The 107500-nt window shown below is 39.1% G+C and overlaps 8 protein-coding genes and 1 long non-coding RNA gene across 24 annotated transcripts in view; 7 read left to right on the plus strand and 2 right to left on the minus strand.

The window, feature by feature from the left end:
- The window catches only part of LOC135094955 (sodium- and chloride-dependent glycine transporter 1-like), a 17172-nt gene extending 2173 nt beyond the window's left edge, over positions 1-14999 (plus strand). Inside the window, exons 2-15 of one of the 2 annotated variants that reach the window (XM_063995500.1) lie at positions 5555-5665; positions 6233-6434; positions 6557-6842; positions 6936-7082; positions 7517-7655; positions 8100-8234; positions 8830-8933; positions 9211-9335; positions 10086-10263; positions 10659-10794; positions 12058-12189; positions 12430-12597; positions 12947-13052; positions 13853-14999. In XM_063995500.1, coding sequence (XP_063851570.1) covers positions 5624-5665; positions 6233-6434; positions 6557-6842; positions 6936-7082; positions 7517-7655; positions 8100-8234; positions 8830-8933; positions 9211-9335; positions 10086-10263; positions 10659-10794; positions 12058-12189; positions 12430-12597; positions 12947-13052; positions 13853-13971 — 2019 coding nt within the window. In that variant the 5' untranslated portion in view covers positions 5555-5623 and the 3' untranslated portion in view covers positions 13972-14999. The remainder of the gene's footprint in view (positions 1-5554; positions 5666-6232; positions 6435-6556; positions 6843-6935; positions 7083-7516; positions 7656-8099; positions 8235-8829; positions 8934-9210; positions 9336-10085; positions 10264-10658; positions 10795-12057; positions 12190-12429; positions 12598-12946; positions 13053-13852) is intronic. The other variant, XM_063995506.1, reaches the window with a different exon arrangement.
- Positions 15000-20980: 5981 nt separating this feature from the next.
- LOC135094968 (inhibitor of nuclear factor kappa-B kinase subunit beta-like) lies at positions 20981-36924 on the plus strand. Of its 3 annotated transcripts, none has more exons than XM_063995517.1 (16): positions 20981-21127; positions 23649-23776; positions 23875-24092; positions 24236-24394; positions 24625-24839; positions 25281-25397; positions 26094-26223; positions 26961-27152; positions 29005-29219; positions 29446-29600; positions 30435-30615; positions 30980-31132; positions 32678-32822; positions 33521-33708; positions 34116-34338; positions 36630-36924. In XM_063995517.1, the coding sequence occupies exons 2-15, from the start codon at positions 23653-23655 to the stop codon at positions 34303-34305; spliced, it is 2382 nt and encodes a 793-aa protein (XP_063851587.1). In that variant the 5' UTR covers positions 20981-21127; positions 23649-23652; the 3' UTR covers positions 34306-34338; positions 36630-36924. The 3 variants fall into 3 exon arrangements, with proteins under 3 accessions (XP_063851587.1, XP_063851595.1, XP_063851605.1); XM_063995525.1 differs by having other exon boundaries at positions 21007-21137; XM_063995535.1 differs by lacking the exon at positions 20981-21127 and adding an exon at positions 21231-21371.
- Positions 36925-38459: 1535 nt separating this feature from the next.
- On the plus strand, positions 38460-44594 carry LOC135094990 (transmembrane protein 231-like). 4 transcript variants are annotated; one of them, XM_063995577.1, is made up of 6 exons: positions 38460-38542; positions 40157-40290; positions 40616-40776; positions 42239-42367; positions 43631-43853; positions 44213-44594. In XM_063995577.1, exons 2-6 carry the CDS (start codon positions 40158-40160, stop codon positions 44488-44490), a joined length of 924 nt encoding a protein of 307 aa, XP_063851647.1. In that variant the 5' UTR covers positions 38460-38542; position 40157; the 3' UTR covers positions 44491-44594. The 4 variants fall into 4 exon arrangements, with proteins under 4 accessions (XP_063851647.1, XP_063851628.1, XP_063851653.1 ...); XM_063995558.1 differs by having other exon boundaries at positions 38481-38572; XM_063995567.1 differs by lacking the exon at positions 38460-38542 and adding an exon at positions 38554-38693.
- Positions 44595-45991: 1397 nt separating this feature from the next.
- Positions 45992-57209, plus strand: LOC135095010 (uncharacterized). 2 transcript variants are annotated; one of them, XR_010264023.1, is made up of 3 exons: positions 45992-46637; positions 55332-55588; positions 56024-57209. It is a non-coding gene; the product is annotated as an uncharacterized LOC135095010 (long non-coding RNA). The 2 variants fall into 2 exon arrangements; XR_010264024.1 differs by having other exon boundaries at positions 46061-46637; positions 55332-55434.
- Positions 57210-59843: 2634 nt separating this feature from the next.
- Positions 59844-67588, minus strand: LOC135095002 (proteasome subunit alpha type-5-like). The gene is made up of 6 exons (XM_063995598.1): positions 67440-67588; positions 65749-65817; positions 64749-64902; positions 63605-63780; positions 61136-61297; positions 59844-60235 (listed from the first exon to the last, which is right to left on the minus strand). Exons 2-6 carry the CDS (start codon positions 65815-65817, stop codon positions 60071-60073), a joined length of 726 nt encoding a protein of 241 aa, XP_063851668.1. The 5' UTR covers positions 67440-67588; the 3' UTR covers positions 59844-60070.
- A 1803-nt stretch (positions 67589-69391) lies between these two features.
- On the minus strand, positions 69392-78752 carry LOC135094985 (E3 ubiquitin-protein ligase RNF103-like). Its single transcript, XM_063995547.1, has 8 exons — positions 78643-78752; positions 77340-77491; positions 75814-75934; positions 75401-75495; positions 74258-74421; positions 73626-73878; positions 72796-72921; positions 69392-71729 (listed from the first exon to the last, which is right to left on the minus strand). The coding sequence occupies exons 2-8, from the start codon at positions 77445-77447 to the stop codon at positions 70368-70370; spliced, it is 2229 nt and encodes a 742-aa protein (XP_063851617.1). The 5' UTR covers positions 77448-77491; positions 78643-78752; the 3' UTR covers positions 69392-70367.
- Positions 78753-83652: 4900 nt separating this feature from the next.
- LOC135095011 (protein enabled homolog) lies at positions 83653-90414 on the plus strand. 5 transcript variants are annotated; one of them, XM_063995625.1, is made up of 3 exons: positions 83653-84237; positions 89069-89234; positions 89846-90414. In XM_063995625.1, the coding sequence occupies exons 1-3, from the start codon at positions 84024-84026 to the stop codon at positions 90375-90377; spliced, it is 912 nt and encodes a 303-aa protein (XP_063851695.1). In that variant the 5' UTR covers positions 83653-84023; the 3' UTR covers positions 90378-90414. The 5 variants fall into 5 exon arrangements, with proteins under 5 accessions (XP_063851695.1, XP_063851702.1, XP_063851707.1 ...); XM_063995632.1 differs by lacking the exon at positions 83653-84237 and adding an exon at positions 85954-86335 and having other exon boundaries at positions 89846-90412; XM_063995637.1 differs by lacking the exon at positions 83653-84237 and adding an exon at positions 87422-87467 and having other exon boundaries at positions 89846-90411.
- Positions 90415-94607: 4193 nt separating this feature from the next.
- Positions 94608-96311, plus strand: LOC135095031 (uncharacterized). The gene is made up of 5 exons (XM_063995669.1): positions 94608-94696; positions 95164-95471; positions 95562-95748; positions 95869-95941; positions 96049-96311. Exons 2-5 carry the CDS (start codon positions 95217-95219, stop codon positions 96182-96184), a joined length of 651 nt encoding a protein of 216 aa, XP_063851739.1. The 5' UTR covers positions 94608-94696; positions 95164-95216; the 3' UTR covers positions 96185-96311.
- A 5986-nt stretch (positions 96312-102297) lies between these two features.
- LOC135095041 (glucose dehydrogenase [FAD, quinone]-like) overlaps positions 102298-107500 on the plus strand; it is an 11048-nt gene continuing 5845 nt past the window's right edge. Inside the window, exons 1-7 of one of the 5 annotated variants that reach the window (XM_063995680.1) lie at positions 102298-102449; positions 105356-105535; positions 105622-105830; positions 105957-106146; positions 106244-106375; positions 106922-107046; positions 107393-107449. In XM_063995680.1, coding sequence (XP_063851750.1) covers positions 105373-105535; positions 105622-105830; positions 105957-106146; positions 106244-106375; positions 106922-107046; positions 107393-107449 — 876 coding nt within the window. In that variant the 5' untranslated portion in view covers positions 102298-102449; positions 105356-105372. Of the gene's footprint in view, positions 102560-105355; positions 105536-105621; positions 105831-105956; positions 106147-106243; positions 106376-106921; positions 107047-107392; positions 107450-107500 lie in introns of all 5 variants that reach the window. The other 4 variants (XM_063995693.1, XM_063995687.1, XM_063995700.1 and 1 more) reach the window with 4 other exon arrangements.

Below are 107500 nucleotides of genomic sequence, written 5' to 3' on the forward strand. Positions count from 1 at the left end.
TCTATCAGTTCCCAGGTTTTGTTAGGGATTGTCAGCGGATCATAGGACTTCAGGTTACAAAGAAAAAAGAAAAGAAAAGAAAAATACAGTGGAAAAAAGTGCAAAGGTTACTCGCTTTGTGACCACGATTCCACTTTTCTCCTTGACCAGGCGGCACCGTCCCGTTACCAATCTCGGTGTTTATTGCACTCGTGACTGCCTGTTGTCTTTGGTACTGCACGTAGATCTGCGCATTTCGGGTACTGTTTCTGCATTTTATATATTTCCTAAACGATCTCAGTGCCATATTCTTCCGAGCCCGCCATCATCTCCACCGCCTTCCCATCATTTCCTATATTTTCCTTCATGACCGCCTGCCTGCCTGCCTCCTCCCGCGTCTTGGTGATGCAGGAGCCTTTTCCATCATGAATTACATCACAAAACTGTTCCTACATACATGATGATTAATTTAATTTGGCAATCAAATGCAAATGCGCGTGTGTGTGTGTTTGCGTGTGTTTACCATTCGTGTTTTTACTGAATCGATTTCTTTTTATGTTTGTTTGTTCGTGTGTGTGTGTGTGTGTGTGTGTGTGTGTGTGTGTGTGTGTGTGTGTGTGTGCTCGTGCGTGCGCTCGCGCGGCCGCCCTCGCGTGGACGTGCTTCAAAATATCATGCAATCGGTTTTACTCGGGACAAAATATTTTTCTGAGCCACACGAAATAAAGACACGATATATCTTTTTTTACTCTCGCAAGTATCTGAATATTTCAATCGAATGAAGGACGTTACACACCTGTCTTTATAATTCTACATCTAAACTAATTTGATCAGAGAGATTAACATTAGCAAGACTCAAAAGATGCGACCATCAGTCATTGCTTTCCATCTCACCAGCCTCGAGTACTGAACCTATTTGTTACTGCGACCTTCCAGACTGAGGTGCTGGACCGACCTCACTGTGCAAGATTTTCTGCTCATTCTCACCCTCATTCTGTCCACTTTAGTAACGCAAGAGCTAACCACTCACTATCTTTACTTTTTCATCATTTCACAGGTAAACTCTGGCATTCTTTATTCGTTTCCGTTCTGCTCCTCCCCGCCACCTCAACTGTTTCAAAAAGAGGAATAAAAAAATAAGTAAATAGATAAAAATAAAAATAAATCTTTGGAAATAAATCGGCAAACTTGACTGACACTTCCTTTGACTTTTTGGGAGCGGCATTTTTTCCCTCCCTTGCTATTGTCCTTAATATGAAAAAAAAGATATAAGTAAGTAAATAAATAAATAAATAAATAACTTATTAAATATCTAACTAACTAAATAACTAACTAACTAAATAACTAGCTGTATAAGTGAATAAATAAACAAGCTAAATAAAGGAGTAAGTAAATAAACACTCATTTAATTTAGGTTAGTTTAAAGAATTCGTTCAATCTGCTGCAAGTGTGATTGATCTGAGCCGGAGATTTAGTTACCCAGGTTATGTTCTCCTCAAACCTTCGAAATGGATGGTGTTCATTAAGAAGCTTCGAGGTGTCATGATTTATCTTCGTGATGCTCCGCTATTGGCCCACATTTTATCAGTATCTGAAGTGAAAGGTAGTTATGGGAAGTGATGATTTCAGGTCAAGTTCAATTATAACCCGGAATGTGGCGCCCCAAGTGATGATTAATGGTTCCTTTTAACCCTTTCACTACGATATACAGCAGTTCACGCCACTACAAGCATCTACAAGAAATAAATGATGAAAAAGAAAAGACTTTATAACTTATGGCCAGTACAACGCTTGGAGGTGAGTGTAGAACAAGCAAAGCTGCCTCAGAGTGGTTAGAAATTAAGGAAAAATGTGCCAAATAGTAGTGAAAGAGTTAGAAGAATTCGCAGCTGGACTAATAATAGTAATGGAGGGAGGTTACCTAACTAGTCTTACACCACCTTGGCATGGCTCATTACAAAAAAAAAAAAAAGGACTTCACAAGAAAACCTCGTATATATAAATATATATATGTAATATGTGTAAAATTATGAAATGTCTGTGGGTGGCTTAAGGTCGTAAGATATAATCCCTTTCAGCTGCGTCCCTCACACCTGCCAAAAAGCTTCTCCCGTGATAACTCAGTAGCGGTGGCATGATTTCCTCGGGTTTTATCGGATCTAGCGCTAAATTCAGGGAGCTTTTATAGAGTGGATCTTCAGTGCAGTTTATTACCTCGTGGCGTAAAATTAATCCTCTCACTACTATCATCATCCGTAGCATTCTTAACATTGAAAAAAAAAAAAAAAATGCTTGGATACACAGAAGAGAGAGAGAGAGAGAGAGAGAGAGAGAGAGAGAGAGAGAGAGAGAGAGAGAGAGAGATTAATCTTTTGCTTTCTAATCTACATAACTACCGACGTATCTGATTGAATGCAGCACAAAATGGTCTAAAATCTAGTGGGTGACTGCTGGAAAATATTGACGATGAGTTAGTAGTAGTAGAACCATTAACAGCAGTCGAAGTAATGAAGACAATCAGATCATAAACCTAAGCCTCACCTGTTACATAATAACTCTACGGAACACACATGCAAAGCTACATACACACAAATCAAGGTCAAGAACGTTCCCACCGCAGCTTCCTCGGCGCGGTGTCAGACAGACGAGCGCCGCGGGGAAACCTTAGCGCTGCAGACTCAACGCCCGTACGATCGAGCTTCCTGGGCCGCCATTGATAAAGAAAGCGATCCAAGGACTGTATGGTGCAAAGAATGGGTTTTGATTCTCTTTTACATGAACAAGGCTTTTCACGACTCCAAAGAATCGTGCGTAGTAAATTGAGCGTCTTGACAGGTCTGGAAATTTTATATGTATGTAGTAGCGTTTTTTTGCTGCACTGTTTTTTATCATTATTTTTTTTCTCAAGAGTCAGTTTCATGCTCTGCTGGAGTCTGATTTGGCAGCGGTTCCCTTACGTCTGAGTTTGCCACGAATTCTGGCAAAGGGGAAGGTGTCAGTCATTCCTCTCTCTCTCTCTCTCTCTCTCTCTCTCTCTCTCTCCCCTGGTTCGAAGCCTCAGTTTACCAAGCAGAAAATAGGTGCGCGACGTAATCCGAGGAGCTGTGACCTTGCAGGCCGTAACTTCGCCAAGGCGCTCCAACAGCGTGGCGAGATATGTGGTGCCGCGGCACCCGGCAGTAATCAATCCGTCCCCTTATCACTAACATACATAGCACATATGTGTATGTATACACTATGTGCCTGTGTGTTTCTCTTGCTCTTGCACAGCGCTTTTATTGAATTTTATGCAACACATTTATAGTTTTACGTTTTCTGAGTTTTAAAACCAATAATTTCTCATAGCTTTAAATAAACTGAGTTAAATGTTGTTTTGTGTATTCGTTGGGTTTTAGAGATGCTTGTAGGAATGATTTTTAAGCCTTCTTTTTGTCTGTTTAATATTGGTATAGCTTTATTAACTTTATACAGCACATAGACTTTAGCGTTTGTCCATATAAAAACATTTGCTGTGTAGTTTTTTTTATCAGCGCTATTATGAATTGGAGCTGTGGTCAATAAAGCTATCTATCCTCATCTATCTATCTATCAGCAATAGTACTCAGTGTTGCCCGGGGGAGGAAAGCACCAGTGTACCCACGGACTAAATTCTACAATGGGGAGTAGCCTGCGTTACTCACGGAACCCAAACTTGGTCTCATGCCAAATATGAAGCTGCGTCCTATTACCTATATGCATGGTATAATGTTCTATTTGGTCATTTTAATCAAAAACAAGTTTACTGTATATGCCAATTTTTTTCTATCTTCTATGTTCCACACAAGGGTGATGCTGGGCTGGGCTGCACACTTATCCATTATTCCCCGTGCCACGCGTGGTGATAGGGAGCCACAGGCGCAGCTCTGATTAACTTCCTAGAGGCGACTGAGTTTGTGTGGCTGAGTGGCGACTGTGGATAGGTCCAGTTGTGAGGAGCATGGTGCTTCAAGATTATGGGCACCACAATTGAATGACTGACAGGGATAAAGGCAAACTAAGTGGCCTTGAGACTTCACTTTTCTAAAGGATTTATTCAATTACAACATTGATTTAGTGATGGATGACAGTAGTGGCATAGCTCCGGGTGCCTCTTGCCCCCCAGTGAGAACCCGGTGCATCCATTAGCTTCTGCTACATGATTTTATATCGTATTCGCATTTACGTGTATGTCGAAAGCAGGAACTTTCAGTGAGCGCCTCAGTGTAGCATCCAACGCACACTTAAGCCTTCGCGACTCTTGGTAGGGTTCGGATCTTGAAATGTCATGGATAGAAAGAAAAAAGGACATCCTTCCCATGAAGAAAACGAGACATGAAGCTTTTTTGCTTGCCTCCCTGAAAATCTTCTTTCCTCTTTCACCATTACGCTGACTCATCTTTGTATCTGATCCGTACCATCCTCCCACAGCGTCCGTTCCCTTTCCTTAGCGGGCGTCTGGCATTCTCAGGCCCCATTGCGGTCATATGCTGCATCCACCAGTAGGTCCTCTGCCACATCGATTTCCAGCACAGATGAATAAATGACTTGCGTGGGCCGCGAACTGTCTTCTACACGTGTTTGAACCACAGGGCGAAGAGCGAAGAACTCGTGAGGCAGTGCAGTGCGTGAATCGGTGTTCTTAAGTGTGCTAAATAGCAGGCCTGGAGTAAATGTGTATGTTTTATATCAATTACCATTACAATTATAATTACCTGTCCTGTTATTAAATTATAGATACAACTACAACTAACAAGAAAGGAAAAAAAATGCCAAAAAGAATTTTACTTACAATCACCCACTTTGAATCATACAAAATTACTATTAAAGTTATAATTATACTTAGGTTTTACTAATCTTACTGTCGAATACCTGGCCCCATGAAAGAAAAAAGTATTGCAGATTGCTGAAAAATCAGTATTATTATAATTATTATGTTTATTGTTATTTTGTTCTTATTGTATTATTATTATTATTATCATTGTTATTATTATTAATATTATTATTAATATTAATATTATTATTATTATTATTATTATTATTATTATTATTATTGTTATTATTATTATCATTATTATTATTATTATTATTATTATTATTATTATTATTATTATTATTATTATTATTATTATTATTATTATTGTTATTATTATTATTACTATTATTATTATTGTTATTATCATCATCACCTCCACATATATACATGCACAACTGCACACATGCACGCATACAAAATGCAAACCCATAACAGTATAGTTGTCTATTGCATACCTAGTGTACGGCACTGAGGAAGTCCCGAGCAAATGAATTGAAAACACGATGCTTACTGACAAATTGGTTCCAAAGGCCACTTAAATGGAGACACGATTACACGGGCTGCATAACCCCTCCCTGTGGCCATGTCCTTGAACAATGATTTGCTCCCATGTAGTGAGGTGTGCGGCCTCTGGTGTGATCTGCCTCCCCTCCCCTGCACTGCCTTGCCTCCCCACCCCCGTCCGGACGCTCATGGTGTACATACAGTATACATATAGACAACTGTGTATTTTGTACATTTCAGCTGCAACTCGCCAGCTTTTAAAATTGTACTGTTCCTGGCGCAATTCTACTATAGTGACCAGCTTTCCTGATGATCGCCACAACGGCCGCCGACAGCCACAGAGAGAGTGAGGTAATTTCTACTGGCTGAGGTCCACTCCACACTCCACGCGTACTGGGCGTGTCACTGTCGCGCACTGTCTCGTGTGACATGTTTACTTCAGAGCAAACTCCCCCCCACCTCCCGCTCCCTCCTCTCATCACTGTGATCAGTATACAAATTCATCAAAGCACTATTTATATGAGCTGTTTTTATAAACACTCAATTGCAATTAAAGATACAATTACTTTGTTATTTTTAAACTTAATTGCAATTACAATTACAACTACAAATAGATAAAAATAATAAATTTCAATTACATTTACAAATATCCCAAAAAATGTGTATTCAGTTACATTTCAATTAGATTACAATTACCCCAAGCCTGCTAAATAGTCCCTGGATGCATTTAACAGCCACATCTTTTAATGTTCAATGACTTGTCAAAATATGGGACCGGCGTGATGTTGTGTCTGGAGCAATGCTTTAGGAAATGGCTGCGGTGCTGAGAGGAGCGCAAGTACGTATAGTAAGAATATTGGTAGTGATAGTAGTAGTAGTAGTAGAAGCAACCACTTAATTTCACGTTTACTTTTTCAGGATGTGTCGCTGGAGTCTAATGCTACGGAGATCAGGATCACAGTGAACCGTGCAGATGACGAGAAGAGCATCAGCATCACGGGCGCAGAGGAGCGCGGAGTCTGGGGCAACAAGATTGAGTTCGTGCTCTCTTGCCTCTCCTTTGCCGTCGGCCTGGGCAACATATGGCGTTTTCCCTACCTCTGCTACCGCAATGGGGGAGGTGAGTGAATTCAGAGATTAAGATTCATATGATACCTCAACATGATTAACTTTAAAATTGATATGCGGATAAATTCTTTGTCTTCCTTCAGTACAGAGTACTAATGAAGTCTTCACCTGCAGGCGCGTTCCTCATTCCATACGCCATCATGCTGCTGGTGACTGGCCTGCCGCTGTTCTTCTTTGAGCTCAGTTTAGGCCAGTTCGGCAGGGAAGGGCCCATCACCATATGGAAGGTGGTGCCACTCTTCCAAGGTGTTGGTGTTGGAATGTTCATGATTGCCTTCTTCATCGCCCTCTACTACAATGTCATCATCGCATGGGCCTTCTTTTACCTCTTCTCCTCTTTCACGGCTGAGCTGCCATGGCAGTCTTGTGACCACTGGTGGAACACTGATGCTTGCAAGAGGTAGGCAGTGTTGCAAGTCACACACATGTCAACTTGTTGTGGGGAATAAGAAGATAAACAAGTCTTCTTACCATTTTATCTTTTTTCTTTCAGGTTTGACACCAAGAATTGCACCACCCACAAGGGCATCATGTCGTTCAACGGCACCTGCTTCTTCAGGGACCAGGTGAACCAGAGTGAGTGGGACGCACTCAACCAGACGGCGCAAGGAATGAAGCTGCCCGCCGACGAGTTCTTCCAGTAAGTGCAATTTAGAACTGATGGGGTAGGTCAGCCAAACACACACACACACACACACACACACACATAAACAAGGCATGCGAATTTCATGCCCCCTCGCTCCTTCCCTCGGGTACCAGGGGAAAATTACAGACTGAATACCTCTTTCCTTAGGATTTGCTTTTTTTTTTTTTTTTTTTAATAAAACGAATGACAAAGGTGTTACTTAAGTTTTCTCATCTATATAGCATTAGTTTTTCCCACTATGTGCTACCTATGTGTGTGTGTGTGTGTGTGTGTGTGTGTGTGTGTGTGTGAACGCGAGTGCTCATCACAACATACACACCCTATAAAAGTAAATATATATAAATAGAACTCAGCATCTACCCCAAAATTTCCTTTCCCATTCCTTCTGACGACTATAATCTAATTTACCTTTACTTTCCCTCCGACAGTAACTTCATGCTCGGGATCTCCCAGGGCTTCCACGACGACGACGGACACACCCTGCAGTGGCACCTGTCACTGTGCCTCGTGCTGTCCTGGGTGGTGGTCTTCTTCGGGCTCTTCAAAGGTGTCTCCAGCATGGGCAAGGTGCGTACTCATCCTGCTGCAGTATGTTTGCACAAAGAGATAATAGTAGTAGCAGTAGTAGTAGTAGTGGTAGTAGTAGTAGTAGTAGTAGTAGTAGTAGTAGTAGTAGTAGCAATAATAATAATAATAATAATAATAATAATAATAATAATAATAATAATGATAATAATAATAATAATAATAATAATAATAATAATAATAATAATAATAATAATAATAATAATAATAATTGATTTTGTTGTTGTTGTTGTTGTTGATGTTACTCTTAGTAGTAGTAGTAGTAGTAGTAGTAGTAGTAGTAGTAGTAGTAGTAGTAGTAGTAGTAGTAGCAGCAATAGTAGTTCTTGCAGCATAACGAGAATAATAATAACATGAAAGGCAAACATCAAGGTTATTCCTGAGTTCGTGGTAGATGGATAATGAGCATCTTCTTTCTTCCTTCAGGCTGTGTACTTCACTGCTCTCTTCCCCTACACCGTCCTCATTATCCTCTTCGCCCGAGCCGTCACCCTCCCTGGCTACGTCGACGGCATCACCTTCTACATCACCCCGCAGTGGGACAAGCTGCTCAAGGCCAGGGTGAGTGTGGCGCCGCTGCTTGGCGTGTGCGTGTGTGTGCGTTTGTGTGCGTGTGTTGAGAGTGGTGACGCGTTCTGCAAAGTGATAAATGGTGGTGGTGCGCCGCGTCGACTTGTGTTCACAGTTTCATCACTTACGACTTTTTGGATTACATGTGGTTGCTCTTTCTTCTTGTTCTTGTTCTTGTTCTTGCTCTTTTCTTCTACTTCTTCTTCTTCTTCTTCTTCTTCTTCTTCTTCTTCTTCTTCTTCTTCTACTTTTTCGTTTCGTTTTTTTTTTTTTTTATGTATTGAAGTAATGATAAAAGTCACATATACACTTCATCTTTTATTAATTAATTAATTTATTTATTCTTTATTATTTTCACGCATTACTGCACAGTTAGATACGATAAAAAAAATAATAATGAAACCTCACAGACCCCTGTCTTAAGTGGCGCGCGTGTATGTGTGTGTGTGTGTGTCGATGCAGCATATTCTTTTGCAACTAATGACACGATGATTGTGATGATGATAACACCAGTACTAATAATGATGACGTTGTTGAATGAGTGCAATGCAAACACTGCCGCCAGTAACACCGGTAACCATCACAGGTGTGGGGCGACGCTGCCATGCAAATCTTCTTTTCCCTGGGGCCGTGCTGGGGGGGCCTCATTACTCTCGCCTCTTACAACAAGTTCAATAACAACTGTCTCAGGTAAGTACGAGTATATCTACGCCAGTTCGTCACTCTGATGTTATTACTGTAAAAAGAAACATGCAGATAAACATGTGAATTACCTTTTAAATGTTATGGCTTTTAGGGACTTGTATTCTTTTTTATTGCAGTCTTTTAAATATTTCTGTAGCTTTAAAAATGCAAAATTTACCTATTCGCTCTCTTTTCTCCCGTGTCCATGCAATAATTTTCTGATGTTACCACAGAACGACACTTCCCATTAAAGAGTTAAATAATCCCTGTTCTTTCATTCTAGGGATGCCATTTTCATCTGCATCGCCAACTGCCTCACCAGCTTCTTCTCAGGTTTCGTTATCTTCGGAATCGTGGGTTTTATGGCTCATTCCATGGGCGTGCCCGTGGAGGATGTTGCGGCGCAGGGTAAGTGCTCCTGTCATTCATATCTTATACCATAGTTGTTTCACCTGACCATGTTTCATCTGCCCAGTGCTTTCTGTTCTACAAACTATTTCCAAAGGCCACGGATATTATTTTTCGGGTTTTCGTGGACAATTTTCACATTGATGGTGTAGAATTTGTGCCATACTATCACTAGAATGATGAAAACATCTTTGAAAGCCTCAATAACTTCCACTAAAGCCTCTCAACAGTAGTCGAGATAGGACGCCGAAACGTTTGAAAATACGGTCACAGATTTTCACTATTATGAAGAAATGTATGCATGTGGGATTGAGCTGGTTCTGATTCTGAGCAAATACTGAACTAAGATAAACTTCGTGTGTGTGTGTGTGTGTGTGTGTGTGTGTGTGTGTGTGTGTGTGTGTGTGTGTGTGTGTGTGTGTGTGTGTGTGTGTGTGATTGCAACACCATATCATGGACCATATTTCAGAACACTTTCATGCCGCACCCCCACTTTTTTCAAAAAGCTTTAGTTGAAATTACACGGGTTTTAAGGATATTTTTACGATTCTAGTGACAGATTAACAAGATTCCTTCATTATTAAAAAAAAAAGAAAAAATAGTTTTGAGAACTCCGGTAATCATCTCTGTAGCCTCTGAAAATAGTCGTGGTCAGAGAGCTAAGCGTTTCTGAGTACGGGCCATTATTGCACGAAAACTATTCTGTTACTAAGTGAAGCACCCAATAACGGACACACTACACATCTGCAGGAGCGGGACTGGCCTTCGTGGCATACCCGGAGGCCGTGGCCCGCCTGCCGCTCTCGCCCCTGTGGTCCATCCTCTTCTTCGTCATGCTGCTCACCCTGGGCCTCGGCTCCCAGTTCACCATCGTACAGACTGTGATCACTTGTCTTGTGGATTTCCTCGGCATTCGTAGGCATTACAAGTGAGTGTACCTGGCTCAGCTTCATCATCCCCCAACAAGTCATGCCAACTGTTATCCCTTCCGTTATTTCTTTACTGTTGGATTTCACACCGATGCTATTGAGTTACCCATCCTCGTACAGTCCACTCGTTGCACTACAAATGCCAATACCTGCTGCTCGTTAAAACAGACTGGTAAACAAACAGATATACAAAGTCAGTATCAGTATCTTCTTTCCTTCAGGAGCTTGGCACATTACCTCTTTCCATTGATTCATACAATACCGACTCTCTCTCTCTCTCTCTCTCTCTCTCTCTCTCTCTCTCTCTCTCGCGTGCTTTCGGTACATTTTCTATTCCTGACGCTTGGCCCGTCCCGCCACTCTCTTCTCATCACGCCACCTTCGCTCCTCGCAGGAAGACGTGCACGATGGTGTGCATGGTGGGCTGCGCCATCGGTCTCATCATGTGCACGAGACACGGCATGTATGTCCTGCAGCTTCTCGACAACTACTCCGGCACCTACTCGGCCCTCATGATCGGTTGTATTGAGGTGAGCTTAATGCGTTTTATATATATATATATATATATATATATATATATATATATATATATATATATATATATATATATATATATATATATATATATATATATATATATATATATATATATATATATATATATATATATATATATATATATATATATATATATATATATTTTTTTTTTTTTTTTTTTTTTTATTTATTTATTTACTTATTTATTTATTTATTTATTTATTTTATTTTATTTTATTTTATTTTATTTTATTTTATTTTTTTTTACTGAAGTGCAGTCCCCTCTACTATGGTTCTAAGCTCGTCACTTAGCATTGCCAGTGTGTGAATCGCCTGCTATGAACCGCCTGCTTCGACTCGTATCCGAAACAATCCCGCCAGTCCCTCCGTCACCCTCCCGCTCTCTTGTACTGACTGGGCTGTCTCGGTTCACAACAGGCGATTCACACACTGACAACGCTGTGATGAACGTGGAAGTGGAGGGGACTGTGCATTGTCGTGCTTGTCATTATCAGTATTAGTGGTAATATTACTGATAACACGAAGCATTGAGAAAGGTTGCCCATTATTTGTTTGGTAATACTGATAACAAAAGTATTATTTATGTACTGTCCTTCTCTTTTGTTACTCATTTTTATTACTCATTATTACCACTGCTCTTCATGCACGCACTTCACTACTGTAACGATCGTCATGAAGCTGGCTAGTTGGGATTTAAAGGAAAAAGTTAGAATTATTTGACACGGTAATTCAACAAGCAATAGAATTTACTCTGTGCCTTGCAAATAAGAACATAAGAGGAGACTGCAAAAAAAAAAAAAAAAAAAAACCTGAGCACATAAGAATTGCACATACATGCGTACATTTATTCATTCTCCTCTTGAAACTATAAGAACGCAATAAAATAAGGAAAGCACTTAGTTTGTCTTCATATGAATTTCATTTTGAACACACACACACACACACACCAATCGATACTAAGAGGACAAAGTAAGAAATTGTGCAAAAAAAAAAAAAAAAGCAAAGAAAGATGTGAGCAAATATAGTTCTCCTGACAGAACAATCAGTCAGTGGAATGCAATGAGTCACGAAGTTGTGTGTGCAAGGATCATTCATACCTTTAAATATGAATATGACAAATTAACTAAAAAGGCGGGACATTGCGAGCTTGACTCAATTCTGTAGAAATACGAGTAGGTAAGAACACACACCTATCTTACTTGTGCATCACCTCACCCCTCCGCCTCCTCCCGCAGTTGATCGCATTGTGTTGGGTGTACGGCGTGGACAACTTCATGGAGGACATTAAATTGATGCTGGGGAAAACGCCCTTCCCTTACTACTACTGGAAGATCGTGTGGCGCTTTGTCACCCCGTTGAGTGTGTTCGTGAGTGTCCACATGCATTGTTGTTGTTGTTGTTGTTGTTGTTGTTGTTGTTGTTGTGTGTGTGTGTGTGTGATCTGATAGATGTGGACATATTTATTTCTATCAACCTGTCAATAATTCAATCTCTTTACTTACCTATCTATCAATCTGCCCATCTACCTACCTACCTGCCTACCTGCTTAGCTCTCTATCTGTCTCAATCCTGGAAGTGCTACAAGTATTAACATAACTTCTTTTCAGGTGATCCTCATTTTCACCTTCCTGGATTACTCCCCGACCGAGTATGGCGCTTACAAGTTCCCAGTGTGGGCAGACGTGATGGGCTGGCTGATCTCCTTCTCTTGCGTGTTGGTGGTGCCTGTGCGGGCCTGCTGGCTCATGACAGGCAAGAGTGGTCCCCTGTGGGCGGTGAGTATCCATACGAGAGGAACTTCTTGTGCATCTTCTTGTCTTCTCTTTCTGTTTGTGTGTGTTTGTGTAGCTCTGTCTGTCTGTCTGGAACTATCTGTCTATCTATCTATAGGTCTGTTCATCTCTCTCTCTCTCTCTCTCTCTCTCTCTCTCTCTCTCTCTCTCTCTCTCTCTCTCTCTCTCTCTCTCTCTCTCTCTCTCTCTCTCTCTCTCTCTCTCCAGTAGGATTAATCATCTATTTTCGCACTCTACAAACGTACACATGCTTCATATTTCTTTTATTATCTCTTTACGCTTCGTTCTCTCCCGCTACAGTATTTGTAAGCACGTTAATGTGTGTCCACAGAGGGTACAGCAGCTGTGTCGGCCTGAAGCAGAGTGGGGACCAGTGCGCAGACGAACAGACGACTCTGTACTCAACTACATCGATTCCAAGACACCCCTCGCTAACGGTAACGTGGAGTGTCTTTCTTTACATCGTAGAGAATCCGCATTACTCTCTCTCTCTCTCTCTCTCTCTCTCTCTCTCTAGATGTCGAGGATGAACGTAATGGGAAGTAATAGGAAAGTGGTGCATTATTATAGTATAAAGAATACCACATGCCTCCTTCCCACCAGAGCATGAACAAGCTTGAAATAAGACTGAGTGATAAGCTTGTTCTCTGATCATTATTTATTTATTTCATATCTGCAGTCGGCGCCACTTGACGTACGACTCTTTTCTAAGGACACCATACGCACCGCATCGTGTTTGTGGCGGGATGTCTCACGCTCTGCAGAAGCCAGGCGACATATTACTACTGGAGTTATTCCGGTTTCCCGTTATATTTCTTTAGTATTGTCCCTTAATTAATTCATAGTGCTCAGTCACTCTCACTATACTGTATTAATCTCACTTGTGCACGTCCCAGACATAAGGGGAAACGTGCACATGAAAATATGTGTGCGTCACTCATAGCAGTGGAAGGAGTAAAGGCGGAGGCACCAAGAAATATCACGTTTCTCCAAGCAAGCGTAATTAAAACTGACCGTTGTCGTCTATCAAAGCATCGGGCGAGAACTGCAGTGTTGCCAAATAGTTGTGATTATTCCTGCGCGGCTTTTCCCTAGTGGATACAGCATAATAGGCATGCAGTTTTACGACGCGATTCCCCGCGATCGCGTTAAGTGGCACCGACTGTACTTATTACTTTTTGTTTGTGAATCTTTTGAGTTGATGAATCACACTTAAGAGAAATCTTGTCTTTCACAGATGATGAGCAGCACGAGATGGACCGCGAGTCACCCTACCTCACGCGAGTGTCCGAGGAGTGGGAGGACGAGGAGGACGACGGGCTGCAGATGAAGGCTCCTTCCAACGCCAAAATCTAAGCTTCCCCATATTTTTTTCATCGGTGATCACCGTCGCCCATACCAGTTCCTTCAAGTATCTTGCCTCCGCTGCCTCAGATTACCTGGGGGAGTCGCCCTAATGTGATAGCGACCAAAGAAATCAACATTAGACTTATGACAGTTCATGAAGCAATGAAGCAGAGTATTTCATATGTTTTTCGCAGGAGGCCAATTTTCAAGAACAAATCAGCTGGCTGCTCAAAACAATAACATCTACAGACCTGGCGACCTGGCATCTGTTTACCTGGCGACGCTGCGTAGGAATTTGCATGACGCTGTGGCAAGACTTGAAAAATGACGGTAACATCACTTTCATCATGACGAACACCCCAAGCGACAGGAGGCGGCCGTGTCCAATTCCCTATACCTGTTGGAGTCTGGCTAGACTTGCTGTGTTGGCTTCACTTGGACACCACCTACAGGTTCTCCGACCTGATCTACTCGTAACCTTCACTAAATCCCACTACCACTGCTACTGCTGCTATTGCTACTACTACTACTACTACTACTACTACTATTACTACATGAACAACAGCAACAACAACAACAACAACAACAACAACAACAACAACAACAACTACTACTACTACTACTACTACTACTACTGCTACTACTACTACTACTACTACTACTACTACCACCACTACCACTGCTTCTGCTGCTGCCATTGCCACCATAAACGCCGTCACCATTTCAGTTGATACAGCCTCCACTGTTCAAGTTATTATTCCTGACGTACGTACGTGAAGCAGCGTCACACTGCTTTAACAGTAACATACGTAACGTCGTAGTTGCTACATTGCTACAGAACTTCTCCCAAGTTATACACCAAAGTTGAGATCTAAGACCGACGTGACGAGGGAAAGATTGTAAATCAATAGAGTAAGTGAAGACTGGAAAGTGTGTGTGTGTGTGTGTGTGTGTGTGTGTGTGTGTGTGTGTGTGTGTGTGTGTATGTTAGAGATGTATCGAAAATAAAAATGCGGATGCACAGATGCGGATGCGGATATCAACTTTTTTTTTTTTATTACGGATGTGGATGATGGCATGAGGAAAGAAAATGTGAGTGCGGACCCGGATGTCTGATGACCATATCCTCGCGGATGTGGATTATTTTTTTTATGTTTAAATTATGTATTTTAAATTGTTAAAGACTACTTTGAGCCACATAAGTCCAACATGTGTCAGCAGGATGCGAGACGTGGAGACAAGCCGTCACGCATCCCACCAACCCCTTTCCCCAGCCTCCACCCTTTGGAAAGTGGTAAAATTAAACCAAATTTAAGTAAATCCAATCTTAAATTAATGTTGATACATAGAGTTCATTAAAATTACTTGAACCTCTCAGGCTCACACTGCGCATTTGTTCAGTGATAGAATTTTAGCAAGACACATTACATTTCAAAAACAAAAGTACAGTAAAATCCCTCTCATCCGGCATTCGAGTATCCGGCAGCTTCAAGTATCCGGCACATTTTTTCCCGAGCCTTAAAATCAATAAAAAATCAATGTGTACTCATAAAATCGATTAGAATTCCCACGCGAGGCATACTTTGTCCCCTCGCCACCAGAGCGCACTGCTTCGCGCCACCCGCGGCCCACTGCACTGTGTTTACTCAGTGACTCAGTCCCGCGTGTGCACTGTTTATCGCCTGACGCCTTCATCATGACTAAAGTTGTAGAAAAGAGGAAGCGTGTTGTGCTTACTCTTAAGCAGCTGATCGGATCAGCTGCTGATTAAGATCAGCTGCTGATTAAGATCAGCTGATCTTTGTTATGGTAAGATGCGTGAGTGTAGGGTGGTGATTGTGGACATAATTTCACTTCTATTCAAGTATCCGGCAATATTCAAGTATCCGGCATGTCGGCGGTCCCGTTGATGCCGGATAAGAGGGATTTTACTGTATCTCTACTTTAACTGCATGAAGGCACTTACGTTTTTCATCAGATTAATCCAGCATAAATAAATAAATAAATAAATAAATAAATAAATATATATATATATATATATATATATATATATATATATATATATATATATATATATATATATATATATATATATATATATATATATATATATATATATATATATTTTTTTTTTTTTTTTTTTTTTTAATACACAGTATGACTATGCTGAGTCTTTCCTCATTCTCAAATGTGGATGCAGATGTTTGCATTCTCAATGTGGATGTGAATGTTGCATGCATTACCATTGCAGATGCAGATAAAAAAAAAAAAATGCTGATAATCCGCGGAAGCGAATATCGGATACATCTCCAGTGTGTGTGTGTGTGTGTGTGTGTGTGTGTGTGTGTGTGTGTGTGTGTGTGTTTCAATATTGCTCACTGCTCATGATTATAGCATTTCATGCTGAAAAATAGCAATACAATAATTTGTGTGAAAGTGCTGTACATGTACATATATATATATATATATATATATATATATATATATATATATATATATATATATATATATATATATATATATATATATATATATCAAGAGTGAGAGAGAGAGAGGGTGAGAAAGAAATTCTATTGACCTCGTTGCATCAATTTCTTTGTACGCCATTTTACATAAATCGAGTAGCATTGACATTGCGTCAAATAAACATGAATTGATGCTGTGATAGTCTTACAGAAAAAGCTCTTAGTGCACACAGCTTAGTGATGGATGAGTGACTGAACGAAATGACGGAGTGAAATGATGCGTGTGGCGAGGAATGAGAGCGTAGAAAGTGGCTGAGAGGGAATTAACTGATGAATATTAACTGATATATATATATATATATATATATATATATATATATATATATATATATATATATATATATATATATATATATATATATATATATATATATATATATATATATATATAGATGGATAGATAGACAGGTAGATAGATATAGATAAAAGTGTGTGTGTGTGTGTGTGTGTGTGTGTGTGTGTGTGTGTGTGTGTGTGTGTGTGTGTGTGTTGTAAGTTGAGCTCTCCATTACTATAGTATGTAAACATATCGCTTAGGTGAAATAGAGGTAACATGTACGTATATTACTCTGTCATATATATATATATATATATATATATATATATATATATATATATATATATATATATATATATATATATATATATATATATATATATATATATATATATATATATATATATATATATATATATATATATATATATATATATATATATATATATATAAAGCTACTACCATGAAGGTGTAGTCTGGTAAATATGATGAGGTGATGTGATGCGTCAGGTGCTGATAGTATTACCTGCTAATCACGATATATTCGCAGCTAGCTAGAGCATTAAAAAAAAAAGTATAGTTTTCTAGCCTATTCCGCACTTGGCCATTGAATTAGTGACTGCTCGGCGCTACCTCAGCGGCGTGAGTTGCAGTAGAACGAGCCTAGTGAACCTGGCCTCAGCCTCGGTGGACGGGGACGGTGGGCATGCGTTGGAGAAGGAACGGGGTGTTGAGGCACAGTCTGGCTTCCACTCAACAATATTCAGTATAGTGAGGGTGACTGCGTAACTGCTGAACATTCTGTGGGTGAGTGGTTGGATGGTGAAGAATGCCTGGACCCGTGTGTGTATGAGTGAACTGCCCATTGATTCAATATATTTGAGAAAAAAATACTATTTTATCAGCATAGATAAGTTCAAATCTGTTTACAACTGAAATGATATATAAAATCATTCATATTGTGTATTTACAGCTGATTATCGTTTAGAGACTAGTGTGTATGTTTACCAAATTAATGTCTAGGCTCGAAAATTGTTTGATTATGTACCTACGTACGTACTAGACAACAGATGTATGTATTGCAAGCTTTATTTTTAATGTATATGTATATATTTTCTTCGTGTATTTTTATTTACTGTATAAGAGAATATACTCATGACTCACTATGGTTTATACACCGTGTGTGTGTGTGTGTGTGTGTGAGTGTGTGTGTGTGTGTGTGTGTGTGTATTACTCAGAAGACAAAATTTTGGATGTTAGGAATAAAGCGGAATAAAGTCCGGCATGTGTCAAGTCGTGGCCAGGTGAAATGCCTCCAAGTAACAGGTGATGTTGAGCGCCACGTGTCTGGGAACAAACTCATGAAGAATTGTAATTGATTGCTAACAAATCTATCTGCACAAACATTAACACACACACACACACACACACACACACACACACACACACACACACACACACACACACACACACCGTTACAAACAAACACAAAGATGAGAAAAAAATGACCAAACCTCCTCTGCCTTATATTTAACAACATTCGTCTTTCTGAAATTTTGTGAAACATTGGAAAACGGAGAGTCTTTAGAAATACCTATTTGCTCCTTTCGTGATGAATACAGAGCTTCATCCTTTCCTCAAACTGAACAATCAAAAAAAAAAAAATAATAATAATATATCTACATTTGTAAAGATGGAACATGAATTAAATGGTCATATCAGTTTGATGTTTGCCTAACCTCTATTCCAACTTATTCTCTAGCAAGAGTGATTATAAAAATTGGCTATCAAGAAATGAAATACTACGACAATGAAAAGTTTCACATGATGGATGTGTGAGCAGCAGAAGAAGTACATTTCACTAGTTGTAGCATCTGGATCCATGGGTGATATCTCTATACGTCAATAGTGCCGAGCGGAAACCTTAGAATGAACTTAACATAGCCTGGAAATATAAGAGATCATAGATAAGCAGGCTGACGAACACTGAAGGCAGCTTGACAACAACAACAACAACAACAACAACAACAACAACAACAACAACAACAATCAGTGTATATGGGCAGGACGTATCATGCGCTGAACAGAGAATAGATGGATAATTAGAACAATGGAATGGCGATCTAGGACTGATAAATGAAAGCAGGACAGAGAACCAGATGGAGAGATGATATGAGAGATCTATATTCTTGTGTGGCTTTGGACAGACCACACGAAGGAGGTGAATAGAAATGGTTAGGGAAGGCCAAGGGTGTTTAAGTACGTAGAGACTCCTTAGGGAAGACCCCCTACAATGGGCTCCTGAAGGTTTTTTGTGGTGGTGGTGATGGTGGTGGTGTTACTGCTGCTACTGTTAGTTGGGGAAGGCCAAGGGTGCTATTCATAGACATTCCTTGGCGAAAACCTTCCTGTGCTGGTGGTGATGCTGGTGCTACTGCTGGTGGAAATGGTTGGTGCTGCTTTTACTGCCCACAATAGAGCAGGTTCCTTTTTATTTGGTTATTTATTTATTTTATTATCTGAAAATAGTGTATAACCCTTCTCTATCTATTCTGCCTCATGGCTTCTCCAAATCCATGAATGACAGAAAACGTGTCTTCATCCTTTTCTCAGGTACTTTCATGTAGTGTGTCTCGTTGCATTCCTTCTCTCCTGTGGACTTTTCCTGGCTGATTTTCATTTATTTATCTATCTATTTATTTATTTTTTTTATCAGGGAGATCAACCGAAAAGAAAAAAAAATACATATATAGGACAGAAAAATAAGTCCGCTCAAATGACATGTTCCATAAGAAAATATGAGTAAGACAACCTGGAGATACTCATCTTTTAGAACAGTTCATGTCATACCCAGGAGGAAATGCAGAAACGGAAAAGTTCCAGAGTTTACCAGTGGAAGGAATGAAGATGGATATAGACAGAGTAAGCAACTACAGGAGAAAGAAAACTATTGGCGGAGGCGACACAACACATAATTTCATAGAATCTCTTTTAGCAAGAAATGCGATATTTGTTTATTTTATTTTATTTTATTTTCAATTTATTGTTTATTTATTTATTTATTTATTATTATTATTGTTATTATTATTATTATTATTATTATTATTATTATTATTATTATTATTATTATTATTATTATTATTATTAATATTCTTATTATTTACTTATCTATTTATTTATTTTTTATTTTTTTATTATTTTATTTTATTTTATTTATTTATTTATTTATTTATTTATTTTTTTTTTTTTTTGTGAAGAACAGTCCAAGATATTCAGAACAGAGGTTGGAGACAGTTGAGTGGCACAGAAGATGAAGGGATAGTTGTCCTTAAGGTTTTATCAGATGGATAAATGGAGAAATTAGTTAGGAAGATAAAAACAAGGGAAGTTGCAAGAAGCCGCCAGATGTACACGAGGCAGCTTATGTATGAAACAGGACATATAAAGTTATTTCCAACCAATCATCCATCAATAAATTTGTTTAATCTTTTCAAGCTCCCTAATGACCCGGCAGTAACAAAATGCTTATTATTGAGTTTATTCATTCATCTAAGGCTCTATTCGTGAACATTTTTTTTCTTTTTTATGTAGGAGGGACACTGGCCAAGGGCAACTAAAATCCAATAAAAAAAAAAATGCCCACTGAAATGCCAGTCCCATAAAAGGGTTAAAGCAGTAGTCAAAAACTGATGGATAAGTGTCTTGAAACCTCCCTCTTGAAGGAATTCATGTCACAGGAAGGTGGAAATACAAAAGCAGACAGGGAGTTCTAGAGTTTACCAGAGAAAGCAATGAATGATTGAGAATACTGGTTAACTCTTGCATTAGAGAGGTGGACAGAATAGGGGTGAGAGAAAGAAGAAAGTCTTGTGCAGCGAGGCCGCGGGAGGAGGGGAGGCATGCAGTTAGCAAGATCAGAAGAGCAGTTAGCATGAAAATAGTGGTAGAAGATAGCTAGAGATGCAACATTGCGGCGGTGAGAGAGAGAATTTTGTGTATATATATATATATATATATATATATATATATATATATATATATATATATATATATATATATATATATATATATATATATATATATATATATATATATATATATATATATATATATATATATATATATATATATATATATATATATATATATATATATATATATATATACTTATTTATTTATATATCACGTGTGTGTGTGTGTGTGTGTGTGTGTGTGTGTGTGTGTGTGTTTAAGATTTAAAGGAAAACGGGCAGGGAAATTCCCAAAATAAAAGACTGTCGACCCAAAACAAGGGAAGAGGGACATGGGTTTTTCCTACTGGAGTGTTTACTAATACCAGCTTGACACACTCAAGGAACACGGTGTGAGTATAGGTCAGTCAGTCACTGTTATGAGTGGGACCCACAGTAAGATATCAGAGTTAATTACTTTTGTAGAATTTTGCCCTAAGTGGCACAGCTAAAGTCGAGCTCCGCTGCTCCCTGGCAGCTCGGCTCCTTGGTTTAGTAGGATGTTGGGAGCCGTGCTGGTGTAGCCAGGGATAGGTGGTTCATCTGGTACCAATGGTAGCCACTTGTCAAGAGTGGATAATGGTGTTGAAGTAATGGGTATGTGCCGTAATGGTAATGTGTTCGTCATGGCAGTGGGCAGGTTCATCCCACTGTGGACTGGCCTCTGCCACTCCAGATGCAGACCCAGCTCTCCATGGCCAGCAGGGAGGCGTGCCAGGGTCTGGGGGAGTGTTATGCTAACATTATTTTGCAACTCAGCAATTCTATATAATAGGAGACTGTATAACACGAAGTATAATAGTAATGAATTGTATGCTGTTGAAATAGTGTGTTAGGTTAGCTTAGGATTGATTGATGTAGCTTGTCAAATTAATAAATCAGACTGCACTGTAAGGATGTATTTTAGTAAGTGGCACCAAAATGTAAATATTCCTCTCCTATCTCTATAAATCTCACGTAAAATTGCCTTCTTATCCAATACTTGTTATGCTTTTGTCTATTTGATGCAGGAGAAATCTGTAGACTGATGGGAAGGCAGGTTTTAAAACCTAAAGGGCAGAGAAAGGGGACTACTACTTAACAATAGGGAGTTTAGGGTAAAAAAAAAAAATCTAAGATTTTAGTGTGTTTTAAATTAATCTGCCAACTATTTCTTTTAGAAATGTGTGTTTTTTTTCTCTTGACCCCTTTTCACACCCAGCAGGAACTGATGATTTGCAATAAAAATGAGTAACAAATTAACACAAAACACACCTGAACTGACAAGAAGAAAATATTTTTGTCATCACAGATGACACACATAACAGTACATGCTGCTGTTCAGAACCACTCACCTTGACCCCTTGCTACAGAGCATTCCTCTGGCCTCATGCCATAGGGCTGTTAGGTATCAACAAACCAAATCTAACCTAACAGGGAGATTGTCCCCCAACTTGAACCCCTAATCTGACCTAACCAAATGGCGGCTGCATGTTCCTTGACTTCTTAATTAGTGACCAAACCATGATCAGTTTATAAAGACCTCACCTGGCCTCCCCACAAGCTACAGTCACCCTAATACCTCACACACTTCACACTTGTGACAGAACACTGTGTTCACATAAATAGGTTTGGGAATCTTGAGTACTTTCGTAAAATTAGGCAATTTTCACAAAGTAAATGAGAGTAAATCCAGTGCACACAGATTTGTTCAACAGACTGATATAAATTCAGGCACCTCTTCCTTCTCAGATAAAATAAAGGGCTATGATTAGCTGAATTAATCATGCATTTTTCGTATTGGCTTACAGCATTGTCTCCACTCAAAAACTCCAACCATTGTGACCTAGTTTGTTCTGGCACTTAGAAGCTGCTGAACACATCTATGAACACACACCAGCTTCCTCAAGGGGACAGTTGACGACATAATGTCAGATAGATGGGTGTGCTGCTGTCCACAGTAGCATGCCCCAGGAAGCAGTAAAATTTGAAAAATCACTGGTGATGGTTATAATAAATTTGAGATGCATATATATGGTGTTTAAAATGTTCAGAATGAAAAAATCTAGCTTATAAGACAGGTAAGAATTGTGCACAGTGAGATGGGTGTACTTCTTAGTTAATATTGAGGTTTGCTTCCCTGTCTTCCCTCAGTGATCTTAGGAACTTAGTGAAAAGTAGTCTTTGTGTAAGTGAGACAAGAACTAATAATTTCCTTAATGAAGCATAATTATAAAGGACATTCTCATAATCAAATGTAATGTTACATTATAACCTTGTAACCCCTGAACCTAAAGAATAGTTGGCAACATTGCTGTACCTCTCACTGCTACTTATGTTGTCACTATGTTGGTTTCCTACATGTTTTTTTGTTTTTTTTTCAGTTGAAGAAAATCCCATGTTTTAGTACAGAAACAGGAAAGTATGCCTATCAAGGATATTTGTGTTAGCAGTGGAAGAAGAAAGTGCACTGATATGAATTTTCAGGTTAATGCTTGTGGACTTCCCTCAAGACATTGTTCTTTTGCCACACATAACCTTCAGTGATAAGAAATTACCAAGAATTCTCGTTGACATTATCTAAGCTCAAAGAAAATGTACCAGATATTGTTCTAAAACATTGCTGTCTCAAACATTATTGTCTGTACCATTAAAAATAAACTCCAAAAAAGATTTGCAGCTGCACTCTCTCTAGGAAATTTCTGCTAGCCCTTCTTGCATCACTTTTCTCAAAGCCACCACTCTACCTACTACCATCCCAATCCTATACTCTTTCATATAGTCTTCACTTGCCTTTTCCTTCTCTGCTTCCATCTCTGCCCTTATCTAATGTACAACATAGTAAATTTACTTATACCATTATAAGTGCAGATAACTGATGTAAATATTTTTCAGTACCATGGCAACAGAGGAAAAGCAAGAGAGACCTGTCACATACCCATGGCTGAAAGATAAAGTTCTTGGGACAGGAGGCTTTGGCACGGTCACATTATGGCGGCACACCGATACTGGGGAGACGATAGGTGAGCTGTGCTGGACAAATTTCAGTGTTCAGATGAAATAACTGGTACATGCCTAAAATAGTTCTGTGGTAACACATTTTTTTATATACTTTTTTCAGCTCTAAAAAAGTGTCGTTGGGGTACACCTGGCACGGGCACTGAAAATATACTCACTCCTAAGCATGTGGAACGATGGGAGAAAGAAGTGGAAATAATGAATCGACTGAGTCATTCGGCTGTTGTGCGGTGCTTCCAGGTCCCAGCAGAGTTGACGGGCCCTCCAGGAGACCTGCCTATGTTGTGTATGGAGTATTGCAGCTTGGGAGACTTGAGAAAAGTAATTCTTGGCATAATTTTGTTTCTAGTCTTCAGTTTTATAGCACAAAAATGCAGTTTATAAAATATTATGTGATGGATCTTGTGACTAAACCAGGTTTCTAAATATTGTAATATGCTTCATACATTCTTTTCAATCCACAGGTTTTGAACAAACCTGAAAATTGTTGTGGGCTGCGTGAAGCTTCTGTGAGGGCATGCATAAGGGATATAACGGAGGCTGTGGCTTATTTGCACTCAATGAGGATCATCCACAGAGATCTTAAACCAGAAAATATTGTTCTTCAAGATGTTGATGGAAAGGTTAGTCTCTTGGATGAAGAATATATTCTATACATTGTCTTTGATGTTGTATTAGTGTAGAATTTTAAGTATGATACTGTATCTTTGGAAAGAGTGTTGGACTTGAGGGACTTGAGGGAGCAGGACATGGAAGCATGATTGTATTAAACAAGAGGCTGAAGATGCCACCCAGCTTTTTTGGGGGAAATAGCTAGTTATCATACTATTTATTTGTTATATCTCTTTTGCAGATTGTGTACAAACTCATCGATCTTGGATACGCTAAAGAACTAGACCACAGTAGTGTGTGCACTTCCTTTGTGGGCACACTCCAGTACCTGGCACCAGAACTCTTCCTTAGCAAGAGATACACTTGTACTGTTGATTATTGGAGCTTAGGTCTTGTCACACATGAAATCATCACTGGTGTCAGGCCTTTCTTGCCAAACATGACCCCTGTAGAGTGGTGAGTAGCTTTTGTAGTACTAGTGTTGATTCTTGTGTACAAAGACTTGATTGAAAAATTCAGTCTGTGTGATGATGTTTACTGGAGAAATAGTGAAAGAGGTAAAGAAGTTTTGGCTTATGCAAAGATGGAAGTGCAGATGCACACACACACAAAAAAGAAAGTTTTATAATGCTCTTATATGTGATCTATAGGTAATTTTAAGATAATAACATTGGACCAGATATCAGGGATTGGTTGAAGTTAAAACACTCCTTGTACATTCCAACCCTATACTAATTCCTTGATTATTCCATATTTATGTTCATTGTTGTCTCTTATTCTGAGTGATTTTTGTTTCTATTATATTGTACTATTCATATCTTTCTTTGTAGGAAATATTGTTTTTGGTAGTCAGTGAATGTATAAGATGTTAAATTTAAACTTGCCTTACACTTTCAGGATGAAGAGAGTACGAACGAAGCAGTCAAACCACATTTGTGTATATGAAGGTCGAAATGGGGATGTGCAGTTTTCTGCTCATATGTTTCCAGAATCCCATATTTCATCACCATTCAGGTAATTATCAGTTTTCACGTCATCCACATCTCCTAATGTGATCTTTTATAGTGGGGTATCATCCATTGTGGCAGGTTTCAGTAGAAATTCAAATCATGTGGCAAGCAGACAAGTGTGCTGCTAGTGCGTAACATGACCAAAATTTATTGACTAATGTGCCCTGATAAGCAGTGAGCCATGCATAACTGTTCCATGATGTGACATCAGCTGCTTTATGTAGTAAGTCACTATTGATTCTTCTGTCAAATTACAAATTTCTGAATTTCCAATAACTTGTCACCAAATTATGGATTTTCTTAAGTACGTTTTGAAATTTCTTACCCCCATCTAATCTTGTGTTGATTTTTCATCCTGTTACCTGAGGTTTTGATGGAAAACAATGCTTTCATACTAATTTAGCAATAAATAGTAACATATATTGAGACAAAGGGCAAGGTCATTTGCCACTCATAAAGAATTAAGATGATTTACTCTACATCAAAATGTATTTGCAAATGTAGCCTTGCTGCTAAATACCATGCAAGCGCACACACACACACACACACACATACGTGACAATTCTGATATTTTGGCAATTTTTAAAGCATAACACCAGCAGCAGCTAAGGCTGTACTGCTAGTTATGTATTGTATAATGTATATGTAAAGTTGTTTTTATTATTTCATGCAGTGCTTAAATCAATAAAAATTTCTCCAGGCTACGGCTAGAGGAGTGGCTGAGGGTGATGCTAGAGTGGGAACCAGGTGTGAGGGGCCAAGTCCAGGGAGAAGATGGCAGCAAAAAGGTGTTGGCATTCACCATGATTAATGATATTCTCAATAAAAAGGTGAATATAAGATGTATACAAGTGGAGCTGTAGTGTGTTTATCAAGTGCCCTTTTGTAATGTTATTATTTTCCTTTATTTGTGGGAGTGTAATATAGTTGGTGTAATAAATTGGTTTGATGATTGGAAAACAATTAAGATTGAAGGACAGTCATCATATCATTCAATGACTTGTAATCACTCGCATGCTGATTTTCTTTCTTTGCACACTTATATAATTAATTTCTTATGCAAGCTTTTTATTGCAAAGTTACACATTTTAAAGAATAAAGAATCTGCCATCCCCAGGTGAGAAGTGGCAGCAGCAGTCTTCTCAAAGGCTTTTCTTGAAATACAGCAATGAAGGGCTTTTCTTCCTATTTTAAACCAAAAGCCATGTGATGACCCTATGCACTGTAGTGTGGGATGAAAAGTTAGAAAGTTATTAAGTGGTGTTAAATGATGGTGCGGGAAGTAAATATTTCAGAGACTTAAAAGATTTTTGTAAGTTTATTCTTACCTCAATATGTATATTGATTTTTGGATGTGTATTGAAGTGTGTTACTGTAGTGTGTTTGTAATGTTTGCTTTGGAACATTTTTAGTTTATATTGTCACACCACACCATTATTCAGCATATCAGCAGGGGCAATATGTCTACTAAGAAGCAGACTTTTTTTATGGCCAGTCCCTAAAATGGAATGCTTTGGGAAAAAAATGCTCTCAGAACATAATAACATATTGGTATTTGATTTTTCAGATGATCAAAGTATTTGTTGTTGATTTATGCTGTCTGCTGGAGTATGAAGTAACAGAAAGCAGCTCTTTGTCTGAAGTGCAGAAATGGGTGGCTCAGGACAGTGGTGTAGCCATAGAGGATCAGCGACCACTTTTACCAAGAGGTCAGCCTCCTGACCCAACTCGACCAGCCATTCAGTGCTGGGCTCCACCAGTAAGACTTGTTGTTGTTGTTTTGATAAAAATCTTTGAAATTTGAGATTCATGGTATGACCAATTATCAAAGGCATTCTTACAGAAATTTCATAATGTAGTTGTATATGCAAAATACATTCTCCTTAAATATGATTGAATATGCAAAACCATTTTCTTCATGTCTGTCCTTATACATTTGATTTTCTTTGTCTGTAGTATTGTTTAAACTACATAACCAACATAATTAATGTTGTGGATTGTCATTTTCATAAAACAAATTATGTCATAACTGCCTCCATGATATTGGAGAGGAAACATTAGGAAACGTTTTCTCTTCTTACTATTGGAAAACATGTATGAAGTCTGTATAGTGACACTTTTTCATAGTTTAGTGGACAACATAATGCAAAAAAATGTTGAAAATCCACTTGTCCAAGAATCTTTAATTGTTCCTCCTGTGCAGCATGGTGCCCATCCCTCGCCATACACTGCACTGCTTCTCAATTCTAAATAAATAGTTAAAAAAAGCACATTGCAAGTTACATGAATTGACCCCTTTACTGCAATCCCCCACTCTGATGTAGACAAAGCCATGGCCAATATGCCTCACACTGGGGTATCTTATATTATCATTATTATATATTTATTTATTTATTTGTCTTTTATTTATTTATTTTTTTGCTTACCATCATTTACTTCATGTCAAATATGAAATTATATTGTAACACACACACACACACACACACACACACACACACACACACACACACACACACACACACACACACACACACACACACACACACACACAGACAAAAAAAAAAGATAGCATAAGTGAGGAAAGAGTGGTCTGGAGACAGACTCATCACACCACTGCTCTCCCTTGGTGACAGTGTGCTGAGGAAATACTACTTATTTCACTGTACTCCACCTCTTTTTCAGGGCTATAATCTAAGTCATACTCATCTAGAGAGTCTTCTAGTAACTCTTCACTGTGTCTCATACATAGTGTGTCTCTTCAGCTCTACTAAGTGAAGAGAAGCCATTATCCCCAACAAAGGGAGCGAAATATATCAGTCACTTGAGTTGTGGATTGCTAAGTGAAGACCTTAGAAGGAAGGGAGGTGACAGTATTCTCCTTTTAAACTTAAGAATATGATTAGGATCAATTTCTGTGTGAAAAATGGATCCCATAATTGAACTGGCACAGTGTGTAACTTTATGACAAATGATGTCAGTATGTAATGGTTAATTTGTTTGTTTCTCAAGTGTGTTGCCACAACATGGGATCTGAAAAGCCAAGGTCTCCACTCACACCCTGGTGAAATACATCCATATCTTAGTGTGGTACTTGTGTACCACAGTCATTTTGCTTGGTAGCATAAGATTGTTATAAGCATGGTGCACACATACAACAAAACATTACTGCAGTAGTGAAAGGCTTAAAGAAGTTTACCATCTATTTTTGGCAGCTGTTTGCTGCAACTATATTTGCTGTTCCTTATGATTTGCTTGTTATCAGGAACATTCATATTCAGTGTTGATTCATGTGTCTCTTTCTTTGCTTTGTACACGGCTTCATTATTTCTAGATTAAGTAGCCACATATTTTGTGCTACTGCCAGTTTCTTTTCCACTTATGGCTGCATCCAAATTATCATTCTTTCACCTTGATGCTGTATACCTAACCACAAAACTTGGCTGCTGTCCAACAATCCTTTCAATAGAAATTTCTATTGTTCCTATACATACTAGGAAATCTAAAATGATAGTAATGGAGATGATACCATAATGTTATTTTCCTAATGAAGCCATATCTTTCAGCATCAGTATTTAATGGAATTTTATATTTAAAGCATATGTGCTTATTAGGATGAAGATGAGTGGCTGTTGTACATCTTTGCGGAGGGAATGACTCGACCACAAGTGCCTCCTCACTTCCCTCCACTAGTAGAAGCCATGTTACGGGAGCCAAGAACCACAGTGGACTATCAGACCCAGCGAAGGATGTGGTCTCATGCCATGTTCTTCCTTCAGAGAGAGGCACGGCTTCTGGCTCTCCTGATGCAAGCACAGAAGGTGTCAATGTCAGTAAATGCTTCCACATCATTGTATATTCTAATTCATGAATGAGAAAGAAAACAATTATACTGCTTGTCTTAATGCTTATAAATGAACAGATGCCTTACATATGTTGCTATTTGTTCCATGATAATTATCATGTTATAAGAAACATAGCAAAAATTTTTTTATATTTTTAACATTTGTCTTTATGATAATTGTCATGGCAATATTTTTCTTATCTCTATACAGGCTCCATTTGATGTCAGGCCATGCACAGCTCACAAAAACTGGCCAAAGGATGCTCAGTGATATAGCAAAGTTACAAGCCCGCCATCATCTCTTCATGGAGGCTCTCAACACTGACTTGGATTACTATGATGAACAGGCATCTTCTGGAAGGCTTAGTGAGTAGTGTTCAGTATTGTCTGAACGTTCATATCTTATGGATGTATTGTATGTAATCATTTTAGTTTTTCATCAAAATATAAATTTCATTATAAGAATTCACTGTTTTAAGTAAGGTAAGTAGGTAAATGGGAGAAAAACTGATTGTGCACTCAAAGAAGAACACAACTTTATAGCAGTCAAAATTCATCAACAGCAGCTAAGCATGACAGTACTAACCCCCCCCTCACACACACACACTCTCTCTCTCTCTCTCTCTCTCTCTCTCTCTCTCTCTCTCTCTCTCTCTCTCTCTCTCTCTCTCTCTCTCTCTCTCTCTCTCTCTCTCTCTCTCTCTCTCTCTCTCTCTCTCTCTCTCTCTCTCTCTCTCTCTCTCTCTCTCTCTCTCTTAAGAATATAGAAGAAGTCTGGCAGGACCATTAACCAGGGTTTGAATGTATAAATAATAATAATAATAATAATAATAAACGGTTTATTCTTTAGGCAGTCAACAAACTGAAAATGTACATTGGGGGTGGGGAAATACTTGACATTAATCCTAAAGGTGAGTCAAATCTAGAAGAGACTATTGATTGATGGCTCGCACCATGGTGGGAATCGCACTGAGTCTGTACTGGTCCGTACGTGGCACCTTTAGGGGCGTTATCTTATTGTGGTGTCTGGTGGCACGGGTAGGGCGAGGCGCGTATGTGTGTGTGTGTGTGTGTGTGTGTATATATATATATATATATATATATATATATATATATATATATATATATATATATATATATATATATATATATATATATTAATCTATTATGAAGAACTTTCATGATTCAAAATTTTTACAGCATCTGAGAAACTATACAGTGGATGGCGTGATATGGGAGAGATCACCTTGCGGCAAGTGCATGTGGTGGTTGAGCGAGTGCAGCAGCTGGAAGGTTCCCTCACCGCCCTCAACACCCGGATCCTTGAACTCCAGTGCTCGCCTTTTGCTCGTGCAAGATCCAATGACACTTTGGAAAATATGTAAGAAAATATTTCCCTCATTGTTCTTAGCACTGATAGGTTTGCACTACTGATTGAATTATTTATGACCTCTCAACCGTGGAGGAGCTATATTTTGGCTGTGTCCACTGTGCTCTGAGACTTCAATGTAAAAGTAAATAATCATTCACATATTCAGTAATTAGAGTCAAAATGAATACAGAGGTCAAGTATCATGTACCTCATGAAATCAACTTGTGAGAGACTGTTTTATCAACAGCTGTCATTAACAAAAGATGGGAATTGAAATCATTATAATATGATGTTTGTTTGCTTGCTTGGACAAGTGGACTTTGCATATACTACAGTGGCATGTATAAATCAGTATCTGCTTTGTTTTTTCAAGTATATCGGCTGGGGAGGAATTGTACTGCACCATGCGCCGACGGAACAAGGAACAGAGGGCCACAGCTCATGACAACACTGATATGTGCAAATTGCTACTGCAGGCCCTTAGGAAGAGGGATAGGTTACAGCAGGATCTCTTTAAGCATATAGAGTAAGTGACTTGAATCTAATGTGATAACTGATAAAGACTGATAAATTGTTGCTAGTGTAAATGCATTTGTATTCTATATACTGTACTAGACAGACATCCTCTGATGAGGAAGGATAGCCAAGACAAGTCCAAGTAAGTAACTGTATTGTAAATTAGGACATGATCTAAGGCCCTTGTGTAGAATTAATTCTCCACTGTGTGTCTGTGGATTTGTATTTCTTTTCAGAAACTGATGTTTCCATTCTTCTGGTTTTCCTTATTGAGTCTTGGTCACTCTCTTTTAGGGATTTTGGTGAAACTTTTGGTGATGCTTTAGACATATCAGAAGCTTTTGATAGAGTTTGGCACAAAGCTTTGTTTTCCAAACTACACTCCTACGGCTTCTCTCCTTTTCTCTGTAACTTCATCTCAAGTATCCTTTCTGAATATTATGTTGCTGCTGTGGTAGACGGTCACTGTTCTTTTAAGTCTGTTAACAGTAGTGTTCCTCATGGTTCTGTCCTGTCACCCACTCTTCCAGTTATTCATCAGTGATCTAAACCAAACTTCTTGTCCTATCCACTCCTATGCTGATGATACCACCCTACACTTTTCAAAGTCTTTTTCTAGATGTCCAACCCAACAGGAAGTAAACAGCTCACACAGAGAAGCCACAGAACACCCAACTTCTGATCTCTAAAATTTCTGATTGGGATAGAGCAAACTTAGTATTGTTCGGTGCTTCAAAAACTCAATTCCTCCATCTAGCATCTCAATACAATCTTCCAGACAACTATCCCCTCATCTTCAATGTCATTCAACTGTCCCCCTCTTCTACACTGAATATCCTCAGCCTGTTCTTTACTTATAATCTAAACTGGAAACTCCACATCTCATCTCTAGCTAAAACAGTTTCTATGAAGTTAGGCATTCTGAGTCATCTCTGCCAGTTTTTCACACCCCCCCCATGCCCACCAGCTGCTAACTCTGCACAGGGACCTTATTTATCCATGTATGTAGTATGCTTCACATGTTTGGTGGTAATCCATTCATATCGCTATTTTAGCTTTTCGTTTTACCAATTCCTCTCCTCTAACTGACTGTCTTCAAGCTTTTTTTTTTTTATTGCTGCAGTGTTGCATCTCTTGCTATCTTCTACTGCTATTTTAACACTAACTGCTCTTCCAGTCTTAATAATTGCATACTTTTCCTCCTCCAGCAGCCTTGCTGCACAAGACTTTCTCCTTTCTCTCATCCCTATTCTGTCCACCTCTCTAATGCAAGAGTTAACTGGTATTCTCAATCATTCATCTCTTTCTCTGGTAAACTCTGGAACTCCATGCCTGCTTCTGTATTTCCTCCTTCCTATGACTTGGACTCTTTCAAGAGGGAGGTTTCAACGCTTATCTTTTTTTTTTTTTTTATTTATTTTTTTTTATTTTATTTTATTTTTTTTACATCTGTATGAGAACTGGCAATAAGTGGGGTCCTTCCCCCTTTTTTTATTGCCCTTGGCCAGTGGTCCTCTTACATATAAAAAAATAGATAAATGAATAAATCTTTCAGGAAACAAAGTGAGTGTTGCAGTGAGGTGGCTGAATTGTCATCACCCCTGGAAACTGTTTTGGAAGATGCTGCCAGAACTGCCCAGCACATATCATCCCTTCAAAAGCAACGACAGAAGGATATATGGAAAATAATGGAAATAGCTGTATGTATTTTGTTTATTTATTTATTTTTATTAAGAATGACATTCAAACACAATAAAGTTTACTGAAGAAATAGAAGGAAGTACACTTTTATTTTAGATAGTATTTTTACATACTGAAAATCTTTTACTATTGACAGAGCATTTTAGATAATCTTATATCTTGAGGGAAATGCATATGCTTTGCATGCTTTGTGGCTGTGTTGGAATAGAAGTTTCCTATTGTTTCATATGCATTGTGAAAGATGATTAAAAGGGGCAGAGAGAGGGAACCAGGAATTCCCTTCACTACATGTATCTTGTTGAAACTGCTCTTTTTAATGTAATGGAACTTCAGCCTGATATGTAGACAGCTAAATATGTATGGAAAGAGTAAAGTCATGAAGTTTTGAGGAGAGTAGATAGGATTAATGTAGCTTTGAAAGCTAAGTTGCTTGAGCATCTAGGGTTGCAAGTTTCTGTGGATGAAGAAATAGATGTAAAGTTGAGATTTAAAATAGAAGAAGCAGAAAAAAAATATAAGGAGAATCCTTTTGACCAGCACCATGCTGATCATGAGAGGTGCATTCACCAATATTACTGACTACTCAAAAACGCTCTTTCCATCATTTTCAAACTCTTGAAGGTTATCAGAAATTTATAGAGTTATGTTGATGATATGTGCATGTCTTTTTAATTCTAAAGGTGATCATATTTTTCAGATAAACCACAGCCGAAGTGTTGGGAATCCTAGTTCGCTGCCAGCAAATATGCAGCCAATTCCTAATGCCAAGCATTTGGCTAAGAAACCACCCTCTCCTGCAGCCCTCAGTTCTCTCTCTGCATTGCTAGAGAAGTCAGGGAAAGAGGCAGATGCCATTATTGCCGAAAACAGGGCTCTTCGTTGTCAGTGAGTAGTAATTTTGAAAGTTTTGAAGGTCCTAATATTTGTCTTTTTACTGATATATATATATATATATATATATATATATATATATATATATATATATATATATATATATATATATATATATATATATATATATATATATATATATATATATATATATATATTTTTATTTTTTTTTATTTATTTATTTATTTTTTATCATTCTGAATTCTGTAAGGCTTGAATTTATTTATTGTTGGTAAGTACTTATTCATCATAACAGTTATGATTTCCTATTTTGAGGATTATCATTTTGCACTGAGAAGCCCTGCCTCCTGCTATGAGACTCTGCCCCCTTCCTCTGGATTGGCTGAATGTTAGAATACTGCCTGTTGGAAATGGCTAATTATATAATTTATCTTTTACAGAATGGTTGAAATGCTGACTGGAAGTGTGAATTCTACTCTTGTGATTGGTAGTAATAAGATAGGAGATGCAACAGCTCCCTCAGTTCCTGTTGAAGGCCTGCCCACTCCTGGCAGCCCTTCCCATATGGTACACTCTTCATCTCCATCTTCATTGGCTCCTATGAAAAAAGCAGTGGAAACCTCTTTATAGCATGAAAAATAGTCACAATAGTCACCATATCAGGTAATATATGAACAAATTATGCATGTAATTAAACATATATAAGTTTTATACATATGTGTATGAGTAAATAGGGTTCCCTCACACAACTCTTCAAACCTGGTGAAAGGCTATAACTGGTGAGCCTGGTAAACCTAAAGATGTATGGACTTCTCCTTGATTCATTGCCTTGAGGAGAAATATCATTAAATTTGTCAGTGTTTTTACCATGGCTTGCAGCAATGTTGGGCCTGGATGGTTGTTCCATTTCTTACGTTTTGGTGTATTTGTGGGCTACGATTGCTTTGGTAATTTTCATTGGGATTACCTTGAAATATTTATAAGTAAAACAATATAAGTAAGAATATAAAATCTAAAAAGAAGATCAAATGAGTGTGTGGGAATTGGCTCATATTTTGGCAACTGCTGACTCTTAACTAAGGGCATTAATACACATCTTACCTTGTTCTCATCTGGATCCAGTTAAAAATATAAGTATTAGCCTCAGACACACAAAACTGTTTTGTTTACTTTAGTTAATTATGAGTGCATGTGTTTAAATCCAAACCTGACATTATACTAACCATAAAAGGCAGCCATGAAATAAGGATTTCCATTGATTCTTGAGAGTGAATATTTGACATCTGTGATTGGTAAGGGACGACATGATTTGGTGGCTCTCTCAATAAGGAATCTGAGTTCCTTGACTTCATGTTGTGATAAAAAATTGTAGGTAGTATGTCATTTTAGTTCCATTGATTAAGCTACTCATGCATAACTACTATAGATCATGTAGTGTCCAGCATTCATTGGCAGTTTGAGTATCATTATAAAAATTGGTGTTGGTTTCACAGTGTTTTCTATTTAATTATTTTCAATTGCCATCCTTTATGATATTACTGCTTTGTTTTAAGACCACCTACTTTCCTGTGGATCCATAACATTAAGTACAGTAATGATGGGTTTTATCATGATTATCTTTGTAGTAAAACTTAACCATAGTCAGTGTGCATGCAAGCATAGAGGCCGCAGCTCAGGAGGATTACTGGAATACATATTTTTTTATGTGAAAGATAAATTGTGAAAAGGAAAAATTTATTACTATATCATTATGCAAGGTCAAGTAGTCAGTAGCAAAAGATGTTACAACTTTGTTGTTCCAGCAAATTTGTAATCTTATTATACTTATAATACATCCATAAGCTGGTATTGCTGCATACCATTCACTTAGTACTGTAATAGGTTATCAGCAGTTTGATATTAACCACTGATGACAATATTGTGCCTTTTTAAAAAGAATAATGCTACAGGAATAGCTTATGGTAGGTAATTAAATAAGTTTATGTATGGAAATACAAAACCAGAAGATTCATACTTAAAGGTATTTAGAATGGTGATTTTTTTATTTATATCTTGTCTGTATTAAAAACAACTTCATCTGAAAATGTAAAAAAAAAAAAAAGGCACAATATGATTTTTTGGGGCAGGGAAGAGGGAAGGACATGGTCTGTATTAAGGTGCTACTTTGGCTTGTTATCTACCTGTCATGAACCTTCTTTGGTATGCAATCTACACTTTATATTGTGATCTACAATAAGAAAAGTTGTACTCATCGAGAACAAAGAAAAAACTTTGCCTAGTTTTGAGAAAAAGTGTCTGGTTAGAGAGTCTGAAGCATCAGTGGAATGTCTGTTCTAGTGTTGAAGTTCAAAGAAGAGACTGTGAGACACTTCATCCAATTATTCAGAGAGAGGTCGCTGAAGCCTCAATAATCCATTCCAACGACTGGCTAGTTTACTCTAATTTCAACAACTCATACTTCATCATTTTTCCATAAATCATCAGCAATATTATGTCAATTCTAACATCAGAGCTCATACTCAAGGAACTGAAAGATCCTAGCTTGATGTGAAGATTCGTATATTGAAAATAATTTGAGGCATCAATCAAAGAGCATTTCAATCTCACTGAGACTACTTATGTTGGGAATGATGAGAAAAGAAGCTCCTGACCTCTATTCAGCATTTTTAGCTGATGTACTGTATGTTCTGTTCATTGCTAGAATATGAATAAAAGAAAATTTTTTAATATTTCAGTTACATTTTCTCTATGTTATATATCATTCCAAAATAAAAAAAATTGTACAGTGTAGATATTTTTTCCTTGTAGATAACAAGCCAAAGTAGATATTTTTTCCCTGTAGATAACAAGCCAAAGTAGCACCCATATTAAAATGGTACAACCTTTGTCATTACTATGCTTATGATTGTTGTTCTTATTATGACTTATTATAATTCTGTTTTGCTACATTTCAGGTCTGTCTGCATATGAATATATCCACTTGCTGCCTGTATTTGGAGGTGCCATTTGTTTTACTGCGATTTCTACAATGAGAGTTCTTGCATTTTACATTTAATGCATTATTGAGAGTATAGTAAAATTATTGTAATGCGTTTAGTATTGCTTACATTTTTGTTTAAAATGTCTGCAACGTCAATCTGTCTGTATGGTATGTGTATATACTATAACAAGGTGATCTTGCTATGGGTTGTTATCTAGTCATTTTATACTAAAACAAAGCTACTAATAAACTATATGAATAGATATTTATTTGCAGTTTATTATTGTATCACTATATATACACAAGTCATAAACTACATGGAAGGCAAACCATTCACCTTTATTATTGATGGTACAGTACATGTCCAGTATTTTCACTTTTTCTGTTAGAGTACCAGCTTTATATACATCATGTAAAAATTATTTAATTTGATGTTGGTATTGGCCTACTAAAGAAATGAATGGTAATGTGTGTTGATCAAGAGTTGGTAAGTGGAAATATAAGTTTTTTGAAGGAAGAAATATGAGTATGTAAATAATTAGTTGATGCAAGGGTTGGAAGAGCAGCTGAGGAAGTAATGACAATGTGGTTGTGTCAGAAAAGTAGAAGGAATATTGTTGGATGTAATTGTTAAGAGTGGAGGGTAGACGTACTGTATACCTGACCACTATTGGAGGGAAAAATTAGAGTGGAAGAGACTTGAGAAAGACAAGTTGGGTGTGGCAGGAGGGTTTTGAAAATAAGTGAGTTTGGGAAAAAGAAAGTGATAGAAAATTAGAAATTGGAAGATGTGTGTGTAATAGGGAAAGAACAAATTTATGGTGTATATATATATATATATATATATATATATATATATATATATATATATATATATATATATATATATATATATATATATATATATATATATATATATATATATATATATATATATATATATATATATATATATATATATATATATATATATATATAAGATGAATGGCAGTTGTTTAGGAGCATAGTGGTGATTTGTCCAAAAGAATCTGAAAGGAGTAGCTACTAGGATGAGGAAAGAAAGTATAAGATGGTGTGAAAGAGATATGGCTGCAGCTGAAAAGCTATGCACATGAAGCATGAAGTTTTGAACGAGAAATATAGAGAATGCAGATGAAGTGTAGGATAGGAGACCTATAGAAAACTTTAAGGTAAATAATGACATTTTCTGGGAGGAAGTAAAGAACATGCATATAAAGAAGAGCGTGAAAGGAAAGGATGGAAGGATGTTGATTCAGAATAATGGGCAGAGCATTTTGAGGAAGTAATGAGTGCAGAAGTGCCTGAGATTGTTGTAATAGGAATGAAACTAGGAATAAGGCAACGAGTGGGATGACAGTTGAGAAAATTTTCAATCTCAGAGGTTTTATTTAAAAATAGAGACGTATTCTTTGACCTCTTGTTAGTGAAGGCGAGAGGGAATAGGGGTTGTGTAAGGGGGAATGCTGGATAGCCAGCGGCAGGTGTATATACATCCATAGCTTCCATTTTGTTCAGCCTGGGCTGCAGGATCACTCATTCCACAACACCCCAAACTAATAATACGTAAAATTCATAAATATAAAACATGGCACTAAAACTACATTTTCACAGGGGTAAACCCTTGTTCATTTGTTCCATTTCTATTGTGATACAGAAAAGAAAGGAATAGTAATTTGTCAGTGAAACTCTATACAGTCAATAGAATTTCATACAGTAGTTGATTTCCGTCGAAATTGTTCTCAGGAGCAATTTGGACAGTGGGAGCGATTTTGATCCCTTAGTGATCTGGGAGCGATTTGGTACGACACCGTTTCAAAGGCAAAACTGTCCGCAACAACTCTGAGCTGCGCGGCGGCGGCGGGCGAGGTAAACACAGGCAGAAGTAGCGGGTCTAAGGTAAAGGCATTTTTGCATGGGGCATTTACATGGAAACAAAGTTTCGTAGGCAGCATAATTCTGTTGTTACTCCTTGAAAAGTATGTGCCACATGCCTGATTCTGGTTTTGTGTGCAGTCAGGTATGTCCACGCACAATGAATAGGTTGAGTGTTGCTATGACAACATGCTATTGTAGGGAAGGGGTAGGCTACACAGTGCATGGTGTGATTATCTACATTCACATCAAAGAAATTGTAATATTTCAATAAACATCAGCCTCCAGACACTGAAATCCTTGCCAGTTTCAGTGTGTATATCTTGTATTTCTGAGTATTTTGAAGTTGTACAAATAAAAAAGTAATTGATAATATGGAGGCAACATTAGCGTCTCCCGAGGTTAATATTTATATGTCAGATTTTATTTTAATTTACTGTTAGGAAATTGTTAGTTGGCAGTTTTGCATGGTAGTTGTGGGATATTTTGTAATAGAGTTCAGGCAAGGCATTATAATTGGTTGACCCGACCATCGCTTGCTGAGCCTATTAATTTGCATAATAAAAGAAAATTTATTTTCATAATTGCTCAAAACATCAAAATATATCAGAATGAAATAATTTTGTTTTGAAATCAAGATATTTTTGTTTTATTATATATAATAGAAAAGAGACACTCATTTTCTTACCAAGAACCCTCTTCAACTTGTGTAAGCAGACTTACTTGTGAAAGGGAAAGTTTAATGATTTTAGTGATTCCACCCTTGGTACTCAGGGTGTTGGCTGTACCTGTCCCACATTCCTGTCATGTTCACAGTTGACAAGCACATGAAGACCTTTCTCTCTCTCTCTCTCTCTCTCTCTCTCTCTCTCTCTCTCTCTCTCTCTCTCTCTCTCTCTCTCTCTCTCTCTCTCTCTCTCTCTCTCTCTCTCTCTCTCTCTCTCTCTCTCTCTCTCTCTCTCTCTCTCTCTCTCTCTCTCTCTCTTTTGCTCACTCATACTGTCATTCCTTGCTTTAATTATTCCAAAATTATAAGTAATTATATATGGCTGCATGTTTTCTTTTAATGGCTTTTGATTTGATGATGGAACAACGACACTGTCTGTTTTTTGGTACACTTGGCAACGCATATGGGCCATGCAGTGCTGTCACCCCTATATCCTTGATATGTGAATCCCCCAGGCTGCACCCTGCTGGCCCAGGTCATGTCAGGTCACTCAAGGGTTGAGGTGGCAACAGTAGGGCCAGGTACGGCCAACATCCTGAGTACCCAATTAGTCTGGATCCATGATAGTTGGACTACTTCTTTGTTATTCTTTGTGTTACTCTTGTGTATATACTACTTGATAAATGGATATTTTCCACAGGAGCTTGCTGGTTCGGCAGGCATTATATATTTTGTCTTTTATGTATTATTTTGAAGTAATTGAGAAGTAGGACTCAAAACCAATATCAGATCTCCTTTTAGTACTAACATAACATGCCTAACACATGAAACTTTATTGAGCTTCTTCATTCTTCATTCTTCATTTATAATGAGTGTTGATTTTCAGGGATATTGTTACATAATCTCCATAACATAATTGCACATTGCAACTTGCTTTTTAGGATGTGGGTGGTGCACCAGCAACCCTATGCTATATATCACAAGGCAGCTGTCTGTTCCAAGGCAACCTGCTTTTCTTTCCTTATCTTCCTGGTGACGTTAGTGACCCCACTTGTGCTGGTGTACAGAAGTCAAGGTGAGTTACATTACACAGGGTCATCAGAAATCATACTAAATTCAGCACTGCATGCAATAAAGAATGAAGACTAGAGTTACTTGTTCATTAGTTCATCCCTGTTCTATTTCTCAGTATCTAGTACAGACAGGATGACATTATTACTGAACTAGGTATCTGCCATATAAAACAAACTGAGCTTAAAAAAAAAACTTCCTGAAATGATAATTGGATATTGTAAACTTGCAGATATAGCAATCTAACCTTTTTCTAATAAGTTGATATATTGAGGTTTCTATTATGTATTTTGTTATTGTATGTATAATGCAGGGCATGAATGTTACAGGGCTTTGGGTGCGAGAAGTCTACCAGCGAGAGCAGCCAGATGTACGGTTCAAGCATGAGGTGCTGCTAACCCTCAATACCCAAGAAGGTCCACTTGTGTGGTCCACCTTTCCAAGCTTCAATACCCTTATGGCTCGCCACCTTCGTGTCTCCTTTCTTCAGGTGACTGTTAGAGTGAGGAAGATTGTATATTTTCTCTCATGGCAACATTTATTCCTGTCTTTCCCTATTAAAAATCATTAATGTTTTTTGGAAAGCAATTATTATGCCTTTCAGTAAATGCTTAAGAGTAGTAAGAATTAATTTAGTGATTACAATGGTATAAATGAGATGAGAAAAATTATCAAGAGATTTATGGAACAAAAGGGAAGAGTAGCAGATAGCAAGAAAGGTTTTAAGAGAGAAGAAGGTTTTTGTGAATCGGATATTTGCAGTTCAAATGATAGTAGAGGAGTATAGTAGAATCTCATTTCTATAATTTATTATTGGTACAACATTACTTAGGGGATGTAAAGATTATGCAGAGAAATAGAGCAACTGGAAAAGTGTGATAGGTAAATTTTTACTGGAATCCTTTGCTGGAGAGCTCTCCGCTTTATTTCACATTCCAATGATCAATAGTAAGTTGACAGAATAAAAAAAAGATTAGTAAGACATTGTATAGAATAATATCAAAACATAAACTTTAGGTCAAATAAGAACATTTATTATTTAAATTATTTAAAACAAAAGAAAATTAAAGAAGTGTTCTGAACAAATTGAAGAAAAGATGAAAAAAGAAGAAAACTCCTGACTTGCAATCCAAAGCAGCTCAGTGTATGTCATCCAAAAACTATTCAGCCAGTGAGACAGTTTTGATGTATTCAATCTTGGTGAGACAAAGAAATAACCAGATCATGCAGGAGAATATTGTGTAGCAGATCAATGAGAATTCAGTGAGAGTTTTGCCATTTGAGTGGGAATGAGGTAGAGATGTGTTGATTCTTTAATATTTTCATAGGTGATTGTACTGAGAAAATAGAAGCTTAAGTAGGAAGTGTAGGTGCAGGACTGAACTTGTATGGAATTAATTAAGCTGTGATAGCATGGTTGACTATTGATAACATTATTTTGCTTACAGAAAGTGAAGGTAAACTTCAGAGAATGATGGATGAATTTTTATTGTGTGTGTGAGAAGGAAGCTGAATGTTGGGAAAAATAAGGTAATGGTTAATGATCGGAAGGAAACAGAGTTGTATGACTTTACCACACCTTACAAGATATGTGTGGCAGTAATATTGAGGCAATTGTAGGAGGAGAAAGAATGGAGGAAGTGGAAGAATGATATGCAAACATAGAAATGGATAGAGATATATTAAGAGAGAGGGCTGTGAAAGGTATATTTGTCATAGAATCATATGCAAGACTTATGAGACTTTGGCAGGCAATACAACAGGATGTGTGTGAACTGCTGCATTGCCAATTTGTAATAGGTATAAGAATAGGGAAATAAATAGATGAATAGCTAGATAGATTGATACTGTGAAAGATAAATAGATAGCTGGCTAGATAGATATTTAGATGGATAAACAGATAGATTGATATTCATACTCATTTAACACTTTATCTTTGCACCATGGGATAGTCCCACGAAGAAGACAAGGACCATGATGGGATGCAGGACAAGCTGGAACTAGAAGTGTCAGTGCCATTGTTCCCAAAGGAGATGGTGTATGGTGTAACACTGACACTCACATTTTACTACGTCTTACATGTAAGATGATTTTCTTAAGTTTTTACTAGGTAAGACATAATCTGAAATTTTTGATTGGGAAAAAAAAAGAAAAAGAAATAAATAAAAGAGGAATGGATACAAATTTTTTGCAAGAAACTGAGTGAGATGTTTAAAGAAAACAACAGATCTTACTAGAAGAACGTGCAAAGTGATGATAATGGAATGATGTAGACAGAAAATTAAGATGTCAAAAATAGACCCAATATAATTTTAAAAAGTGGTCATTGAAGGAAATGTAGTATTGATATGCACAGGAGTGAAAAATGGTTGAAAGGACATTTGTGAACTAGGTAACTTAAAAGGGAAAGAAACTATAAAGGTGATTGGAAGCATTAGATGCAGTACAGTTTTAAGAGAAATTGTACTTGTGTAATTTAGCTTGAAAAGAAGGGAGAGTGCCAGAAGAATGATTGAAAGTTGCTATAGCCCCAGAGAAAAAAAAGTGTTGATATTGGCAATAAGAAGACTTAAAAAAATTTGAAAAAAAAAAAAAAATTGATTCAGCAGAATTATTGGATTATACTGAAGTAAGAGCTGAGTGCCAGAAGCAGTGGCAGACAGCTAGAAAGATAGCTTTGATATCTTTTGAACTACTAGATTAAAATTTGGCTTCAATATTTCAAAACTTATAAATCTCAAAAATTTAACCCAAGCTAGTGATAACTGTTATCTTTCATTTTATGAAAGTTTTTTTTTCCCCCAGAAAGATATAGCATGCCAAGATCAAATGGTAATTGAAGAGTACATAAATAACTAGATGAACAAATTAAATTAAACATTACCTTACTATCAACAGAGAATGTTCCTTGTGTATTCACAATTTCACCATTCATGGATTTGCATGATTATGATTTCTTCCCTTATGGCACAAAAGCAGCTGGAAAGGAATTTTTGCATCATCATTCCAGATATTTGCAGTTCATCCACAGATCACCAACACCATCATAGTCATTACCTTCTTTGAGCACTTTAAAAGTGCCCTCAGCACCAGACAGTGCACTGTGTTTAGGCACCCCCTGCTTTTGAATATCTCAAATAGGATAATAGTTCATTCAACATATAGTACAGCATTGTACTTATAATATGAGAAAGAAAGGACATGAAACCCAGAATTCTTAAAGGCAGTTGAGTTTTATGCATTGTTTATTTTATATTTTATTTATTTATTTATTTATTTATTTAAAATGTTTCGTCTCCTATTCCCTTCCCTTCCGTATTCTTATTTAGCTCTTTTTTTTGCAGCAAAATCAAGTTGTGTTGGAGGGCTTAGCTCACATGCAGCATCAATCTGGAGTACCTCTTGCTGGTATCTCCACCTGGGGAGACCTCTCTTTAAACCAGCGCCATCCCTTGCCATCCACTGGCATCTATAACATCTATGATATTCCTGCTTTTCCCACTTCCATCTCCTCTGCAGCTGATTGGAGGCTAGACAGCATTTTAGCAAATTACTGGGAGAGGAACAGTAAGTGAAAGCTTGATTTCATAGATCTATCTGTCAGAGGAGCAAAGCAAGCTTGGTCATCATCCATTATTTAACAAAGTAGCAAGCCAGATACCTAGTCCCTTATACAATGCTGTAAATATATCAGGGCCCTATATTGTGTTTCTGATAGCTGTACTTCTTGTTTCATGTAATTTCTCTCTTAAACAAGATAACTTAATAACATCTCAAATACAGACATGGCACCATTTCCTTTTGCTCAAGAAATTTCACTGAAAGAGCTAAAGAATGTTGCAGCTTGGGAAATGTTTGTTAGGACAGACAAATATGTTGTTCTGGATTGCATAAGGAAAGATATTAACCTAAAATTTTTGTTTCAGTAACTACAAGGGTGAGCAACAGCTACAGTGTGGAACAGACAGGAGCAGGTGGGGACATGTTTACCCTTAGGCTGCATCTTCACTATCCTGCCCAGCAAATCTGGATCATTCCTAGTCTGGCATTCCTGCTGAAGAGTGCCTGGATCCAGTACCTCTCTGTGCTGGTTCTAGTGGCATATCTCACCTCCTGCATTAAACACTGGGTTTTCTCCTCCCGTCTCCTTCCTGCCTGGATTCGTTATCCTCAGAATGCCCATGAGCCATTTAAACGAGATTAGGCGCACACACACACACACACACACACACACACACACACACACACACACACACACACACACACACACACACACACACACACACACACACACACACAAGATAAAAATGAATATGCAAGAATATGTCGTGAATAAAAATTTGAATGTGAGGAGAATATTGTTAAGAAGTGTTGAGCTTAACTGAAATTGCTGCATTACTGCATGACTTTTTTAACAGGTAAATTAGAACCAAAGGTCATACAGTGAGACCAAAGATGAGAGAAGAAATATATAAAGAAATAAGGAGTGGATGAACTGTGTGAAGAGAGGACAGTGAGAAAGGAATGACTGTGTAGCAAGCAAGACTGTGCATGGTGGAGATGAATGGAGAGCAACATTGGTGAGTGCATGAAAATGTATCGTCTCAACCCCTGGGAGTGGATGTGGGCATACTTGGCAGAGCCCATTGGTGTATTAACACATTTATGGTATGGGGCACTCTGTAGGAAGTACCCTGCATCTGCTGTGGTCTCAGAATTGGAGTAGACATTAGATAGGGAGCAGTCTCATTGTGAAGGGACAGGGGTAAACCAGTGCATGCTGTTGGAGCTTGTTATGGATGCATGTGGCTAGCAGCACTGTGCTTAAGATTCTTGGGGTGTAAAGGTAGGCGCACACTTGTTCGCATCGTACGGACGGCACGCATCGTACTCATCGGATTGTTTTTGGGGTCAGCGCACATTGGTCCGCATCGGACGGATCGGATTTTCTGCGCACATTGTCGGCATTGGACCATTCACCACCCGCAGTTGTGAAGCTGAGCTCTCTCTGGAAGGACATACTCCATCCGCATCGTTCGTACGCATCGGATTGAATGCTCTTTCGGGGATCCTCGTCGGCATTGCCGATGTCCGGTGCGTACGACGCGGTCAAATGCGCGCAGACCCATTTGAAATAATGTAAAGAATACTAAAATCCGATGCGTACGATGCGTGCCGTCCGTACGATGAGAACAAGTGTGCGCCTACCTTAATACGGTAGGCTGCGAGACTACCCCTTTCCATTGGGAACTGATGGGGCTAAGAGTATGAAGTGTGCATGTGCGTGTGCTTGCTTTGTCTGAGTCATCCCATGTGGGATTGCTGGCTTAGTGTGTGTGTGTGTGTGTGTATATGTGTATATATATATATATATATATATATATATATATATATATATATATATATATATATATATATATATATATATATATAGAGAGAGAGAGAGAGAGAGAGAGAGAGAGAGAGAGAGAGAGAGAGAGGTGTATATGTAAGATAATGAATAAAAACATCTAGTCAGTTTTTGTAAGGATGTTTGTTAAACCTGAGACTTCCTACAAATGAAGGAGATACAAGCTTAGTATTCTGCTATGGCAAGAGGTATCTCACTATTAATTTCACGTCAAAGTTTGAGTTGTTTCTCCTTGTCTACAAACTTCTTACTGGTTATACTTCTTAAGTAATATGTAATTTGTATGCATTTTAACATTCCAGTACACATTATCACTTGTGTCCAGATGGAAGGCACAGCTCGGCATGGTACGGTGGTTGTGCCACACTGTTGAGTATAATGGTTCATAGCGAAGCTTATCATTGGTTCTCTCTCTCTCTCTTTCTCTCTCTCTCTTTGCTAATCAAGCAAGCATGGTGGCTTAGAGACGTGAGGGAATCACACTGCCCACTGCCTAGCAGAATCTGGAGACAGAAAAGTTCTAGTGATGAAGATAGAGAAGTGGCGGACAGGTTGTAGTGGAGAATTAACACTGGTTTAACTGGAGTAATGGAATGAATGCGTTTCGGGTTTTCTGTTTCATCATTCTATAATTTAGTTAACTTAATTATATTGCGGGAAAGAGAAGATAACGACTAGATTTTCATATACAGCATGTAGAATGGAGTGGCGAATGAAGAAGAAAAAAAAAAAAAAATGGCGATATATGTATTCCCGTGACATTTTGAAAGTGACCGATTACGCACTGCAGAGCCACAGTAATCCCACGGCACGTTATCCGCCGCCATTATTGCTGTGTGGTGGACTGGTGGTGGCAGACCGGCAGGAACGGACTGAAAAGCTTAGGTCATGCTGCTGCGGAAGTGTTTCATTTGGTGGTCTTTTGCAATACCATTCCTCGGGTGAGTGTTAGAACGGAAGTCACTGTTTATTTCGTGTTTGATAGTGGTTATAACGCATGCATGGTTACTAATTTATCTGACTCCCACCTCTCTCTCTCTCTCTCTCTCTCTCTCTCTCTCTCAGCACTGTTACTGGCACAGTTTTCATGCATCACGGTGAGTTGTTCTAAGTGATATTTACAGACAAATCTCCCCAGACAGTATCAATATCAGGAACCGTTCATGAGGAGTCGAGGATCACGCTGCCATACTTCCTCCTGGCTTGCTGCCACGCACGCATCTCTTCATTGCTTTCAATTTGTGTACACATACGGTACTATTTAACCTTTACATGTGTTTGTAAATAAACACCAGTGGCTAAGACCGTACTACAAGAAACATGGAGGATTGTAGGGGCGTGCTATTGGTGTAAAGGTTGTAGGTAAGGTTTGCGGAGAACAGTGGTTAATGGGAACCCCACCTGCCATATTCTGACGCTGTCTGATCCCCCACACCATGGTATACAATTGTGAAACCAAGGCATTCAAAGTTTCACTTCAGCCTGGTGTTAATCGACTTTCCACGTCAGTATGAACCTTGAAATAGTTATATTCTCAAGTGTTTAGGCGTCTCATGCTCACTTCTTTGAACCCGTACACGGTTAAAAGCTTGTTATACATGGATGGACGAGTGGATAGGTGGATGGATATATGTATAAATGGATAAGCGGATAAATGGATGGATGGATATATGTATGAATGGATAAGCGGATAGATGGATTAATGGCTAGATGAGTGGGCTCTTTCCCAGCCTTGTTACTGGTTTATTTTCTTCTATTCTTTCGCATATACCTTAAGATATGCCAAAAAATATAGATATAAAGGGCAAGGGGGGAGGGAGGAGAGACGTGACTCCATCCTTAAGGGGGGTTCCAGGGGGAGCGAGGGCCCCCAGGTGGGGGAGGTCCAGGTGTTGTGGCGAAGCCCCCAAGATTAGGCTAGGTTTTATATAAAACGTTTCTTAACCTAATTGGGTGGATTCTCCAGTTGGACATCATCCCTCTTAAGGATTAATCTATCATTACCTAAACTAACTAGGGAGCTTCACCCCTCTTAGAACCTGCTTAAGTACAGGGGCATGCCTGCCCCACCTTTTATTTACATTTTAGGTGTATCTAAAGTTATATGCAAAAGAATACTAGAGAAAAGACCAGTAATAAGGCTGGGAAAGGACTCTAGAAAATTATTGATATATTGATGCATGGATGGATCAGTAAATGCATTATTGGGTAGATGTATGGATGAATGAGTGGGTAGATGGATGGATGGGTGCATGAGTGGAAGAATGGATGAATGGATAATTGAGTGGATGGATGATAGATGACTGGATAGATGGATGGATGTGGGAGTGGGTGGATGGATGGATGGATGGGTAGATAGATTGTTTCAGGGTGTAAAAGATGACTGTTAATGATGGCAAAGTGATCCACGTAAGAATTTGAGAGTATGCACTTCACAGATTGATGCATTGCAAGGTCTCGGGGTAAAATAATCTTGAGAGTTAAGACTGTTGACTGCTCAAGTGGTGGTCTCTGATGTCTTGGAGTAAAATAATAATAATCTCGAGAGTTAAGACTGATGACTGCTCAAGTGGTGATCTGTGATATGACTTGAATGATAAACTCCGACTGGAATGACTGCTCCTGAATGACTGATTTGAATGCTCTAGCTTGAATCTCTTGACTCTCTCAAATGTACAATTCAGTGCTATTTATGCAGATGTGCTGACTCAAGATCAAAAGGAAACTGACCAATAGTGGAGTTGAAAAGATTGTCATTGATGTCAATCATAGAGCTAAAACTAAAGTAATTGGGTCAATCACAGATCATCTGACCAGTGACAGAATTTTACAGTGGCAGACATCAAAGAGCATGACATGGAGATGGAAAGATTATCATGACCATATGTGATAATTCAGGGGAGGAAAGGGAAAGGAATGAAAGGAACGTGTTGGTATAGGTGTTTTGTCAATGGACACTTGGTGAGGGGCAAGTGAGGTGTTGATCTGTGTTACATTCCCCTGTGATGTAGTACGTAGCAGTAAGGACAGCAGAGACTCAACCAAGTAGAAACGTACTGAATATAATATATATATATATATATATATATATATATATATATATATATATATATATATATATATATATATATATATATATATATATAATCAAAAACCAAGGTTCCACTGTATATATATATATATATATATATATATATATATATATATATATATATATATATATATATATATATATATATATATATATATATATATATATATATATTAAAAAACCAAGGTTCCAATATATATATCGCTACCTCATTGCAAGAGGGTCGTAACTCCAAATTCCTGATTTTTCAGGAGACGCATTTGAAAGTTGCTAAGTCCTATGAATTTGATCATGTTTCACAAAACAACAAAACTTACCATCTTTATTAGGTGAATATGGCTCCTCATTAGTATTAACTAAACAAAAGAACACTTTGTTCCTTTAGATGCATTTTATAGGGATTTTTATTTTTATTTTCTGACTTACGACGCTTTATCAATGAAAATTTAAAATTTTAGGTGTTGTAACTTATTTTAGGTCTTTTTTGACACAAAAAATACTACAAATGTATGATTCCAGTTTATTATAAAACTAAATATTCCTTACAAAAAGAACAGTATTTATCCATTCAGTAACAAAACAAATTGAAATAAATCATAAATGCTGTGTACCTATTCAGAAATATATTATACCATTATATTCTGTTGTTATTCTTCCAACAAAATGCATACCAAGAAAAAAAAAAGTAAAAAAAAAAAAAAAAAAGTTTTTTTTCTTTCAAATCAATTGGTTCAGCCACATAAAGCAAACAATTTCCTTCAAATTAATGAAATCTTTCAAATAGATAGGTTTAAATTACATGAAGCAAGTATTTCCTTTAAATTTTTGTTACCCTTGGCCGTAACTCAGTTATAAAAAAAAAATGAATGATAAGTATTACATCTTTGTGACCAATTAAGCATCAAAATTAGGTAATGTTGTTAAAAAAGTCCGAATAGGGACGTGGGATTAAGCCTTTTTCACAGAGTTCTTTAAGATCTTTTTTCTTATTTTCGCTTAGGGGAATTTTCTCTGAGTAACACTGCAAGAGATCTGTGGCAACCTTTGGTTTTCTGATCAATAGAACACGTTTGAATTCATCACTGTATGAATATTTCACTAAGACTGAGGCTGGACATTGCTTTTCAAACTTCATGACTTTGATTTCACTTAATCTTAAATCTTTGACATTGATTGCTCCCATTTGTGTAGTAAGAGACTTCACATTTTTAAAGTCATCATACTGCATTACGCGAACTTGGAACGGCTGGCCTGTTTTCTTTGCAGAGCGAATCGCAGTGACAAGGGTTTCAGGAACGAATATTGGTCCCCCTTTCTTCAGTCTCCTTATTTGTTTTTCAATCAGAGAATGCGCAGAGTCGCCTTCATTCTGTGTGTGGCCTTTTATCAGATATTTATGGGTGATTGACTTAACAGGCAAATTAGTGACAACATACAAATACAATGCAAGCATAAATTTGTTTTTTTGTTGCCCAGCACAGTTATCAGAATAGAAAATTATTTCAATGTTGTCTTCTCCTTGATTCTTATCACATAATTCTTTAATATAACTTAGGATGCAAGAGCCTATTTCATTCACTCCTCTATTACCATTTGTTTCATCCCAAAGAAAACAGTCACATTCATTAGTCTTGATATCATAAATTGTGAAATTTAGGACATTAAATTTTGATTTGTAATAGAAGGTGGATACATCACCTTGTGGAAGTTGCAGTACGGCTTGTAGATCATACACAGCAACTATAGCATTTCCTTCAGTTTTATCTTGCTTCTTCTCTTCCCTTGAAAGTACCTTTTCACATTGATGTGTGTCATACTTTTCTTTTAAGTTTTCCTTAGCTTCCCCATCTGCATTATTGAACAACACACACAAGTCACACTGATCTTTCTTAGGAGCAAAGAAAGCGATATTGTACTCATTCTGAAAAATATTGTAGAACATTGAGTAAGTTGCATAGGGCTTCTTCTTATCTTTACATTCTTGGACATAATCCCTATGAATGTCTGCCAGGCTTCGAGACCCACAAATGTATTCCCTAGCTGTCCGTGCCCTGGTGTAGTGACTTTCGATTCTAGGAATTCCTTCTATGTGAGCTCTAACTCCTTCTTTGATTTGTGGATCAAGCGTAGGATGGTTTTTATGTTTTCCTCTGTTATCTACTTCAGACACCAATCCTGCTGCTCTCTTCTGTTTAGTTAATGCTGTCCTAGTAACCCTATCATTTATGTCAAGAGTATTGAGGAAAAATGTTTTGCAGACTCTTGTTAATGTACCATCAACTGGGAAGGAATACCAAATGTTGTTTCCCCTTGGTCCACGCTGTCTTTTTTCCCTTATGCATCTGTAAATTGGCTTTACTTCCTTTGTACATTTTGCTATGTATTCTCTTTGAAGGTCAATATCCCCTAGGTTCCAGGGTTCATTTGACGTCCATCGTTCTTATCATCAGGTTCTGCGGTGAAAAATAACATGTATTTAGTTAAATTGCATAGAAACTAGCATGCTTGATAAGATAATAGAAATTCTTTAGGCCTAACCTAATATATAGGAAGATGGCATGATAGTCCTAATAGCCTAGCCATGATAAAAACTTGAGGAAATGGGTAAAAGTTGAAAATGCGGGTGCAAAAATTTTTAGGTCACTACCCTAACCTTAATATATCGTTTAACCTGGTCCTTCCAACCCTCCTATTTTAGAGTGTATTTCCTAGCCTGGCAGGGGCCAATCTGGGCCCTATTCCTAGCCTGTCACGGGCTAATATATTTTTGCCCATGATATTAAGTGTAGCCAGTGTGGGCTAGGCCTCGGCTTAGCCTAATGTCTAGGATGATGATAGGCCTAATAGCCTAGCCTATAACAAAAAACTTGAGGAAATGGGTATAAGTTAAGAATGCGGGGTAAATTTTTAATTTGTAGGTCACTACCCTAACCTTAATATACCACCTAACCTGGTCCTCCCATCCATCCCATTTTAGACTGTATTTCCTGGCCTGGCAGGGGCCAATCCGGGCCCTGTTCCTAGACTGGCAGTGGCCAGTCTAGGCTATTCCCTACTCCAAGACTGTTTGGAGCCAGACCATGCTATAAGCCCCACACTCTTAACCATTACAAAGGAAGGCATCACTCACCTGATACCGATCCGTCTTTCTCACTAGCCTGTTCCAATTTTGTTCTTCTTTGCAATGCCATTTGCACACATTTCAATCCACGGGACATCATTAATTAATCATGAGTAAATTCTGAAAAGCAATGTAGTAATTGAAAATGACTGCAATGTTTTGTATCTAAACTGACATTTGTTATGTTACAACAAGGACAATTGCGTTTTTGATAAGACATTTTTCTGCAACACAGCTGCAATTCATTGTAAGATATTGTTACTAAATTGGTGGTTTTGGTGGTTTTGTAGTTAAAGAGACGCAAGTCATATTATATCAAGTGTTTTCTCGGACTTTTTGTTCAATATTGTCACATTTTGTTTTACCACACACTTTTCTATTAAAATTTTTGTACAAGAAAGACACAATTTGATTTATCACGTCAAGTCACTTTAAGAAATTATTATTTTTCACTGCTAGAAAGCCTTAACTAGAAATAGAACACCACTTGTGTGCTCTCACTTTAGTTGTAAAAGAGTCGTAAAACCTACTTACAACAGTCATGAACAAAATTCGAGAGATGTTACCTCAACGACTGCCATAGTAACACTGACTACGACACTGTTGCCACAACCCTCAGAGATATTTTGATGTTCACTAAAAATCTTCTTAGTGCCATCTCTCGGCCGCTAATTCACCTAGATTTACGACTCTTTTACCAAAAGATGCAGAATCAATTCGGCAATCTTGTACACCATATAACTCAAAACTAGCAAATTTGGAGTTACGACCCTCTTGCAATGAGGTAGCGATATATATTCAGTGGAACCTCAGTTTTTGAACTTAATTCTTTCCTGAATGCCATTCAAAATTTGAAGTGTTCAAAAACTGAAACTGTTTTCCCCATAGGAATCAATGTAAAATAAATTAATCTGTTCTCAGACATTGGTCCACCATGTCTTAGCGGGTAATGACTGACACTCCTACTGCTAAGATAGCTGCTCCACAGCATCTCCAGCTTAGAAGTTTTTTTTTATCCAGAAAGGATGTATTGAATGAACTCAGTGACATAGAACTCATAAAAAGATATTGTTTAGATCATGCAAGCATTCTCTTTGTCACCGATCAAGTGAGGGAACCCTTACGGAGTGACACAGAGGAGCAACCCACTCATTGCCAAAATGAAGGTGATCATAACACATAGACATCTTGCTGCTGGGAAAAGCTACTGGGAAAATGCAGTTGTGTAGTACTGATGGTGTTGTGGGCCATAGAGAGAGCCACAGGAGTCTCAGGATTACTCCAGAGTGCCGAATCTTGTTTTGTTTAAATCAAGGAACTTCTTCATCGGGATCACATTTAACTTATTTCAAAGACTGAATTACTGTCCAACCCTCTATGTCTTTCAAGAACATAAAAGCATAAGAAATAAGGGAAGTTGCAAGAAGCCACCAGGCTTACATGTGGCAGTCCCTGTATGAAATATACCTACCTACTTCCACCTATCATCTCCATCCATAAATCCATCTAATCTCTTAAAGCTCCCTAATGTCGTAGCACTAACAACTAGATTACTGAGTCTGTTCTGTTCATCTACCACTCTATTTGAGAACCAATTTCTATCTGTTTCTTAAACCTAAATTTTTCAAGTTTGAAAATGTTATTTATTGTTCTGTCCTGGTTGCTTATCCTAAGAATTTTGCATACGTCCCCTTTGTTATAACCTTTATACCACTTAAAGGTCCCCTCTTAACTTATGTCTCTCTAAAGAATGTAAATTTGACAGTTTTAATCTCGCCTCATAAGAAATTCTCCTCATCCCCTGTATCTTTTAGTCATTCTCCTTTGTACTGATTCTAATAGACCTATATCCTTCCTGTAATGTGGGGACCAGAACTGCAGAGCAGTTATAAATATATAAATATATAAAAATATATAAAAAGAAAGGAAATATTTATAGAAATTATAAATTAGTAATAAATGGTAGCTCTCACTACGTCTTGTAGTATTTGAAATCAAGTAACTTTGTTCAAAACCAAATTATGGTATGGCAGCTGAAGCAATTATGAGTTAAAATTTTTGTTAGAAATCTGAGTTGTTTGGAAAGGGAGATGTTTGGTAATTGAGGTTCCACTGTATATACATATTAATAAATGTTACGACTGATACAAGATGGATGGATGGGGGAGTGGATAGATGGATGGATGAATGAATAGATAGATAGATAGATGGATGGATGGATGGATGGATGGATGTTTGAGTGGTGTGGGAGGAATGAGGAAATGGGGGGGAGGAGTAGAAAGAGCTAGAGGGGGAGAGGGCATGAGCAAAAAAGTATATGTTTCTTACTGTTTTGTCTTTCATCCTTTTTTAAGTTGATTTTTTAGTGATGTTTTTAGTTGCTCCTTGTAACTATGGTTGCTCTGCCACACTGGAATGGGATAAGGTTAAGGAGATTTTTATAATTTGGGATGATAGGAAACCATGATGTTGAAAATTCCTTCATAACTTGTGTCTACTGAGGATTGTGCTTGGAGCTGTGTTCAGGATTGTTCAAACCAAGTGCTGTGTAGTATTAAATATACAGTGCAGTACAGTAATGGGGTCTATAAAGTATGCAGGGAAAGGTTCTATAGTATGCTGTGGGTCTCTGAAATGAGGCTCTATTTGTTACACTTTATGTTGTTTTCTTTTACATAATCAAATGTACTTAGATGGAAGTTATCTCTGACTAAAAACATCAAAACCAATCTGTAAACAATAAAAAAATCATAAAAAAAAAATGCTCTAAAACTTACAAAATCTGAATATGTAGCTGTAACAATCTGTGTTTTCACCCTGAAAGGAAGGGCAATTCCTGCTATTGTGATAATTTGCTCTGTATAGTTCAATGACTTTTGTTTCAAGTTTTTTGTTGACACAAAAAACACTGAAATCCACCATTGAATGGAAGTGTTAGACAATTTTGAAAACTTTTCTTTCAACATGATTTTCTCAAAACTGAAAATGGCCAGTCACTCACTCCTTTTACACTACACCTCACATCACTTAAGGTAGGCACATATCCCATGTTCCAGAATGCAGAACAAAACTTCACTGGTCTTGTGTGTGTGTGTGTGTGTGTGTGTGTGTGTGTGTGTGTGTGTGTGTGTGTGTGTGTGTGTGTGTGTGTGTGTGTGTGTGTGTTGTTTAGAGTAGTGACATGTCAGGTGTGTGACACAGTATTCCTCAGATTAGGGGATTATCCTGTCTGCTTTAGTTACTATAAAGCGAATAGGATCATGAAGTGTATTTTTGTATCAACTTCAGCCCCCTCTGCCTTTACTAGAAGAGAAAAGGACTGGGGAATGGGTGCTGTTAACACTTTTACCTTCAGTTTGACACTTTGAGCCTTCACCACCATCTTCCATTGTACCTTGGTAAAATTGTCACTGATTCTTGTAGATCATGGCCTGGAATGGAACCACAAGGGACATCATCACAGCCTGTAGCATCAGACCCAACAACAGAGGAATAAATGCTCTAGGCAGTACAACCACCAGCAGAGGTTTGCCCATCTGCCATGGTCATGACAGTTCATCCTGTGTGATCTGTGGTGAAAGCCTGTCACAGCAAATTTATCCTGTCTTAAGATGAGTTTCTCATTGTTTCCATGATGCTTCATCCTTGCTATCTTATGGTGCTGTAAGTTAACAACTAAGGTAAGGAGCCACAAGTCTGATTTATCATGTACTTTTATTTATTCATTTTTTGCCCTCTTCAGTGCTGTATTGCTGCTGTAATAAGTCTTGTGGGGGATTGGATTCTTGGTGGCCAATCACAGACTCTGTCCCTGTTGGGTCTTAGGGAACCTTGACTAATCACAATTCATAAATCATTATCAGCAGAATGTACCCATTTGAGCTTGTTTCATAAGATCATCCCTTTAATGTTACCTATCTTATGTTTGTCATTATTTGTGCATTATTATTAGGGCTGGAACTCCCCCCACCATTTTTTAATTTTTAAAATTTTATCAAACCAACTTTTTTTTTATTTTGGGGTTTTGTCTTTTTTGTTTATTCCTTATATTTGTGTAGAACAATGCAACTTTAATCTTGATTATGATAACTGTTTCTTTAACATTTCATGTGAAGGAGGGGGGCCCTACTCTCAAAGGAGCATCGGAGTTGGAAGTGGTTGGAAGGAGACATGGAAGACTGAAAACCTGGTGTGTGGCAGAATGCATATGAAGGCTGAACATCAGAGACTGTTTATGACTGCAGAAACAGAATCTTAAGCTGTCCAACCTTGTAAAGGAAAATAAGAACTAAAATTGGAGAAGGTGGTGATACAAGGTTTTCACACAGTGCCACCATGATGGCACCAAGTATATATATATTATATATAAAAAAAAAAAAAAAAAAAAAAAAAAAAAAAAAAGGTGGTGCTAGCATGGGGATGTGAAAATTCTTGACTACACAAGCTTGGCTGCCACACACAAAATGTCATTCCTTGCTGCCACATACTTGGTAATAGTGCCAGATGTGGCCACATGAGTCACTTAACATATGGTGGTGTAACCTTGGTGGCATTGTGTGAAGAGACCCTTATGGTTACACTCAAACGTAATGATCTTGGGGGACACTGGTTTAAGTCTTGCCAGAAGCTGGTCATTTTTAAGTTGTTGATTGGCTGAAAAATATTCACCTGCTTTCTGTTAACCGTCTTCAATTGGAACTACACTTGGAGACTGCTTTCTGTCAACCCTGTCTTCATTTGGAACTGCACTGGGAAAGCTTTTGGGGGTAGCAAGAGTCTGCAGAGATGTCACTAAAATACTACCTGCACCAGCACAAGTCCATCTAAGACTTGCTAATGATATATTTGCAGCTGAAATGCTGACTAGTGCTTTAGTTGATATTAGGAAGTACTTTTTTTTGTTTAGGCTAGAGTGAGAGTGGATACAAATTTACTATGGTCATGTGTGTAGTAATGGAGGATATAATGTTCAGCTATTTCTTTTTGCCCTGTATTATTTTGGTTGTGGGCCTTACCCTGATGTTTCATAGTTTCTTTAACTGCCCCCCCCCCCCCCCCCTCTCTCTCTCTCTCTCTCTCTCTCTCTCTCTCTCTCTCTCTCTCTCTCTCTCTCTCTCTCTCTCTCTCAGCCCATAGACCCACAGTATGTTCCCCCACAGTATGTTTATTAATCACAGTCAATACCCACTGTCCCTTACATTTTTATACTCATGTACACAGAGCACTTCATTCTCCTTGTATTGTATTAAACAAACCTGACATCCTCTTGTACCACAGCAACAATAAAATGTTTATCAAAACCATCAGTTATTTGGAATGCAAGTGTCAGCCTCCTGAATTGGGGTTATCTTAGTGATTGTGGTTGTCTTAATTAAGCTCTATACCATCAGCTTAGGAAAGAACTGTCATATTCACTTTCCAGGTCACAAGACTGGATTCAATGGCAATAAACCTGAGCTTCCTTCCCAGTCCTTGATTCTTCTTGACAATGTCTTAGCTAATGTCTTTGGCCTAGTTCTCTGTGAAGTTTCTCTCCTGAGGACTTGTATACGAATTTGGAGTCATGAAGAACCTCAGTCATGGTCTTGGGGAAACTCCTCAATACCACCAAACTCTTGAGCTGCCATGTATCTGCTATCATGCCCCCATCAGCTGTTCTCTGGGTTTGTGAAGGTGTGAACAAGATCCATGGTGTTTCTCAGAACCACTCCATAGTGCTGCTGCTAATGCCCTCCTCCAGGGTAAGGGCAGGTGATTCCCCTACAAGGTCAATTAGACTGCTGTTGCCAATGGAATGGAGAACTCATCAGTGTGGCTATAATCTGTGTTGCAATTGTCACTGATACCATTATAAGGTGCTGGCCTGCACCTGAAACTTGTTTTCATGTATAAGAGAAGGAAAATATTCTTAATAAGTTGGATCATACATAAATAACTGGTACACATATCAACATAAATTTAACAACAATATCTGAAACTTTAAAGCTTTGGATGAAGAATTAGCCCCCTGAAGACACGCACACTGACCACCCTTGTGCGAGGGCAGAGAGCTCTGCACATCTGGGTGTGATGTTGGCACTGGCTTATCCTCACTATGCCATAATAATAGACCCCATCCCTTTTCCAACATCTGGTAAGGCCCATTAATGAGAACAGAGGTGGCTAAATCTTTCCCAGAAGCTGTAAGGGTTTTTCCATATTTATGCATTCACAATTGCTCTCCATTCATTCCTATCATGTGCAACCATTCTTGTTCCACAAACATTCCTCTTACATCTAATTTTCTCTTCACATTGTTCATCCATCCCATTTGAGGTCTTTCCTTCAGTCTTGTAGCTCTAAAATCTGGTGAGTGCCTGTCTCCTAGACAAGTTGAAGAATGAACATAAAAATATATATTATATGCATGTGGACAGTTACCCATTATGATGGAGCACACACACACTGTACAAATATATAAAAATCAACTTGCCACTGCAGGGCTGCTGTCATCAAGATTGCTAAACTGAAAATTAGTTACTATGTAAGGTTAGACATGGCTTGGGCAACACCCTCTTCCTTCATACCTGCATGGTGAACAGCCAGTGGTGAACAGGTGGTACAGCCCAACAATGTGCCTTAATCTTCAGTGAGGTGTGACACTGCATGTCCTGGAAGAGAGACAGAAGAAAAGTGTTTATTTGTGTGTTTGTATGTATGTGTTTGGTTTATATAATCTCTGATGGTATTTATATTTTCTCTTTGTAATTCATAAATTTAATTGTAAAACTTTGTTTGATGAATACTCATATTGAATGCTGACTCCAGGGTGCAGTTGATGCTACTTGCTTCATTGGTCGGTGGCTGGCAGGGGCTGGCTGCAATCTCCAAACTTCTACAGCCATTTTGAAATTAGGCACAGGAAAAAGAAGTTTCCCTATATCAAGGAAGACAGTTATACAAGCACGGAAGTTGTGATAAAAAATTTTAAAAAGTGGTGAAGGGTGCATGAGCTGGCAATACTGCAATATGGTAACCATGCAATGCAACAAACTATACCAACCATGGACAAATCATAATTTAGGAAGCCAATTCTGGACAATATGAATAAATGACTGGAGGAAGGTGAACAGCTGTGTCTACAGTGCTGTGTTTCAGCCCCATCATTATCAATCGTGTTGTTATGGCCTAATGCTTAGTACATAAGTACATGCCTAACTACATACTTTAAGCCACAAACACTTTCACGAAAATTAATGTTTTACAGCAAAATGACAGTAACACTGGTATTTTGAACATATCTTACATAATACTATATGTGAATAGAAAATTTCTAAATAAAGATGCTTTTTTTGCAGAAACAATAATAATCCTCTGTAATCTGAGGCGCAGACACTTTTTTTGCAGAAACAGTAATAATCCTCAGTAACATCAAGAAGTCTTAACATCATGTGGAAAGCACATTGTTTTTATCTGTAAGCACACATGCTTACTAATGTGTTATACAAGCACTTATGATCTTATTCATAGTTCCAACATCAGTAACAAGATAAGAATTAAACTGAATATGTAAACCAAAAGAAGAGATATTCTGGTAATTGATCATGACAAATTTTACAAACATATAATCCTAATATCTATTCCCTTGCCAAGATGAACGCCTTCTGACCCGACCTGACAATCTACCTACCTTGCTACTTTATGGGCCGAGGACTGGTCTCTCCTGGCATGTCCTAGAGGGTTTCCCTACTCTGCACATCTTTTGCATCTTTCTAACACCTTTGTTTAACATTCTGCAGTTTTCTCTGCTTTGGTGGAAAATGATCTTCACCATACAGGTTTCAGATATCTACAAACATCAGCCCCTCTCTTGAGAGGTCATAATACTATTAATTCCCAACATTCTACAAAGAATGAGGGAACCTTATAAAGAGGAGAAGGTAAATTAGAAACACCTAAACAAAATGGAGGTTTTATTTGATACATTTGTAGAAATTAGAAAGTGGCAACACTTCTTGACATAGTTATGATATTAATAGTAGTAGAATCAGAAGAAGAAATAGTAGTAGTCGTAGTAGTAGTAACCTATTTAACAGCTCCACAAAACAACAATAATGAAAGTATCCATGAAAAATCCACTTCTACCCACTTTCAAGACACTTGAATCCACTTCATAAAGCACTTTACAGGCCCGAGATAATCTCCTCCACCTGGCTTTGTGGATACCTGTGGAAGCCTTTGTCAGGTGTCACCACAGCCACCTCCACATTTGCTCCACTCACCTTTTCCTCCATTACCTGCTTGAGTACTGTCAGGGCAAGCTTCAGGGCTTCTTGTAGCTTCATGGACTGAGGGAAAGAGAGCATATCAGAGAGAGAGAGAGAGAGAGAGAGAGAGAGAGAGAGAGAGAGAGAGAGAGAGAGAGAGAGAGAGAGAGAGAGAGAGAGAGAGAGAGAGAGAGAGAGAGAGAGAGAGAGAGAGAGAGAGAGAGAGAGAGAGAGAGAGAGAGAGAGAGAGAGAGAGAGAACCAGCTTAGTACCCATGTCATTGGATGTACATAAAGCAGCACTGCAAGAAGTGAACAACACTACAAAGTAACAAAGAAGGAACTTATTTTACTAAAATCTTAAAACAAGGAGCTAAAAAGGTTTGTGGTGAATTATGCAAGGGCAATAAACTGACAGTCATTAAAAAGATAAAGAAGGAAACTTCAATATGGGACACAACAGATAAGAAAGGCATTTTATAATCTTGGATGTGAAGTAAGAGAAAACTCCCAACAACACAATACAGAAAGAAGAGACAGACATGAGCCAAATGATGAAGAAAGTGAAGGAAGAAGGAAGAAATTCATCAAAAGAAACAGAGGACGTTCACACAAAATGGAAATATATTGAAGAAAGCAGAAGAATGATTAAAGTTCATGTCCCAATGTGATGCCAAAGAAATACTAGCAGGTTCATGGAAACTGGCATGAACATGAAAAAGATCAATAAAATAAAATACTAATAAATAAATAAGTAAATAAATAAATAAAAAGAAAAATAAATAAGTCCATGCAAGAAGTATTCATGACTAACACATGCAAAAATATCCACCTAAATCCTTCCCAACAAACCTAAACCCACTCAAACTTATACAAAATCCAAACCCTCCCAAAGCCACTCAAAGCCTCCTCAAACCTTTTCCAAACATCCAAATCCTCTCAAAGAAACCTGCCCATCCATACACACTCCCACACTGCTTACCTTGTGGTATGACTCCTGGAGGGACTGCTGGGCCCCCTCTGAGCCTGATCCAATAGCCTTTGCACCAAACTCCAAGAAAGTACCGCTTGGGTCCATGTGGTACAGCTGTGCGCCACAGTTATCAATGCCAGCAAACAGCATAGCCACTCCAAATGGACGACTCTGAGGAGGAAGAACCAGAGGATGTATATGTGTGTGTATTTACCTAGCTGTGTTGTACAGAGCAGTAGCCAAAGCTCATTTTGTCCTGTCTTCATAACCATATTAATCCAGTTTCTCTTTAAACATGTGTACACTTTGCCACAACCACCTCTTTAGGACATATCATACTTGTTATAATTTTCGTCATAATTTCTTTATCTAAATAGTTAAATGTCACCTTAATGTTTCTTAACAAGCTGTATGTAGAGCCGAATATTCCATTTATGTGCCTTTGTGGTGATAGTGTGCCCTGAATCATTACTCGCAAATCTTTTCTTCATTACTTTTCATTATTATTTCTCCTCCCATTTTGTAATACCATTATCTTTTTGTAACTCCATGCAGTCATTTTCATCCTATTTTCATTACTTTTGCATCATCAGCAAACAGTTTATATAACTACTTAGATCCTCTGTCATATCATTAACATATATTTGAAACATAATAGGTGCCAACACAGATCCTTGCAGTACCCCACTTGTCACTTTGTGCCAACTTGAATTAGTGTCTGATTACTGTTCTAATTTCCCTCCCTTGTAAATTCTCTAACTTCCATATAAGGTTTTTGTGGGGAACTTTATCAAATACTTTTTTTGAGATATGTATCAACCCACTGGTCTCTCCCTTGAACTCTATCTATTACTCTTGTATAAAAGCTCAATAGATTTGACACAGGATTTCCCTTTCCTGAACCAAAATTGCTTTTCTGTAATTATCTTTTCATTCTCTAAATATTTCACCCATTTATCTTTAATTACTATTCCACAAAACTTGCTTGCAATACTTGTTAGTGATACTGGTCTATAATTTAATGGTTCTATTTTATTTCCCCCTTTGTATATTGGCACTATGTTAGCTCTTTTCCATTCCCTTGGTACTTTTCCTTCTTTGAACAAGTTTTTAATTATATCCCATATAGGTTCCTCCATTTGTTCTCTGAATTCTTTTAATATTCATCCATTTACTTGATCTGGTCCCATGGCTTTTCTAACATTCAGCTCTTCCAGCAGTTTCTTGATTTCTTGTCTTTTTACATGTATCTCCTGTATTCCCTCATTCTGTGATACCACTTTTGGTGCCACAAAATTGGTTTCCAAGAGGGTAATAGTTGACAGTTAAAGATGAATTACATAAATAAATATACAGATAGAAACATTTTTATGCTTGATAACATGACAAACTTTCTCCCTGCCAGGTCAAACTTTTCTATTTCTGCCTATCAACACCCAACCTTCCTTTCTGCTAGTTTACCCGCATTCAACTTGCCTCTAAGATAGGTAATCATTCTAATTCTTCAAAATATCAACCTATACCTTTGATTTCTTGTCTTTTTGAAGCTTTCCACTTTATCCTCAAAAGGAAGATTCTGAAGCACCAATCTGCTCACAACCATCTTTCTAATCACAAGTATGGATTTCGTAAAGGATAACCCACTGAATCTTGGTCATCCTCTCTTAGAGATTTTGGTAAAACCTTTGCTTTTGATAGAGTCTGGCACAAATCTTTAATTTCTAAGCTTCCCTCGTATAGTTTTTATCTATCTCTCAGCCCCTTTATCTCTAGTTACTTTGTCTTACCCACACTTATGTCAATGAATACTCTGCACTTCTCATTTCTCATACACTCACCTCAAAAAGAATGAAATATGTTCACTGCCTCAAAAACTCAATTCCTTTCAGACAATCATCCCTTCTTCTTCAGTGACACTCAACTTTCCTGCTTCTCAATGATGAACAAACTGTGACTGTGCTTCACTAAAAGACTCAACAGGAAATTTCACATCTGTTCTCTCACATGAAATAAGATGTTTTGTGCCATCTCTGCTGAATTTATTCCTCCTTCCATGGCCATGCAATACAAGTCTTTTTACTTCCTCTCATCATTATTCTGTTCACCTTACTGACACAAAAATTAAATGGCACCTTCATTCTTTCATCTGCTTTAATGGTAAACTCTGGAAGCCTCTTCCTGTTTCTGTATTTCCTCCTTCCTATGAACTGAACGGCTAAAAAAAAAAAAAGGAATATCAAGATACATCATAAAATAAATTGGCCTCTTAAATCTTCTATCCTTGATTTTGTTTTAGGAACAGCATTTATGAACACTTTTTTCCCCCTTAGCCATTCTAACACACACACACACACACACACACACACACACACACACACACACACACACACACACACACACACACACACACACCTCCATACACACAGCAATGGAAAAAAAATGTAGAACCAAATAAAAATAACAATCATAGGCACTCACCATTGCGGGGCCATCATCATCTGAGTCACCAAACCGGATGGCCAGGTTGGACACGGCCTGGGCAACACTCTCTACCTTCATATCTGCATTGTACACGAACCAATGGTTGGCACACTCCACCCGTGCGTGGTCCACCAGCGTGCGGGAGTCTGCCACCAGGCCGGACACAGCACATCCTGGACGGGGACACAAGAAAAAGTTGTTTTATGTAGTTCTTCCTCTCTCTATCCTTTCTTTCACTTATCATTTTCCAATTAGCTAATCTAGGAAATTTGTATAACAAGTGAAGAATAACATTATGAACTAACACATGATGCATCAGCAGCTACCAAGAAGATGGAAAGCTTAGCATCTATGTAACTCCTTCAGGTTTAGACTACCTGGCAATCACATGAAATTGGTGGCAGCCATAATTAGAATTTGACCTTCAGATTACACCTCAAGATTTAAAGCAGGGCATCATTAGAATCCATCTGAAGTGGACAAAAATATTAAGTTAGTGCTAAATACAGCATGGGTTTATCTTGGATAATATTAAATAGTTTTAAGATGTAAAAAAAATAATAAATAAATAAATAAATAAATAAATAAAATACAAATAAATAAATAATAAAATAAATAAATAAATAAATAAAAATGAATAAATAAATAAATAAATTAATTAATTAATAAATAAATTAATTAATTAAATAAAAATTATAATAAATAAATAAATAAAAAAATAAGGGGGTAGTTTGTATGACGATTATTTGAGACCAGACTATCAATTTGTGTGCCCTGGTTTGAATTTGAGCAGGGGCAATTAATACACAGCACATCCAGATATTCATCCCTCCTTCAGGCTGGTTGATAAAGAGGTGCTTGGAATGACCTGGGGGAAGGTAAACTGTGGGAACTTGGATGTCACTGTGCTCCTCAGAAATACTATACACCACAAGGCCAGTGAGATGGAGATGAGCACTGAGGCCATGCACAGCTATAGGATGTGTCCCCATCTTTATCTTTACTTATCTCTCTCTATCTGTAAATCTTTCATTCCATAATCCCTCTTCTTCCTCTCTTCTACAAATTTCCTTTTCTTTCCTCACCTATTTGCATGGTCAACATCACACACACACACACACACACACACACATGTACTCACCAATATGTTTGTCAATCTGCACAATCTTCTCAATAGTGGAGGGTATCATGAGTGGTGAGGTGATGCGCTTCTCCACTGCTAGCACCACGCCCTCCCCTGTCTGGATGCCAATGGCAGTGGAGCCCAGCTTGATGGCCTCGATGGCATACTCCACCTGTGGCAAAGAAAAGAGTGGGAGAGAGGAAAATGAGTGTGACTGAGCTGAGTAATTAGGGGAAAGGAAAAAGTGTGTAATATATTTTTCTACTGCTTACCAGTTCCTATAATTATCTACTGAGGGAACAAGTGACACACTATGAGACAGAGCAATGTTTACTTCTCAACCTGGGTGCCATGTGCAAATTGTATGGCCATAAGCTGAGGCACAGACTGATCAACACAGGACTTCACACAACTTTTTGCAAATTATACAATTTTTAATTACATACTCTCTAGGTATGCTAATTGTTTTATGAGCTTTACATTACTTCTTTAGTGGCACTTTATTAATTTCAGTATAAGTATGAGATACAGAAATGTAAAAATCATCAATGAAAGAAAAAAGTACTTGGAATAAATAAAATTACAGGTACTGCCAAAGTGATTTTTATGTGGATGTGATGAATGTATAAGAATTAGCAGTCACTGTAATCATGGGTTACGGATGGGGGGCCAGGGATGCAAGTCATGCATAAAAAGTGGGTAACCACCAGAAAAAGACTGCAAGTCATTTAGATTGAAGAAACCTTGCTGAAACACATTATGTACTGGAAACTGTGATTTAGTAGTGCTGTCTGGTACAGCATGCCTTATTAGCAAATAATTTAAATTAAATATTAATAGGTACTCTAAATTTGTACCAACAGAAAAAAAAAAAAATAATATCAAAGTTCTCCCTCTCCCACATCCTTTTATCAATAACATTTACTCTCTCTCTCTCTCTCTCTCTCTCTCTCTCTCTCTCTCTCTCTCTCTCTCTCTCTCTCTCTCTCTCTCTCTCTCTCTCTCCCTCCCTCCTTACCTGGAAGAGACGCCCTTCTGGAGAGAAGGTGTTCACTCCTCTGTCATACTCGCTTCGGGTCAGGAACATCTACAAGGAACAGATGTCAATCTTAAGTTGATGTTAAACCAGGAATTCCAGGAGAGGAGCCTGTCCAATTCAAGTGTATTTGCTGTCACAGAAGTACAATATGACAGAATGCTTGAGAAAATAAGTCCTCAATGGTGGAGAAGTAAGTCACAGTCCCCCCTTCTGGTTTTTTCCCTCATGGCAACACTATGGTGTGGAAAATACACATCTCATTTGCTTGAACAATGATAAGAATGTGTGTACATACAACAGAAGAAAATGAAGTTGGCACGCTGATGCAATTGGTGGTTTTTCTCCATTGCCAGAAAATGTTCTCCTCCCTCACTGTACTCAACACTCAGCCCTTCCAAGGACATGGACAGATTTCCTGTTGAGAATTTCCCTTTTTTCAAAAGAATTCTGTTGTGAGGCTGAATTTCTCAAAAAATTTTTTTTCTAAGAGGGCTGTACTCTTTGCTGATACTACCATCTGACCAGGAGCTTAGTTATCATTTCTCCCTATTCTTTGTCCTTCAGCTCCTCCCTAAAGTTTATATTTCCAAGGGTGTCTTAGATTTTCTTCCAGTCCATACTGGCATTGTGGAAGTTTAACTTATTTAGGCCTTGAGTTGTCTATTGCTGGATGAAATTTTTAAGATGAACACATCTTGCAGAGTAGACGATAACATTCATCAGTTTGTGGTGTGACATAATTGTCTTGGGTAATGTGACTGTGCAACAGATCCTGATCTTTCATTAGAAACAGGTGTACAATGTTACTAATCCTGGTCAGTTCCTGGACATGTTTGGTGAGGTGGCATTCTTCCATCAGGTCAAGAAGCCACTTTGCTGAAGCAGTGGCCAGTCTGACACCACCTTGGATCTGCCTGTTTTCCCGGTCAACTGGCAGTAGATTAGATACCAACTAATATTTCAGATGGCGAGTTTTTATGCAAATTTATTGTTTTAAGTAGTTGGTCAGTGACTGTCTTGAAGCTCTGTTCATTAGCATTAGGCAGTCAGTACATTGTGACTACTAGAGTGTTGATTTCCTTCATTAAAATACCTAGCAACTCACATGTTCAGTAAATGTACTGGACATGTATTTCCAAGTGTCCTGACAGAGGTTTAATCCTCTTTCATGGACAATTTATTCTTCAAATTCATTAAAAAAGAAAAATACATTAGAAAGTACATGCCTAATTCTTAAAACTTGTGGAATGACGTTTTAAGGATAATCGACGCAAGAGTTCAGATAAATGTGCCTTAAAAATATATAAGGTCATGCCTGGCTAGTTGTTGTTTAGCAAAGTGTCATGCCAGGGAGGTAGAAAGGAAGATAAAGGGAAGGTATGGATTTGCTTACTCAACTGTCCTTAACAATTCACTACAGCAAGGTGAAAGTAGGATGATAAGACTTAAAAGTGTACTCTACATGGTAGGCAGCTAGAGAAGAGAGAAGGACAACCACAACACTTGGGGCGCGGCGCCCACACCAAAACTGTTCAGTCAGGAGGGAACAGTTGCACCGAGACTACTGTACAGAAAAATAGCAACCCACACAGCCTTACAACCACACCAGGAGTACTGATATCAACTTGACTAGGAGGAATAACCCAAGCAAGGGGAGATCCTTACTTTACCTTGGCTGTGGGATGGAGAGAAGCCTGGACCGGTGTGGCGTCAACTTCGGGGATGACTTGTTGTGTGTGGCGGTGATGATGGCTGCGGTCCTTCACTCTTTTCAACCGCACTTAGATACCAGGTAATTCTCTATATTCTAGAGTTTCTTGAGTTTATTGATTAAAAAAAAAAAAAAATAATGGGTTAAATATATGAAATTATTTTCTTCCATTATTATGCTAGTTGCAATGGAAATACAGATTCGCTTGTTTTTTTTTTAATTGCAAAGTATTTTCATTGATACTGCGAGTCATTACTAGGCCGTTTATTGAAATCGGTTTTCTATTATGTAATTCATAATAAGTTTATTTTGATAAAAGCAGAGTTCAAGAATAGAGGATTCTCTCTCTCTCTCTCTCTCTCTCTCTCTCTCTCTCTCTCTCTCTCTCTCTCTCATGGAACAGGTATTGTAAAACACTCCTTTCTTGCGTGCTCTCATCCTTTCATTCGTCTCTCCCTTTGTCTCACATTTCCGCGATCACTTCCCGCATTTCACCATATCAGTCACTCAACGCAGTTAGTGGTCAAAACACAGTTAACTCCCTCAAACACTCCACTAACTATTCCCCAATTTATGTTAAAGGTAAGAAGAAGAAATAAAGAAAAAAAAAACATGATTGTAAGCCGTCATTCATTAATTTTTAAGGATTTGCCACCTCAAAAGTGAAGTGACGCGGGCCTTTTGCTATAGAGCGGCCCAGTCACTCTATCTATTAAAAGCAAATTATTTTACTTCAGTGGTTCCCACACTGGGTTAGGGGGAGGGAGCTGAGCAGAAAACATGGTGGTCAGGGTAGCCGAAAATTGTCATGTGTCGAAAAATCGATTAAAAAGCAAATCCTGAAAAACAAAACAAAACAAAAACAAGCACCTATCGTAAGCAGCAGCACTATCTCACTTAAGCTATGGAAGCGATTTATGATTTCATGTGGGCAGTTTATTATTATTATTATTATTATTATTATTATTATTATTATTATTACTATTATGTGAATTCGAAATATTTGTGCATTAACTAACATTTCTTGTAGAACAGTGCACATCGTGGTTTTAGTTAATTAGTGAAATGTTGCTTTAAATTTCAGTGCCATTTGTCAGACCTTTATAATTATTTCATTGTTTTATAAAACTGCATATTTTCATTTCAATCTTTTACTGGTGTGTCTTTACGTTTTAGTATTATGATAACTCACAATATTGTTTATGCCATGCTTTTATGTTTCATAATTACTTTATGAAACTGTGGCCATTGATGTACATGCCATCATATCCTCTTGATGCATCTGGCCTTCATACCAATGTTTATATTAGTTTTATGAAAGAGCGCACATCAATGGTGTGTTATAATTGTCTGGTGTGTTATAATTGTCATGTACGTATTTCAGTGCTGTATTTCCAAATGTTATGTACTATTACTCTCAGTCTTTACTTAGTTTTTTGGAAGTGTGCAAGTCTATTTCATTTTTTTTTTTAATCTCCTTTTGAGACATTTGTTTGTTAAAATGCTTGATGCCTGTTTCATCTCTCGCATTTGCTTTGATCCATGCTTTCCTAAACAGTGCTAGGATACAAAGTGTAGGTAAAAATGTAATTATACACAAAAACAGTGAGGAAGGGGGTGCCTGTCTGTTAAAAACAAAAAAAAGGACGTCATATAAGAAACTTTGGGAGTCATTGGGCTACCCAAACCTTGCTCTTAAGACAGGTGCAAAGACTGCTTGGTGATGGTGAGACAATCAAACCTTATAATTAAGCAAGACAAAATGTGGACCATGTCAGAGAGAGAGAGAGAGAGAGAGAGAGAGAGAGAGAGAGAGAGAGAGAGAGAGAGAGAGAGAGAGAGAGAGAGAGAGAGAGATAAGGAGTATAATCTTCCACAGGGCCAGTGTCACAAAGCTTCACAAAGAATGAGTGCCATCATATGTTACTTTATTTTCTTCCACATTCAAAATACCAAGGATACAGATCACATAAAAGTTAACACTACTCATAATACTTCTCTTCTTGGCTTGCTGCCACTCACGGACTAGGAAAACAGACCTTGTAGCATTTGTAATTTGCACACCAGACATATAGAGGTGTCTCCATACATACTATTATAACTGAATATCTTTGGCCAATTAAAAAAAAGATGCACACTTGAGAACCAAATAATGTGTGTCCCTCCCTCAAACCTGTGATTCATTGGCTGCAGGCATCTATTTACTTTCTAATTCTAACAAATTCGTTGTTACAAGTTTCTAAGGAAATTCAAGAGTAAGCAGTACTTAACATTACTTGTGAAATTAAAGCTGCAGGTATAGTGTGAGTCCACTGTGAGCATTTTGTACATTATGCCCTTTACTCTGACAGCCAAAGGACTAATGTGGCAACCCCTGGCAACACTCATGATTCCGACAAACACATCATCCCTTAATCCTAACAGCACACATCAGTCATTATGAGTGCCTGTCATCTGAATGTCAGCTCAATGGCACCTTGGTAAATTATCTTCTTGTTAATTGTTCTAACTGTGGCTTATTGCTAATCAGCACTAATTTAAAACTTTCTTTTTCAAATGGTTATCTTCTATGGATTTTTTGTTTTGTTATTTGTTACAGTGGAGACCTTTGTCATTCATTCACTTATCTTTATGTTAGAGTTAGTACACTCACACCATTTTCTAAACTGAATGGTGAACAAGTATTTTTGGCAGTTATAAAGCTTTTGTAGCCCACATTGACCACCATTTTTTCATCACAGCTTAAAAAACAAGTGCGTAATGATCACAATGTAAAATCCCCCACAACCACTTGCTGCAAGATCAACACTTAGAATCCAGCTGCTGTAGAGTGTATCAGACACTACATACATTAGGGTGGAATCTTAGTAGGAGGAAGGAGCATCCACTAGTCCTGGTGTTCCCGTGCGGAGACAAGCATGGACTTAGCTTTATATGAAGGCCAGCGGCAGGTGGGGCAATGGTGGTTGTCCTTGAGCAACCATTCAGTTATACATGCGTGGTGATAATTGTGTCCACACGGCAACCCACACAACACTGCTGCCCATCCATACCTTCCCAGGCAGATGGCACAGATGCGACTCTCAATGGCATGTGGAGGTGCAGTCCATTTGAGCTCTGTTAACCGCTGGGGTGAGAGGAGCCAGCTTGGGCCTTTGCTTCTGCCCTGCCTTGCACAGTTAACTGGTGTTGGCTGCTTCTGCCGCGTCTTGCAGCAATTCTCATATACCCTCTGCAACTTTTCATGTGTGGCAGCACTGTGGTCTGTCTGCTCCATGGCACGTCGCCGCAAGTGTCGACGCTCAAGTTTTCGCTTGAGGATGGCACAGCGGTGGCACACATGAACCTCCTTGACGGAGGCCCACAGTGAACAAAGGCGGCACTCTTCATCATGGCAGCAAGTGTGCGAATCCAGCAGGGTATCACTCTCATTTTCACTTACACTGTCTACATCTGTCTCACTCTCTGATTTGAGATCATCTTCATTCCCCCACCCATCATATCTCCACATGGGCAGCTCTTTCATGTAGTCTGTGGGGATGACTGGGTGAAGCCACAAGTCAGGTGTGGCCAGTCGCTCAATTAGGCGTTCCATGCCCTCCTCCAGGCCCAGGTCTTGTGAAGGACGTGGCCGTGACAGTGAGGTCATTGGACGGAAAAGTACATCTACTAAGTAATTATCCACTGGGAAGGAGCTCCACCAGCCACCTTCAGGCTCTTCTTGCTCTGCATTCCGTCTCCCCAAAAGATTCCTCCAAGCTAAGATGATGAAACCAAACATTGCTGCTGACACCCAGAAGATGGCAGGGTGGCTCTGAACCATGAGCCAGTGGTAGCGGATGAAGGAGGACACACGCGTAGCACTAAAAGCAGTGGCCAGCCAGGCAGTGGAGGGCAGTGCAGCTCGGACAGAAGCAGGCCGAAGCAAAGCAGTGACAGCCAACCACAGTAGCATTACCCCAGCATTGTTGAAGGCAGCTCTTGTAAAGCTGGCACCTACATGACGCCACACTCGCACTCGCCCATCCAAAAAGTAAAAGAAATCAGCAGCAGCCAGCAGATTTGCCACTGCCAGAGATACCAGGAATGCATCATTCAAGTGTGGCTGCAGGGCACAGATGTAAAGGCTGAGTGCTGGCCGTGTAAGTGTTTCTCCCCTCTGGGCCCCATAGGGAGCCATGCCTTCAGAGGTGACTGTAACCAGGCTGGGCACACCGCTGATTCCTGATCGCTTCAGCAGCCGAGACACCTGCAAGAAAAGACAAGGGGGCTCAACTTTGCCTTTGATTTAAAATTCTGAAATATATTAAAGATCTTACTCAAGCAATATACTGTTTATCAGTCTTCAAATGGTTGTAATGAACCAAAAAAGATTTTATCAAAGTATCTAGATGTGCACAACTTGTAGGAGCATTGGTCATCCTGTGTGGTTGTGAAAACTAATCCAACCCTGCAGAATGATAAAATAAACCTGTGAATGTACAAGGGTACATCAGAAAATATTTAAATGTGAAATATACAGTCAATTAGATCTGTCAAATCTGAGTGAAGACACTGAAAAGGACCATAAAAACAAACTTGTTGGCAAAAGAAAAAGAAACAAGTCTAAAAGACTGGGTGAGGAGGTGAAGTGTGAAAAATTTGTAAAAATATTAAGCCCTGAGAACAAATTATGCACACACACACACACACACACACACACACACACACACACACACACACACACACACACACACACACACACACACACACAGACACACACTTCACAGGAATTATCAGTAAGTTCTGAAGGGTGGGCAAGTTGGGAATATATCTCTATCATTCCTCACATGTAGTCAGTGACATATTTATGATGCACATCTTCATTCATGCTTGAACTGTTATGAGACAGTGCAAAAATGAGTAGACTTGAAACAAATTAAACTGCTTTCTAGTGTTCCTGAAGCATAAAGGGAACTCATCAAGAAGCACAGTCAGTTTTCAGTGCTTTCCCATCTCCTTCTGCACATACACAGATAATAACAGTGTTGCACCAATGCCTTCATACCTCTGCTGTTGGTCTCCTTGATAAGGTTGTCCAATGTGCATACAACTTGGCAAGTAAGAGTGACTCTGAGTAAAAAGTCATGTGGCCATACAGGCAAAGCTTGTAGTCAAAGATTGTGCAAGTAATCATTTCAGTCTGTTAAAACAATTACTTCTATAAAATTTTTTTACAGCTAATAATAGTATTATAAAAGTATCAATTTAGAGGAAATAGCATAAGGCTTGAAGATAGTTGGTAAAACACCACTATTGACACCATGCCACCTCACCTGCTCTTTCTCTTCCTTCTTTACAGTGAAGGATGCCAGTTTGATACGTGTTGAGAAGCGCAGGCCCAAAGCAGCAATCAGTAGAGGGGGATTCAGGAGCTCTGAGATGTACACCATGTGAGGAATCTGGTGAAGTGGTGGAGGACCTTTTAGTTTCAAAGATACTAACATCTTCTCCAGATGGAAGGGGCAAACCTTTCATGTAAGCTTGAAAATAATGCTTGGAGAACCAAATGTTAGGATCTTTCTATAATTTCTGATTACGGCAGACCAAACTTAGTGTTTTTCAGTGCTCAAAGACTTGATTCCTCCATCTAACTACTACACATGACCTTCCAAATAACCATCCCCTCTTCTTCAATGACACTTAACTGTCCCCCCCTCTGAACATCCTCAGTCTGCTCTTTACTAATAATCTACTGGAAACTTTACCACTTGTCTCTACCTAAAACAACTTTTATGGCATTCTGAGCTGTCTCTACGAATTTTCACACTCTTCCCACTGCTAAGGCTGTGCAGGGGCCTTATTTGCCTATGCATTTCACATATATGGGGATTCCACTAATAATAATTAAAACTTATGTTGGATGCAATAATTTCACCTCCATTAGAGTCATTCACCCCCTAAAAAAAAGAAAAAAAATGCATAATGATATGATTAATGACAAAATCTATGGATACAAATAATCTTTAAACAAAATTTTAATATACAGTGTAAGGTAACACAAAAAAAAACTGTGGCAGTGATAATCTATATTAATGAGCTTTGAAACAACAATAATAAAAACTATATGGCCATGAAAACACAAACAGTCCAATATATCTATTACCTTCTTCTCCTGAACGTGCGTTGTGTTCAGCCACACCTCCTCCAATTGTTTCATATCCTGGATGGGTTCCACCCTAGACAGTATTCTCCCATGAAGCCATGAGAGGACTGAGTTAGCTGACAACTGGGTTGTGGATACAAAAGTGATGTGTTCACGACCAGACAACTTTGCGAGGCTCTGTTCAGACGTGTCCCTTTCAGGTGGCAGAATTAGCAGCAGCTGTGGGAGGGTCCATCCTTGGCGAGCACAGAACCTGGGGACGTGGATGACACTCACTACTTTCATCCTGGCAAATCCTAATACAGAATTTCAATTCCTGAATAATTCTTTTGTTGGCAAAGTAACAATTAGGTAATTCGTTCTGTGATAAATGGCGGGTTCTGTCACCAAATCTAACTCAGACATGCATAAACATTTCAATAAATATCACAATTCTGAATAGAAATCACATTTGTTGTTCATTGAATTAGTTCAGGCATACAGATATAGAATATAATTGATATCTAAAGAGTATGACACAGAAACAACAAGGAATGCAAGCAGCAAACTGAAAATATAAAGTAGCACATTAATGAATAAAACCAAAATAAGTGAAATGAAAATACAAAAGCGATTTGGATGCAAGAACTCACCTGCGGTCGTACTGGCAGGCAAGCACAGCGCCGTCCACCTGAAGCGTCTGTAGGCGTGGCATGAGAGCGTGCCAGGTGCGGTCGTCCAGGATGCGGTGGCCAGCATACTGACCCTCAGCTGGCACCACTTCCACCACCCAGACTGTCTCGTTCTCATCATATATCTGTACCAAAGTTGTGGAATACAATATAGCCTGCATAACAGTCTATAAATCATGCATACATTCAACACCATGAATATGTTATCTATTATATTAATATGTTGTCAAGCTGGCTCTTACCATCCCCCCAAAATTGCAAAATCTTATATGCACTGAGGTAATTTCTTTTCTATATATATTTGTTTACAGTTCTGCTTGATTTGCCATCTGCCTTACACTCAAGCACAGTCCATTATTTACAGCCATTCAGATTAGTGTGTTTAAAAGGTTTGGTTTCCTCAAGTCACTGTGAGGTGCAGCAATCTCAAGGTCTGCAGATCAACCTTCACAGGTTGCCATGCCACACAAACTTCAACCATCCTTTGTAAAAACAATTATACAAATTTGACTTTATAGGAAAATTATTACCTTAATGCAATGCTGGTAACATTCACATAACTTACAATGCTACAAGAGAGAGAGAGAGAGAGAGAGAGAGAGAGAGAGAGAGAGAGAGAGAGAGAGAGAGAGAGAGAGAGAGAGAGAGAGAGAGAGAGAGAGAGAGAGAGAGAGAGAGAGAGAGAGAGAGAGAGAGAGAGAGAGAGAGAGAGAGAGAGAGAGAGAGAGAGAAAACTTACTGCAGCAATATAATATCGAGTCATGTGACATTTTTCAAATTCACTTCCCAGTACTACTGCAGTATTTTCTTTTTAACATGTCACACAAATTAAGACACTTGGTCAAAGTGGTAATCTCAACTGGAGCACATGACTTTACCAGTCGTGTTAAAGGAACCCAAAGCATTTCAAAGACAGACTAGTTAAAAACACAACAAATTCTGTAAGGATACAGTGTTTTGACTTTTTAAAAATGAGATTTCTAAGACCATAATTTTTATAAACTGGGATACTTTTTCATATCACTTGATATTTTAGCAACAGACAACAATTAATCAATAAATTACACATTCATCATCAACTAATCAAAGTGGAAATATACAAACCTGCTCATAAAAGTCCTCCTTTCTGGACAGCTCCAGCATGGGCTTCACCTCTGTGTTCTGTGGCTGGCCTTGCAGTTCCCCATACTGGACATTACCTTGAAGAGAGTGACAGAATGTTATGTCACAGGGATGGAGATATGAATGTACAAATCCAATGAATGTGTGTGAGAGAGAGAGAGAGAGAGAGAGAGAGAGAGAGAGAGAGAGAGAGAGAGAGAGAGAGAGAGAGAGAGAGAGAGAGAGAGAGAGAGAGAGAGAGAGAGAGAGAGAGAGAGAGAGAGGAGAGAGAGAGAGAGAGAGAGAGAGAGAGAGAGAGAGAGAGAGAATTATCATAAAAGACTGAGATATAACATAATACACAGCAAACCCTGCCAGTATCAATTCCTGGTTACAGTCCCCAGGCTGACTCCCACCTGACTGCTGCAGAAGGCCAACGATTTCCCGCTTCTCCAGCACACCGGCATACTGCAAGCCCCGTGCATCCAGCAGACGGCGAATCTGAGCCACAGACAAGTTCCTCAAGGGGTTCACAAGCTGCCGGGGATAACAAGTTGTTAGCTACATGTTTCAGATTGACATGGCATTTATGTCAACAAAGGTTAACCCCACAGAGATGCATACTGAATAGCTTTATAAACTTCAGGCAAACATCATCATCTGTCAATAAAGATACTTAGAACAGCCATTGTCTCACAACGAACGAACATTAAAACTGTTGCTGAAGAAAATATCTTGAGGTTATTAACTATTTCTCTGGTTTCAAAAAGTAGTGATGAAAATGTAAAGTTAATATAAATTTTTAGTCAGTTCAAATTCATAAATAGAAGTAATTCACATCATGTCCACATTCTCATAAGGCACCACACTTCTGGCTTCTTGACACCATGGCAGATAACACAGATAAGGGTCAATGGCCACCTTATCGGTTACCTGCCACATACTTAATTAAAAGTGGTAATAAAGGGGGCAGACATTGTGATAATGCCAAAGATAATAGCACCAGATAGAAGATAAATAAGTCTGTCTATAAATTATGTACCTTTTATGTTCTTTGAGCACATGGTTGCCCACAAAGTTTGTATCACTTTAACTTGTGGATCTGTTCAGTATGTGATCTTTTACATGTTGATTGCAATAATGTTGTGGTATCCCTATGTAAATTTCAATAAAATAAATTATAAAATTAAGATGAACATTTTTGTTTTCAGCATTAATATATTGTGCAAAAATTTGCATTACAAAAGTGAAAATTTGTTACTAAGCTTAAATTTCAAAATACATACACAGTACATCATTCTCTCACATAATAAAGAATTATGTATTACCTACACTTTCAAATTTTACACAAAATAAGTAATTGTAACTTGTGACTTAAAAAAAAAAAAAATGAAGTAATTTCTTTGCTTCCATCTTTAATGAAAAAGATATTCAAAACATCTTCATAAACACTGAATGGATTTTTCATTATACATATGTCAGTACCTTAAAGAACATAAAATTTCTTTTAGATATTGTAAAATACTCTGCAAGCATCATCCTGGCAGCTGTACAAGTTTCAGATAGTTTGGAGTATACAACATTACTACCAGGCACTTGGCTTCCCACTTCTCAAAGCACATTAGCTGAGGATCAGGGAGGATCATTGTCAATGGCTGCTTCTGTTTTCTTCTTTACTGATTCATCTATTTCCTTTTTACTATTGGAAGAACAGAGTTGTTCTATGTCAATAATTCACCTACTATCACGTATGTACTCACCCCTTTAATCACAGAACTAAAGACAAGTCCCAAGATATGGACTACCCTCTGAATTTGTTTTAAAATCAAGTTTCCAGCTGGTATAATATTTTCAAGGTACTATATGCATCAGCAGCAGCAGCAGCAGCAGCAGCAGCAGCAGCAGCACTGTCCCTCATCCCCTGGCCTGTGCCTTGCTGTACCTGGAATGTGGTGTGGCCTGTCTCCCACCAGTGGCCCAGCTCCACCAGCCAGGTGATGGCCACCACCAGGACCAGGTACAGCGCCAGGAGGGCAGGCCGGCGCCACATGTTGCAGTCTGAGGTGCTGTTCAACACTCACTACTGCACAGATGCTGCAACACCACAGGACTCCGTGAGGCATAGGGAAAACAGTCTGGTTTGGCAGAAGTGCAGCATAAAGGAAACTTTTAGAAAAAAAAAAGTAAAATGTGGATAACAAAAGGGAAGAAATCCAACAGAAAAGACATGAGAAAGATAAGAGAAATAAAGACAACAAGAATGAAGTGTAACAGGGAATAAGACATGGTCAAACTCCTCTGACTTATACACATCTTAGATCACCTGTCCATAATATGCATGTTCCTAAGAATTCTTTCAGGAGGATGATCATGGCACAAAATCCTTCTCATTTCCATCCTAGCACACCCTAATTCCCTTTTTCTCTGCTGGCCCCTTTCTTGTTGACACTCTAATCCTCTGTTCTCTCATTTCACTGGCCATCATCTTCCTGCGCACACCACACGTACCACACTCACACTATACATTATCAGTCATCTTACATCCTGCTGTTCTTTCTATGTGGCAAGTAAATCATGTTAGAATTCTAAATTATATTTTTTTCAACCACTGCACAATTCTGTCACCTTTACTTCACATACCAAATATCTTATAGACACATTCATTACCTTTACTTCAATAAGGACTCGTGAGATGTAAGGAGTTGATGTGGTGTATTACAAATTGCTAAACTATACGCACATCATGAAGGGTTACTGACTGTCATTACAAACAACACTCAACTGGTGCTCAGAAGTGTGGGGCTCTGCTTGATATCTGTGTGTGTGTGTGTGTGTGTGTGTGTGTTCCGGAAGGGCGATGCAAAACTTGTACAAATACTACACCCACGCAAAAAACGAAGAGCGTCCACAAACATTATAGCAAAACACACAGCTTTATTAGTGTAACTGACAGGATTCACTCACTGCCCCCCTTACACACACACACACACACACAACACATATATTCAAGCCTTCATTTATTCGTCTTTTTTCGTTCTCTCAGATCTTGAAGAACCGCTTGTAAATATGCCACAGCGAAAGGACCATAAATATCCACCACTAAAAACTTACATATCCCTCACAATACCACTACTGTCATGACTGCATATGATGAGTGGCACAATTCACCATGCATAACGCGTGAAAAGGGAAGATGTCTGGCCTTATATGTGACGGTATTAGCATGACCATAACGGTACTCCTACCTTGTTGGTGGATGGTGGGTCACTGGGTTGTTGTTGTTTGTTCACTTTGTTGTCGAGGCGCTGCAGAGACCGCGGGCACACTCAAGGAAGGCGGATGCAAGGGATAACTAAGAAAAAAAAAAAAAAGAGCGAAAAAAATATGTAGTAATAATAATAATAATAATAATAATAATAATAATAATAATAATAATAATAATAATAAAAATAATAATAATAATAATAATAAATAAATAAATAAATAAAAACAGGGATTGAGACAAGAAGGACTGGCAGAGGGAAGTGCCTGAAATGTCTACACTAGTGTAATACACAATTTAAGAAAGATATAGCAGAAGAGAAATTTTATGATAACAGGCAAAAGTCTTTCATTGGCCAGTCCTGCAGCTTGTGGTTAGTTAGCTACTTGTTAGTGCTTATAAATATGCATATATAATTAATTTTTATTTTTAGCATTTAAAAGTTCTGTACGAGCAATTTCCTTCATGTAAATACATACAATTATTCCATCCTATGCCCATGGGGAGAGGGAAGAAGCGACTGACCTGCTGGCCTTATGCAATGGGGACCACCTAACTCCTGCCAAGGAAGCTTACCTTGGCTCCTGCACACCGACGTATGTAAGGCCAACAGGTCAGTCGCTGAATCTTTCTTTCATGAAGAGAATGCTTTTTAGTGTTTTAATGGCTTTTTCCTGTTTTTAGTTGACAATCTGAAGATGGGATAGTTTTCCCAAAGCGTAACCAAGAATAAAGGAATGGTGCCAACACACACACACACACACACACACACACACACACACACACACACACACATTATTATAATTTCCACATACATAACTTAGAGTAACAGAGAATGAATCCAGTGGGCAGTCGTATCCCGCGTGCCCACAGTTGGAGCACACTGACCTATAGCTATAAGAACGCAATCCTGTTTACTTAAGTCATTCTTAATAATATAACGTTTTCTTCTTCACCCTGGACTCGTGTAGAGGACAAGAGACATAAAGGAATGGTCTTCCATGGTCTCCAACGTCTTCAGGGGCACGGCACCGCAGTTCTTTCTCGCCGTATTAAAATATGATTGGATGTTAGACAATATCAACTATACCTACTTTGTTCTTTACTATGCAGTGTCGTGGCACTAAGTAGCAATGGTGGTGGTGGTGGTGGAGTGACGGATGTTTTTTTTTTTTTTTTGACGGATGTGTTCTGGTGCAATCTCTTCATCTACAACAGTGGTCCCCAAACTAGAAAGCGGTCTCCAGGACTCCCTGCGGGGGGGGTGGGAGGGGAGTGAGGAGAATGCTGGGGTGAGACGTCATCTGCCCCCCAAAAATAATTGTGTAAAGAGTATGTACAGTAATGAAATCACCATGAACAAGTATGTACCTCACTGATATAAACTACTGAAAACATGTGATTCATGTGATCAATATTTCATCTGAGGATTATGAGAATTCGAAACATTAGTTGGCTTCATAAATCCTATCTAGTCTGTAGAGCAAGGCATTTCGTGGTGTCGTTTGCTGGAATTAGTTGCTTTACATTTCTGTGCTATAAAAATCCAACTTATTATTTAAGTGACGTCTCTACATTTTTTTTATTTAGTTTATAAAATTGTGGATATATTAGTTTCAGTCTGCTACTGGTGTGAGCGTTATTACATTTCAATATGAAGGCCCGACACATGTTTCATAATACGTTATATAGAACTGTGGCTCTCCTGGTTTGATTTGTTAACTGGGGTAAATGTCTACAGTGCAATTCTTTGAGAATTCGAAATAATATGTACAGTCAACTGCAGTAAAGCCTCTGCCACTCTTGGTCCATATATTCAGAGGCGTTTTTTTTTTTTTTTTTTTTTTTTGTGATTGGTTAAACTCCTTAAAACTAAGCCTTGAGGCCCCGCCCACCTGACCTGACCTCACCTGCAACTGTGGTCCTTCCTGTGATCAGTGCATCCCCAACCTCTCATCCGACTCACTTCCATCATCACCAGTGCCTCTCTCTCTTCCTTATCACCCTCTTAATAACTACGTACTGTGTCTTTTACTGGAATCTTGAGCCTAGTAAATCTATTAATAGTGTGGTCGACATCACTAATCCTTCCTGTAAGCTGAACGTTTTTTGGGCTTTCTGTTTAATACCGAAAACTTGACATTTCGTATCTCCGTTGCTGCAATTAAGTTCTCGTCATGTCTGGCGTTTTATTGCGTCTCCCTCTATTCGTCTTACAGTCCCAGATGACGACTCTATACAGGGGCTTTGAACGGTTAAGTATGGTGCACGTATTTATTTAACGATCTCTCCACCCCTCTCTCTCTTTCTCATAATTATACTCTCAGACAGCTTAACATTTCCATTAAATTTACAGTTTCATGTAATATTTAATGTTTCAGTCAAAATCTTCCAGTTCTTCGCTTACTGAAAGAGAACACGACAGATTACGTGATACAGGGACTTGTTCTGAAGCTGATCTTCCTCAACCTGTCTCAATTCCTCCCGCCACACTGCATCACTTATATAAATTGCATTCCCAAGCATTTTAGCTCTTTATCTTGACACCTTTTTATTCTGTACACTTTAAAGACATTGAATAATACTGGTTTACGCACGGGCACATGTTTCTGGACAAGAAACATGTGACACTCAGGAAAGTTCCCTCGCCTCGTCTCACTGATCAAATGATTTTTTCTCTCACGTCAACCTAAGTAATTTTTCTGTTATCAATGACGATTTTCTATTCGGAACAAAATTAAATGTTGCTGATGAAATTTTGGTCAAAATATGATGCAGGCCGTGGCGGACCTGGGAGACGTACGGGAGGGGAAGGTGGCTGCCTGGTCCACTACTACTACTGACTACTACTACGGACTGGACTGGCAATTTATATAAGTGATGCTGTATGGCGGGAGGAATTGAGACAGGTTGAGGAAGATCAGCTTCAGAACAAGTCCCTGCATCACGTATCGTATCACGTATCGCCGCATCGCTATCGTATATCGCCACATCGCTATCGTATATCGCCACATCGCTATCGCATATTGCCACATCGCTACCGTATATCGCCGCATCGCTACCGTATATCGCCGCATCGCTACCGTATATCGCCGCATCGCTATCGTATGTCGCCGCATCGCTATCGTATATCGCTGCATCGCTATCGTATATCGCCGCATCGCTATCGTATATCGCCGCATCGCTATCGTATATCGCCGCATCGCTATCGTATATCGCCGCATCGCTACCGTATATCGCCGCATCGCTACCGTATATCGCCGCATCGCTATCGTATGTCGCCGCATCGCTATCGTATATCGCTGCATCGCTATCGTATATCGCCGCATCGCTACCGTATATCGCTATCGTATATCGCTGCATCGCTATCGTATATCGCCGCATCGCTATCGTATATCGCCGCATCGCTACCGTATATCGCCGCATCGCTATCGTATATCGCTGCATCGCTATCGTATATCGCCGCATCGCTACCGTATATCGCTATCGTATATCGCTGCATCGCTATCGTATATCGCCGCATCGCTAGCGCATCGCTATCGCATATCGCCGCATCACTATCGTATATCGCCGCATCGCTACCGTATATCGCTGCATCACTATCGCATATCGCCGCATCACTATCGCATATCGCCGCATCGCTACCGTATATCGCTGAATCGCTATCACATTTCGCCGCATCGCTATCGCCGCATCTCTATCGCCACATCGCTATCGCATATTGCCGCAACGCAATATGCGTTGCACATGTAGTTTTCGTGAAATAAGTTCCGTTATCGTTATCATAATCAGCATTATCATTACCACTACTAACTACTACTACTACTACTACTACTACTACTACTACTACTACTACTACTAACTACTACTACTTCCACCACCACTACTACTACTACTACTACTACTACTACTACTATTACTATTACCACTTCTACTATTATTATTATCTTTATTATTACTATTATTATCACTACTGTCTGTCCTTATCATTGTTGTAATTGTAGTTGCTGCTGCTACAGCTTTTTTTTTTTTTTCTGTGGCATAAAGCCATAAAGTGATCTGACTGAGAGTACCTTAGCGTGGTGAGTGTGGTGATCACAGATGGCCTCACGCCCACATTCAGAGTCCAAGGCCAAGTCTGCCAGAATAAGGTCCTTGCCGCTTTTGACCAATGTATGTAACTCTGATTTATAGGAAACTTTCAGGAACAAGCCACATGTTATTCGGGCAACGCCGGGTACTTCTGCTAGCTTCTGTACTGAGAAGGCACATCTTTCTAGAAGGAACGATGTTGTGATGAATGACAACATAACGTGATGCGCGGGGCGACACCCAGTCAGAGAGGTGGCAGGTGGTGGGTGGCGGCCACACTGTCACCAACCCACCTAGCTGTTAGTAAAATGTGACTTGACTTTCTGGAGCTGAAAGTGGGATATACTAATATGTCATATTGCTTATGAGTTTGTGTTTTTTTATCACAACATCGCCTCTAGGCATTTCGTGGTTTCACCAAGCTGCTCTTCAAAGACTTGGACAAACAGGACACACGCTCGATACGACGAATAAACAGGAAAATGTTTCCATTTTTTTTTTTCCATGATTTCTAACGTTTTGACACATGACATTTAGCTTGAATCAAGAAAGTGGTGTCTGTCAGTCTTATTAATGGCAGCGGCAAGCAACGGTGACATGAGCAGCACCACTACTTGAATAAAGGAAAATAATGAAAATGAAAAAAAAGTAAAATAAATAAATGAATGAATAAATAAATAAATAAGAAAAATGTAGGTTACATCATAATCAGACACTGAGATACGTGTACAATGTCTATGCAATAAAAAAAGACAATTTAATCTTTTATTATCGTCTTTCAATTTTTCACTCTGAGCGGCTTACATCATATCAAGAAATACGATAACGGTGAACCAGCACCGCTTGCTATTTGATATATTCCGCGCAATACGTTTTGGCAGTCTGGTGTTGAACCAGCCAAGTGTGAGAGACGCGGCGCGGCTCGGTGCCAGTAGTGTGTAGAATACGGAGTTTGTCGTTTGTGTACCCGCATATATACCTCAACGATTGAGTGACTTACGAGTACGTTGCCGTGGTGGGGGTCACCGAGCAGGTGTTGTCAGCTGCGTGGTGAGTGTTGGAGGCACACCACTTTGGGGCTGCTGCGAGGAGGGTTCTTGCCTATTGGAGTTAAAGTGCTGTTTTTTATTTTTTTCTACCTCGGAAGTTGACTTGAAAATTGCAGTGACTTGAAGAACTCAGAACCCTCAAATGTTAAAGCACAGAAAGAATAGCTTGTAGCCACTGGAACACTACAAGCTCCTCGCCTCTCAAGATCGACATATTCTGGGTATGACAACCAAGAACGAGAATCACCTTAGCGACACTCCCCACGATGACACTCAAGGTTCTTCTCAGAGTTCAGCCTCCAGCTCGGCCACTGAGGGGAGGATCAATCAAACACCGTTGGCTGCGTCTGCTGGCCGCCGACCTGCACACACTATGGACACTGCTTCGAGCATTCACAAAAGACCCAGGCTAGAAATTTCAAAAGGCAACGACGAAGGTAAACTCTCTAAACCATCCTCGTTACCAGCAGGGCCTTACAGATTGTGTGACAATAATAAATATATTAAAAAATCTGCATAATTTGCTGATTCCCATTTAATTAAAAAAAGTTAAAGTGTACTTGTTACTAACAATATCCATATGATTACATGATATTGTTCTGCATGAGCGAGAAAAGTACAGAGAAACAAGTATAACAGTCTCCTCCTGCTTTCTTGAAGTTTAGGCTGCGTCTCTTCATGGTAAGGCTGGCTGTTTTCCATCACTTTCAGATGATCCTGCGGCTGTCTCGCTCCTTGTGACCGAATTGGCATAGTCTCATGTCAGCTGCACTCCTCTTTCAGAAAGCTCCTTGATAGCGTAGAGATTATAAACCTTAGTAAGACTACAAAATTCCCCTTTCTCGACCTTTGTGTCAGCTGGCAGGGTGCGCCACGAAGACCCTCGCTTCTTCAGACCTGCAGATGGGAACCAGGAGGACTCGTCGATCAGGTTGTGGGAGAGCAACATCATTTCATTGGAGAGATGTTTTTGGACATGGAGTCTTTTGATACAGGGAGGTGGGACAGCTTCTCTACTATCTGTTGCTTCTTTGTCATCCACCCTACTTCTGCAAAGAGGGAAGAGTACATCCTGACGCCTTGGATATTAGTGACGTACTTCCTCTTACGAAGCGCCATGCGAAATTGATCTGAAGGCGGGATGAATACTTGATCATGAGAGGAGCCCTGGCCGGGGACTGAACTCCTGCCACGAAGGCATGAAGTTCAGCGTCTTAAGGTACATTTTGCCCGGTGCGATTATCGCTCAACGATGATCGTTCATGGCTCAACGATGATCATCCACCGATTGTATATAGGGTTGTTTTGCTTCGAGCGACTGCCGCCAGTGTCATCGTTGGCTCCGAATAGTCGCACGGCTGGGGGGTGAACATAATCACAGTGACAAACGAACATTCGCTTCGGAAGGAGTGTTTGCATCATCATGGCTCACAAGTTTTCCGATAAACAAGATGAGATCGTTGTGGAGGAAGCTGTGAAACATCAGAAAGGCGGAAAAATTCGGCAAACTTGTTGTGGTTGCAATCAGTTTCTGAAATAATCTCTCTTCATTCCTCAATTCAAACATCAAATGTTTTTTAGCCTTTTTTCTCCGTACATTTGGAAAAGAGCTTCATCTTCCATCTACTTCAACTAGAAGATATTTAATTAGCAACCTTCTTCACTCAATTTGCTCAAAGCCATTTTCTCGCGACACTACCTTCCCAGGACACTCTCGCCACTTGACTGGCTGTCACATCGAAAATCGCACAGACACAGACGCTCCAAGCAAAACAGCACACCCTCTATTATTGTGCAGCGATAAGCGTTGAACAATCATCGCAGCGAGCAAAACATACCTTTAAATTTCAGGATCGTACAATCGTCTGGTCCTAAGATTGTTTTTGGCGTCTTTACACCTAAGCCAGTCACTGCACTACGGTTCCGTCCTCCTGGTTTTTATTTATAAGTTTAATTGATACTCTGATGAAACAGCGCCAACAAAAAATCATGCACACACACACACACACACACACACACACACACACACACACACAAAAAAAAAAAAAAAAAAAAAAAAAAAAAAAAACGAAATAACACACATGAAAGTGAGTCTGAAATTTTGAACAAGGAAAAATCATGGTACGTTAACCTTGCCTATTGCATCAAGGGTGAGGCACTGTCTTTTTCCCCATGTTGTTATTTCCTGCACTGTTTTCAGGCAGTGTCGTTATCTCCTCCCTTGCATACACTGGGTCTGCGGATGTGAGGGTCTCCGTGGCGCGTTTTGACGAGGACCTGTGTCGTTTGAAGGAAGAGGTTTTTAGGTTCAGCAGGTAGCGGATAACATCGCTGAGAGAGGGAAGCAGCTGACTTAACACTGCCAACATTGCACCACAGGATGAGGCACAGCTATAGGATGTTGCGCAACTCGTGAAGAAAGAAGGAAGGCGCTCGGTAATTTCAAGGATTTATTATTGGCCATGATAACAGCATTGCAGCATCGGAACAAAGCTGCAGGTCGTGACGCGGAAGAATCATCAACGCAATGCTTAGGTGACTGAATTATTTCTTTTCTGTTTTCCTTATTTGTCTGTTGTTCACGGATTGCTTTTTGAGTACAAGTGGTTGCAGTTTTCCCCCCATTCCTTGGCTATACCGTGTACTTCCCATCTCTTGGTATTAATTATATACAGACACAGCATTCATACCGTTACTCGTGTGATATTGAAAGGCGCACGACATGACTCCCCCTCAAGAGGATTCACAAGACATCTCTTCTTTACAACTTGATTGAGTAAACCATTAAAAAGTACACAGTGTAAATGATTCTCGTAATTCCAAGGTATATGAGAGACTCCTAAATAGTTCTCTTCAATAAATGATAACAGTGTTCTAGTACAATGCCAGATAATAAGAAAAAATAAAAAGCTGATCAACTATACCCCAAAGTTAACAGGAACGGTTTGATCAATGAAAGTACTGACCACCCTTTCATACCATTTTTTCCCTTCTTCCGCCTCTTCCTTTACTTTTTATGTATTTATTAATTTCTTATTGCGTTAGTCATGCACGTTGTCTTGATATAAACATAGCAGGCGATGAATCACAAAGCTGATCTGGGCACTTTGACACACAGTCGGTCAAGAAGCTACATCGTCACTCCCATTAACAAGTCTCACTGATTTTTCAGCGACTTGTGGGTTTTTACAAGCATAAATTACGTGACACATAATATATATAGCTGCCTTTGTCCTATCTAGGCTGTCTAGTGGCCTAAATTCAGCTAAATTTTTCTGATTTTTATGTGAAAACTAAGGAGGTGCAGTTTTCACGTCAACATCGTAAAAAGTAGGAAATCGGCAGACTGTTTACGAAGGTGGCGTCACGTAGACACTCAGTTGTCCCGGGAGTCATGTTGCTGAGTCAGTTGGGTTTCCCTCCGACACCTCACCTGACAAGAAACTTCGTAACCTCCCTAGAATCTTTAGTAAAAGATGATAATGGGAAATATAATAGTTTTGTAATGATGGATGCAGACTCTCTCTCTCTCTCTCTCTCTCTCTCTCTCTCTCTCTCTCTCTCTCTCTCTCTCTCTCTCTCTCTCTCTCTCTCTCTCTCTCTCTCTCATGCAGAACGTTTTGTCTCGTTCCAAGAATGATCTCCAGGTCCTTCCGCAGAGATGCTGGTCAGTGTTGTAAAGTATTTTCCTGTTTTTTTTTTTCTATAACGTTGCAATATTCGATCAACATCATGTGGATACTAACGCTGCTCTTGCTGCAGATGATGATGACGATAGTGATTACTACTACTACTACTACTACTACTACTACTACTACTACTACTACTACTACTACTACTACTACTACTAACTACTACTACTACTACTACTTCTACTACTACTACTACTACTACTACTACTATCTCTCTCTCTCTCTCTCTCTCTCTCTCTCTCTCGTGTGTGACAGGAAATTAATTATCATTACATCAGCTTCATATTTGTGGATGGTATGAAGAAACTCTTCATACTAAGAGGAATGTCTTTATGTAACGTATAATGGTGCAGCTTCGTGTGGTGCTGTACCGTTTTTTAGTCTTGCTAGTATTTTCTGATGAATCTGTGCTTTCCGGACACAAAGTGGATAGGTAGTCATACGGCTCTTGTACACACACACACACACACACACACACACACACACACACACACACACACACACACACATTATCCAGCGTATATTTGAATATCCTGTCGCTCTTTTTTGTTAGTAATCGTCCACTGCGACAAAGGAAAAATTCAGATCATTCTAAAGGAATCAGAGCCATAGGTTTGTAGTTTGAAGGACAAGAACAGTCTCTCTTGTGAGGATCAGGATGAATGCGAGGAAATCTATGCTCATTTGGGAAAAGAGTTTAATGTTGATATACACGGAAAAGTTTGAACAGACACATTCGTGTCTCGTCTACACATTCTGGGCTAGTCACAGCCTAGTCGGAGGCAGAGGCGTGTGCGTCACTGTATGGTGCGTAACAAGGATCACAACAGTTTAGTGAAGTGGTTCTCAGACTTTTCGTGAGCGATGTGGAAGATTTCAGTCGTTCGTGACCCAAAGTAAAGTAAAACAGAAAGAAAATGTACAGTGATACATGCATTTCATTTGTGTCCCTGCGACCGTTCGAAAGTGATCTCGCGACCTAACTTTGGATGGCGACCCATAGTTTGAGAACCACTGTTTTAGTGTAATAATTTGTATCTTCTAACGTTACTTAGTATGGTGCTGCCCGTCTGCTTGTTACGTTTACATATTCCACAGGTAAATATGTTGTCCATAAAGTTTCATGTGAAGGTTCTCATGTCTATACAAGTGATCTTTGCAAGGTAGGATATCTAGAAAACTAATAATCATGGCTCCAAGGCTCCATTTCTAACATCGTGTGACTGGCAGCGACGTCACTGCCGAGCAGCGGGCAACATCCATTGAAATACTGTAGCACAATCATCACGTCTAGAGTTCTACTCGTGTGGGCGCGACTGCACAATACACACCCCGTCAACAGTCAAACTGGTCAATTATGCCTGCAGACATTGCTCAACTGCGTGCACAGGGCTTTAGGTCTTGAGGAAAAAGAGGAGGGATGGTGTGAATCTCTTGAAAGAATGGGTACTTCTTTGTAGAGTAAATTCCAAATATGTCCGAGATGTCGTGGTTCACGTGGTCAGTAAAGTAAGTCGCCAAAACAGTGAGCCTTGTGGTGAGTTCATTTGTCTTCAGCCTCATGTTCTGTTCTCAGCAAGCAGTGAGGAAGGTGACGGAGTGAAGGTGCAAATGTCCTTCACGTACATACCTGTGGATGATAACACGAAGCTTTATTCGAAGCCACCCATGGAAGACCCTGAGGATGAGAGGAGGAGGAGGAACGCAGTTACTGCCTGGAGGAACCGCGTCCGTAAGAAAAGGTCAGTGGAGCCGCGAAGTGTGTGCTTCGATTAAACTTCCTTCAGAGCGTCACCATTATACACATTATTCGTTCGAGAATAATGACTCTCGTGTCTTTTGTTATCTTCACGGTAACACTTAGTGTTTCACGATATTAAAAAAAAATAAATAAATAAAAAAAAAAATAAATAAGGCCTGGTGAAAGCTTCGAGACATTGATAATTTCTAGCAATACTTGGAATATAAACAACATTTTGATGCAAGATGATGATTCAAGTTTTGGTAATTGACCTTATATTGTGATTTGATCACTAGATTACGTTTTGTATTATTTATTGAGATTCTGCAAGTAATTTGTGATTAGTAGTTAGCTCAGTTACTGACATATTTAAATTTAATGATATAGTGATTAAATTTTGTTTTGTGTGTCACAAATCCAGTCTCACTCAGTGAAAGTATATTTGAACCTCTACATATACATGAATGTCACTTTCAATGAAATGTCACTTTTGAAAATAGACATTCCATGAACACCACTTCTGGCCTTGTATGAAGCTTTATTTATCCTGTAATATTCATTCAGCAAGTTCAAGCTTAGGATACGTAATTATTAACTTGTGGAATCTAACAGGCAATATGAGGAACTGCAGACGACAGTGAACACTCTTGAAGAGGCCAACAAGAAACTGCATGACGCTAACCAGCAACTGGAGGAGGACCTCAGAGCACTGGGCGAGGAAATGGGTCGCGAACATAGCATTCTGACACAACTTCAGTCAGAAAAATGTTCCTTGCAGATTTTGATTCAGACTCAGCAAGAAAAACTTACTTTCATCCGGGAACACTTGAAGCTCATCAACAGTTGTAGTGAAGAGGACAGCCCGGTTCAAAAGTTCCTCACAGCATTACTGAACAACATGAATTCCTCCTCACCCATACCCTTCGCCCCTCCATCACTCGCTGCTGCCTCGCTGCCCCATGATTCCTCGCACATGCCAACACTTTCTCCACCCACCACTTCCCCTCCCTGCACTACCTCCCCCCGTCTCACCACCTCGCCCCTTCACGTCATCATGCCGCTCCACGCTCAAATTCCCAGGTCAACTACTGCCTCACATTACCCGCGAAACAACATCGATTCTCCAGCACACGAAGCCGAATAGAATGTACAGATTGTATTTTATATATATATATATATATATATATATATATATATATATATATATATATATATATATATATATATATATATATATATATATATATATATATATATATATATATATATATATATATATATATATATATATATATATATATATATATATATATATATATATATATATATATATATATATATATATATATATATATATATATATATATATATATATATATATATATATATATATATATATATATATATATATATATATATATATATATATATATATATATATATATATATATATATATATATATATATATATATATATATATATAAAATACAATCTGTACATATATATATATATATATATATATATATATATATATATATATATATATATATATATATATATATATATATATATATATATATATATATATATATATATATATATATATATATATATATATATTATTACACTAGTTCACTTCAACTCTCATAACGCAGAACATGTTATTTAGCATACATATTTGTTTGTTCTTTCATCGTCACTTCCATAAAGTGACAAACATAAAATGAAAGAACAAACAAATATGTATGCTAAATAACATGTTCTGCGTTATGAGAGTTGAAGTGAACTAGTGTAATAAGTTAGGAGTGTATTAAGTTCCCGGTGCTATGAAAGTTAAATAAATGAGGGGAGTGTAATCGCCAGCTGTGCCGCCTCACAAGGTCCTGTGAGGCTGGTGGTGAGAGACTAATATGAGGCATGTATAACACTAAGGAAACTGAGTTAATTAGAATAAAGATTAAGGAAACTGAATTCATTATAGTAGTTAATTGCAGTAGTGAAGTTGTGTGAGAAGAACTAGCTGTGGAGAGCTTAGCTGTAGAGAGGTAGTGAGGATCGTGTTTACGTGATAAAGTTGATGACATGGCGTGTAGGATAGATAAGACACAGAGGGATGTCTGTAGAGGAATGGGTCACCCAGGAACTATCGCTGACCTAAGAGTAAGATGGGCAGGCATGAGGCGCCGAGGGCCAGCAGGGACGAAGCCCGGAGGGACAGATTCCTTTGTGCCACCACCGCATTCGGGTGTGACTACTCCAGGAAAGATCGGACCACTACAATACAGCTTGCAATACAATGTTGCTTGGTGACAGGCCTCCTTAAGACCCCAAACACGCGAGTTCCACATCTGTATTACGAGGGTTGATTGCCCTAATTGTCATAATCCATGATCAGTGATGCATTATGTTGATACAGTATGTAATGGTTAGTAGTAGTACGCACGTCTTATGTCTATTATGTATGTCTTCAGGTTTGACCGAATGCAATAAACGATTCGCGTCAACGTGTGGGTCTAAAATCCTTTAGCTGCCTTCGGGCAGCTGTATATATATATATATATATATATATATATATATATATATATATATATATATATATATATATATATATATATATATATATATATATATATATATATATATATATATATATATATATATATATATATATATATATATTGTATGGTTTCATTTGATCTTACACATGTAAAACTGGCTTTACCTAATAAACACAACACTAATTACAAAGAATTCAGCCACACCACAGGAAGCACAATACGTCACAGCCACACAGCTTGTGTATATCACACTCACTCACGCCACACAGCACACCACACTACTCACCTCAGCTAGCCACACTACAACCCCTATCACTGTCGATCTCACCATACACCACATGTAACCACACCACAACCCATATTACTGTCTGTCACACCACACCACCACTAGCCACACTACAACCCATATCACCGTCTGTCGCACCAAAGCCTGCCACACCACAACCACCATCACATCTAGCCACATCACCACCCACATCTCACCCTTCACAACACGCCACACAACACCCAACTGCACCACACCATACATAGCACCTAACCACACCATGGACTGAAAGCCGCATCATGCCACACATTACATGAGCCACACAGCAGTCCATCCATACCACACCCAGTCACTCAGCAACCCATATAACTCGTCGCCACATCACGAATCATTTGCGTCACAAGAGGGACACACTAACCCATATCACATAGTCATACCACTCAAAACTACACCAAGCTGCACATCACGCCCACCCACACAACAACCGAAATGGCACAGCTATACCACAAAAAAATACATGACAATACATATCACATCCAACCACAAAACTCATATTACTCCAAGCCAATGGACACGACCACATCGTTACACGTCACACCCAGAAAAAAAAAAAGAAAAAAAAATACGGTCATAAAGGGATAAACTTTGCCCAAACAACCGCACTATCAAAACGTAACGTAATCGAGTAACCGACTGATTTACTCGACAGTAGCTGGCTTCCCCGTATCTCCCTCCTTCTACCCAGTACATGCACCAGCCATGTAAAAAAACGGGAAGTGTGAGAAATGATTATGTTTAAGCGGCTCATGCGTTCATGTACGAGCACTGGCATGGTCGTTGGCTTCAAAAGAATTTGTAATGTTGCTTTTTTTTTTCTTTTTAATTGGGAAAGAAGGAGCGTTATTGCTAGCAATTTTGATATGAAATAGATTATTATCAAGTAAATGATAGGTAAATGTTATTACCATGTTTCACATTAGCAGTTTAGTAGTTTCCTCAACTGTAACAGTGACAGTATCAAGTTGAAAAGTCACTCGTCATCTCGAGGAGCAATAATTAAGACCATTCCGCGGGCCATGAGTCTGACACCCCTGGCTAGAGACATCTGAATTCACACTGCCTCTTATTTTCCGACGGTGTGTAAGGTTTCCGTTTACGAACGTGATCGTCTTCAAGGGAAAATCGTCGTCAACTTTCAGTCAAAAAAAAAAAAAAAAAATCATAGTAGATAACAAGAATATTCAAAGTGCAATACTTTTAAATTTAACTAATTATTCGTTAACCCTTCAATATATTAAATAAAATGGACTAATTGCACACGTCACATCAAATTTTTGGCTTCATAGCAGTCAACAGTTTCGAATGACTTATAGTCTGATGTTTACATTTTGGAGGTCTTCGATTCCTAAGCCAAACTTTAATTCCTACACACCAAGCAACCCTCGTCCTCGCTGCACACCGCGGATGCAATGAGTCGTCGTCGTGGACGCGTCTGTCACAGGAACTTCCGTTTCGGAGCATAAGAGGTCATTGCTATCTCGGGAACCTCAAAAGCGACAGGTCCCTCAAGAAAGTTTTTGCTTCGCGAAAACCAACCATGAACACTTTTTCCCTTAAACTTGTTTGGCTTGTCTACGATTGACAATAAAAGACAGAGAAGTGACTAGCCCGCCTGTATGTTGGAGCCATGTTTGTTTATGGTTAATGTTCACTGCAGAAGAACGACTCCGTGTTAATGTGACAGGCCTTCAAGAAATTGTCGATTTTCAGAAAGCTGACGAAAAAGTTGACGAAAAGTTTTTGTGGGATTGCTCCTGGTGAAGCTCTTTTACAAGCCAGGCTGTATACACAATAAAGAATTATTTACAGAGGATTAGATATAGTACGATAAAAATAGCTTAATACTTTCCGAGTAAGTTCTCTTTTCATATGAATGTGCCTTCACTACCGTCTTACACTTTATTAAAATGCCAACTTTTTTTTTTTCTAATTTCTTTGCGAAAAAGCTTTGGAAACATGTCACCTCCTCGGTCCACAGAAAAGTAAAGTAAAATTCAGGCGTCTATGCAAAGCCTCACCGACCTCCGCTGCAATCAGATCAAGTGAACACAATTCCTGGATGCAGGGGACTGTGAAGCTCCATCGGGGCTTTCTCAGGAGACCAGAGGCGTGCTCGCTTTCACAATCGCATGGACATTTTCAAAACACTGTTACAATTATTATTGCAATCTATCACTAAGTAAAAATTTTTGTTCAATATATGGTTTGAAATATAATGTCCAAGCTCCACTTTTTTTGTTTGCTTCACATCCTGAAGAAGATACAGTATATCTCAAAACCTCCAGTGAAACACAACAAGGAACAAAGTGAGAGCCGCTGCCCCACTTTTTTCCTTTCATCAAACACATCACATATAAACATCTGGTGGACGATGCAGTATCTGACTTTGATGTGCATACCACATGTAGATAAAAATAGTAATTAATTAAAATATGATGATAAACAATTAAAGCATATCATCGAATGGCCCTCCGTCCTTGTTAGCTAATCACTTGGCCAATCAGGTGGCATCAAAGCCCACGAGGAGAGACGTCGGTCTGGACGTTCAGTGTCCAGTGTTCGACTCTGCCCAACACACAGTGAGTGACCCTCCTCTGTGGCCAACACACCGCACCTAGCGTCTAGCGATCCTTCTTCTGTCCTCTTCCTTGCAGTAAATACAACGTAACACACAATGATCCTCCGTCTGTGGGCAACGCAACACAACACAACACAACACAACACATACCGACTGATCCTTCCCCTGCAGTCATCACAATACACTTAGTGACTCTCCCCCCTGTGTAGCCAACACAATACCACATAAAAGGAATGGTCATGCCCTCCTCTGTCCAACACAACAGATCACAACACAACACAACACAACACAACATAATGACTGATTCTATAGTTAATAGTGCCGTTGCGTTTGCGGTGTAGCTACACGCCTGTTTCAGATGCCGTTCGTTAGAATGAAAGGGTGGCGTGTGCGTGTGTAGGTGTGTGTGTGTCTTGCAGGGCACGTGAAAGCCTGGTATTTGACAGGTAATGCGGTGCGCCTTGGCAGTTGTGTTGTTGCTGGCTGCGGCCGGAGGGCAAGATCGCGTCATCCACGACGGGATGGCACGGGACGACGAGGGGAAGGTACGAGTAGTGGCTGGACAGCTGCAGGTGGTGGAGCAGACTGAACCTCATCCTCGAGGGCGGCCCCAGGTAGTGAGGGCTGCCTCTAATGTTATCCAAGCTGTGGTCATCCCTAATGGAATTCCCCAGGGACAACATCTCTTCCAGTTCCTGGTTAGGCCAATGCAACAGGAAATTTTGTTACCAAGTCCTCAGCTGCCAGCTTCCTGCGGCCCCGTCATTGTTTCATTGGTAAGTAGGAAAGTGAGTGGCGGGTGGTCCAGGAGGCCTTTCAGTGAACGGTCCCCTCAGGCTTGATGTCTCCTCTTTTCGCGTCATAAGGAGCATGACACGTTCCGCGGCCGCGCCTACCACTTCTCCTGGTGCCACCACGCGGGCCAGCTGTATACACACCAACAGGCGGCCGCTTACTGCCGCACCCTCGCGCAGCACCAGCCACTGCAATTTGAAGTATTGAGCCTCGGGGACCTGGAAGAAGAGAACTTCATCTCCCAAAACCTTGAAACCCGTGAGTATTAGTAGGTCGTCGCTGTGCTTTAATTCTCGTGGGTGATCATCACATGGATGTTAGTGTTTGATAGGTGATCAGGAGATGGCTGTGATGCTACTGTTGCTTCACTCTTCCCAGATCAAATAACTTCCGTGTGGACCAAAGACTACAGCAACTCTGTGCCTCACAGCCTACACTCTTACATCGACAGGTGAGTTGCACTTTTAACCTGCGGTAACACCATTTCGTGGCCTGTGAATCATAAAATGGAGTTCGGGCGTCCTATTTATGTGAATTTCATATTCACATATATTTCAGATCGAGCATCTCTCAGCCTGGTGAGGACTGCTTGGCAGTGGAGGCTGGCCTGCTGTTTGGCCGCAGCTCTGCCCTACACAAAAGTAATTGTTTGGTCCGTAAGGCAGTCATCTGTGAGGCAGATCACCTCATGTGATGTGATCCATCACTCTCCTCTTTCTATTTTTACTTTGGGAGGTTTTGATTTTTACTGATCGGCCATAAAAAAAAAAATAAATAAATAAAAAATAAATAAATAAAAATAAATAGATAAATAAAAAAGATGGGTGTCTTTCCATGAAGCCTTACTGGTGAACCTTGTCTGCTGTCTGGCTTTAGATTTTGTCTGATAACATGTTTACTAGGTCATTAGCAGGATAACTATATCTCGACAATACATGTACTTGGATTTAACCACGGACACGTTCTTCCTTCCTTCCCACGCCTGTTCTGCTGCCAGGCTGTGGCAAGACAACTCATGAGGTGTACAAGAAGTCCTATATAAAATCTCTGCTGCTCTGGGATAACATTTGTATTTGTTCGCATACTTCACTTCACTGGTTTTAAAAAGCTCCTTTATACATTCCTCTATTGAAGTATTTGTCTCGCACTGTTGTTATAGTAAAAACAAAAGGTTACCATCAACATCATTGTGTTCTCACATGTTACTGAAATCAATAAATAAAAAAAAAAAGGTTTTGTCCTACTAGATATACCAATGGAGGATGATAACTGGTTCAGAGTAACTCGCCAAGCTCGAAGTAGTTCTCACCCCCCAGCAGTTGTTTCATGGTTCTATTATGCAGCAGTGACATGCTCGAACTCGCTCAATAATAAAGGACACGCTCAGGCCTTGTCGCACGATCAGTGTCTATTTTAAACGTTATGAATAGCTACTCGGTCCTAAATAATTGTCATATAGGTGCTGGATGTATAACAAAACAAATGCCACATCTCAAACCCGTGCGGCGCCGTTGCGTCAGAGTGTAACATGCTAATATAACACATTGATTCTAATACTTTAATCGCATTTTTTATTTATTTATCTATTTACTTATTTATTATTATTATTATTATTTTTTTTTTTGTCGCATTACAATCCTCGTAAAGCATCTTTCTTACTGTGCACTCTTACACACACTGGCCATGGCATGCACCCCTCCATGTACCCCATTAGTGTCATTTACCCTTTGGGAGAAAAAAAAAAAAAAAAAAAAAAACCCTGCAACCAGGAGTACACCACGCACCCAAGCTGACTTTTCTTGGTGTAAACTGTAGAGCATGACCTGAATAAACACATGGTATAAATGGGAATAAGGTCTGGTCATATGCAGGGAGAGGAGTAATGTTGAGAATGAAAACAAAGAAAATAAATTAATTTGAACGGGTACTATACAATTTTGTGGGAGCACACTGCCGCGCTACTGTCGCCAGAGAGAACGTATTTTGAATGGGTACTAAGCCATTTTCAAAGAGTGGATTCTCAAGACGTATGGGTCTTATATTTTCTTAAATGTGACAAGACTTTAATTTTATGACTAACATAACATTATTAGGTGATTTTACTATGACTTTTTTTTTTGTCTAAAGTTATGATATGTTAAAATTGATCTCATTGCTTATTATTTTCACTTTTCATAACCTTTTTCTTTTATTAAGTTTCTGTTTCCCTTGGCCGGTGTCCCTCCTACATAATAATAATAAAAAAAAAAGGAGTGAAAGGATCCCAGGCTCCACGTCTGGTGTCACAACCCAATAGTGACGAGAAGACGCCGCCCTTTCCACTAAATCATTAATCCGTCAGCGAGAGGAACAGTGGTTGTTTCTTTTAATTTTTAGTTTATTTATTTATTTTTTTATATAGGAGGGACACTGGCCAAAGGCAACAAAAATCCAATAAAAAAAATGCCCACTGAAATGCCAGTCCCATAAAAGGGTCAAAACAGTAGTCAAAAATTGATAGATAAGTGTCTTGAAACCTCCCTTTTGAAGGAATTCAAGTCATAGGAAGGTGAAAATACTCATTTGCAGATTTCATGGTTCATTAATTTACCTCAGCAACAGTTATTCTACCAAAACTGTAGTGGAGTTGTATATTCCACTTTTGGTTTTCATCACAACTATTTTCGAAAGTCGCAGAGATCATTATTTGTATGTTCTTAGAGTGTTTTCTTCTTGATGGAGCAAAATTCTTATTAAACTATCTGTAGGTTCATTAAAACATACTTGAAAAACTCCACCGACTTCCAGTACAGTTTATTAGAAATAGTGAAGAAAAGACTCCCAAATGTTTAAGAATACTGATCCTCCTCACGGCGATTCTACCACAGTGTGTGTCTGGTAGGTGCTTTGACAATATCTTAAAATCAGTATTAGTTCAAAACATAACTCCAGAAGATCTCATTAATTATTACTGAAGCAGAAAAAAAAAAAAAAAACGGGGCTGCCACGGCTACTTCACCTAAGTTCTTCAAACTCTTCGTGGGAGGAAACCAGGACGCGGCTACTGAGAACACATATATATAGCAGGGTTCCAGAGCGGTCCTTCACGTCCTTAGTTATTGATGCGGAATTATTAGAGGAGCCTGTAAACGTCTTGGCCGAGACAGAAATGAATGAAAAGAAAAGAAAGCTTACAGCCTGTCACTTCATGCTACCTGCCACAGGTCTGGTGCAGGAAGAACATGTACAGCAGGAGGGCATTGAATTAGTAGAAAAGAAATAAGACCAAGTTTATCAAAACCTGGGTTAAGGAAATGGAGTTCGAGAAGAAAGGACCGGAAGGGTTGGCCGTGTGCAGCAGCAGCTTTTCTCAAACTACAATGGTTCACTGCAAGATGGGCGCCCCAGGTGAAGACAAAGCCACAGCGGCAACAGCGATTCGCATCTACAGGAGTGCTTCCCAGAGGAGGAGGGCCCGTAGAAAGGCTGCAGCTGTAGCTCTAAAATATCCTGCAGAATTCGAAACAACTGCAGATGAAGCGGCTTGCAGCGGAGATGCCGTCTCAGTAGCAAACGAGGCCGGTGCAATGCAGCTGCCTTCTCTGTAGAAAACGCGGAGAGAGGACTGGAAGGGCTGGCTGGCTCTGTGTAGTAGCAGGTTTTCTGAAACAACAATGATTCACTAATAAATGGGCGCCCCAGGTAAAGAAAAGGCCACACCAGCAACAGCGACTCGCATCTACAGGAATGCTTCACAAAGGCGGAGGGAACGCAGAAAGGCTGCAGCTGCAGCTCTAAGGGTGAAGACAAGCGAAGCTCAGCCACCGGACATCGAGGCCTCACTAATGGTTACCAGTGAGGATAAGCCAGTTGAAGCTGTGGTGAGGCAGAACGAACAGCATAGACCACAGCAACAGCGATCCGTCAGGACATCAGCAGGGATATTCTGCAGGAGATCCGCATGGGCTTCACCCACAGTGCGGGTGTTTTGGGGGGTTGGGTGTCCCTCGGCGACCATGTGGGAGGAGGTGGAGTTTTCCATGCACAAAGACAAGGAGGCCATCGCGAAGGCCGAGGCGTGACCTGAGTATCGAACTGATACTGCCACTCGGATCGTCAGGAGGAGAGGGTCAGCGTGCTGGAGACTTACTCTCTTCCACTAAACCAGAGGACTCCCTCACTATTGGGAAATGACGCGGAACTCCTTTATTTTTTTATTTTTTTATCCTCAAAAGGATATATATATATATATATATATATATATATATATATATATATATATATATATATATATATATATATATATATATATATATATATATATATATATATATATATATATATATATATATATATATATATTTACTGGCACCTGTATGTCCGAATACTACACGTTCTGTAATGTCGATGTGTGCTTCTTAAGTTTGTCAATAAAATGCACATACACAGAGGTCTTCAGAGTTTGCTTCACCTTGTCATGCCTGGGGCATTTATGTGATAATGAAAATGACGAACCCTCTCATTTCCTGTTTTTGAAAACCGGTAAGTACTCGTAGCCCTCTATTTTTTCTTTCCTATTCTCCCTCCTTTAGTCTCCACTCTCTCTCTCCCTAACTTGTGACCTCTGACTTTCTACTCTTTCTTCATCTTCCTGTTCTTACATCTCTCTGATGCCTTCCCTTCCTTCTCTAACCTCGACCACTTGATACCAAGTTTCCTCCTTTTCCTCCTTTTATTCACCTTGATTTATATATATATTTTAATTGAGTTACTGTATTGGTTATTGCATTATCTATCTATCTATTTATCTATCTACCAACTCGTATTTAAATAAAAGAATAGTAAAGAATAAAAGCAATACTTGCTTTTTCGCTGTAAGCTCAGCGAAACAAAAATAATACATACAAGCTATTATGAAAACTATGCATGAAAGATTGCGTTTTAAATTATAATAGTTATTTTAATTAGATTATAAACAAAATACTATAAATAAGAAAACTGAACATAACCGGGGCTCGAACACAGGACTGACAGGCTGGAAGGATAAACTCTGTTTGGAAATAAAGCTTGCAAACTGTTTCTAAAGTTTGCAAAATGGTCCTCATTTGTTCCCAAACGGTTTCCTATTTTTTTCCCAAACTGCAAACTTTCTGGAAACAATATTTTTCTGTCAAGGCTTCAGCAGGTGTCATGAAGCCATCCATATACTCTATCATCCATCCATCCATCCATCCATCTACCCACTCATCCATTCATCAATCCATCCATCCACTCATCCATCCATTCACTCACCCATCTACTCACTCATCATCCATCCTGCCATCCGTCCATCCATCTATCCACTCATCAGTCCATCCATCCATCTGTTCTGATTGCTGTCACCAATGTTTTCGATGTTTTGCTAATACCCTTTATTTCCGATGTGAATGAAAGTGCTAGTGTCTTGGCCTCCCGTTGCCACCACTTTTCTAGCTTAGATGAGATACTTACCACCTCTGTTGAGATGATGCTTGCCACCGCTGGATCAGATGAGGAGCTTGGTGTGGTGTTAATGTGGAGGACCGGGTAGTGAGCTTGGTATTGTTGGTAGCGTGGAGGTCGTGGGTGGTGGTTGATATTGTTGATGTGTGCGAGTAAAAGACACGATTTATCAGAGTTCTTCTTGATTTAATAATGGAAAGAATGTACACAACTGATTCGAGACACAGTTGATTACAGTCGTGACGAATGATCTTGCGCTCTCTCTCTGAACTGATATGAGCTGGACCGCTCGTGAACTGATGATGAACTCTTTCAAGACTGACTCTCTCGGAAAACTGATTAACTGCGATTGGAATCTCTCAGACTAGATTGACTGTAGCTACGCATGCGGGCTCTATTTATGTCAGAGAAGTGGATCACGATATACTCGTAGCTTTTGTTGTGAAGAAATGATCAATGAGATGCCAGGAAATGGAGTGAATTGACCAATGACAGCAGTCGTTATTTTGGCCAATGACCAGGGAGGAAGACTCAGAAAAAAAGACAGGTGTTTTCCCCAATGGCTGTAGGGAAAGTAAGATGTGAATTCCTTTGAGAGGGAGAGAAAGGGGAGAGGGGTTAAAATCAGAACAGAGTGGCTGACCATGGGGACACGTGGGATGAATTATGAACACACCGCATGTACAATGGAATATGAAATTATGAATATATATATATATATATATATATATATATATATATATATATATATATATATATATATATATATATATATATATATATATATATATATATATATATAATAATAATTGTTAAGACTGATACACATCTATCCCTCCAGCCACTCTTCAATCCATCCATCCAACTACTCACTCATCTATCCATCTATCCATCCACTCATCAATCTATCCATCTGTCTACTCATCCATCCATCCATCTATCCATTCATTCATCCATCCATCCATCCAATCCTTTATCCGCTCAGTCATTCATCCATCCATCTCTCTATTCATTCATCCATCCATCCACCACAGCTGTTGCTGTTATTATTATTATTACTATTATTATTATTATTATTATTATTATTATTATTATTATTATTATTATTATTATTATTATCATTAGTAATAGTAGTGGTAGTAGTAGTAGTATCATCATCACCATCATCTTTCCAAGTGGTAATAGTAATGACACCACGTTCACCAGTAGTTATGATGTAGTTGTGGTTATCTTACGAATAAATTATGAACAAAATGGGACGGAAGTAAAAAAAAAAAAAAAAAAAAAAGAGACTGGGAAGACAAAATAAAGGACAGAAAATAAGTCAAGGTGAGGCCGCGGCAGCATACAGATATATTCAGCTGTGCCTCACTTACGCGCTCACTTTAAACTCAATCCTTAGCCGCCTGGGCAGAGAGAGGCGACGCTCCGCTGGCCGCTTCCCGCACACCTCCTACTTGTCACCTGCCACCACAACACAGTGTAGCGCCGTGCACCCGGTAACTTTACGCTGTGGCTCCTTAAAGTGTACGTGTGTGTGTGTTTGTTACATCGTGCTGTAGTGCTGTCATGAGGTCACAACCGTGCGTAAATGTTAACATTCAGTGAGGCAAGTAGCAGTGTGCCGTGCGTGTGTGTGTGTGTGTGTGTGTGTGTGTGTGTGTGTGTGTGTGTGTGTGTGTGTGTGTGTAAAATAATAATAATAATAAACGGTTTATTATTAAGGCAGTTTACAAACTGAAAATGTACAGAGGGGGTGGGGAAATACTTAACATTAAAGGTGAGTTGTGTGTGTGTGTGTGTGTGTGTGTGTGTGCGTCCCTCAACATCGATCTATTCATTTATCCATCCATCCATCCATCCAATCCTTTATTCCCTCAGTTATCCATCCATCCATCTCTCTATTCACTCATCCATCCATCCATTCATCCATCTACCTACTCATTGGTGACACTTGCAAGACACGATTTACGTAAATATATTTTCACCTCCCTTAGTTCAGGAAATTGTACAGTGAACTAGTTAATGGGAAGTTGTTTACTGAATGCGTAGCAATGCGTAGAACAGATACCAATAAACCTTTTGGGATATAATAAGATAAGGACATAAGAAAATAAAGGAAGTTGCAATAAGCCGTCCCTGTATGAAACATTAAATTTCTAGTTACCATAAATCCATTGAATTTGTCTAATCTTCTAAAGTTCGGCGCTGACAATCTGATTACTAAGTCTATTTTATTCATGTATCACTCTTTTTGAGAAGCGGGCCTTCCTATCTTTTTTTTTTCATTTAACTTTATTAAGCTTGAACTCATTATTGTTTATCCTATCCTGATTACTGTCCGTCAGAATTATACTTAAGTTATCCTTGTTATATTCCTTATACCATTCCCTCTATTAGGTCCCCTCTAACTACTGCTTCCGTGTCAGAAACTAATCTCTGTGTGCTGAGTGCATGACAGAGGTGATATTGTCTGGAATACAGGCGTATATTCCTCACTTTTTTTTTTCTCTCGCCCTAAACCTTCCAAATCTTGGTCTTACTTAATTCTGTTCTCGTGCTGTAGAGATGTGGCCATCAAGCGGTACTTGAGCCTTCCATCACCTGAATCTCATACGCTTTTTATTTCTGCCCGAAATCATGGCAAGTCTATTCTCCAACTATCCAAGAACTCCATCATCAATAGGAAATGTTAAAATCTTTCCAGATCTAACTCATCACATGACTTCTGACACCTAGCCAAAAATATCTTCAGCAACTTTTCTTCTCCATCATTCCCTCCTCTATATCAACCTGATGGCACCACCACCATCTCATCTATCTCTACAACTAAACTATTTGTTCAAACATTTACTAAAAACTCTACCTTTGATGTATGATGCTTTGTTCTTCCCTCTCCTCCACCCTCCAACCATTTCATGCTTCCCTTTAAGATCCTTCCTCATAATGTTTTCATGCCCTCGCTGGCCTTAACCCTTGGAAAACTTATAGACCTGTTGGAGTCCCTCCTATTGTTCTCTGAAACTGAGAATCAGTGCTTGTGCCTTGTCTAGTCAAACTCTTCCAACTCTTTCTATCAACATCTACCTGTCCCTTTTGCTGAAAGTTTGCCTACATTCAACCTGTTCCTAACAACGATGACAGCTCTAACCCCTTAAACTACCGTTCTATTGCTTTAATTTTCTGCCTCTAAAGTTTTTGAATCTATCCTCAACAGGAAGATTGTTAACATCCATCACTTTATAATATCACATCTGATCCCTCTTGAAAAAAAAAAAAAAAAGCGCCAGTTGGAAGCAGGAGACAAAGGAAAACGAGTAAACCGAAATTTAAAAGCAGAGACTGCGAATATATGAAGCTACTTTACTAGACTCCCTTTAGCGCTAGTGACTCAAGGAGGGAAACAACTTGAGCGATAACAATCAGCAATAACACACAGGGTGTTGTAGCTGCATTTCTTGTCTGAAAGACGAGATAAAGTTTGAGTCGGTAAAGACGGTAAAGCCACCCAGTTGACTTTTATATGTATATCCTGTGGTTCTATTCTTTTCCTCTATCCCTTTCTTAATTTCCGTTCACCAGCATATCTCCAAACATACAACCGGATGGCGCACGTATTACAGATGCTCAGCTCGACACGCAGAGTGCGAAGCGTAAGGACAGGACAAGTGTGACAGGTGTAAGAGAGACCTTATAATTATAGTCACTTCCTCGCAACCAGAGTGCATTCGTTTCCTCTTACATGATTTCGACGTTGAGAAGCTCGTGTGAATCTAACAAGAGTGAATTCCCTATGGATCGATTACAAATGGGAAAAAGGAAGCACTCAAATAAGTAAGTAAGTAAGGAAGGAAGGAAGGAAGGAAGGAAGGATGAAGAGGACGAGTTTTCACCTTGTTCACCTCGTCGACCTTTTGAAAACAAACAAACAAACAAACAAACAAACAAACAAACAAACGAACGAACAAATTTATCTTAAGGACGGACAGGCAGGATACGAAGGCATTTCTTGACCTTTAAGCGACTTTTCTTTTTATTGGGGAGGGAGATCATGAGAAAGGAACGTGTGTGTGTGTGTGTGTGTGTGTGTGTGTGTGTAGTCATTCCAGTATCTATCAGGATTGTTCTTTTCCTTATATGTTAAGGTTTAACATTTGAATTGTTAAGAAAAGTAAGGAAGTAAAGGAAAAACTTAAATAAACTAAAAGAAAAAAAAAGGGATGGAGGCGGGGAGGAAGTGAGGGAGAGAAGTGAAGGAGGGAGGAAATGCAGCATTCCTTAGTCAGGTCCACCTACACTTTCACATTTCTATACTGGCCATCGGTCACCAAAGGCAACAGAAGGCAAGTTTAGAGTCACCATACAGTATTAGGAAGGAGGCATTATTATTAGCGTCTTCCTTCAGCAGTTCACAGGAGCAACATGACCTTCGATCTGACGTCGCTGCGGAACGCGGGTGTCAGACTCGTGACGGCGGGAATATTGCCTCTGCTGCGTCTTCTGGTGACGGTCGTCTTTCCCCTTGCCCCACTCCGCGATTACCCGCCCCCTGCCCATCTCTATGCCCAGTATGACTTCATCGTGGGTGAGTACACTCGCATGTTGATACTTTGGGAACACCTGTGACGGTCTGGTTTGTAACCTTGATGCACTGAGAGTCTGCTATTGCAGTGGGCGGCGGGTCAGCCGGCAGCGTGATGGCGGCGCGGCTCTCGGAGGTACCGACGTGGCGGGTGCTGCTGGTGGAGGCTGGACCGCCGCCTCCTCCTGAATCCTTCATCCCCGGCATGTTTGGTGTGCACATCTTTAAAGGACACCCGAACATGCGAGAGTATCTGACCGTCCCGCAGCGCAACGCACTTCTCTATATCGACAACCAAGTAACTGCACCACACCACTGCTGAGAAGCCTCGGCAAACCATCTTTTGTGATAATGTACATTATGTTATATAGCACATACACATGCACATTGATTTACACATATAAAATGAATATACACCACCCAGGAGGCAGTGCTGCTGCAGGGGAGGGTGCTGGGAGGGGGCTCCACAGTGAATGGATTGTTGTACAGTCGCGGCAACAGGAGAGACTACGACTCCTGGGAGGCTCTCGGAAACCCCGGGTGGGACTACGCCTCTGTCCTGCCGTACTTCATCAAGTCTGAAGACTACATCGGCTCGCCTCCTCCTGAGACTGGTCAGTACTGCGACGCGACGGAGAAAGGTTGACAAATTTCGAAGCAAGAGTTACCGCAAGTGATTGGAATGACATACCTTTCATATTTCATCGACAGCATCGTTCCATGGCCGCGGCGGACCCCTCGGGGTGACACAGTACCCGCCCACCGCCCTCTCCCAGTACTTCGTGAAGGCCGGGGAGCAGCTCGGCTACCCTCTCGTCGACCCCATTGGCTTCGAACAACTGGGTTCGTTTTTATAACTGATTTTGCACTTCCTCATCTAAATTGTGGTGAACGTACTAAAACAGTGTCTGGGACAGGGACACCTGGTGTTTTGTTAGTCGGTCTGTGATTGTTTCCTTCCACGGGATCTTGTCTCTCAGTGTCTTCCAGTGTCATTGTTAGGATCATCATATTTACTGTTCTTACTATTTTTATTACTTTTACAACACCATCACCACCACCACCACCACCACCACCACCACCACCAACAACAACAACAACAACAACTACTACTACTACTACTACTACTACTACTACTACTACTACTACTACTACTACTACTATTACTACTACTTCACAAGCTAAGAGGGCTATGTACTGTACTCGGTAATATCTACGTGGGTGGCATCAACTTGATCCAACTCTTAGTCAGTTCATGAACCAGACCGCAATGGATTTTGTTACTATTAGTGTACATATATTTTTAAGATTACACACACACGCACACACACACACACACAGGCGCCAGTCTTAGTTTTGTGTTGTTCTCGGTGGGGCGGGGACTCTCAGGCTTCCCAGCGAATGCCACGTTCACCATCCGAGAAGGGATGAGGAGCTCCACGGCGGAGGCCTTCCTCTGGCCTGCCTCCGCGCGGCCCAACCTGCACGTGCTGCACTCAGCCACCGTGACGCAGGTGTGTGTGTGCGTGTGTGTTTGAGGGGAATAATAATAATCATTCTGTTCCATTGTAAAAGAGAGAAAACTTCCTTTCAGTACAGGCTCAAAAAAAGTTTCAAACATTTATGAAATCCCAATGCTTGCCTGGTACATACTTGCACTGCACGTACCAAAGCCTTTTGCTATACCAGTAGCACATACAATAATGACCTACTTCTATTGACTTGTATTAGCGAAGGAATCTCGAGAGGAGGCTACAAATTCTTTCATTCTGCATCATTTTGGGCAAAGCAGCAAAGCCACTTTTTTTCAACTGATTTCCTACACAGCAGCAACAGTTCAGTTGTTTCTCCGTCTTCTAGGTTCTGTTTGACGACACGAGACGCGCGACTGGTGTGGTGCTGGAGTACAACGGAGAGGTGAGGTGCCTGGATTCAACTCAGAACATTCTTAAGTGATACATGATGAAC

Source organism: Scylla paramamosain, chromosome 3 (genome assembly GCF_035594125.1).
Source record: "Scylla paramamosain isolate STU-SP2022 chromosome 3, ASM3559412v1, whole genome shotgun sequence".
Taxonomy (NCBI): Eukaryota; Metazoa; Arthropoda; class Malacostraca; order Decapoda; family Portunidae; genus Scylla; species Scylla paramamosain.

Bases quoted from the DNA above. Each gene is read 5' to 3' on its own strand.
- LOC135094968 (XM_063995517.1), top strand. From the start codon at position 23,653: ATGGCAACAGAGGAAAAGCAAGAGAGACCTGTCACATACCCATGGCTG. The intron at 29,601-30,434 runs GTGAGTAGTGTT...AAATTTTTACAG, and splicing joins GGCATCTTCTGGAAGGCTTA to CATCTGAGAAACTATACAGT. The intron at 31,133-32,677 runs GTAAGTGACTTG...TAAATCTTTCAG, and splicing joins GATCTCTTTAAGCATATAGA to GAAACAAAGTGAGTGTTGCA.
- LOC135094990 (XM_063995577.1), top strand. From the start codon at position 40,158: ATGTGGGTGGTGCACCAGCAACCCTATGCTATATATCACAAGGCAGCT. The intron at 40,291-40,615 runs GTGAGTTACATT...TGAATGTTACAG, and splicing joins GCTGGTGTACAGAAGTCAAG to GGCTTTGGGTGCGAGAAGTC. The intron at 40,777-42,238 runs GTGACTGTTAGA...ACCATGGGATAG, and splicing joins TTCGTGTCTCCTTTCTTCAG to TCCCACGAAGAAGACAAGGA.
- LOC135094985 (XM_063995547.1), bottom strand. From the start codon at position 77,447: ATGTGGCGCCGGCCTGCCCTCCTGGCGCTGTACCTGGTCCTGGTGGTG. The intron at 74,422-75,400 runs GTTTGTATATTT...ACTTTGGTACAG, and splicing joins AGGAGGACTTTTATGAGCAG to ATATATGATGAGAACGAGAC. The intron at 73,879-74,257 runs GTGAGTTCTTGC...CCACGTCCCCAG, and splicing joins GCCTGCCAGTACGACCGCAG to GTTCTGTGCTCGCCAAGGAT.
- LOC135095011 (XM_063995625.1), top strand. From the start codon at position 84,024: ATGACAACCAAGAACGAGAATCACCTTAGCGACACTCCCCACGATGAC. The intron at 84,238-89,068 runs GTAAACTCTCTA...TTCTGTTCTCAG, and splicing joins TTCAAAAGGCAACGACGAAG to CAAGCAGTGAGGAAGGTGAC. The intron at 89,235-89,845 runs GTCAGTGGAGCC...GGAATCTAACAG, and splicing joins AACCGCGTCCGTAAGAAAAG to GCAATATGAGGAACTGCAGA.
- LOC135095031 (XM_063995669.1), top strand. From the start codon at position 95,217: ATGGCACGGGACGACGAGGGGAAGGTACGAGTAGTGGCTGGACAGCTG. The intron at 95,749-95,868 runs GTGAGTATTAGT...CACTCTTCCCAG, and splicing joins CTCCCAAAACCTTGAAACCC to ATCAAATAACTTCCGTGTGG. The intron at 95,942-96,048 runs GTGAGTTGCACT...CATATATTTCAG, and splicing joins CTACACTCTTACATCGACAG to ATCGAGCATCTCTCAGCCTG.
- LOC135095002 (XM_063995598.1), bottom strand. From the start codon at position 65,817: ATGTTCCTGACCCGAAGCGAGTATGACAGAGGAGTGAACACCTTCTCT. The intron at 64,903-65,748 runs GTAAGGAGGGAG...TCTTTGCCACAG, and splicing joins CAGAAGGGCGTCTCTTCCAG to GTGGAGTATGCCATCGAGGC. The intron at 60,236-61,135 runs GTAAGCAGTGTG...TCTTTCCCTCAG, and splicing joins TCCAGGAGTCATACCACAAG to TCCATGAAGCTACAAGAAGC.